The sequence below is a fragment of the Pezoporus flaviventris genome, unplaced genomic scaffold, assembly GCF_033815535.1.
Source record: "Pezoporus flaviventris isolate CSIRO_AGI_PZ_B2104156 unplaced genomic scaffold, CSIRO_AGI_Pfla_v1 ptg000015l, whole genome shotgun sequence".
NCBI lineage: Eukaryota > Metazoa > Chordata > Aves > Psittaciformes > Psittacidae > Pezoporus > Pezoporus flaviventris.
In genome coordinates this window covers 42,686,082-42,830,260 of record NW_026892563.1, presented here as the reverse complement: position 1 = coordinate 42,830,260, position 144,179 = coordinate 42,686,082, and the positions used below count along the sequence as shown (strand labels likewise).

At 40.5% G+C, this 144,179-nt stretch overlaps 4 protein-coding genes and 1 long non-coding RNA gene across 10 annotated transcripts; 3 read left to right on the top strand and 2 right to left on the bottom strand.

Moving 5' to 3' along the window:
• Positions 1–23,909: 23,909 nt before the first annotated feature.
• LOC133269722 (uncharacterized) lies at positions 23,910–57,759 on the top strand. Its single transcript, XR_009743531.1, has 3 exons — positions 23,910–24,000; positions 57,015–57,110; positions 57,591–57,759. It is a non-coding gene; the product is annotated as an uncharacterized LOC133269722 (long non-coding RNA).
• PROS1 (protein S) lies at positions 28,853–60,867 on the bottom strand. The gene is made up of 15 exons (XM_061454338.1): positions 60,628–60,867; positions 55,542–55,699; positions 54,415–54,439; positions 54,008–54,094; positions 49,919–50,041; positions 49,644–49,766; positions 47,684–47,809; positions 42,835–42,956; positions 40,066–40,184; positions 37,788–37,977; positions 36,639–36,806; positions 35,367–35,535; positions 33,066–33,214; positions 32,062–32,275; positions 28,853–29,242 (listed from the first exon to the last, which is right to left on the bottom strand). Exons 1-15 carry the CDS (start codon positions 60,704–60,706, stop codon positions 29,097–29,099), a joined length of 1,998 nt encoding a protein of 665 aa, XP_061310322.1. The 5' UTR covers positions 60,707–60,867; the 3' UTR covers positions 28,853–29,096.
• Positions 60,868–66,640: 5,773 nt separating this feature from the next.
• ARL13B (ADP ribosylation factor like GTPase 13B) lies at positions 66,641–101,272 on the top strand. Of its 6 annotated transcripts, XM_061454334.1 has the most exons (11): positions 66,641–66,858; positions 68,453–68,519; positions 70,051–70,300; positions 89,749–89,854; positions 92,398–92,600; positions 93,369–93,465; positions 94,589–94,820; positions 95,763–95,879; positions 96,337–96,405; positions 98,100–98,143; positions 100,314–101,272. In XM_061454334.1, the coding sequence occupies exons 1-10, from the start codon at positions 66,790–66,792 to the stop codon at positions 98,105–98,107; spliced, it is 1,218 nt and encodes a 405-aa protein (XP_061310318.1). In that variant the 5' UTR covers positions 66,641–66,789; the 3' UTR covers positions 98,108–98,143; positions 100,314–101,272. The 6 variants fall into 6 exon arrangements, with proteins under 6 accessions (XP_061310318.1, XP_061310315.1, XP_061310319.1 ...); XM_061454331.1 differs by lacking the exon at positions 98,100–98,143 and having other exon boundaries at positions 66,642–66,858; XM_061454336.1 differs by lacking the exon at positions 96,337–96,405 and having other exon boundaries at positions 66,644–66,858.
• Positions 75,448–76,406, bottom strand: STX19 (syntaxin 19). Its single transcript, XM_061454330.1, has one exon. The coding sequence runs from the start codon at positions 76,353–76,355 to the stop codon at positions 75,477–75,479; it is 879 nt and encodes a 292-aa protein (XP_061310314.1). The 5' UTR covers positions 76,356–76,406; the 3' UTR covers positions 75,448–75,476.
• Positions 101,273–107,289: 6,017 nt separating the features above from the next.
• On the top strand, positions 107,290–125,374 carry NSUN3 (NOP2/Sun RNA methyltransferase 3). Its single transcript, XM_061454329.1, has 6 exons — positions 107,290–107,397; positions 108,541–108,650; positions 110,308–110,651; positions 112,239–112,393; positions 112,933–113,054; positions 125,107–125,374. The coding sequence occupies exons 1-6, from the start codon at positions 107,299–107,301 to the stop codon at positions 125,366–125,368; spliced, it is 1,092 nt and encodes a 363-aa protein (XP_061310313.1). The 5' UTR covers positions 107,290–107,298; the 3' UTR covers positions 125,369–125,374.
• Positions 125,375–144,179: the final 18,805 nt, after the last annotated feature.

The window sequence follows — 144,179 nt, the reverse complement described above, 5'->3', positions numbered from 1 at the left end:
TCAGTTTACTGCTGCAGTCAGTGTGGTTTCTTTGCCTGCATTTGTAAGCAACGGTGCAAGATCAGCTGCTGAATTTAAACAATCAATGGTTTAGCATGATTTGCATTGCTCAGGATTGCCATTATATCAGTGTCACTTCTTAGGGAGATAAATACATTTAGACATCGGGTGGGTGCTTAGCTTACCTGGAGGATCATCCGCAGGCTAATTGTAAGAGCGCTAGTGAAAATATATTCCCTCATGCATTCAGTTTGTGTGTGGAGAAACATTTTCAAGCTGTTGTTATTCACACTTTGTTGACTACTCCTCTGGCTGTATCCGTGACATGGAAATGCTTCCTTTCTGCTTTTTCTTATTGCAGCTTTACTGAAATGGCTCTTCTTCTATTGTTTTTGTAATCATACAAGAGAGTGTTGTATGCTTCTCTCCTTGTCTGTCTCTGCTTCCTTCTTGTATCAGAAAACCTTGAAATTTCATCATGAAAGGAAACTACCTAAAATGTCGCTTTCCTTTGCAATTGCATCTGTTCATCGGCACTAGCAAAAGGTCTTTTGAAAGATAAGGACTTGCTTCTATCTCTCTCTCAAAGGAAATCGAATGCTCAAGCCTACATTGCTTGTGCTGGTTTCCTGGTTTCTGCACAGGCAGAGTTTCCCAAGTTGTTTTCAGTGAAAAACAAACAACAACAGGAAAAATAGTGCAAAGTGTAGTGACACAATTCATGGGAACAATAAGAAGATCTCTCTGTTCTACCAACATTCTTATCCCAGGTGACAATTAACACATCCATCTGTCTTGAATTGCTCTTTGGCTATCCTTGTCATAATATCCAGGCACTGAGCTTAATGGAGCAGTGTAGGAAGGGAGTCTGGTCCTTTTTAATTTCTTTTGGTAGGGACATAATTCCTTTCAATGTCACAAATGAGATTCAGTATTTTCATTTCTTCCAACTGCCTGAGGGAGCAGGTTTAAGTTTTGAATTGCTTGATGTGTACAATTGCTCTTAACTAGATTAAGAATCCAAACTCAGCTCACGGAGGCTACCAAAATCTCACCCAGGTATTAAAATGGGTCGCCACTGATTTGAAGCCAGTCTTGAAGTGGTGATGTGATTTCAAAGGTTTCATCTTTTATTACAGGTCTTTGAGCTTGACATTTCCATTGCTCAGCATTCATCTTAGTCAAATCTTCATGCCTCTTTTTATCTTTTTCCTTTCTTTTGCACATGTTCATGGAAAGATGTACCTATCCAGTGAACCAAAGGGTGAAGCTACCCCACTGATAATGGATAAGTGATTGTGTCAGTGAATCTACTTTTACCTTGCTTTAATTTCTCACAGTTTTTAACTAGATTTTGTGTTGAGGAGTTGTTCTCTGTGTGCATTTGTGCTCAGCTCTGATTACTTTGGATCCAACACACTCATCTCAATTTAGTATTCAGTGAGCAATTCTCTGTTGGAGTCATGTGTATAGCTTCTTACCATCTGGCATCACTATGGCTACTACTGGCCCAATGCAGTTTCCATGGTAGTCGATGGAAATGTTTGAAGCTGACTTCACAAAGCCATGCATCCAATACAGGAGAGAAATACATTAATCCAGAAAAGGTACGGACAGAGCTCATCACTGAAGCATACATTGTCATGACTTTGCCCTATTTATGCCGTAGGATAAATGTGATCCCCACCTAAGAGATGGGGACCACTGTTCCCAGATTCATCCAATATTTGTACAGGGATGGAGGACTCTAAAACTGGGCCTTCTAAGCATCAAGTTAGCAGCCTAACTCTGGTGCCACCCTTGAGAAAAGAGCTGCGGGATGAAACCAAGTATAAGGGAGAGAACAAGCTGTCTAACACAGCATCATGTTCACAGATTTGGAACCAAAGGTACCTGCCTTAACAGATCTTTGCTGTGTTGAAAAATAAAACAAAAATCTCTTTAAATCATTCTCTTGTTATCACAGAACCATAGAATCAAAAGTTTGTTTCCATACAAACACGTATTTGATACATGTGTGTGTCTGATATCTGATTAATGCAAGTCCTCCATCGTTCCTATAGCTTGTTCAGGAATCAGAGGATTAAAAGATCACATTGAACAAGGTTCTTAAATTAGCTGAATGACTGTAATCAAGGGCAGAATTTGGTCTGGTAACTTGACTATTTTCCTGTCATCTGCTTCATGTGCCTCTAATACATTGGTAATACTAGAGCTAGCAGCTTTGGTTCCTTTGAGCCTCCTAGGAGTGAGACCAGAACCTCACCAGGAGGATGGGAGCTACAGTATTTCAAAGTTGTTTTCATGTAGGCTTTCCAACTATGATGTTTTTCTCCTCTCCTCAGTTTGTTCTTTTCCTGTGTGTTAAAAATCACTTTCCCTCCTCTGGAGAGATTTTCCCTATCCCATGCCCTCTCTACTCCCATCTTCGCTGACCCTCTTTTTGCCTTTCTTTTCACACAGTACACAATTTGGGTTGTTTTCAAACAAATGTGAACTTTTACTTTGTTCTGATTTTATTTGTGGCCTGAAAAACAAAGCACATTAACTTGAAACAGACACTGAATTGCCTATGGGGGAACTTGCAAAGTACTGATGCTTGGAAAGTTCCCAAAAGAAAACAAAGCCCAGCAGTCTTGCCTTGTTTGTAGAGCTGATGGAGATCATTGACTCCTAAACCTTTGCCATCTCATTCTAACCAGCCCCCTAAAACAACAAATACATGGGCTATGTCAAACAGTTATGGTCTTCTGAATCATGAGCCAGACATAAGAGTGACATTTAGACTGTTCCTGTACATAAACATTAGTAGCTCAGTTTTGGGGCAGCTCTGTCACGCATAGCAATGCTATGCTGATTTACTTCCACTGAGAATCCAGCCTGCTATCCCGTAGTGAACAATTGAAATGATGGATCTAGAAAACAAAGCTCACTCCATGTGGCATGAAGTACCTCCTTAGGGTTTTTGTTTATTTCTTCCCAATGATATGCTAGGTGTTCTACAAGCAAGGAACTCATTTTTATATATGCCAGAAGTCTAATTTAGAAAGGAAAGCTGACAGGGCATGTTACAGGCAATGGGACCCAAGACCAGGCTAAGGAGCAGAGTGGGACTTTGTAGTTGTGATATGCCCAGGTCTCAGTGGCTCAGTACATGTGTGATTTGAATCAATTTGTGGAGCAAATGCAGGCCAGTGATGGCACTTCACATTGATTCAGCTGAGAGAATGAAATAAAAAGCTGCAAGTTCTTTTCTATGCTTTTGTAAAAAAGAAGGGCATTATCACAAGCAGATCCTATAGTCCGAGTGGTTTTAGTGATAGCCTAGAACAAAGCAGTTGCTCGCTCAAAACTGAAAATTTTATAGTGAAATTTCATTTCATTGCTAAGGAAGTTGAACCTTTTTACTCGTATCACAGGAAAATGTCACTCTTTATTGATGCCATGCTGTACATACGCTTTCAAAGCTTAAACAGGGAAAACTTTACAGCCTTAAGGGGAGTCCCAGATAGAGCTTGCACACAGAGACAGAAGAGGAAGAGGGCACCTCTAGATATAACATTGTCCAATGGCACAGATGTGGTGGCTGTTTTTTTTCCCTGCTGAAATGGGAACATAAATAGGGCTACTATCAGAAACGCTATTTGTTTCTACTTCTGTTTCAGAAACAGCAGTAGTGTTTCCAATGATGATGCTGGTAAAATATGGAGATGCATCCCATGCCTTCATGGTGTCTCCCATAGGAAAGAAAAAAGGTGGTCATGCGGTTTCTTTCCACTCTCAGCAGGATTTGCCACAAGCTAAATATGTGTGTTTGCTTGCCAGGCTTGGTTGTCTTACCTTGATCCCCCAGAATGGTTCCTGCTTATCACAGAGCACTGTGCAGCGCAGTGCAACCAGTGTCCACTGTTCTAGGAGTGCCAAGCCTTCTGGTGGCAAGGGTATCTTCTGCAATGATTAGCTTGCATTTGAAGGGCTGCATGCTAAGGTACAGTGAATATAAATTTGACTTGGAGCCTGTCATTCACACAGATTAATGGGTATCTTGATCACAGGATACTTCTTTTGTTGATTTCCCCTTCATGCTTACCTAAGATATGCTTGTTGTCTCTGTTTGGCTTTCCTTACCCTTCCTTCCTCACCTCTCCCTTTTACTTTTCTATGCTTTTGACATAATAAGCTCACCTGTGTAGACACAAATACTCATCTAAAGCAAATAGCATGTAATAGACAGGCATACTGAAGGAAATGGTTTATTATCTCCCACTTGTTGTATACAATAGATGACTTCAGTAAGAGATGGAAGACTGAAGACCTCATTTCTCTCTTGCAGCAGCATGGCTCTCTGGAGTGACTCCAAAGCAGGCAATGGAGTTACTCTCTTGTAAACACTGGCGGGTGAACGGAGATGCCAGCCCTGTGAATTCCCTCTCACAGCACCCTCTCTTCCCCTGCATTATGCAAATGTATTACGTGCGTTTACTGCTCTCAGCATTTCTTTTTCAGGCCCCATCTATATAGAATTACTGAAGTCATCTAGGTAATAACTTGAAAGAAAATAGACTCATTCAGTGAAAGATGTTGAAATTGCAATCAGCCCTTGAAAGAGGGAGTGTGATATCAGGGACAAGGAACAGATGGTGGTGGTGCCTAATCTTTCAGCCTATTATTTTACCACATGGGGGTCCATGCCACAGAATTTCATGCTGAAAATAAAAGATAAATTAATCATTGTGTGACAATACGTTAGTTAAATAGCTCTGTTGCAGTGACATTTTCCTCCATCTAGAAACCATATGCAAGAGTATAGGCTCCAAAACAAGATTCAGCTGCATGTGGGCTGGCATTGTGGTGACAGACATCACATGACTTCAGAGGAAAAAGAGCTACCCCATTTAGGTTACATGGAGAAAATGAATTTTCTGGCTGTGGGAAGGAGTCTGTGAAAGGAAACCCACATACAAATACCCAATGGGCTATAATAGGAAATGATACTTTCTTGTGGAATTGAATAGAGAATTACATCACAAGCATAGGACTTTATAGGGTGATTAAAAAGAGAAATTATTCCATTCTGTGTTATGCCAACAGTCTCTTAGCTAGCCTTTCTCTACTGGAGGCAGTAGTGCTTTAATAGCTGCAGGCCTTTATAAGTAATCTGTATTCAACTATAGTAAACATCTATAAATTTATGTATTAAATTCCTATCAAACTTCATAAGGTTTTTCCACAGTATAAATGCCATAAGAGCAGCTGTAGCTATCCTATTTCTCCTGTAAATGTTTCCTTAAAATGCTGTCAAGATAAGGTCATTTCTCTATTGATAAACCAGAACCAAAGATACTAAACTAAGGTACTAAACTTCTAGTTAACTTCCTTGCTAGCTATCTTCTCTATAGTTAAATTTGGTAAGAAAAAGGAATAGGTCCAAAGCACTCCTGGCCCTATTTGACTACCAGAGTGTGTTTCAGAACTCACTCAGGCTTTACATGGTTGTATTAGGCATAACAAAATTGATTTGAGGAATAAATATTGGGCAATGCAGATTCACGTATGGTCATGATGAGAGAGAAGAACAGGATAGATGGTTCATCTTGAGCTTGCTCCAAGCCCCACAGCCATACCCATCCATCAGCATGCAGAAAACATCTCTGAGCAGAGATCAGGAATTGGTGTATCCATCCTCTAAATGATGTGACCATTCAGTTGACTCAAGTAGAGAAAACCATTCTCAGAACAGAAGACGACTAAGCGGGCCAGTTATGTTACTGATTTATAGCATCTTGATGTGAGCTGTGGCCAGGAAGACTTCAAATTATTCCTTGCTCCAGACATGCTTGCTCCCTTAACCAGCTGCTCACCCCTTACCTAGCAAACCATCAATAAATCCCTGCAGTGCTTCATCGTTGATGTTGCTGTCCCAGTGTGCCATGAAAAGGACACACACGATTAAGGAAAAGGCACTCCTATTCTCTAGACCCTACTGCTATGATTGCTGAGAAGTATAATCTCTTTAATGTTTTATTCTTATTGTAGCTGCATGGATTTTGCATATGAAAAGGAAGTAGATTTTGTACTGTATTCTTAAAGCACAACTCAGGTCTGTAACAGGGACCAAAACCCCTGTTACTATACTGTGTAGGATCTTGAGCTCTCGTTTTGCACAGTCTGGACTCAGCCTGACCATGGCTAATGCTCTGAAAATGCCACATGGTGTCTGAGATTCGGCCAAGGCCAGGCTCAGAACTGCACTATAAATACAACTGTCATTAATGGTTTGGAGGTGCATGCCTCTGAATGGAGCTGGAGCAATAAGAAAGCTAGAGGTCGGAAGTTAGCCATGAAATATCGAGAGGCTAAAGAAAAGCAGAGGTGAAGTCTGCATCTCTGAGAAATTGTTTCCCTTTGTATCCTTGATTCCGTCTCTGCAGAAAGAGCCTTTTCCTGTGCGTGCATAGTAGGAAAGAAATATGTACAATTTGCCAATGTATTTCACGCCTGAAGTGCTGACAGAATTAATGTAGGGATCTATCACAATTTATGGTGCTACGGCTGGCCTCAGTGAATGAGTCCCCCTAGAACTTCTCCTGTGCCTCTGTCTTCCCTTTCTCTGAAGCCAGACAGAGGACACTTTTTAACCTCAAGTCCTCTGAGTAGAAAGAAATTTGGGAGAAAGCCCAAAGAATAAAAACCGTCACATAAATAATAATCAATGCTTAAAAAATTGTTCAAATTAGCTTAATGTTGTGGTTAGTGGTTAAACCAGACATGACTATATCCTCTTTTCATTTAGCTTTCTCTTAACACTGCTCCTTGTGTAACCCAGTGTGCTTCATCAGATTTTATGTTATTAATGGAGGTATAGACCAGGCACTGTCTTTCAGATCAAGGAGTTCAAGTGTGTTGAACCACAAAATGGCTCCCATTAAAATATTTGGGGACAGAAACTGTAAGATGATTCTGAAGAGTTTTTAGTGTTGCTTTTTTTGTCTTGCGTTCCCCAGATTAATGCACTCTTCTTTTGGTGTTTCATAGAAGAGAATAGTTAGGGTTGGAAAGGATCTTAAGATCATTCAGTTCCAACCCTCCTGCCACAGGCAGGGACACCTCACACTAAACTGTGTCACCCAAGGCTCTGTCCAGTTACTGGACTGTTCTTATCTCAACCCATGGGAGTTGCATTCTTTCAGTTCTCCCCATCCCTCTGAAAGCCTGGGGAGGGGAAGAAAGGAGGGGAGTGAGTGAGGGCTGCATGGGTCTGAGTTTAAACCAAGACAGTGATGCACTGAACCTTCCTGCTGGTTCCTAGAAAGCAGTTAGGAAGGAAAAGGAAATGTGTGAGCAGTTTGCTCACATTTCAGTATAAGCCTGCCTATTGTGTTTGTGGAGCGTACTGAACAGGCAGAAGCTGAAATTACAATCTTATCATCAAAATAGACTGATTATGGTTTATATGCAGCTAATTGCTTGCTACTTAACCCACTTTTAGCTGCATCCCCATATGCAGCCTATTTCAGTCTTTAAACCCATTCAAGTCAGTTGAGGAATATTAATTTGTTCCTCAACCCAGAAGGGTGCCCAATTGTTGGGTCAGCTGTCAAGGAAGAGAAAATAGTCATTTGCACCAGGCTGCTTGTTTTCTTCCATTTGATCAGATGACAAATGATTAATCAAAACTGAAGACTTCTTACAAGCAGGCAGTTCTCTGTATTTGGGAGTCCACATTATTTAACTCAACTCATGCCTTTTGTGAAGCATTATTTGCCATTATTATGTATCATTTATCCAGTAGCAGCCCCTGAATGAATTAACTGAAACTCTGCCTTAACTTGTATGATCAGAGTTTGTGATTCAAACAGGAACATTCAGGCCCTGTATTATTTAGGTAAGGGAAGTTTATTACTTCACATTTATAAAGCCTTGGCTCTCCTGTGCCCTGTGATTGCAGAGGTCTTTTACCAGCACGACCAGGAAGTTAACTCACATCCATTTCGAAAAGAATCCAGACTCTTGAAGCTTGAATATGAGATTACAGCTTCTGTAGCTCTATAAGAATATCCTGTGACTTTCATCTTCATAATACAGTGTCTTTGAAAGCCATTATGGACCGCTGGGCGGCTGCTAGAAATCAGTGAATCACTCTCAAAGCCAAATGAGTTTCACTTTACTGTGAGGGTGCTGAGGCGCTGGCACAGGGTGCCCAGAGAAGCTGTGGCTGCTCCATCCCTGGCAGTGTTCAAGGCCAGGTTGGATGGGGCTTTGAGCAACTTGGTCTAGTGGAAGGTGTCCCTGCCCATGGCAGGGGGATTGGAACTGGATGAACTTTAAGGTCCTTTCCAACCTAAACCATTCTATGATTCTGTGATTCACTTGGTAGCAGAGTTTGCTGAGGACTTGGCCTCTTCTGATTCTTGCAGAGCAAGACGTTCAGCGTGTTCTGTGATTTTGGAGCATGTCCTGATGATGGTTTCAAACAGAAGTTCCTGACTTACCCAGTCCATTTGAAACTCCCAACTGCTGAATCAAGGATGAATAAAGAAAACTAATGTGTACTTCCTTATTCAGCACTGCCAACCTAGAATGTTTGAAGTTTGTCTGGGTGGATGGTAGTGACATTTAGGTAAGAGGCGCATTACAGGTGACCTGGTTGCTCTCTGAAGGACCTCTATGCTTGTAAAATCAAACAGGTTGTCCTTCTCCTTGAGGGAAATAACGCGTCCATGTTTCCTATCAGTAATGTACTTCTGTCTTGATAAATGCTTTGATTACATCTCTCTATGAAAATTTGCTTAGTTAAAGGTTCAAATATCTGTTAGGAATTTGATCTGGGCAGCCAATACGTAGCTTGGCTCTGCAGAGATGCAAACCATGGGGCAAAGGCTCAAGAAGTCTTTGCCTGCCTTCAACCTCCTCAACGTTTGTGCATGTGCACAATCAGCATTTGTTCTTAATGAGGTTATGGCTGCCCTGGAGCGAGGAAGCATGCTGGGTGGAAAGCCCAGCATTGGCACTCACACTGAGTGCTGGGGCTGGCTTTATACACCGTGACCCTTCGAAGAGTAGGTGCATTGCATTTGGAAAGTCCATGATCCCTCAGGGATTCTGACCCATGCAGTGTGAAAATGAAAGATGGATTTTCTAAGCACAGGCTTGCTCTCGAAGGAGCACGAAGGTCAGCTTCACAGTACTGTATGCAGCTACTGCAGTAAATCAGAATGGTTTCCAAGGGCCTCCGGCTGTGTTACAGCCGTTCTGGTGCTACTCCTGGAATATTACTGGAGGGAAAGGCAGTAACTTACACAAAGGCTATGATCCTATAAATGTTGCTGCTCAGAATCCACCTCCATGGGAAGCACTTTTGGGATACAGAACTGTGGTTTCTGCATCAGAAACCAAAACCTCTAGGTCTCTCTGGGTTGGCTTGACTGACTGCTGCAGATAAGAACAATGAAGGAAAGATCCCGTTTGCCTAGAGGCAGGATTTTTGTTGTTCCCTGTCTGAAATCACGAATGATAATTTACAGGGCTAGTTCAACATGATGTTGCTTTCCATTTACCTCACTGAGTCCTGTTAATAGCACCTCAGACCTAAAACTTTAGCGCTTTAGCAGTCAAAAGTGCAAAAAAAACAACATAAGGAAAAAAAAAGGGCAATTAAATTTTCAAGGTGAATCACAGTAGCAATAGCTTCTATCTGTGTGCCTCTTGTGTTAATGTACAATCTGTTTTTCTAATCTTAAATTCATTTTGAATCCTGCCTCTTTCAGCTCTGTGAAATTTGTGGTCGTGACCTCTACTTCTTGCGTAATTACTGCTAATGAAGAGCTTAAAATGCCTCATTGAGTTGGAAAGCTATTTAAATACTTGTTATCCAGCCCAAAGTCTGAATTCCCTATTGTCTTTGGTGTGTTTTTGCACTGAAGGACAAGTTATGAGTGCTAACAGACTGGCTGCTCTTGAGAATTGGTCCAGCTATCAACTACAGGTGGAAGCTGAACTTCATCCTAAAAGCAACCCATGCTCCCTTCATTTGCTGAAGTAATATGCTAGCAAAGGCAAGATTTTGCAGAACGTGGGGAGGGGGAAATGGCATTGATCCTCTAACTTCTCTTTCCCTTTTTCGCCAGCAGTGTTGCCTTATTTCTGCTTTACGTGATTCAGTCTCATATCCAAGGCATGAGAAATAAGCAAGATATGCAGGCAAGTCTTTGGTGAAGCTGTCTTGGTTTACTGATTTTGTGCAAGGTTGAATGAGTGGGAGTGTGGCCCAGAATGTTTTCTTTAGCTGTCCATGACCAAAACTGGAGCAAACTGGGCTTCTGTGGAGAGTTAAGGCTTGAGCCTTGGATCTATAGGTCTGATTTTCAAGTTCTGAAAGCTTCACCCGGTTTTGGTTTTGTTCAGACATAACCTCATGGCTCCAAACTTGACTGAAGGAGTGTTTGAGTGGCTCAGGTGCTTACAAGTGGCCTTTGAGAGCCTGATCTGCTGCCCTACAGGTGTCCTGTGTGCCCTTTGGTGTGCTGCTTGGCCTCTCTGCACCTAGTTTCCCACTTATTCCAAGGGCATGCTTCCCTGCTTCTGGGAGAACTGTGAGGATAACTACATTACAGATTTCTGTTGTGTCTGAGCCTTTCTGAGTGGGGGTGTTATAGAGAGGTGAGAACTGTTTGGTGAAAAAGTCTGTAGTGACGTGTCAGAAAAGCCCATTTTCTCAACCTTAGTCCAACTGGGAAGCTTTTGATGTCTATGATTAGGTAGGTTTTCAGCATGGCTTCTGGTATTGATAAAGCATGCTAGCCTTGGTTCTGATCTTTTCCCAGATGAGAAGCTGGGGATAATGCTGTACCACTGAGCCTTACTCATCCCATGTTTAGTCAGAAACTGAGGTAGAGGACAAGCGATTGGCTGAAGCTATGCAAACTGATTTCTGTGGCTTCTCCAAGAGGTGGACAGGTCGAGATTGTATCCATCTTCCCCCACAGGTAACAGAAATGAAAAATCAGGAGTGGCTGGAGAAGCAAAGCCTCCTGGTTTTGAAGGAAAAAGTACCCCAGGGAGGAGGAGCTAAGGAACTTCTAGAATCATAGAACAGTTAGGGTTGGAAAGGACCTTAAGATCATCCAGTTCCAACCCCCCTGCCATGGGCAGGGACACCTCCCACTAAACCATCTCACCCAAGGCTCTGTCCAACCTGGCCTTGAACACTGCCAGGGATGGAGCATTCACAAGCTCCCTGGGCAACCCATTCCAGTGCCTCACCACCCTAACAGGAAAGAATTTCCTCCTTATATCCAATCTAAACTTCCCCTGTTTAAGTTTTAAGCCGTTACCCCTTGTCCTGTCACTACAGCATGGGTTAGGTGCATTTGGAGCCACATCATGGAAGTGAAAGGGATTACTTCTGGTAAACAGGAGGGATACTTCTGGCCTCTGGATCTGGCAGAGCGCTTCTAATCTCATGTTTTCTTTATGTCAGCTCATGTAACCACAATTACCAGGCACTGGTGGCTCTTATCGCAGCCCCTACCTGACATCTGCGTAGAAGCCTGCAATCCCGAGTATGTTGGTGTGAATCTGTGTGAGTCCTCTGGTTGTGGGAAACCCCGTTTTTGTTTTATTTGGGGGATTTATTTCCCTCTTTTTTTTTCGGATCAGGTGCACAGCACAGGCCTGGTTCCCACAACGGAGAGGAAGCGGTTTCTTGGTGTTCCCTCTCCTGGGCAGCAATTACAATTTGTCAGGAATGCAGTTGATTTTGTAACTCAGCATTTCCCCGTGGCACAGTTGTGCGACATCTATGCAAATATTTGTTCCTGTTAAATGCTTGGAAAATAGTAAGAAACATAGCAGAGATCGGAATAGGCCGAAAGTGCTCACAAAACCAAAACCATTTCTTTCCCATCCTTGAACCGGGTCCATTAAAGTCATCAGTAAGAATTCCATTGACTTCCGTAGAAATCATTCCAGATCCTAAATATTTGTAGTTCCCGGAAGATGCTACATCAATAGCTTTAATCTTTATGTGTTGGCACAGTAGAGGTAAACCAAGGCTGCCATCATTGCATCATTGCCCAAGTATAAATCTTCAGGGACAGCAGCTGGGCATCAACACAGACCTAGGTTCCTGCGCTTCCGCAGCCACTGGAATGAAAGGAATAATAAAGGAATGAAAGTAATTTTTCCCTGATTAAGTTTGTACTGAAGCTTCTTTTCATTGTGCCATGCTACTACAATTTACGTCATCCTTTGTACTCTTTCAAACGGCCACAAAGGAGAGATTAACATGATGGATGCAGCAGTGGTGGTGACTACTTTTGGGGCCTCTTCTAAGTCCTTGACGGTGAGCATTTGGAGAAGAACAAAATGTGAAATCTGGTAGCTGCAACCCAGGATTTCTTGTATACAGGAAATATGCATTGTTCTGCATATTTCTCATGCAAAACAGTAGCAACAAAGTTAGAAAATGGGAATTAGAGCAAGCAGCTGTGAGGTTTTTTTCCTCATTTTCTTTTAAATTTCATTTGGAAGGAAAAAAAGGCCAGGGTAAGAAATAATTCAGGAAATATTTTTATTGAATATTCATAGCCTGGTGGTGAAAAATGATGTGGTTATTAAAATATCCACCGCTATCATATGGAAATGAGGCCATCAGACGTCTATCCCCATCAGGAAGCAGTGCAATTGAAATGTCTGTCAAATTACACAGTGATGGCTCTTACTTAAGCCGCCACCTCTACCAAAATCCCTGCAGTATTACACCTGTCTGCCTGCCTCACGGTCCCCCAACAAAACAGGCACAAGTGCAGACTTGAAAAGAAAATGGTCATGAAGACTGGGGGATTTTCGTCCATGTTTTGGGTGGACTGTGTGAACTACTTGAGAAGTTGTATTTTGGTGAGTGACACTTCAGTATAATCCATTTAAGGGTAAAAAAATATATATATAGTCTTTTGTTTTGAGCCATCTACTCATTTGCATGAAGCTTTATTTATCTTAAGAGTGTCTCCTGCTTGTTTTCCCTATGTGGAATGGGAAGTTAGCTTTCCAGATGAAGTGACAGGAGTGTTTTATCTCCCTGTGCCCCGCACATTCCATAGTCTTCTAAGTCCCCATAGCAATCTAACTCGCAGAGCCTTCACACTTTACATCAGGGCACACAGAAAACACAGTCTTAGTGTATTTTGTATCTTTTCTCTTTTTTGTTTCCTTCTTAAGGAGCTAATGCTTGTAGTGGATATAGCACATTTTCATGTCAAGCAAGATCCCTATTGATACATGATGTTTACTTGGTTCAAGGTCAAAGACAAAACAGAAGACCTACCCAGTGGAGTAGCCAACAGCTTGTTTTGATGTTTAGGAATATGATGAAGAGATTCTGAAGGAACTGAGAGTCAGAAAGCCAAATCTGGAGCACTCCAGGAAAGCTTTGTCACATAGGAGCTACCAGCAGCGCTCTGAAGAAGCCCACCTCCTTCGGGTGGTATGAACCAATGATCCCACTAAATGCTTCCCATTATGTTGTTCACCATCTCACTTGGTGTGTGGATTACCATAGGACTGGCACTACCAAGACACTGTTGCTGTTACATGACTTTGCCTGCATGCTTGAACCACACCTGAATTGTTGGGGAATCACGAGAGAAACGAATTTGTGACTCTTCATCTGGTTAATTTCTGTACCAAAGATTGCCCATTGGGTTCCAAGCAAAATAGAATTGAGATTCACGTTAGCTTTGTAATTTTACAATGCAGCTGGAACTTTAAGGTTTTGCATCAAAAGAGTCCTAAAGGTAATGACATTTGAAATTGTTCCTCTGGAGTACTTTGGGTCCATAGGAGCCAGATGAAGCTATGATCCTCTCTATGTATGTGCACACATGGAGCTAACAGCACTGAGATGAAATCAGATATACAAAGCTAGGTTTTGGCTACCTTTCACTGGAAAGAAGTTAAAAATAACAGCATTCTTAAGAGTTCACAATTCAAAAGCAGTCACTAAAAGCTAGGAAATCAAACCCAAATCAGAAGTTTTAAATTAAGTAAAAAGAGATGCTATCTATTTGGAATCCAGTGTTAAGCTCTTAAGCAGCACATTTCCAATCTTTTTCAACAACTTTGAGGTGATATGGCAAACGTGTATTTTATTGTGTTTTAACAACAATTGCATTTCTGCAAAACGTGTGTCTTCTAGGTTATCTGATGAACCAGGTCCTTGGTGGCAAAACCTTTGCCTTTTTTTCCACACTGTACTTCTGCATGATCAACCAGCTTGTTTCTATATAAAAAGGTGACTGGAATTTGCAGGTATGTTAGTTATTAGTGATTTCACACTTGCTGTGAAGCCAGACCTTTGACAATTATAAACAGATGCTTCTGCAACACGCTTAGTTCTGCTCAAAGTGGAAAAGTTGTTTTATCCTCTATTAGAAGAATAAGAAAACTATAGCTTTACTGTAACTAGCAAAACTTGCACGTTTTTTACAGGAAACAAATCTTTGTGATAAAACTATTCATATTTCCATTCAATAGTAGTATTTTCTGCTTAGCTATTTAACTACACTTTATCCAGTGTGAATATTGAGAAACTGGACTGAGGATGTTAAATCTATGATTACTCATCAAGCATGACATTCACCTGGAGTTACGGGGCCAAATTCAGTGCGTCTGCAGAGGAAGATTGTACCATCTGAGACATACTGTTTGTCCACCCTTTGGGGGGGGAATAGTCATATATTCCATACGATAATCCCTGATCTATAAAATCTTAACTTCTGTTGCTCTGTAGCACTCTAGAAGATAGACACATAGGAGATTGCAAATTGAAACAGTGACCCAGGCATGGCTTGTCCTGTGATGCCACTGTTGACTGCAGTCTTCGTTAAAGCTTGGCTGTGTGCAGAACAGCTAAACCAGAAAAGTCTTAAAAAGCTAAAATTACTACCATCTAATGTTTAAATGCTGTTATAGTGGCTCATGGTGCTTTGCTTTGCAATAACGTGTGTGCTTCTCTACATTCTCAATAATAAACAGATTGCATAAATGATTGACATAGATACTCCCATAACCTGATGAGTTCATTATAGGATTATATCTTTAACTTACGTGCTAAACTAATCAAAGGAAGGATGTTCATGCTGCAGCTGTTTGAAAAGAACAATGGTAACCTAAAAAGCTTTTTTGTTTTGTCTGTTTTTTAATCCGCTGATGCTTTACTGTATATGAACTCATCACTAGAGGACATCAAAGATCTTTAAAAATCGAGTTACACAGGTAACAAGACCAGGATGTGCACAGAAATCTGAGTTTGATTTTTAATTAGCAAGTGCTTTGTGTAGTGCGGTGAAACAAATCAGGTTTGCCAGTGTTTCTCCATTTAATGTACTTTATGAGAAAAGCCCAGGTTCTGAAGCATTTAAATCAATCTAATTGCCTTTGATATTTCTGCTGCATCTTATATTTCTTTCTTTTTTTCCTCCAGGACCTATTTCTCTATTTGGTCCGTGGTTCTTTCTCTATCTCTGTTCTCTTTCTTATTGTTTTCAGCTTCCTTTTCTTTCCATCAATGAAGTTTCAGTGGACGACATCCTTTGAATCAAAGATTTAACACCACCGCACAATGAAGAACCAGGCATCATAAGGTATGTGGCACAAGACAGTTGTATGACAATAATGTAGGTACCCACGCTACCCTTAAAGTATCCTGCTTGGTTAACAACACAGGTCTAGGCATCATGTGGATCAGCATGAGCTACTAAGAAGTCTGCAGAATAGGTGTGCATTGAATCCTGCAAAACCTTCTTTGATGGGAATTCACGCTGTGCAGTAGTTTTGAGGATCCCTGTTTAGATCAGGATCCCTAGACTTGGAACATCACTGCTAGCATAAAAAGCAAAGTCTGGTGCACGATTATTTGTAAGCCTTTAGGTGTGAGCTGTCTTTCTGCCATGTCTGCATCCCAAAGCAGCTTTCCTTCTCCTCCAGTCAGCTGAGGCCATCTGTGCTAGAAGCGCTTTGGTTACAATCTGGATTCACACTTCACGTAAGTGTGGAGATTAATTAAGTGAGGAACGGATACCCAAGACATTTATAATTAACGCCTTAAGTAAGTTACAAACCGGGGCTCCAAAGATGAAAGCTCACTGCTTGACTGATTTACTAAATCACACGTTCCCTCTCGACCACTGTTTTAAGGGCACAGTCTTTGTGAGCTCCATGCACATGCTTTGAGAATTATTCACTTCAGAGCTTCTTGCATTATCAACATCACAGTGCTTTTGCCAAGCACCGCAGTACACGCTCATGTTAAGTTCTTTGAACTCGCATCACTTCCCAAGATCTGATTAAACCTTTTTTAGACCTGCAAGGAGATGTTTTGCATGTTGAAGAACTTAATCTCATACCTAAAATCTTTCTGCCTCCTGGGGTTCCCCACATGAAAGGTATTCCCCATCAGCTTTTCAGATGCTTCTATTTTCATCCTGGAAAACTATGAGGACTTTAGGGGGGGATCTAAGAGGGAGCAAGTTACTTTGAACCTCAGTCTGCTGCTACAGGGTGGGCACACTTTAAAGTTTCAGATTTTATTGAAAATAGGGGGGGGAAAAAAGGATTTTGGCAGCTTTTGAGAACTTTGGTACTTTCTTTGGGCATTTGCAGAGAGAATGTTCGGAGTCTGGTCCAATACTCCTGAAATCTAATAGAACTGGGGACAAGAAGGGTAGCCAGCATGGCTAAAAGCAAAGTTAAGGAGGTGATTAGAAGGAAAAAAAGACAACCTTCAGTAAGTGGAAGTCCAAATAAAGAAAATAGAAAAGATAATAAACCTTCTGGCGAGCTAAATGGAAGCTATAATAAAGCGGGCCAAAAAAGATTCTGTGGAGCAAGGGTGCAAAATCTAACAATAAAAGCTTTTCTTTTAAGTACATCATAAGCAGGAAGTCTGCCAGCAAGTTGATGGGGTCAATATATTACTGAGATGTAAAAAGACCACTATAGAAGGACAAGGCTAGCATAAAAGCATCAAAGTACTCCATTTGTGAATGCTCATTATGGAGGGGCTCAAGGAACTTTCCCTGTTGGAAGCAGTTGTTGGGGACTCTCCCGAGGAACTGCTGATGCTGACGTGGTTTGATAGTAAAGGGGATGAGAATAACTCAACACAACAACAGGGACAACGTGCAGCACGATTGCTGTAAGTGTGCAGTCGTGCAAAAGCTCCAAAGAAATTCAAAGAGCAGTCAGCTCTTCCTGCATCTTAGCACTGAAGTCAGCCTTAGAGATCTATCACATTCTGTATCTAATATCGCTGCTCTAAAAGGCTTCAGGACAACCAGGATAATTGTTTCAAAATCAAGGTTTTTGCCACTGACTTTTGACAGTAGACTACCTTCTGTTCTTGCTAGAAGCCTTAACAGGTCCTTTAGTCTAAATCAGATTCAGGTACTGCACTGTTGTCATAGGGAGGGGAGAGGAAGAAGTAACGCTACCTAAAAGTCGAACAGGGACTGTGAGGCATTTGGTGGTTCATATGTCTGGAGAAAAGCTGGTGTTTCCACTTCCCTGTCGCATTAGTGTGGCTGGTTTGAAAGGCTGGCCTCAGCCCTCTTCCCTATCCCCAGTACTCAGGGGAAAAATAAGGATTAAGGTTATTGTAAGTGATATTTTTGGTAAAGACATAGAAGGGCCACCTGGTCCCTGCCTGCTCACCAGCATTAAGTCAGAACAGCCAGCTTATATCCCATTTCCTGGGGTCCCTCTGGGGCTCTGGAAAGCAATGAAAAAACCTAGATCTGTGCACTTCATCTCCTCTTTTCCTCAACGTTCCCTTTCCTATTCCTTGGTGCAAAGTCTGCCATCTGCATGTAGGGGACTGAAGCACATTTGAGGATAAAAACCCATTCTGCACCTCTTGTACATCCTAAGAAGATTCTACATAGAGAGTTACTTCATCTGGCTTGTTTTGCCCTCTATTTTTACAGTCACTGGAATAAACAGACTATACATAAACATTCCACAACCTGTGAATAAGTCAGACCTATGCTGGTAAGGCTGTGTTCAATAACAGCACAGTCAAAACTGACTACTGTGCAGCAAAACTCTCACCGTCTGTGTGGCACAGGGCTATGGCTTTAGAGAGGGTTTAGCATGTGGAGATGCTGCCCAAAATGCCTGTTGATACAAAGCAGATGTGCTCATTTCATCCCAGTGCATTCTGACTACAGAGAGTGTTGTTGATGATAACATGTGGACTTGCTGCTTTAATTTTGAGTTAGGGTTTGCTTTTGCTTTTCACACCAGGGTCTTGGCATAGCTTTCAGAAAGGGGTTAGCGGTTTCTAGCTAGAGACCTTTGATAGACCTATCTGAACATATAGGAGACCCTTACCAGAAATGGGGGTTGGGAATAGAGCTGTCCATAACAGGATCTTAAGCACTGATGTCTGATCTCTTAATACCCCTCTTTGCCTCTCTCTTTTTCTGGTTTTGCTTTTGTCTTGAATAGCGTATGGAGCCATGTAATTGCATCATGTCTCATTGTACATGAGCCATGTAATTGTGTCAATAGCGTCCATAATAGTGTATGGATACTCATGCAAATGAGCATCTCCAAGTGGTCATCACCTTTGTTACACCTTGAGCAACTGCTTTCAGCTCCCTTTACAGTCAGATAAAAAAACCTTAGTTTGGCTGCTGTGAGTGCTAGGGTTGCCTTCAGGAATGACCATATCATTTAGAGACACTTTAAAATATGACTGGATAGGATCCACCACTTACCTGAGATCAACATCCGTGTACATTGCTGATTCTTTTTTATGTCTCATTTTGGGTTGGCTAAAAAAAGAACAGTAAGTAGCTTCTGCCCAATATACTTACAATCATAGAAGGGTATGGTTTAGAAGGGACCTTTAAGATCATTTAGTTCCAACCCCTCTGCCATGGCCAGGGACACCTTCCACTAGAGCAGGTTGATACAAGCCCTGTCCAGCCTGGCCTTGCACGCTGCCGCGGATGGGGCAACTTGATTTATGAAGATCACAATGAATCCTTTGCTTTTACCCTTATTTGCAAGTTATAGGGTTTCCCCCCTTATTTTATGACTTGTAATTATTAAATCCCTGAGGTAGAACCTTCCTCATTCCCTTTAATTCAAAGACAACACAACCAGTGGAAGGGCGGATGACTTTCCCCGGACCATTCCAGATGTGCTGCAGCCTTCAAACGCCGCTCCAGATGTTCACCCAAGCTAAATGCCTACGTTTTACAAGGGCGGGGGAAGGAATCCCGTTGGCCACAAACCAATCCAACCAAACCCCATCAGTTCTCTGTGTGCCCACAGGGCTGCCCGAGCCTGACAGTGCCTGTGGTTTGCACTGTGACTGCTCTGGAAGATGAAACGCAGCCCGTTTATCCCGGCACCGTTTCCGTACGAAGCAGCGACCGCCGTTATCGGAACGGGAATAGGAGGAAGAGGAGGAGGAGGCGGTGGACCGGGCTCTCCCTGTGCCGCAGCGCCGCCCCGCGGCTCCCGGTGCCTACTGCAGGCGCTGCCCGAGCCACGCCGCTGGCTGTGCGCGTCCAAAGGAGGATCTCCGCGAGCCTCGGTGCTCCTGACCCGAGGGAACGGGGCAAATCGAAACCTTCAAACGGAGTAACGAGCCTTCGCAGCGTGTTCGGGATGGGTTCAATGAGAGCCGACCTCGTTACGCCAAAGCCCTGCCCCATTTCACTCCTCCTCACCCCACCAGCATCCTGACCTCTTTCAGCTGGGGTTGACGGGGAATTCCCAGGTAGAGGACCTGAACACCTCATCTAGTGATATATTAGCCTGCCCTCGGAGCTCCTTAGCCAGGCAGGTGCCCTCCACCACCTGAGGAAGAGGGGCTAGTGCCCAGGAAACCCAAGCCCCAGCACTCCACCTATAAGAACCATCTTTAAACACAGCATCACGTCTCCCCCCAAAGCTGAATTCCGTGATATTCCCATTTCTCTGTGATTCCTTTGCTTTCCCTGATTTCATTTGCAATGCAACAAAAAGCATTTTGGAGGAAAATCAAGGTGGGTTTTCACAGGTAGCAATGCATGCATGTGCTTTCTCTGTGGCAAATTGTGCATAGACTGCAGAAAAGTGACTTTATTTCTGGAAAGCTGATTTAGGGAACAGCAAATGGACAGACAGCTGATCCCCAGGGAGAAAGTGCAAGTCGCCACCAACAAGCTTGTGAAGAGACTACCAAAATCCATGTTAATGTTGCCTGGATGTTAACAGTATTAGCAAATATCTTATACAAGCCTAGCCTGTGGGTCTTCCCTGGTAACCATGCTGTCTTTAACAGCGTACATGCACGTAATCGATACAAGCATTTCTTTAAGGTCTGATGTATCACATTATAGCGGAGCATTGAGTGAGAAACTGGCAATAGCTCAACCAAATTAGAGCAGTTTGACATGAAAGGACTTTTGTCAGATAAAGTAGGAATTGTCCAGGGGGACTTGAAGGGGGTGTTTTGTCCTTAAAATAGCTGATTGTCCACACGTACATGCTCCGCTGGCAGCACATCAGCAGTTAGCCATGTGAGAAACATCCATTCCTCATTGGGTTTAGCATCTTAATTAAACATATTTGACCAACGAGGCCAAGGCAGAGGGGCTGAGTGGCCACGTCGCTGCAGCTGATCTATGCAGACAGGAGTGCTACACGGCAGATGTATCTTAATATATCTTAATATGTGAATATATCTTAATATATCTTAATATAGAATCATAGAATCATAGAATAGATAGGGCTGGAAAAGACCTTAAGGTCATCCAGTTCCAACTCCCCTGCCATGGGCAGGGACACCTCACACTAAACCATGTTACCCAAGGCTCTGTCCAACCTGGCTCCTTCAGGGATGGAGCATTCACAGCCTCCCTGGGCAACCCATTCCAGTGCCTCACCACCCTAACAGGAAAGAACTTCCTCCTTATATCCAATCTAAACTTCCCCTGTTTAAGTTTGAACCCGTTACCCCTTGTCCTATCACTACATTCCCTAAGATATATCTTAATATACTAATATATCTTACTATATCTTAATAGGGCCCCCACCTTTTGTCGTGCTGTAAGCAGCAGCTCCCGCACCCCACAGTGCAGAGAGCTTTGTAGCAGAAACCTTATTTGTGCTGTCTCAAACAGGCATGTGTTTGCGTTCCCTTTCAGATGAACTTCAATTCTGACCCTGCTGAGGGTGTATTGCTTGCTTTGGAAATACTTGCAATATCCCCTAGAATGTTTATTTTCCACCCCAATATGCTGCTACATTCTTGCAAGCTCTCTCTGGTTGTAATGCAATGTTTGGCCAGGAAACAGAGAATACAAATGAAAACCAGTGCCTTGGTCTTTGGGAAGCGTAGCGAACCTGTGACAGAAAGTGTTTTATTGGAAAGAAGGCAAAGGTTTCCAGAGGAATAACAAACAAAGAGCTGCTCGGCATCCCTGTAAGGCTTCGGATGTGTATTTCCTGGAAGAAGCAGAGTATTTTGCTTAATTCCCTTTCTCTGCCCTCAGCAGGTAGGAGAAGCAGAGGGCAGGGCTGGTGGTAATGTTCCAAAGCAGATAATGGGATGTTTTACAAGTGCAGTCACAATACGATTTGTGCGACCAGCAAACAGTAACAAAACGAGATGGAAACATCTAAAGATTGTTTCCAGCAATGGATCCAAACCACAGGGTTTTTCCAGGTATTTGTTGGAGAACAGCACTTAAACCACAACAGGCTCCAAAGGGTCAGCAGCAGAACACTTCTCCCCTGCAGTGCTATGCGGGAGTCTGTCTGATGCCAATGTTGACATTGGGGTCCCTTTTTGCTAGGGGAAGAGAGCAGGGTCAAGACAAGACCTCTGTTTTCTGAAGCAAGGGCTCAACCCATCAAGTGAAGGAACAGAAGTTCCCCAAAACAGTGCTGGAGAACCTGAAAGCAGACCCTGGTGTCCATGAAGTCACAGCACCATCAGCTCCCCACACACAGACTAGATGGAAGCGCCTCTATCAAGGTGCATCCAGAGCCAGACCTGAATTCAACAGCAGCTGGCCCTGTCACCACAGTACTGTCACAAGAGGTTTTATTTGTGTTTGAAGTCAGACAATCTTTAAACCTATTGTTTTTCTCCTGTGACTGCAAACATAAACCTCTCTGCTTGTACCCTGGTAGATATTTACCCTGGTAAAGCATAGCACATAGTTTAAGTCTTGGCTTTGAGATACTGTGTGCAGATGAGGTTCTTCTGGCTGTGTCACAAGATAGATTTAAAGAGGCATGAGGGGTAGTAGCACCGTTGACTTTCAACAGCAGGTGGATGCCTAATGTCCCTTTGCAGCCTTGGAGGTCATTCCTTCATGTATTGTTTTGCCCCCGGCCCATATAAACACTCTCCACAATTTAGGAGTTAAACCCAACATTAGCAGCAGAAAAATCCATGCACATAATGAATTAATTGGATGTGGGCAAAGGCACAAAGTGCTTTGGGATCTGTTGACTATTCATTGCGCATAGTCCCGAGGAACTGATGTCCATATTTAAAGTTTCACTGGTTGGGGGGTTTTGGGGGGAGTGGAGGGTGTTTTTCAGATCAAGCCCTACAACGGGGTATAAGGTAAGACCAATAAAACTGATTTCATCCTTGGTTAGCATCAGTTTCTTCAGGCTTCTGGCAGTAGCTGGGCATTTGAACTATGTTTGTCCTTACTTTGCTGTGGATGGGCTGAACTACATTTTCACCTCTTGAGATCATCAGTCATAGCTCTGCTTCACCAGCTTCAGCTAATGACATCAGCACACCCAAAAGAGAGCAAGGAACTGCTGAATGAATCAACTGCTGATACCATTAGTGGTGGGGAACCTGGGACTCCTGGTACCTTCACCTTTGATAAAAGTCCAAAGGCAGCTCCAAAGAAAGATTGCTACAGAGCATGAACATTAACGTTACCTGCTTTACAACAACAATACGATAATTAAAAGAATAATAATAAGACTATTATATTATAATATATAAATATTATAAATAATGAATAACTTAAATCAACCCATCTTGCCCCAAATGATTGGGATCGAATTCTGTCTGCTGGTCTGATAAAAATTCAGCCTGTGTTTCTTTAAAGTCTTCCCCATGTAAATAAAGTTTGGAAAATGTTAATGCAAGGCTCATTTTGCGTTAAAAAGGCCTACAGAAAGTGTGCTCATCTTAAAACGTTTATTCCCATCTGTTGTATATTTAAAGAGACAATCCTTTTTTATACGGAGCATGCTTGGAAATACTGTTCATTTATCTTTGTCTAAGAAGCTAAGTGGCTACTAAAGCAGCCTTCACTTGTGAAGACAGGACAGCAGTCCCTCTCTTGACTGTTTGACCCAGACTGATCTCATTTCCCATATGGAGCAGAGCACCCCAAGGACTGGGGTTTTTGGCCCACACCAGCAGATGGAAAGACAGTTTGGGGCCGATCCTGATGTCATCCTGGTTCACATCTGTGGAAAACAGAGTAATGACTTCGCTGTGAGGAGCTTGTGAAGTTGCCAATGAACTACTTAGGAATGCTCTGAAACACTTGTGAGAGCGTGTGTAAACCTTCACTGCGACACAAACATCATCTGTGCAGCTTGCTTAATGCCTCTTGTGGTGTGGTAATATAAAGTTGGGATTGACAAGGTGATGGGGTTTGCCTGTTTCAGGCAAACAGGTTTGTTAAATCTACACAATCTTCTGCTCCGGAAGAAACCCTTGAAGCAAAAGGCTGGCTTCCACCCAGATTTAAAAGAGGAGATTGCTTTTCAATGGGCTGCGTTAGCAGGAGTCTGTGGCCAGCTGATGGGAGCCATCAAGCCACTCTGTGATAGGTTATATAAGAGTAAGGCTTGCTCTAATAGCAGCTTTGTTTTTCCTTTTCTTTTTTGTTTTAACAGAGTTTTGGTTGATAGGAATCACTCCAGAACTTGAAGAAGGGAAAAGTCTCTCCTGGAAAGGTAAGGTACTGTTGAATGGTAATCGGAAGTATTGGTTGTTTTATACATGAATAGTTCTTCCTCAGGGTTTATTTTAAGCAAAGCCCTTTTTTTTTCTGTATCTTCTGTGTGACCCAAAGCTTGCAATAATTCAAATATAACTTAGCATGTGTCTTACAGTGGTCATTTTATGTCCTAATTAAGGCCTTACCTTTAACATGTATGATATCATAAATAGAGCCATTAGTAAGCTCTAGAAGTATTGCTCTCCAGTTCCATGGCCCTCACCACCTCTTCAGTTTACTTATACTGGGTGTCAGTATTGCTGTTAGCATGTGCTTCCCGCACCAGTGCCGTGGTGGGCATTTCACAGAGGAAGTTTGACCCAACTGGAAAAGAATGAGGTTGATTCTGGTCCTATTTCCAGAAAAGAGAGTTATATGGCTTTTTATGACTGTGGGGTTGTGTATTGTTGTGTTGGGTCTTGTTTACCTGTTTACTGGGGGATGGGAGTGAAGGGAAACACTGCTTATTCATGAGCATGAAGAAAGAAAGCACTGCTTTGGAACTGTTAAAGGATGTGGAAGCAAAGCAAGATTCTTCAGTGCTTCAAGGACCTGAGCAAAAGATTTGGTCTATGGCAGGTCTAGCCAAGGACCTGAGCAAAAGATTTGGTCTATGGCAGGTCTAGCATCACAGACTACAGCCTTGTACTTCAGTTACTCCTGTAATAACAGCCTAAAGTCCTTGTTTAAGCTCCAGTTTATGTTTGTAAAGCTGGCCTTGGGTGCGTGTGGGGAAACACAGCCCTGGTTTTGAGCAAACTGTTGCCATGTTGGATGATGTAAAAGTGCCAAGTGAGGTTGAAAAGCGAGGTGTGCTTTTAAAGAGAGCTGTTTATGTGTCTGCAGGGGCATGGGGAGTAAGAGAGAGGAAAGGAGGTGAAAACTGGACCAAATTCACTTGTGGGTTTTGGTGAGTGTGTGTTGTTTTGTGGGTAGGGCTTCTGGTTGATGGAATTTCTAATGGGATGGGGTCTTTTTTGTGTGCGTCCTTCCATACACGCTCAGCTAGACCGGATAGAAGCCAGTGCCCCGAGGTGGACTGGCCTTCTGCCTTTTTGGTACTTCCAAACTCAAGAGACAGAAACAAAGCATCATGCTGCTTCAGAAGCCTGCTGGCACAGATCCCCGCATAAGATGTGTTTATGTGAGTGTATGATAATGCTCATTATGCTAACAGTACTTCTTAAAGTGTTTCTGCACATCTGATTTTCCCAAAATGCATGTAAGTGCTTATGTGAGGAATGTGGTGGTTGTGGCTTTTGCTTTACATGTTGTAGCTCCCATGGTCCTTATCTTCAGCAACAATGGGGGTGGATTCTGTGGCTCTGCAAATATAGGATGTGTGATACTGGTTTCTTATCACTTGTGGTTTTAACATGCTCCTAATTTGCTGAGATCCTACAAATTCCTTGAAAAAACAACCCCAAAAAAGAGAAACTTTTTTTTTAAAGCCACATAATTGCAGATTACATACAGCTGAGTTGATTTGCAACCACTAGATTTAAGTGCCCATAAGCAATGTCCTAGATCCCTTACTTGGAACCAAGGTGTGATTTAGCTGCTTATTCATGTCTTCCTATTGAAATGTAATTATCCTTAGAGCAGGATACACCTAGTGTAACAATGAGGGTATGCCCGTTTTGTGGATGTGAAGCGTTTTGTCAAACAAACAAACAGCAAACCCTGTTTCTTGTGAAGGTCTCAACTCTGGATGGAGGTTTTGGTAGAAGTTCCTTTTGATTTCCAATGATAACACAAGAGTATTTCTTGTGTGTCTTGTTGGCACTTTTGCACCAATGTGTCTGGCAATGAGCTGTCTAAAACGACAGGAACTAAGGTGACTTAGCTCTGAAGTGCTGCTGCAGGACTGTGGTCAGGTAAGGAAGGTGGCACAAAATCAGAGTCTTGGTATCTCAGTCCTTTGTTTATTCATACAGCGATGCCTTGCCTACCCCTTTGGTGTTAGCTGCTTTCCTTGTATCTAATCTTTTTGGAATGTAACTGCTCTTTTTGGCAGATGAAACATGAAATTGTTCCCAAATCAGGTTGTTATTTTGGTATAACAAGGTTGCTGAGGCAACAAAACATTAAGCAGATGCATATGACTAATGACATCAAAGGACCAGCCTCAGTGTATTGTTCAGTGATAAGCAGGACTAGAATGACTTGCAATGAGTTTGGCCTCTCTTTCTTTGAAGACAACAGCTCTAGAGCTAATCTGGAGTGAAGGTGTTTGCACTCAATCTACCAGGAGATGTGCAGCCATTAAAGTACGTGAAGTCAAGCCAGATCAGGCACTTAAGCAGGAAGCTGCTCTAGCATAAATGGTAACCAATTCCATTGCTAGATTTCATTTTCAAGGAAATTAGGACACGCTGATTTGTAGCACTTAGTGCACAGGAGATGGAAAAGTACAGAGCAGGCCCAGCTCTTCTGTATAAACACCGAACAGCCCTTGCTAAAATGATTATGTCTAAAAATACAAAGAAATACATCCAATGAAGGAGAAAAGATAGGAATCGGTAGCTTCCACTGATCTTCTTTCTTCCCCACGTAGCTTTAAGCAAAGCTTAATTTCCTCAGGCAATATTAACAATTACTAAACTTACAGATTTATCTAGAGAATATGGATGCCTCTTTGGATAGCATATTAATTTGAGCCAATTCTTTTTTTTGTGGATTATCACAATCTCTTGAGTAAGCCATTTTCCACTAGGACAAGTCTTGCAGAGTGAAAATGAACAGAGATATGCAAATACAACCTAAAATAAAAAGAAACTTGCAAATGTGGCTTTATTTAATTCTTACAAGAGGGAGGCACTTTTACATAAAAAATGCAGAGGTTTCCTTATAACTACAAAACCCTAAAATACTATTCTGTGACAACGGAAAGAAATGGTGTATGTGTGAGAAAATGCAGTGATTATTTTTGTCTTTCATTTCATCTCTATACCATTTATTACGCTTAAAATCCAAAACCTAAAAACCAAACAAACGACAAGAGACAACCCCACCAAAACCTCCTTTTTCTTCTATTAGCACAGGCCAACAAAAGCACTGAGTACTGCTGACACTTTATTTTGTGTCCCTCATCTCTCATCGTTTGTATTTGTTGTACAAGGCAGAGACTGACCCAAGGGCTCTCAAGAGTTCAGCGGGTGCTGTTGAGATGCTATAAGCGATCACATGTGTTTGTCCTGATTCAGCTTTGCCCTGTGTGCAAAACCTGCTTATTTCAGTCAAGTTATTCATCTGCTTGGGCCCAAATGAAGAATGTGTGTGTTGGGATGGGAGGAGAGCAGGGAGGGATGCTTTCCTGCAATTATTTCCCCTCCATGGACTCGGGAGAAATCCGATCTTTTTTTACATGCCATACTAGAAAGCTGAATTAACAGGTCACTGGTTATTAGGCCCTGGGTGTCAACTATATGGTATTGCTGGCGATGAGCAGCTATATATGAACCAGTGCTGGGCAGACTCGGAGACTCTGCTGAGGCTGGTTGGTGTGCAAGTCAGAGCAAATCCTGTATTACATCATGCAAGTGGGAAGTAAAGTTAACAATAACCTTAGACAAAGCAATAATGTTGAAAGATGGGCTCAGATTCTACAACACCCATGTACTAATGTTAGGACTTGACAATGAAAGAAACCTCACTAACGTCACTGGGAATATCTCTGGAGAAAGGCATTCCTCAAAATGAATACTGTCACAATCTATCCTTCTGCACATACATTTCCACTTCAGTGTCTTGAGTGAAGAGAGCAAACCTCAGGTCAAGGATCTTGGCAGATAGATGTCTCTCCAGTTGATGGATGAGAGTATGTATTCATCGCTTACAGCAATCCTCTTGCTATTTATTTGGTTTGGGGTTAAAAAAAACCCACTAGGTGAGAACAGGGTGGTTTCTGATTGTGTGAAAATGAGGTTGGAAGTGGAAGGAATGCTCAAAGGATGCTAAAGTAATATTAAAACTCCTTGAAATAAGTATACCTGAGAAAAACAATATTTTTCTAATTACCTCTGCCATTAAAGTGGCTGAGCAGAACATGGCGTTACGTTCTCATGTTACTAGCAAAATTTAGGCTTTCAAGTATGTCAGAAACACAACTGCAACAGGGCTTACAAATAAATTTCTTCTGGGGATCTGTGAATGCAAAATTGACCTAGACAAAGGGAAAATGATGGACCTTTAGAGGGTGCTCGGATTGAGGAGTGCTAGATTTGTCATGAATAGAATAAATGTCTGCCGTAATTTCTCAGCTTTACTTAGCAAATTCCAGTTTGACATCCTGTGATGAAGACCAGAGCACATTGTTTCCAGCCATCTCCTGTTTTCCAGGATTGCCTGGGGTGTATTTTAACCAACTTTGCAAGTAAATTACCTGACCTAATCCAGAAGTCTTTTAAAAGTCCAAAGCTGGGTCCCTGCAATAGAAGAATTAAAGCTGCTACAGTAAAACAAGAACTACCTGCAAAAACTGAGCTACTTATAAAAACAGTTCGGTTTTGAAGTTGCTTTACCAATACTGATACAACTTGTAAACATGTTCACAGAGAGCTTGGGCTCCGGATTCTGTTGGGGCTTTTTCCTTTTCCCCAAGCACGGATTAGAAGATCTGCAGAGGTTTTTCTTTGTGTGGAATGCTTGGAGACTGGTTCGGTTCAGATAACACAGGACAAAAGCTTGCAACTTGTGGCTTGGTGCTAATCTAGGAAAACTAAGTAAAATTGGTTCTAAACAGAACTTCCTGAACTCTCTCTCCAAACTAAATATAAAGAGCGTAGTATGAAGATGGAAGATAAATCTAGCTTTAAGATTTATCACTCATATGAATAAAAGAACATTGCATAGAATTTTATCTTGATTGTCTCTTTACAGCTGAAAAGAGGGGATTTCCTTCCCCCCCCCCTTCTATATAAAAGAGGAAAAACATGCTGTTGATTATTTTCCTGGCACATGTTGAATAACATAATACAGGCTTCATTATGGCATGAGACTAATTACACAAATTCTATCTGAGAGAAAAAAGTTAAATTAAGAATTGAATGGTTACTGCATAATCAGTGGGCACGAGTGAGATCTAATGTCATTGTGTTTAGAAATGGCTTCATCCAGATCCAGCTGTCTGCTGTTGACCTCCACCTCCATGCAGCCGTTGTAAAAAGCGGTTACTAACGTAGCACCCAGAGGAACATCTGCACAGAAACACATTCAGTTTATTAGGGCAAGGCATGCAAATTCTTATGTATTTTTCAGATTAGCAAAAACATGGGGAATACTGTATCCCTGTCCATTAGTCAGCCACAGGAGATGAGGAATTTGGCAGGAAACACTTGGGTTCTTCTCCTTTTTTTAAGGTTGAGATAAAGTCAGCAAAGCTGAGAAAGGTCAGTGAAATTTGAAAGGTGCCTTCAAAGTCTATTTCCACCCTGAAACTGAACTGCATGAATGTTTTTCGTGGTAGCGTTTCCTCTATTAACAAGCGATCCAACAGTTTGTTTCTTGGAGTCCACTGTTCTTGTCCTACCTTACAAACAGATGTTTATGGATCTAGAGGTCACAGAAAGAACCATCTTGCTGTTGCCAGAAAGCTACTCTTGATTCAAACCTGCAAGTTCTCAGAGAGGGGACTCCTGGGAACTCCACACATTTTACTGCTTCCTTACTGCTTCTTCAAAGTGGATTCTCTGTAAAAGACTCGCTTTATCTGTTGCTCGTTTAGGTATTGTTTGGATCTGCTTCAGGAAACAATATGTTAAGCATAGAAATCAAGCAGGCGTTGTTCTGATGTCTTAGGACACAACTGGATTCTTACAAGCTAAACTTAAGGTGACCCAAGTACGTTCAGCAACTACGATGAGGATGCTGATCTCCAGAGCATCATCTTTGGTTTCAGATGTTAATCATCCAATCCCTTCTAGAAGATAGCCTTGATTGTCTGGGGAACAAGAAATGTTGCTTCCTTGTGGTTTTTCTTTTGCTGTGAGATAAAGTACTGCACAGTCCTGTGGAATAGTGCTCTATTGCTCTTTTTACTCCACTGATAACTCTGCTGCCATAGAACCGTGCAAGACTCATTTAGCTTGCACTGGTTGTGCTGAATTAATTAATAAAAAGGCATGCTCCCAATGCTGGTACTACTTTGGAGGAATGTGTAGGAAAAAATGGGGATTTCTGGTCTCAGGAAATGCATATTTTTGTTAGGTGCCTTTTAACCACACAGTTAAAAGCACTGAAGCTTAATGTGGAGATCCTTACCTACTTTTGTATATTTCAGTAATCCCAGAGGCTTTTCAGGAGTAAGTTAGAGTGAGTAAATAAATTGGTGTAGCCAAAGTGGCCATACCTAGGAACCTGAAGTAATTTTCCTATATTACTTTTTCTTTCTTTGGTAGCAGAGGCTGTTGTGGAAGAAGCCCCATTGGATAATGGGGATGGCGGTGTAGCTTTTTTGAGACCTTTAAGTGGAAACTCTTGATGCATACACAGGTTTTCTGTTAATTTGCATGTTGAAGATACATTTACTTTAGAGGAGCAGCAAGTAACCAACTTCCTTTCCTAGTTGCTTCCTAGTTGCTTCCTAGTTGCTTCCTAGTTGCTTCCTAGTTGCTTCCTAGTTGCTTCCTAGTTGCTTCCTAGTTGCTTCCTAGTTGCTTCCTAGTTGCTTCCTAGTTGCTTCCTAGTTGCTTCCTAGTTGCTTCCTAGTTGCTTCCTAGTTGCTTCCTAGTTGCTTCCTAGTTGCTTCCTAGTTGCTTCCTAGTTGCTTCCTAGTTGCTTCCTAGTTGCTTCCTATCTATTTGCAATGAATGACTGAAGCTCTCAAAATGCCAGTTTCTCTGCTGGCAATGTACTAGCATCATTTAAACATCACAAAGATGAAGATGTCTAAGAAATTACTGGAATATTTGTTAAGTTACTATGGCTCAGTTAATCTGCTGGCTCTCTTCTACTACATAAATACTGACTTCATCTCTCTTTTAAAACTGAACAGGTATTACAAAACCACTATGGCTATTGCAGTATCTGACAGTAGTGCACCTCTAAACAAGTGTGTCTAGAGGTTAGAACCATAATTCCACCTTCTTCTGCACATGCTACCTTGGCAGAAATGCCTTCAGTGATCATCTCCAACGGTATTTAGCTCCTCTTCTCTTTTTACTCTTATGTACCCTTGCCTCCTGCAGAAGAAACATACTGCAGATAAAGACCAGCTGTATCTGAGGCAGTGCTACGACACTGCAGCATACATGTAAAATGGAAGTCGATTCAAGACTATGTAGATCAAACTCTTAGAATTTCCTTAGGAATTGTGACTTATCCTCCCTAAAATAAATGGAGGATACAGAAAAGCTCTGCAGTAGTAATGTTGCAACCTTGGTGTCTTTATCAGTTTTCAAGATTGAGGATCTTGGGCTGTGAAAATTCCTCATCTCTGGCAATGCTGTTCTTGAGGATTCACCCTGAAGTCAAACTGATTTATAGATAAACATGCGTACACTCTCTGTACAAATTAATGATTGCACATGCCTTAAGACTGCATACACTTGCAGCTTGCTTTAAACAAAATATTTGCTGTTTCAACACATCTTCTGTGTCATCAAGAGTGCCGGTCATCTATTGCCCTGAGTTTCATTGCTGAAACCGTGTTCCTGACTCCTGCACTTCTGACAACTTACAAATGCCCAGCATTCTTCCATTGTCAAGGCAGTTCCTAAACTGTGCCAGCTGCTGGAATTTCATAAATATGCAATGCTCGATCCTCTCCAGCTCAAAAATCAGGGCATTTCCCATATCCAAATCTCTAGAGAGAGACTCGTACCTTTTCATGGGCCTAGAAATGCTGCTGTTGAAAAGCAGGCTCCTTCAAAAGCTGAATAGATTGAATGAAACAAGAAGCACTTGGGGGGGGGGGAAGCCTGTTTCTTTCAATACAGTTATAGGCTCTCTCTAGCTTGGGTCAAGCTGAATATAACCAGGCTTGTACAAATAATCAATTAAAAGAAATAGAATTTACCTGGCAGGCCACCCAAGTAGGTAACAATGTTTGACATCATTGCTTGGTGCAGGATAGACAGTTGCTCTGGATTGCTTCTGTCTGTGTGAGCATCAACAGACAGTTCAAGTTGCTGTTTAGTCACTAGAAGGCCAAGTGGCACTTTCCTGGGCGTGCATAACTTCTTTGATTCCAGATGTGCCACAGTGATGTTTCCAATGGTCACAATGATTTTCTAATTGGAAGAATGATAGATTAGAAAAGGTGTCACATATAACTTTAACACACAACTATACTCGGTTCTGATATGTTTTATATTTGGAAGTAGAAGAAAATGTTAGAGCCATATTTTAAAACCTGGTTCCTTAAGTTGGAAAAGTTACTGACCTTGATGTAAAATTGTTACCTTTACTAATGAGTGCCATTCATTTATATTCTTACATTTATAACCGAGGATGTTCACTGTAAAAACATCTTGGGTATGGTTCTGAGGTGAAGTCCTGTTCCTCTGGCAGTTTAGAAGGTAACCAAGTGTTCACTACAGGTTCTTATTTCAGGCAAAAGCATGGATTAGCCATGGTGTATAAACACGGTCTATTTTGGGATGCCTTATGTGAACAGGTTAAAGAGATGTAAATGGAAATATAATGAAAATATAAGGATGAAAAGATCAGTTTATAAATCAAAATTAACATGATGCCATTACTACAGCATCATCATTCGGCTTCTGTCATACTCCCCTGTTTGTTTTGTGCATTTGGAAGGAAAGGTTGAAGAAGATGTGATGTAGAGGATAGTACCTGACATAAGAGCACTTAATGCTTAGTCACTGATGTAGCAGTTATTAATGGTACTATATTTTCTGCACAACACTATATGATCTAAGTGCTCTTCAAAATATCAATGTATTAAAGTGAGTAGCTCTTTTTAGTTCAATTTTACATAAACATAGCAGTAAGTTATGTGAGACAAAAACAAGAGATGTGACTTATGCAGATTGGCTGCCATGATAATTGTAAGTTCACCTGTGAGTCAGAGGAGTTAGAGTCCACTATGGACAAAGCAAGAGGTACTGTTTCACCAGAAACCAAGGCAAACATAACGCCAGTATCTGTGGATGGGCGAATAGTCATAGTCACATTTATTAGCCAGTCTTCAGCATTGTCAAGATCATCTGTTTTAGAAAGAATAATTGAAACAAGTGAATCCTTCTGCTAATGAAAAATTAATGTAGAGTCAAAAATTAGTTTTTAATCTGCTCCCACTGTGGAAAAAATTGTACTAATCTCCAGAAACAAACAAAAAGACCCCCAAACAGTTAACTTGGAGCTTTTAGAAAGTATAAGTCTTAAAAAAAAACAAACCCCAAACAACCCAAAACAACACCAAACCCCAAATAAACCCCACACCACAAAAAACCCCAACCTTCTCCATTCTAGAATGGAAGAGGTGCCACAATCATTAAAGGTCAGTTCAAAAAGAAACACAAAAACCTACTTTACTCATGAATTGCTGCCACCGAGTAGAAGACGGCAGTTTTCATATTTTACCATTCCAAAGCAGCTCCACTACTAAAATGTGAACATTTTCTGGTGTCCTCAACATAAAAAGGACATGGAGCTGTTGGAACAAGTCCAGAGGAGGCCACAAGGATGATAAGGGGACTGGAGACCCCTCCCATGTGAAGATAGGCTGAGAAATCTGGGGCTGTTCAGCCTGGAGAAGAGAAGGCTGCGTGGAGACCTCATAGCAGCTTCCAGTATCTGAAGGGGGCCTATAGGGATGCTGGGGAGGGACTCTTCATTAGGGACTGTAGTGACAGGACAAGGGGTAAGGGGTTAAAACTTAAACAGGGGAAGTTTAGATTGGATATAAGGAGGAAATTCTTTCCTCCTTATATGGAATGGCACTGGAATGGGTTGCCCAGGGAAGTTGTGAATGCTCCATCCCTGGCGGTGTTCAAGGCCAGGTTGGCCAGAGCCTTGTGTGACATGGTTTCGTGTGAGGTGTCCCTGCCCATGGCAGGGGGTTGGAACTGGATGATCTTAAGGTCCTTTCCAATCCTAACTGTTCAATGATTCTGTGATTCTATGCAGGTGCGTAAAGTAAAGATGCAGATGGTGCAAGTGTGATTTCATAGGGTGCATTCATAGTGAAAGTAATAGAAAAAATACGTTTTAAAGAGGTATTTGTCATCTTCTGTACCTTTTCTTCCAGTGTCTCTCCTCTCCCTGCCCCTCCCTGTCAAATCTAGTAGCTTCTTGATTTCTAGTAGTTACTTGATGAAGCAGAAATCCTAAAAATATGAGGTGAGGGTACATTCCTACACAAAGCCAAATGGGTAGGGAGGCAGTGGGCTGTAACAGCTCATGGAAGGGCAGCAGTTAAATGTGGAAAGCCTCTTGAGAGGGGAGCAGGGGGTGAGAACAGGAAAGAGAGGGGGTGAAATCATGGTATCAGCCCCAAACACCAAGGTCGGGAGGAGTCATGGCAGCGTGACGTTAGTGAATGAAGGGAGGATAGCTGAGGAAAGTTGAGTGGCATAGGAAACTGATCTAAGTTATTTTTGAAGCATAGCATATAAGAAGCTGGAGAAGTCTCTTGAAGTGGGCTATGGAATTTAAAGAAAGAAAATAGAAAAGCAAGACGAGAATAGGAAGAATAGCAGAATATAGAATAGAATAGGACAGACTAGCAAGTCCTGGGATGAAAATGACTGGGTATCAGAGGAGAACTGAAGTATAGCATAGTGTTTCAGATGGGAAAGAGTATAATGATAACAGGATTTGGGATGATGCTCAACAGATTTTCTTCATTTTGGCCTCAATTTGGAGATTCTGGTTTGGAAACTGAAGTTAGGGCAGGTCAGACAAGAAAGTTCTGTGTTCGGGAAGGGGCAAGAGATGCACCTAAAACCTGCAGACAGGATGCTCATTTAGAAGCAGAATTGCACTGATCTTTTTCTTCATACCCAATCTTCTTTCTCTATCAATAATATGATAGCTTTCCCCATTGATGAAGAGGAGGCAGAATTAGATCATTGGAGAGTGATTGTGCTCAACAGTGCCTGTCCTTTGCAAGTAAAGAATCGCTTTCTAACCTGAAGTACTTCAGAAATTAATTGGATGACATCAATGGGATCAGATTTCTCATTCAAGCAAATTTCTAACAGGACTTACAGGAATCCTGGCTGGATGCAGTGGTGTACAGCTAGGTTTGGGTGGGTCTCTTTCTTTCGATCTTTTTTACCCTCCTTTCTTTTAACAACTCATCAGTTCCATCACCAGTCCAGCAAAAAATATAGGAATAGACAGCAGAATACTTACTATAGTTTATCTGAAACATGGCCATTCCAGTGCCAGGGTAGAAGGATCCTCTCCCCACTGCTACTAAACAGTGTTTGCTTTGTTTTTCTTGAATAACTTCTTTTACACCTGAGTGTCCCTGATTCATGAGGTTCCAGGCACGAATGCACCCATCTAGCCGAGGGTTAATCTGCAGAAGAATTACAACATGAGGTGCTAGCACTCAAAGTTGCTTTACAAATGCTAATAATATGGCATTACTTTACACGTCAGCTTATTTCTGGGCAGCCAAAACCAGCCTTATCGATGTGATAGGTTACAGCAGTGACGATGGGAGAAAACAAATGGCATGCATTTAGTACCTCAGCCTTCAAAAGGTATTTCTGATTTAATAACATTTTCCATTTTGATGCCAGCCATCTGTACAAAAGGATTGCTTCAATTTTTAAAGGTCACGCTGTCCTTTTGTTCAGGTCACAACAGCTTTTCTGTTGCTGAAAGACAACGATCACTAGCACTGCTCCTTGTCTGAGGTTTCGTTTGCTCCTTGTAACAAAGTACAAAGGCATTTCTGAAACTACCTTCTATTGGGTAACGGGATGTTGTTGTATTGCTTCCTATTTCTTCTCTCTGATTCACTTTTGACAAAAATGGGTTAGGTGGGTTGGGGAAAGCTGCAGTCTCTACTGTACCGCTATTTCTTGCACCTCTGTTTAGACTGCCAGTTAGTTTGGCAACAACTTGACTGTACCCATCCCCAGCATAAGACAGAGCTGCTAAGGATGGAAGACTGAGAGAATCATGGGCCTTGTCTAGCCTGGACTATTATAAAACCTAGTAGAAATGAATGCTCATTGTGCTGCCTGCACAGTAAATTCCATACCTATTCAGAGCCTAGCCAAGGCCAGCACCGGAAACATGAATCACTGTGAAATACTCCTGCAGCAGACGTGATTTAGGGAATCTTAAAGCTATATTAGGGAATGGACTACAGAATCCTGAGAGATTAAGGCTGTGGGGACCATGGCAGGTTGGAATTAGATGCTCTTTAATGTCCCTTCCAACCCAAACCATTTTATGATTAGGTGTTTTTACAACTGAAACCTAACTTAAGACAGACTACAAAGCTCCTTGCATCTTTATTTTCAGAACAGTGTTTTAATAATGTAACTTTGATTTTCTAAAAGGATTCCATGCAACTCTTCCTCCTTGTGTGACTAGCAAGTAAATAAAATAAACCCAAATAAATATCAGACCAGTATTAATCACCATTACTCTTAGTATTTTAGTTACCTGTTTAACAAGAGTGTTGTCCGCTTTGCGAGGTAATCCTGCAATGTACACCTTAGTTTCCAGGAAGCCCTGTGACTGTTTAAAAAGAGTTCCTGGACTGTTAATACTCATCACGGCTTCTTTAGCTATTTTTACACTGATGCTGTGTTCCAGTTCTTCAACTGATATCTAAAAGGAAATATAAATAATTACATATACACACACAAACATGCAGAATAATTTAAATACTAATTACGTACACCCATAGGAAGCATTATTAATGCTTCTCTAAGTGTCTGACTGGTAACTTAGTTTTGATGCAGTCAATATTTACAGCAAATTCAAATTTGAATCAGAATGCTGTCCATCTGCATGGACATCCACAGGAGGATGATCACCCATTCCACCCCCATCCTGCCCTTGGGAAAACCCATGCAGCTGACTACGCAGCTTTATGTGCTATACTGTTTGCCAGAAGCTGATTTCTGCAGTTCCTCTATATCAAGTCCACATTTGGCACACAGCTCACTATGTCACTACAACCTGCTACAAAGGATTGAGTCTTCAGATGAAACATAGACAAAATAGGCTCAATGCTTGCTCCCACTATTATTAGGCATCAAAGTAGATTTTTAATCTCAAGGAAGTTGCACTGAACTGAAAAAGGAGGTCTAAGCAGGATCCTAGCTTCTCTCACCCCTCTTTAAAAATAAGCCCCAACTGAGATTAATTTAGTATGATTTATAGATAGTTTAAGTGACCAAGGCCTTTCATCTTAGGTATGCAAGCTTGAAGAATAAGATGGATTTCTGGTCTAGCCAATGTAAAACTTGCACTCTAGATACTTTATCTAATCTAATAATATCTATCTAATCTAATAATGACACTTGCTGTAATAACTGCACTTGACCATGCAATCACACTTTTTAATACTCTGCTGCTTTCTTTTTCATGATTACAAAGAATAATTCCTATGTTGCCCGCTAGTGGTAATTTCCCCTTTCTTTATTGTAAATAGATGTCACGATCTTGGTTGATTTTTAAATCTGAGATTTGAGGGCATCACTTTAAGGCTTTTTATTAGATAGTCCCTGATTTACTTACCAAGACAGAGTGTTCCCATAATGGGTTAAAGGAAGGAAGGAAAAGGGAGAAGGAAACTCAGCTTACTATATGCCATAGCCCGTCATTAATGGCTTTGCCGCCACTGGTGACTTTTGTTACAAATTCATTCTTGAACTGAACTTCAATCTTTCCATCACGAAGAGCAAGCAAGATCCATGCTGTATTGTCAAGGGATTCTGCATACAGGATAACTCCCTCTGCGTCATATGTCCGGAAATCAAATTCTGCTGTAAATCTGAGTTATGAACAAGGAATCTTAATAAGAAGACAGGAAACATGAAATACTGCATAGCTTAAGATACCTTGTTAATGGGGTAAGAAAAAAAAATCATAGATATTAAGCTTTTGGTAACTCTGTATTTCAGCACCTGTGATATTTGCACACAATCAGCAAAAAAACCAGAATCTAATGTAAGCCTTGGTCATACAAATCCACTGCAAAGTTTTGAGATGAACACCCTGAGCTGGGATTTGAAAGAGCCTTGGTTCAGTTCCCAGATCTGCTATGGGCTTTACTTGTAAAGGATATCACACTCCCTTGAGTAAGAAGAGAGATGTAATATTCCTGTTGCAATTTGTGGAGCTGTGCTGTGGGAAAAAACACATGATCTATGATGTGCTTCAGTACAACGGGATTGCCAAGTGTCATCCTACAACAATTATAACCTAGCAGTTTGTTTTGGTTACTGCTGCCTTTTATATATCATTCTCTACCTCCAGGATTTGCTGCTTGGATCTTGGCAGTTGGCTGAACTGGTGTATGTAGCAAAAATGATGGTTTACATTACAGAACCTGCAGAGTGGAAGAGAGTATAAGTAGAGTGAAAACCAGTCCTTGTCCCCTAGAACATCTGAACTAGATAAAATGGAGAAAGGATGAAAGGAGAAAATAAAACATTTGGAAATTAGGATCTGATGAGATGAGAACAAGTAAGGGAGCTGTAATTAAGAACTCGGGTCACTTTCACTTTCAGTCTTGTTCTTTGCCCACTAGATGTCATTGTCCCTCATGCAGACCCACAGAGAAACCATTCTGTATTTACAGAGATGCTATTAAGGTAGTGTCAAACATTTATCATCTCAGAAAGGTCTTTGAGGAGAGCATTAATGCCTGGTCAACTTGGAATAGTGGCAGGGGAAAAAGTTCTCAATATTTATGTCCTTCTGTAAGGTTCTGAGGCTCTGGGGATCACCAGCTTAACAGCTGCTGCTGCTGCTGCTGTTACCCTCAAATTGTTCAGTCAGTAAATCACAGAACACTACAATTTCAGCTGCTGCAGTGAAGAGGCCCACAAGTAATAACAGGGTCACTACCATTAGCAATTGTTCTGGCAGCAGTAAAGGAAATCATATAGACAGCACTCTCGACAAGGTGCAGTGTTCTACTGGTGTCCTTGGAACACTCTGAAAGGAAGCACTGGGGAGGAGGAGGTGGAAGCATTGGCCTGGTTTTGTTTCTCAGCTGTATGCATGTAGCATGTCACAGCTTCTACCCAGAGCAGAGGTAAAGTAGCAGCAACATCCAGATGAAAGCCTTTCCCATCTGTAACTGGAAGCTATACAGTTATTGTTGTCCTGTAATATCTGAATTTCATGTTAAGAGCTCTGAATGCCTTCCTGTATCTGTATCACTGGCTCACACCTTCCCCAAGCCCTGCTCTTTCCTTCAGAGGAAGAGTAAGCTTCTGTGATGGGGAAGCACCAATCTTTTTGCTCTCTTGTCCACAAACTAATGAAAACTTACTGCCTCCAATCTTCTTCCTTTTTTGCTCATTCAAGTCTGGATCTCTGAACTTCCTCCCAGTCCATACACTGCTCCCTACAACAGCACTTGTAATCAGGACTAGAATGGCTGAAAGACTCCAACTCTGTTATTCATAGATGCAATCACATCTGAATGCCAATGCTATATGTTTTACCCTAGCTGTGCACTTTTTCCTAGCTGGGACATAGCTGCTATCACCTCCTACCTGCTTCGGAGGTTTCTGGAGGAAACTTGATGACCTATTAGTTTTTTCATGTAAGAGCTGCTGCCTGTACTGATGAGGTGGCTTAAGGACATGGTACAACCAGTAAGAGATGCTGTAAAAATGACTCCAGACACGACTCATCTGTCCACTTTCAAATGACTCCAGCTTCCTCTAAGTGCTAGTACACGTAGGAACCCAAGTTAATTCATTCTCCTTATAAAAGGTATCTTAACCTGTGGGGAGGTGGTGATAGCATTTACTCATGCAATGCACTCTTTCTAAACCCTCAGAAAATGAATGGAAACCAATGTCCATAATTTCAGTGCATACTTTTATCATTAGCAAATGCTTACCTTGTGACATTTGGCAATTTAAACTTTAAGTACAGAACGGGAATTCCTATAAACTGCTCTGCCAGGTAAAGCAGTTCATAATTCTTTTCAAGGTTCAGTGGGATACAGGCAGTAACAGACTGAAAATGATAGAGAATAAAAAAATGCTGTTAATGCACTGTGATAGGTCGTGAAGCAACTCCTGTTCCTATTGCTGGCTGCTAGCCTGTCCCTTTTTTTAAGCAGTGGCTTACCTCTATTTTCTCTTCCTTTTGTTTTTTAAACTTGAATACTTACTTACAAATGAAGGGGTATGGTTTTGGTTTTGCTTGAGATGTCCATTATTTATGCTGTTAGAGGATAATTCAGGTTGAAACGGAGTTCTGGTGGATTGCAACTAATATTCACTTAGTCAGCATTTGAATCAAGAATTCAAATCCCCCAGCAAGTGCTTTCCTTTCATCAAGGACCTGTGACACCCACCTACTAGGGTCCTGTCAGGCTCCATTACTAAAGCTGTCTGGAACCTAAATATGATCAGGTGTCAGAAGGGAATGGGGCGAGAACTGTGTCTTGAAAAGATTTAATTAACAAAATCAAAATCACCTTTTGTTTTTCACTATCGATATTTATGTACAACCATTCATAGCTGAATAATCTCTAGCATTACTAGAACAATTTACCTGCAATAAAAAGCAACAGTTTACAAGTGGATTAAGTAACAGGTCAACGGAAGGTGTTTCTATCTGGCTGTCCCTTAAATGTACTTGTCCTGTTCAAGCTCTGGAAAGGAATGTGACAAAATCAACGCTACAATTCCTGCTGGAGTAGCACTGAACTAATATCTCCGAGAACTGTTAGTGGGGATATGGAGCTCTTAAGACCTACATTCTCAGAAAAACTGTAAATGAAATTCTAAATATTTTTAGCAACTGAAAAGCCTGTAACAGTATGTAAAATGTATTAGAATCATAGAATAGTTAGGGTTGGAAAGGACCTTAAGATCATCCAGTTCCAACCCCCCTGCCATGGGCAGGGACACCTCACATTAAACCATCTCACCCAAGGCTCTGTCCAACCTGGCCTTGAACACTGCCAGGGCTTAATCCTCATGCTCTAGCCAAAGTTAGTGTGAGAAAGCACAGACCACCAACTGCAGTTGCACTAAGAGGGGGGAAAAAATGGTGCTTATTCTTTTAGGTCCTCACCTACTTGAAGCTTTAAGCAAAGATATTTATATCCAGGGATATTATCTATTTTATATGTGGTGCAGTTTTAAACTTGTCAAACTTCCAGTAAAGAAATGTCAGGTATCCATTATAAGACATGGTTGTCTTGTCTTCTGAAACTGTGATGTTATAATTAAAGAAATATCTACAGCTTTGTTTTCAAAGAAAAACACTCAAATTTCCTTCAGGTACAGGGAACTGGGCTCTGCATGTGAAGAGAGGTGGGAGATTATTCCAGTATGTGTTTTACAGCACCTATGTCATTGACTAGTAGGAACCTTAAAGTCTCTTTGATCTAAAGTTATCCCTCAAAACACCCCTTGAATATCGTCTATATGATGGCAGTATAGTTATCCCATAAAAGGGAACAATCAAGACTAGGTGTGAAGGGCTTTTCTGTTCTCAAAACAGAGGCTGTACTTTGGTAAAAGTTAATGCAGTTCCCAAACTCTGACTTCTCTATTCATGATGCAGCAGTTTTATTAAATGTGGAGGTGTTCATCTTGAATTTTATGGCTTCTTCATTTTATGCCTGCTACTGTCACTTGTCTTCCGACTGCATGTATTTTCTGCTGATTAAACTTTGGTTTTATTATTCTTAAAAGGCCTGCAACTAACTTCCAGGTAGAAAGTTAATTGCTTTTGAACACGATGTTAAAAATAACATGAAGCTATAAGATGCTCTTCCTGTTTCATGAATAAGCAAAATGAACCCTAATAACTGCGAGTGCTGTTCAGATATTAAGCTTCAGAAAGCACAAACAAGATCTAATACATACATGCTAGGACTTGTGTCAGACCTTGTTCCTACAGTTCAAGGCCAATTTTGTTTTACGATGTTAGAGGTGGCTTTTTATTGGCAGTTATCCGAGCTCCCTTAGCCTAACAAGTCTCAGCCTGCCTGCACCTTTCAATGTACACAGTGAATCACTCACAAGAAAATCCCTGAACTAGAATTCTTGGGAGTTACAAACTTGCTGCTCCTAAGAAGTATAAATTCTCAGGCTGAGCAAGAACAGCTGGTCTCGGCTCAAAGATGTTCTTCAATTGGCAACTATTCCTAAATGTTTTTTCTTAAGTTGTGGCAGATGAGAACTGTGGAAAACAATCCAGGTTTTTTGACCCAAACAGGCAAAGCATAGAGGAATTCTGAAAGAGCAAGCGAAAACTTCTGAGCAGTCCAAAGAAAACCTGGGAACACGTGGATAAATGGAGTATTCTGGCTCTGAGTCATGTGAACAGGAATTAGGTGTTTGATAGGAGAAAGCTGGGGCTTCTTTTGGAAGCAGCAGGGAATAAAGATGACTGACTAAGGAAAGCTGGAAAGCTTCTTTTGACAGGATTCCTGTAAATGAGCATACATGAACTGAGCATGCATCCAAATCCCTACCAGGTCTATTTTGTGAGCCAAACCACAGCCTGGAGTTCCCAGCACTTTCTCGGCAATTTTGAATCAGTTTTCAAATAGCTGCCTATTTTCCTTAATGTAACTTACAGCTGTCATGAAGAAATATAGAACTTTGTGATTTTCCACATGGAATTTTATATAGTGCAATTTTACCTCGCAATTCCTCAGGTCCTTAGAGAGCTTGTACCCCTTTTTGCCATCACAATAGCAGCTATAACTTCCTGGGGAGTTTACACAGAGTTGAGCACAAACATTTTCAGCACATTCATCAATATCTAGAAGAAATGAAACCACACAGAAAGATTTATTCAGATTATCCATGGCACAGACTGAAAACTAACACAATAAATCAATGGAATAATGGACACAGTGGGTTCTCTGGCATAACATGAATCCAGTAGGTGACTGCTGCAAAGCTAAACGAATGCTAATTGATGTCTCCTATGTAAAACTTACAAACTAGAATTACCTGTTGGGTACATAAGACCTAGCAATCTGATAGAGGCCTTGTGTGCAGAGCTGGGGAGAAACTGGTCTCATTTGTGAGGCAGTAAGAAGCTGATCTTGTAAGGTGGCTGAATTAGTTAAAGAGACCCCATAAATCACTACCATTTATTGAAGAAATGCCGTTTGGGCCAGATCTCTTCCTTTCCCTAACAGATGTCACGAGAACATAGATTATTAAGAGTATATATGGCAGGTATCTGGACAAAGGACACGTAAACCCAAAATTAAAATACAAGGTAAAAATACCTTTTAAAAGAACATACAACACTCTCATAAATACTTAATTTTCAGACAGCACCTATTTGTGGCGACCAATCTGATTTGAGCTGCAAATAAGCTAAACTAACTAAAGGAACTTCATTTTCTATTTAGGAGGCCATATACAATAAATAATTTAGAAATGAAAGGCTGTATAAAAGGCCAATGTAGCTGTTCCATTTCTAATATAGAAACAAAATCTCTCCTGGGTAGAGACTCTAATGAGGGTAATTTTGGGCCTGTCACAGTTGCCAGCTGGCAACTAAGTACCATGCAGTCGCTTGCTCACACACACACACCCGCAGCAGGATGGGGAGGAGAACCAGAAAAAAGGTAAAACCTTGTGGGTTGAGATAGGAGGAGTTTAATTATTGAAATAAAAGTAGAATATAATAATAATACAATAATAAGAAAAGGAAATAGAGAGAGGAAGGAATAACGCACACAAAAAGTGATCCCAAAACCAAGTGATGCACAGTACAATTGCTCACCACCCACTAACAGATACCCAGCCGGTCCACAGGCATCAGCTGGCCTCTCCTGGCTAGCTCCCCCAGTTTCTATACTGAGCATGATATTCTATGGTATAGAATATCCCTTTGGCTGGTTTGGTTCAGGTGTCCTAACTCTGCTCCTTCACCCCGCTTTTTGTGCTGGTCCTCACTTGCAGAGCATGAGACTGAAAAGTCCTCTATCAGGGTAAGAGCTACTAAGCAACAACTAAAACATCGGTGTGTTATCAGCATTGTTCTCAGACTAAGGCCAAAACACAGCACTGCACCAGCTACTGGGAAGAAAATTAACTCCATCCCAGCTGAAACCAGGAGAGGGCCTCAGATTAAAGAAACTGTGCTACTTGTTTTGAAACAAATGTTAATAAAATCATTCTGCTTACGATCATTTGGCAATCTGAAAAGGCCAAGAAATGCCTCTAGCTATAAGCACACAAGAGAGAAGGAAAAAAAAAAGACTTAAACCCCAACCCACAAAACCCTCTACTGAGAAGACGTAAAACAAAATCATAATTTAACACCTTCCAATAAGCGTTAAGAGATACTCCAACAAACACCTCTCTTCCTATGCCCTTCCCAAAGGAGCATGACTGTGAGTAGATACTTTAGGAGGTATTGTTCTGTGTACAGGTCCTATAACCTTTCCAGTACTTGAACACCTAGCAGTACAAAAGTAAAACCACAAGCACTGGTTAACCAGTAGCACTACAGTAAATCTGGGTGCTGAATTCTCTGAAAGCAGCAGTTAATTCTGCTCACCCAGTGCCTGCAGACAAACAGAAACTTATGAGGTTATTATGAAAGCTTACCATGCAGTGTGACAGATGCATTTCTATCATTAAATCAACTACTCGGGGGCTTGCACCTATCTTGCAGGGGTGTAAATTTCCCTTACTAAAATGAACCTGCTGGTCAGGGGTAAGGGTCCCTCTCCAGAGTGTACTATAGCAGCAGAGGGACAGCCAAGCTTCTTGCATAGATATGCAGTCTCCCTCTTCAGTTCTGCAATCCTAGAACACTCCAAATGGCAGGATCTCCCTGTGCAGAGATAATTGTCCTCCTACAGAAATGCTGATATGCACTGGAGAGGGCCAGGGTTTTTTGAGGTTTTTCTCAGTTACGCTGTAACTATCCTGGGTTTTGGTTGTTTGGTTTTGCTTCTTTTTTTCCTTCCAAGTTGTAGTCAGCACCTTTGCATGTTTGAGCTTTCAAAGGCTTCCCACAGATCTGTCCACGTGTCAGTCCCCCCTCATAGAATGGTCAACAGAAGCTATTTGTAGAAACCCATGAATCCACACAGCATCCTGGGTTCATCCAGCTGCTTTCAGCGGAAGGCTAAAACAGCTTGCTTTGGGTAAGTTGCTAATATACAATAGAATCGGCCACAAAGGAGCTGCATACCATGTCCTAGAAGGGAGCTATATAACGCTAGGGAAATATACTGATTTCCCCAGAGTGTGGATGTGGGGAGGCAGGACACAATTAATGTGGGAAGAGGAAATGCTGATTCTTTGTCTCAAATTTTCAGCCTGTGTGCTAGGGAGAGATAATGCGTAAGATACAGACATACTGTGTGCTGTTTGATCAACTGGTTCAGTCAGATGTTTAAAAGCAGTGCCCTTTTCAGAGAAGACAGAAGAAAATAGGCAAATACCAAAATTGAGGCCAATATTTTCCATCGATAGTGTCTCCCAAAAGCAGGGGATGAAGAACTGTAGCTACTTCCTCTGAAGAATGGATAAGGAAAAAACCCCAAACACTCTTCTATTCCACTCGTATCTGTCATCATAGAGACAGTCGTGCGTACATGTATGTAACTTTGATTTTTCTAATAAGCATAATGGAATTTGGCTACCTACATGCAATATGACAATGAAAAGCTATTGTCATTTAGTATTTCTCTGATGCTACATTCCTGTCAGTTTGCACAACCCTGTCCTTAGGCTGGATTTGGTGACTCAATGTGATTACAACAAGGGCTGAAAGTTTAGCAGCATAATCCCTCTTCTAGGAGGCAAGACTTTGCTCATTTTAATGTCCTCATCTTGCAACCTTCAGGAAACTATGTTTTGGGAGAAAAACAATGCTTGAATTCAATTTGATGTAACCCATGTGTCTGCAGAAAGTACTAAAAGGAGCAAGAATTAGATTAATTATTGTGAAGTTTTTCTCACTTCAGTGCATGCAGGGACACAAAACCATCAGTAATGTTTTAATCCCGTAGTAACTGGACAAAGAGCTGATGCCTGAATATGTCATCATTACCACTGTGCAAAGCTTTATCACAAGAAAGCTGCATGAAAAGCCATGCAGCAAAAGATTCATAGGCAGCAAGAAGCTACTTTTGCACCCTTCTGAGCAATAACATGAAGGCAGCATTTAAAATAAGACAGTGATGTATTTTGCTTAAACTGACAATGTAAATTCCTCTAATAAAACTGTAAGAGCTTAGATACCTCTTCTACAACTGAAATTTAACTTCTGATGTGTGTACTAAACAAACTCTAACAAGTAGAGAGAAATAAAGTATGTTGTGTTGTGCAAATACCCCCATACTTGAAAGAATTATTTTATGACATCCTGTGTATGAATGGTTTCTTCCTGCTTTACTGCTAGCTATCAGTACTTTCCAACTTTGCTATAATTGTTATAGGACTTTGGTTTGAAATTCCTTCTTCCAGATTTTCATTTTGGAAAAGAATACTCCTGAGGAAAGATTCTTTCAGTGCAGCTCTGTTTTTTTCATATGGATATTTAAGAACAATTTTATTTTATGTTTTTATAAGTATTTAAGAACAATTTCTAGATATTTAAGAACAATGTTATTTTAAATGTGGGGTCTTTATAAAAACTATTTTATCCAACTGCCATGCTATCACTTCCAGCCTAGGATGGAGATTAACTCAATCTAATGCTGTTATTTTATATCATAACTAGATACCCCAAGGAAGGAATAGATAGATTTTATTTTAAATGGAATTCAGTGACCCTTGTGTTTAAGCTCTTTCCAGTATCTGACATCTAAGGGCATAGAAAGGACAGAGATGAGAACATGGCCCTGGCCATGAGGGCTAAATAAGCACCTACACAGCCTATCAGATGGATAAAGACAAGTTTTTTAGGTTTTTGAGACCACTTGATTAAACATGGTTTTAATTTCTGGCAGTTACCTCTTTCTAAATCTTCCTGTCTTGCCAGTTTAGAATTGCCAAATAAGGACTTTTGGTTGTGTTTGCTATAGCTTCTCTTGAGTTAGAGATTAATATTTAACTGACTGATCTCAAATATTCCATCCTTATAACTGTAAAGATGATTAAAAAGTAGGTACAAGGCACTAGATCCTCAAGATATCCAGGTCCTGAACACACTGCTCCAAGTTATCTGAAAGAAACATGCAAGCTGGTTTGAGAGCTTGGATAAGATGCCCTCTCTACACTGAGGCAGGAGTGTTCCCATCAACTGAGAAAGTTATCTGGCATACAGCAGGACATGGGAGTAAACCATAAAACCTTTTAACATTTGGTATTAAGTCGTTCCACTACGTTACACTACATGTAACATAGACTGATTGAACCTCTGAAAGAACAAATAATCATGTCATATTACAGTAAACAATATGAAGGTACATCACCAGATGAGATGCTGGAGTTTGGCTTTTAAAGGGGATGCATGAGGGGTGGGGAGAAAAGAAAGAGAAAAGGGGTGATAGAGGGAGAAAGACCTACCTTCACAGTTCTTGGACGTTGCATTGTATGTGTACCCTTCTGGACATTCACATTCATATTTCCCCAGGGTGTTTTTACAGGTGGCGGTCCCACAGATGTGTGGATGTAACAGACATTCATTTATATCTAGAAATACAAATAAGTTACTGAAAACAAATCGCTCTCTAGCATATAATTTTTTCCTAACTCTATCCAAAACTGCAAGTGATTGAGGTGGGCAAACTGGCTCGCTCTTGCTATGTCTACCAAGCTTTCAAGCAGCCGCAAAGATCTACAGAGGTCCCTAAAAGGCACTTCTGCATGGCCAGGAAAACAAACTCTCTGCCTGCCTGCCTTTCACATTCTTTTGTCTATTCTGTGAGTAACAGGAAAAGGGATGCATGTCCAGGAAGGCAGAGAGAGAAACAGCCTGCAGTTTTCCTATAAACTAAACCAGACTGAATAATAAAACCTTACCTTACAAAAAGACATCTAGAAAGCCAATAGATAATCCTATCAGAGTTTCTTACATGCTACAATCAATTTACGTCACAATCGCCTGTTAACTGGCTATGCTGACAAGTATTCAAGTCCCTCACTTTCTGTACACCACTCAGACCATTTTAGTGTCTATCTTATGTGGCGTTACCCATTTTTCAATGTCATTTTCAAAATGTGTATGTCACAACTGGATGCAGAGTATAGTATCAATCTCACCAGAAGTCCTGCAGACAGAAAAATAGCAGATCCCCGTTAGTACTTCAATTCCCACTTGTTTGTGCAGGGATCATTCTAGTTTTCTCTGTGGCTTGTGGGACTTGTGGAAATGGTGCTGCACAGGGAGAACAGATTCTGCCACCGGCTTGCTAGGACTCCCAAAGCTGTCCTGAATTTGATCTGCTTTTCTATAGTTACTCTGTGTAGTCCAAATTCCTAGGTGTATAATTTTGTAGTTGGATGTAATGAAATACATAAATCTGGTTTATCAAACGACCAAACTAGTACTCCATGTGCTAAGATGTATTAGTGTATTTTTGTCTTTAAGTTTTTAACCAACCTTTCCAGTACCTTTCCAAGAATTACAGAGATTCTTAAAAACTTGTCTGCTTGCGCTTTTTGATGAAACAGCAGTCTTCCATTCTGGAATTTCTTTGGGAATTATTCATTCACAAAAATATATAGGCTAAAGGAAGCGACAGCAGGAAATGACCCTCAAGTCTGGCTTCTTGAATTATTTGATATTATCCAAAACTACTGTTATAGTCAGGGAATAAAATGACATGAAAATGGAATGAGATTGTACTCTACTTCTAACTATGCAGCAAGAATTGCTAGTTACGTCAGTACATAGTCTCTGTCTGGAATATATTGTCACTGCCAATAGTAACTGACACAAGCATGTACAGAAGAAATATTCTGAGTGACAAAAGACAAATCTTTCTCTCCATTAAGAGCATTTTCAGATTCATTAATAGCTTCTTCTCCAATGAACTTCAAACTCCCAAAAGAGTAGAATCACTAATTAGGAGTGGTTCAGCCTAACCCAGTGTTAACCAGACAGGATTTCCATGGAAACAATATTAGCTGGTCACACCACTCTAGATTCTTGTTTCAGCATGCTTAACGGGTATGTGAAACTAATTAGTGACCAAAGCAAGCTTTAGAGAGTTCTAGTAATGAAGCAGAATCTAATCTATAGCCTTTCTCTTTTTTCTGTTTGTTTTCCCTTTCTAAATTGGTTTCAACCCACCTCAGTTCCTTGATCTGGATCACTATATGGTTGCCCAAATGCCTGCACTGGTGTAAGGCTGCAGGCGGAATGAGGAGCCAAGTTGAAGCAGAACTGCATCTTTCAGAGGTAATGCAAGCTTCTGTTGACTTAGACAATTCATGAAACTACTGGACTAAATTCTTTCCTCTCTCTTGTCAACAGGCAAGGTACTGTCATGTCATGATGGTCTCCTTAAGCCTTACTTCTTACCTCCACAATCCCGTTTATTTGAATGCATAAAGTAGCCATCTTCGCATAAACAACGGTAGCTTCCAGGTAAATTAGAACAACGCTGGCTACAACCTCCGTTTAAGTCATCACATTCATTTATATCTAGAAGGAAAACAAAATAAGAATCTTTGAGAGGAAGGCATTATTTGACCAACTGTATATGGGTATACTTAAAAATCAGATACTATTAAATAATAGTAGAACTATAATTGTGGTTTTGAGAACTAAAATCATCAAGAGATTAGAGACTTTACCTTCTTCACATTTCTCTCCTTGCCATCCCGGTTTACAGACACACGTATACTGGGCTTGTCCATCTATGCAATCCTTATATCCATCTTTATGGCATGGCAGAGGGCTGCACTGGTTTGAAATGTCTGTGGGATAGAAAATATTGGAAATACTTGTTATCTGGGATTATTTTTTCCTCAAGGATCAGATTAGCCTGTCTTCTTCTTTCCCCACAGGTACACTTAATGAAATAGGAAAGGGCCTGAGATGTAACATCAAGTACCCATGCAACCATCTTGCATTAGTTCTATCACCAAGAATCTGTAATGACTGAGAAAAAGCCACCAGTACTTTGTCAGACAGAAAACAAGTAGAAAATGACTTGCTAAACCATGTAAATCCCTGCAAGATGTAACCAAACACAGACTTGATACTATTTTCATTGCATTTTAAGGACATATTTCACTAGAAAGACCAAATTTTCAAGAATTCAAGATTACAGAGGTCAGTTTCTCTGTTCAAGGAGAGTCACATTTTCAGAGAAACTAATGCCTCAGCTTGCCTTCGCTTTCCAGGTCCTGTGGATGGACTGGATACATCAGTGTCTAATACTGTCACCTTTTACAAGTATTAACTTCAATGTCAAACAAATTTGCATCTAAAAGAGCAACTGAAGTCTATATATGCTAGCAAGATCTCCGAAAGCAAGGCTTAAAAGACAGAGATTGGGGCAGAGAGCACTGAATTCACTGCCTTTTTTTTCTCTAATCAAAATACATGAAGTTCTTTTCATTTTCCCCACCATTTTCCTAATTTTACATCAGCATAGCACAGAAGGCATCGTTCTGTTTGTGTCTCCTGAATATGCTGGTAGCTTAACAAAATATGTGTCAGTATATTTGTCAAATAAACCCACTTCTAATTAAATTCTGCCTCAAGTAAATCCAAAAGCCCAAAGGCCAGCCATGCTCCAAAACTCTAGAGCACCTCTAGAATAGGTGCTGCATGTCATGTAATATTCACAGTGTACACCAAAGGACTGCAATTGCAGATGAAGACTGACAGAAGAAATTGTGCAGAAGAAATAAAAAGTATGGTGTTTATGTGTGGATCCAATTTCCAAAGGAAAGTTCTAGAACTCCCTATGGTTTTTAATCCTTTTTTATTATTTCCTGCTTTTGTAGGTTCAGGTACAAGTGTGTGACCTAAGGTTGGTACAAGCAAAGCACTTCATAAGTGATAGATGTGGAAGGCATCCTCAGGAACAAGCCTGACTGTAAACATTTCTGAGCAAAAAGCAGTGATGGCTTGTGAGAGTCTGATCTGACAGAAGATTGATTGGGTCGGCAGCATGAAACATGAGTAGGTAGAATGAGGTGAATTAAGGGTATAAAGGGAAAGAAAATTAGTCAATCAGTGAATGGAAAAAGGAGAACTGGTGAAATACACTAGAGGAAGAAGACAAGACAGAATGGATAGGACTAGATGGACAAAGAGGTTATGTCCACGGATGAATGATTAAGATGCCACCGCAAGAACAGTAATGCAGCAGCCATTTGTTCTGAAAGCAGGCCTAGTGCTCCTCTTTTCCCCTTTCAGGGTACCTTCTGACCTCCTAGACAGCAATGTGACAACTAAATGTCAGAAGATATACTCAGCCTATAACAGAAGCGGTGAGCGGCGAGAGATGTATTGTGGTTCCTCTGCCACTCAGGAGGCTTTGATATCTAAAAGATGTGTCATGGTGAGATGGATAGATGTAAATGCAGAGATTTTTAAGTATTTATTATTAAAAGCAATTAAGTATACAGATGTACGGGGTAGAGATGTTTAGGGTCTTAAAAATGCAACTTGGATACATGCTTGGATTAGAAAAGTATGAAAAAGGGTCTCCTATTCCTGTGAAAGTTTTCCTTTTCCTTTCTAGATGGTATTTAAAAGGTCAGTATATTCACAATCTTTTGTACTTGTTTATCCAAAAATGTATGCCTTTAAAATGTGTGTTCATTTAGAATCATAGAATAGTTAGGGCTGGAAAGGACCCTAAGATCATCTAATTCCAACCCCCCTGCCATGGGCAGGTAATGTGTAGGTAATTTGGACAAATCTGAAAACAACTGCATTTCTGTCAGTTCTGTTTGCATTGTTATTTTTATTCTCTGGTTTGTTTCAGCTTGAGATTTTAATTCTACTAATTCTTAGAATGATTTCCTTCCCGTTAGGAAAATTGGATTTTTGATTTTGACAGTATCAAATCGATTTAGATCGGCAAGTTCAGAAAGACAAAACTTGGTTTAGAGATGTTGATTGCAGTATGACAAAACCTTTGTCTCAATGAAATAGCATTTGAAACAATGTCATATAGTTTCAACGGGAATTTTTAATTCCACTTTCTCAGCAATAGCTCCCTTCCATGAACGTGCGTAAGTTTTATTGAACGTTTAAGCCTTAGGAACTCTTGTAAATGTTATGCATACACACTTCTTTTTTATCCTGGTGACTGACCAATAGTAACTTGATTGTTATCATGTAAACCCAAATGGGAGATACCCAGTGACTATCCAGTAAGCTACTTGTTTACAGAAACACTGCACGTTGACACAACCCTGCTAAATCCTTTCCTCCCAGGACCTCTAATGAGAGTGAGAAAGAGCGATATGAATGCGAGTGCGTTTTAGTTTGTGACAGTGGTCATGTTGGTCAAGTGATCTGGAAAATATGTTCATCCATGACCATGAGCAGTGTAATTATTAAGGATTTTTTTCCCCGTCATAGTTTTCAATGAGAAAAACAGTGTCAGATGGTTGAGTATCCCTATTCAAACTAACCATAAGCTACTTCAGTGCAACCAGGTTGTGTCGTGGTTTAAACCCAGTCAGGTAACTTGTTCACTCACTCCCAGTGAGTGGTGCCGAGCTGACAACAATCAAGGTCCATGTCCGTCTCCCCCCCCCCCTGCACCGGGGCTCTCCCCTTCCCCGCTCCCGGAGGAACGGGGAGGAGGATCGAGAGAGTGCAACTCCTACGGGTTGAGACAAGAACAGTCCAGCAACAAATCACCACCGCTACTATCAGCTAAAACAATGATAAGGGAAAATAACAAGGGAAGAGAATAGGATACCACCGGCCAAGAAAACGAGTTCCACCCGGAAGCCCCTGTCCTTCCGGGTAACTCCCAGTTACCCCCCACCCCGGGCATGACGTGCTGTGGTATGGAATACCTCCCCGGCTAGCCCGGGTCAGGCGCCCCGTCTCTGCTTCCTCACAGCCTCCCCTCCTCCCTGGCAGAGCATGAGCCTCACAGAGTCCTTGGTCAGGGTAAACATCACTTAGCAACAACCGAAAACATCGGCTTCACCAACACTGTTCTCAAACTAGAAGTCAAAACACAGCACTGCACCAGCTAACACAAAGGAAAAACATGACTGCTACTGCTGAACCCAGGACAGGTTGTAAAGGTTTAAGAAGTTTAGAGAGATGTTTCAACTGTGTCAAATAGGGAATAAGGTACAGATTACTTCCTGTGAATTTACAAGGGGAAAAAAACCCACAATTCCCACCGGACTTATAAATGTATAGGTGTAAAAAATCAACTGTTTGAGCAACATCACAAGTTTCCTAGCATTTTACTTTTTTGGCTGGCAACGTTGCCTGCTCCATGCAGGGATACAGAGTAACTATGGGCCAAGGAGTGGTAGAAAGAAAAATTAACCAGATGGCCTCTTCCCTTAACTGACAGAACAGGACTTGCCAGATACAAAGAGTCAGACATAACTATTAAAGATGTGGTAGAGAGGAGATACGAGGGAACACTGGTGGGTTGGAACAGGTCAGTTCTATGTTTCCAGAAGAATTCTACCTTCTATTTTTGCAGTTAATCATGTTTCTTTTCCAATATTCCTTATAAACCAGTTAACTTAAACTGCTTGCTCTGAAAATGCTCCATCTCACCCGTTTATCTTTTGTCAATTTATGGTTTATGTGATGGAGTTTGCATCAGTTAAATGGAGATTTGCTTCTTTTCCTGCCTATGTGAACTGCTTTCAAGCCATGTGCATGTGTGTTCTTAGATGCGACTGCATTAGGTAAAGTCTTAGTTAAGCAGCACTTACCAACGACACAAGCCCTCAGGTCAGCTGGAGAATCTGGAGTAACTGCAATAACCCTGAAAATCCCTGCTCGATGGGAGGCAAGGCAACCTGCAAATGCAAACCCACACAATCTGCTTATGATACAAACACTCATGTAGACTGAAGTTACAACAGCTTATGCATGGCATCTTCAAAGGGTCTGTTCTCACAGCCTGAATTAGAAAACTTGTCTGGGCATATTAGGCAGCTGATCTCAGACTTCTGAGTGCCTCTGCTAGGATCTAAGCGCGCAGAACTGCCTAGGAGCTACTATGCGTTATAATTGGCATGGAAATCATTCAAGCACTATGAGCAGAATAACTAAACTAGCATTATCCAAATACGAAGACCAGTGAATGATTATACTTGCTCAGGGCTCTTGTACTTACTTAAATATTTGGGATAAAAATATTCCTGCAAAAAGAAAAATAAAGAGTAAGAACAATTTAAGGTAGATAAAATCGCAGTAAAATATATCACTGAATGAATACTAAAATATATTGGTATTATTACTACAAAACAAGTGAAAAAGACAAAGTAATTTTGAGTCATAGGCCGAGTTTTCTATATAACTATTGTATAGGCTAAATCAGCAGATTATTCAATAAATGCAAGACTCAGTAGAGAGACTAAGATACTGCACTGAACTGGACACTTTGAAAGTAAGGAAAATTAATTGGGTGTCAAAATGACTCTGAAAGTTATCTCTTTAAATGGGAAGATCTTGTTATTGGATGCACAGCAGCATCCTTTAATTCCCTTTTCACCCCAAAATAAACAAAAACCCCTGGAATAGATTGAACATCTTACATGCAATTTATTCCAAACGAAGTGAAAAGTGTTACTAAACCAGAAATTGTTAGAAGCAACTGATAATTGATTACTGAAACTATTTAAACTTAACAATCAATATATCTAAATACATGCAATGGTATGAAAGAATATGGAACTGACATGATCTGATCTGCAAAACAAGAATTCATTTTAACTGCATATATTGTGTAATAAACCTTTTGCAGTACAAAGGTGAATAAAATTATTTTATTTCATATATATATGAATATTAATCTATATTCAATAAATATGAATATTATATTGAATGAAATAATAAATACCAACTAATATGAAGTGAGAATGAACTGAGGAACAGACTTCTCCCCACTAAGAAGAAAGCTTGCAGTAATATGTTCAATCCCTTCATGAAAAGGGCTGCACTGCCATGCATCCTTAGTGTAAACTTTTAATTGAAGGCAACAGAGTTTCCCTGGATGGCATGCCTGCAGGCAACTGTGGTCTAAAACTGGTTATCCGTACTGGAAATCAAATACCTGCTCAGCCATTCTCTTTGTTTTACAGGCTTTATTACTAAATGTGAAGGTTTTTCAAAGGAATTTCAAACTAGTTCTTGGTCTGCATGGTGCAATCCTTTTAGCTTTGCAGCGTGAACTCTGTGTACTTCCATCTTTCCTCTGCAAGGAACAACTATCTACCTTGTGGGTATTCATCAGATACTTACAGTTTCAGGATTGTTTTCAAAGATTTCCCTGGCTTCTTCCTTATTGCACAATTCTTCAATGCACTCTCTTTCTAGATTTCCTTTCTTACTTTCTTCCATAAAAGAATTTGCTCGACGTTTCCTCACCAGGAACTGAGAGGCATACTCCTGGGATAAAACTGAGCAGAAACAAAAAGAGCTCTGTTATTGTTTGTTAGTTTAAGAGCTGAAAATCAGTGAGCACTGAACAAATATGAGAATCTAACACAAACATCTGAATTAAATCCTTAATCAGGAGTTGCTGTTCTCTATCATTTTGGAAAATGTGGGCAAGAAAACCTAGGATTCTGTTTTCTGTATGTGGGGTAGCTGGTTCTAACCAAAGGAAAGGTTTGTAAAATGCTGTGCCTAAAGTGTAATTTAAATATCATATTCAGGACAAGATTTTTTTTTAGTAGCTTTTTTTTAAGCTATGGGTATTACAAAGTGAGATACGTGACCAACAAGTGGAAAAAAAGATGTGAAGCCTTTTATATTACCTGTTTCAGCCATCTAGGAGTAAATGCTCTGATCCTATTTAACTTAAGTGAGACCAAAAATGTGTCTTATAATTGCAAAGCAGGCAAGAATGATATCCTGAGAAATACCAAGACAGCCTACAAATACCTTCACATTTTACCAAGATAAAATGCAATCCTAGCTAACTGTTATATTTCAGACCCATCGGGAGTCATTACCTACTTTTAATGTATCTTATTTTTGTCATTTTATTGACTTTTACACAAATGGTGAACAAATAAGTGAGGTGGGAAATAATGCTACAAATGAAATTTGTCTGCTTCAATGTTCTTTGTAGAGCACACAGCTCTACAGGGAAAACAACTAAATCAGACTGCCTTGTTAGCTTAATTTTGGGGTATACCTTGTGATTAAAAGAAAAATGCATGTGCATAATTGGAAGAAGACCAGCTGACAGGGTTAAAGAGCATGGCTGGCATATGTTAACTAGAGAGCACTACATTTCTACTCCTGTGCTTCTTCATCAGCCTTTGCACAACTAAACCTCTCAGACTAGCACACTGTGTGAGGGTCAGGACACCTGCAGTGCAAGCCAGGTATGGTATGCACACATACTCATCACTAAGCTACGAAGATCAACTCAAGCAGACATAGCCAATTCAGTACTCTTTATAAGCATGTAGCGCCTCAAACCCAGAGTACTTTTATGAGATGTGCCACCAGCCAAGTGTCAGAGAACAGCTTCTCACTGCCTGTGCACTAACAGGGAAGAAAGGACTTCAAAGGCTTATTAGAAAGAACAGCTAATGAGAACCAGAACCTGCAGTGAGAACAGCTTTCAGGTGACAGATGCAATGAAAATCATTTCATCCTAAACACATTTCTTAAAGGTCTCTATCAAGTGACAGGGAACACAACTAAAGCACTCTGGTGTGTAACACTGGACAATGACCTGAAAAAACCTTTCTGTTACAGCATCCTAAATGTATTTAATGTGGGATAAGCTTGTGACTCCACACTGATCTACCTGCTCTCCTGCTGGGAAGAATGATCTTCCTGGTAAGGCAACAGGTAAGATGTCCTGAGTATGAGGTGGATGCACTACAACATACCTCCAAACTTTTGAAGGACACCTATGTCTCAACAAGCAACCAGCAACTTGCTTAGAAACGCAAGAAGTCAGCTTGTGCCCTTCCCCAGTAATACACAATAAGTATATGAGCAGGCAGCAGTTAGGTAGTTGAATCTTCATTTTTTCTTATATACTCATTGATCTACATGGTGGTCTTACTGGAGAATGGGAAAAATTCTCTAAGGTTACAATTGATCCTCAAGGGAACTGCTCAGAGAAAGAAAGGTCTTGTCTTACTTTCTGGGCTCCCACTGCCAGAAGTTATTGGCACAAAAGAAATGATTCAAGCCTGCTTTCCTCTTCCACTCTTTGCCACTTCCACAAACCTTAACGTGCACCCCTAAGTACATCTCAAGTGCTGTTAACATCTTTCAAGAGCTGGGTTTGGATTCTTGGGTTGTTATGTATCCTTCACACAGCAGTTAGGAGGAGCAATGAATTGGAAACTGCTGAAACTGTGGATCTCCTAGACCTTTTTTCTCAATCCATGAGCCCATCACTAACGTATCATAGAACAGCCCAGGCTGGAAGGAACTTCGAAAGATCATCGGATTCAGCCTTTCATGGGAAATGGAGCCTAGATGAAATTATCTGACACCAAGTCACATTTTGACAACCTCCAGTGATGAGGATTCTACCATGTCCCTGGGGAAGTTATTCCAGTGAGTGATTTGTCTCATTGTAAAAAATTACTTTCTTATATTGAGAGGAAACCTCTCCCAGTACATCTTGTACACATTGCCCCTTGCCTTTCCCACGTGATTCCTTGCAAAGACAGAGCCTCTGTCCTCTTTGAAGCAGCCCTTTAATACTGGAATATGGCCATGAGGTCCCCCAGGTCTTGTCCTCTTCAGGGAGAACAAGACCAACCCCTTCAGTCCCTCCTCACAGGGCAGGTTCTTGGTGGCCCTCCTTTGCACTCTCTCCAGTCTGTCTGTGTCTTTCTTGAATTGCAGAGACCAGAACTGGACACAGTACTCCAGGTGTGGCCTGACAAGCGCTGAGTGACTGGGATGAACATGTCTCCATCTCTGCTGGTACTGGAGACAGGGAAAAAGCGCTGCAGGAGGATGGGACACGAAAGACCTCATGAAAGATCTTCTGAGCCCTAGCCACACTGGAAAGCATACCCAGAAGAACATTTTGATAATGTATTTATCACCAACTATTGCTAGCAGTGTCATTTTAATTAACTTGGGTAAGTGGCTGCATTTGTCATTACATAAAAGCAGACTGATAAGAAGGATGTATCTGTTCCGAGGCAAAAGGAGTGACAACAAAATGATACAATCCTGCATTGCAACCGCTGATTTTGTTTACGCTGCAGATTTCTACCAGTGTGAGCATGCTGACATAGCTTTAGGGCAGAGGCTCTGTGGTGTAGATGAGGCCTAATCCACAACTGACTGTAAACAATCTTGTTTTGACCTTTAGTGACAGGAGTTTTGTAGCGAGTAAAACACAAGAAAATGCCAAGCACATGCAGTGTTCTTGAGGACATTGCACTGGATATAACACTGAGGACATTACACTAGATATAACACTGCTGACCTCATGTCTTCAGTTCAGTGGGGTAATGGAAACCGGTCTTTCCCCTTACACCCCAGCAGTTCAGCCTTCTCCTAAGCTCATTTCCTATGACTGAGTTTAAATAAAATATATAACTCTATATGAATTCCATATTTTTACTGCAAATATTTCAGTTCTTATGTACAGAATTAGCAGTGTATTTATTTAACTGTTCTTTCCTTATGAAGATTATGATAAGACCTTTGTTTTAAAAAGTAATCCTGACTGCTGTTGCTGCCAGTTTGATTACCGGAAACTCCAGCCCACTCCTGACCCTGCCAAACCAATAGTTAACCCTTAATGAGCTGTGTGCTTCATTTGGTACTCACTCAAGTGCTATGGACTTCAATAACCTTACGATTTCAATAGCTGTAGTAGCGACACTGTGTAGTGATTACTTATCAAGTACCTGTTTAGAAGTTATGCTACTGAAAAAGAAAGAAAACTGTGGGGAAAGGGTGAGATTCCATGGTTCCTTACAGCTGTTTCGTAGTGCAGAAGGAACTAGGAACCTACCACAACTGGGCTATTTAAACATAGCTTAGAGCTGCTTACCTTATTTCCCAGTTATGGAAAGCAGTTCTAGCCTACTAGTGCTCTCTCCCAGAAGCTCCTTATAAACTGAATAAGGAGTACATGCCCTACCACTGTAGAAAGTGGCATCGTCTTGTTTGTACAGCTGCTATACTGCAATCGGCTCCCTAATTCCAGCAACTACAGTCTCCCCAAATGCTCATCAGTGACATAAGCTTTATGCAGCCAACAAAACGAAGCAACCCAACTGCTGATGTTTGCTTGTTTGTCCTCCATCTCATCCAAAAGATGTCCCTCCCTGGATGCTGGACCAAACGCAGCTGAACTATCAGAGAAGCAACTTTCCCTTATGATTGAATGGTAAATTAGGCTGCATTTATAAGATCTTTCTGGTTTTTGTCTGTTTCTTTGGGCTTTTTCCCCCTGGTACAGAAATCCCTGGCAATGTTCAGAGGCAATGATAGGAAACTGGACTACATGGGCCACAGAAATTTTGCATGAGTAGGACAACTTCTAAGTTCTCTCTGTTCATATTAAACTGACAAGATATGCAGTGAGCAAGATAAATGGCACAGAAAATGTGATGAAAACAGGAGAAAACGTTACAAAACATTTATCAGAAGATTTATTTTTAGGACTTGTTCAAAAATAAATTATAAAATGAACTTTCATCTTCCCATGCTGCTCCCTTCACACTCACAATCACTAGCATTCAAACACGCATCTGAACAGTAAACATTAGGTTTTTCTTCTGCCGGTTTAATCATTAGCAAACCACGTCAGAAACAGCCTTACTTTGAGCTGCAGCTCTTCTTCTTCCAGACAGCCTTCTATCATTACTAAGCTCAAACATCTTCGTGTCAAAGACATAAGCTTTGATTCTATTTTTTATCTCTATGTGAGAGCAAGTAGTTCTTACCTAGCCTGGTAGGTCTGAACTTAACCAACAGGCAGGGCTGCTTGCCTGGACTCCACAATAATGCCACTCTCCTGAGCCCGTGATCTACCCAGTTTTTATCTCCGAGGCGACTCAAGCGCTATCTGAAGGCACGCTTTCCCCTAAGCTGCAGACCTGCACTTCGGCCACAAACAGCTTCAGACCGGCCACAAACAGCTTCAGACCAGCCCCAAGTTACAGCTCGGCTGCCCTATTCAGTAACCGCTGCCTTTCAGCGAGCAGCCAAACCCGACGGGATCAAAGCGCTCCAGTGGCACCTACCCGGGGAAGGAGGGCCGCCCCACGACCGCCTGCGGCACCCCGTCCCAGGGCCACAGGGACCGGCGCCAGCCCCCGCCTCGGCCCCGTCGCTCCCGGCCCTGCTCGCCTTCCCCCCCCCGCCATGCCTCACTCACAGGTCGCGGCCTCCGCGAGGGCGATGGCCACCGCCAGGCCCGCCAGCAGCGGGAGGCACCGCCTGCCCCGCGGGCTCATCGCTACCGGGGGGGCGGCCAGGACCGGGCACGGCACCGGGACTGCGCGGCGGCTCCTCTACGCGACGGGCAGAGGAAGCTCTGGGGGCGGGAGGGAGGGGCAGCGGGGCGGGTGGGAGGCTGGGCCGTGTCCGGGCGGTGTTGCCCTGCGGGAGCGTCAGCAAGGCGCCGGGGGCAGCGCGGCGGGGGCGCGGGCGGCTCGCTCCTGATCTGCATCCGGGAGGTTCCGAGGGCCGGCTCTAGGAGGGGAGCGGCGGCAGAGGGGGCCGCGGGGGGCCGCGGGCATCCTCCACGGCAGCGGCTCCCGCATCTTCGCACCCGTGGGTACCAGAGGGAGGGCTCTGCCCCCGCCCCCTTATAGCTGATTGGCTGATGGTCCGCCGGCACCGAGGCAGCCGCCCGATTCGATTGGCTAACGGCGGACCGGCCCTTTCTCGCCCTGCTTTGCATGCCTTCGCGCTCCGCTGTTTGGATAAGTTTGTCCTTCCCCGGCTCCCGTTGCGGTAACCAAGGGTTACCGTCCTGGTTACGCGTCCCCACCGCCCCAGAGATCTCGGTTTCGACCAATGAACGCCTTCGCGTGAGCAGGGGTTGGGGGGGGGGAACCGGGCACGTGACCCGGGAGCGGCCGCGTCGGTCCCGGTGCGGCGGAGCCGAGCGGAGCGTTGCGGCCTCCGCCCCGCGTCCCGCCGCCGTCTCCCGTCGCCCGGGGCAACGCCAGGTCCGCGGTGGCGGTGGAGCTGCGCGGAGCAGTTAACGGTCGGACTGCGCGGCCTCGGCTGAGCGATCGGTAATGGCTACAGCGGGGAGAAGGGGGGAATGGAGGATGACGGTCTCCGCGGTTACCGGGGTGAGGGGGATGGTTGCGAGGCTCGCCCCCGGCCTGTCCCCGCCGCGGCTTGCTTTACCAGACGCGCCGTGCGCGGCCGGCGGGCGGGCGGGCGGGGGTGCCGCGGGAGCCAGGCGAGGCGAGGTTGGCAGCTCGGGGTCGGTGGGGTTGCGCCTTCGGGTGGCCGCGTCTCCGGAGAGGGCCTGGGGCATCTCCCGGCGGGTGAGGTGGCCGCGGTGGAGGGGTCGCCCTGCTCAGCTGGCGAGTTTCTTGCAGCTCCGCTCCAGTGTCGTTGTACAAAACACATCGGTGTGTGTCCGCAGTGGCAGCCTCGGGCTGTGGGTCGTTGGCAGCCTGCGTGGTAGGGCTTTAAGCAACAGGGAGTAGTTTTTCTCCGAAGTCCTGATTTTATGGAACAAAAAGCGTACTCCCATAGTGGAAGAGAGAAGCACAAGAAACATGCCCAAAACAAAGACTGGATTTTAGGGCTGCTGCTTTTTTTTGGAAACAGAGGAAGAGATGTGGAAACTCACTTGATCTGCTAGTCTCGTAGTAACTTTTCTTTATACTAGAGCTACAAGTTCTTTTATATATAAAATTTTCTTGATACAAGGTCCTACACCTGGGTCGGAGCAATCCCAGGCACAGCTACAGGTTGGGCAGAGAAGAGATTCAGAGCAGACCCGCAGAGAAGGACTTGGGGTATTGGTAAATGAGAAACGGAACATGAGCCAGCTTCAGTGTGCGCTCACAGCCCAGAAAGCAACCGTATCCTGGGCTGCATCAAAAGGAGCGTGACCAGCAGGTCGAAGGAGGTGATCCTGCCCCTCTACTCTGCTCTCGTGAGACCTCACCTGGAGTATTGTGTGCAGTTCTGGTGTCCTCAGCATAAAAAGGACATGGAACTGCTGGAACAAGTCCAGAGGAGGGCCACAAGGATGAACAGGGGCTGGAGCACCTCCCTGTGAGGATAGGCTGAGAAAGTTGAGGCTGTTCAGCTTGGAGAAGGCTGCATGGAGACCTCAGAGCAGCCTTCCAGTATCTGAAGGGGGCCTATAGGGATGCTGGGGAGGGACTCTTCATTAGAGACTGTAGTGATAGGACAAGGGGTAAGGGGTTAAAACTTAAACAGGGGAAGTTTAGGTTGGATATAAGGAAGAAGTTCTTTACTGTTAGGGTGATGAGGCACTGGAATGGGTTGCCCAGAGGAGGTTGTGAATGCTCCATCCCTGGCGGTGTTCAAGGCCAGGTTGTACAGAGCCTTGGGTGGTACCGTTTAGTGTGAGTTGTCCCTGCCCACAGCAGGGGGTTGGAACTGGATGATCTTAAGTCCTTTCCAACCCTGACTATTCTATGATTCTGTGATTCTATGAGGAGGGTTAGCCTTAAATGGTTTCTTTAATTATGCTTTAAAAAAAGTGAAAGCATGATATGACAGAAAAAAATCTCTACTGTAAAAAGACTCTTCCAAAGGCAGAACATCTAATCTGAGCTCTGGCAGTTAAATGTGTAAATGGTGCTTGTTTTCCACTTTGATATGGAAGTAGATAAACTTATTCATCAGATATCTTTGGATGTTGGACTTGCTGGTACCCAGTACTTTGGATCACATAACATATGGGCTGCTAAATATATGTAAGATGCTGATCTTAATCTTGAGTATTAAGCGTTAATGCAGTTATCTGTCATGTTTTTCTCAGTCTCTGTAGTACGCTTCTTCTGTTTTCTTACCTAAAAACAGGATCTTTGACATTCTTAGTCCTTGACACTTGTGCTGACCTGCTACCTAAATGGTATACTGGCTTAACTACAGTTTTATATCTTTCTGAGCTTATGGGCATGTTGTTTTGCTTCGCCTCAACAAGCATAAAGAAATTAAGCTGACTGATACAGTATCTGGAACGACTTCTGAATGTCGTTAATGCAACGTATAAAATACATGCATTGTGTTCCATACATGTTTCAGAGGTCAAGTGTCTCCAGAATGGCATAACACATTGTGATTTGCCTCCCTACCATAATTTTCTCGGCTGTGTTGAATGCCCTTTCCTCCTACAGTGGAATGTTTTGGAAATTTTGTCACCTCCTGCCCACCCCCATTTAGGGTTTCGTTTTTAAACAAGATTCCTCTGCTTTGACGTAGCCATCCTCTGCTCCTTAGTCTTCAACAAAGTTTTCTTCATGTCACGAATCCCATTTGAACGGTATGGGCCATATATGTGCTTTAGAGCAATTGCGTCACCATTTGCAAGCACAGCAAATCTGTATAATGTTGTTCTGTGATGATGCTCAGGCACTGAAAGCGTTATGTTTTTATCAGGGCATTGTTCATTGAGCTGTTACATTTTGATTTTCAGCAGAGCTAGCTTGTGTAGCTGTTCTCAAAGTTAGCTTTGTTGGTGCTGCTTGTGGGCTGAGGCACCATATACTGCATGTGGGTTTGGGGGTTTTCTTTGGTTTGTTGGGGCTTTTTGTTTGATTCTTCGGAGACTGATTTTAATACTTCAGTAGTGGTAATCATCTTGCTCTCCTTTTTAGGAGCTCTGTTCCTCTTACATTAAGTTGTCCTGTGGATAGCTCTTCTCAGGTGCTCTTGTGGAACAATAAAATATTTAAAGAGTATCTGCTGTCCCTTCTCAGGAAGAAAGGAAGAAATCTGACCTGTTTCTGACATTTAATAATGACAGATCCACAAAAGGCATCCTTGAATACTGCAGCTTTATGAGAATGGGAGGAGTTCTTAGTTTCTACCTGCATAAATTGCCTAGACCATCATGGTTTGTTAGGGACAAATATGTTTATTAGGGATAGCTCCTCAGTTTTTTCCTGCTTTTATTGGTCTAGACTGGGGAGGTGACAACCTGTAAAAAGTTGTTATAATCTCAGATTGGAGTTAGTTGTAATTGAAAATTAAAGGAATTTCTTTAAGAACAAGAAAGAATGTTGAGAAACAAACTTTAGGAAACTTGCTGTGGTAATCTGAAGTGTCAGTACTCTCTGTTAGTACTCTGTTCATGAAAGCAAGTTAGCAGTAGGGAGCATCTATCTACATCTCAGCTGCTCTAATATGAATCTAGTTGTTTTAACTTAAGCTCCTGATCAGAATGGGATCTAAGATGATATGAGCCTATGAGCTGAGGTGATAGAGCACATTCCTTCTGCAAGGGTTCTCTTCTCTTTGGAGATCACTATGTCATTATCCACCATCCCTTGTCCCATGCCATATATATGGATATTATTTCTCTATTCCATAACCCCCCCCGACTTCCCCAGATAGGGACAGTTGATGACTTGGGCTCCATATCTAGAGGTGGGCACTCACAGAAGGTAAGGTGGCATGTTGGACTGTTAGTTGCCAAGACCCACTTGAATTGAGTCATCACCACACTCGTGGTTCCTTACAAGGCTCATCCTCCTTTGGTTCAAGTGATTCCTGCTATACTGTTCCTGTAACATATGACTCAAATCATGAGTTATTTCTCCCAAGTTTAAATCTCCTGGAGTTATAAACTGAATTTCCCCATTCTTCCACATTACCCACCAGGTGCACTTGAGCAAACATAATCCCACAAACAGCTTGGCCTTATCCCAAGGGAGGAGCAACCTTAACAACCTTTTCCAACTACTAACAAGCACTGGACTCTGATATGCAGTAAAATAAGAAAGCCTAGTGACCATCACAGGTGCCTGCCAATTAACAACTGTAATGTGCTCAGATCAAAGCTGTCATTATCTTTAGGCCCACATTAGCACCAAGGAGTCTAGTGGGTTGCCCCTGCCCAACAGCATGCACCCAGTGACTTGCTCACTCCCGTCTCCCACAAGATGGGGAGAAGATAGCAGGAAGATGAGAAGACTCATGGATAGAGATAATGGGGAAGGCAGAAACTGCATGCTTAAGCAGAACGCTGGGCAGATGTTCAGCCACCTTCAAGAAAGCAGGGCCTCAGCACACTTAATGGTTCCTTGGGAAGACAAACACAATAACCAAGAGCATTCCCCCTTCCTCCTCTTTTCCCTGAGCTAATTTTTGCTGTGCACTACACCACATGGTATGGAATGACCCTCTGTCAATTGGGGCTGGCTGTCCTGGCTGCATCCCCTCCCAGCCTCTTGCCCATACCAGCCTTCTGGCTGCAGGGAGAGAGGAGCAGGGCAGAGTGGGAAAGAGAGAAAGCCTTGGTGCTATGCAAATCCTGTCCAGTAATAGCCAAAATATTCTTGGTTATCAGTGTTGGTTTAGCCAAAAATACAGAGAATAGCACCATACTGGCTGCTGTGAAGAAAATAACAGCCAGACTTGGTACATCATCCACCAGGGAGGTTATGGATTTGAACTCCTGGAGTAAAATTGCCCAAAGCTTGCTGTTGGAACGTCTTTACTTGGACATCTGCAATTGTTCGCAGTAGGATTATTGTAGCTGAATAATTAAGAGAGCTTTAAAGCTTTTGCATTGTTGTGCACTTGACTGCATGGTTTGTGTAAGCTTTACTGTTTCATAGCTTAAGTGTGCATACAAAGCAATAAATATGCATGTGATCACACAGTTTGTCCCTGCTGTTTGTTCCACAGAGCAACATTAATATTCTCTGTTTCTTTATCCTGCTTGAAATGTGGGAAGTGGGATTGTAAAATTATGGAAGTGCTTGGTACTTAGATTTAATTTATTGACAATTACTATATATTAAGGTGCCAGCTCCTCAAAGTACTCACTAGAGAACCCAGTTTCCTTGTTGTGGGATCTCTTCATGTAAAAGAAATTAGCAGTTAAATAGCTATATTGAACAGGTAGGACATTCTTTGTTTGCTCTTAATGCGTTATCCCATAAAGTTCTTACAAGCCTTACTCGTGCTTGAAATTGGTCCTTATATTTTTGTCAACCAGCAGAGCTGTGGGATGTGTTAGTGAGGCAGGCACTGGAATATCAGTGTCTTATTGCTCTAACTTGCAGGCTTTCCTTGTGTGCAATAGGCTTGCATTACTTTTTGTATGAGTACTGTGTTACTGCCCAGATATGTAAAATGGGGGGAGATGAAGCATGAGACTGTCGTAGGACTGACTGAATATGACTCACTGTGAATAGACAGGCTGCTGCTAAGGGAATGGCTTGCCTTGGTTAAACATAAGGGCTAACTATGCATTTCTTTCTTTTTGCTAGCAGTGACAAGACAACGCCTGGACCTCTGCAGCCTCTCTTGGGTTATTCTGGCCTGTCCACATTGTTTCTGTAGCTTTTGTGTCTATTGATGGCTAATGAAGAGGGATGTTCAGTCTAATGGCCAATTGCTGCAGCTGGTTAAAACGGTGGCAGGAACCTGTCAGGTAAACATGTGAAAGTATTTCATGTTTCTGTAATGACCTTCCCAAACTATATTTCACCTATGTTTTATTTTATCTGCTATATAATATTGTTTTGGACTTTTTAATCCTGTGGCAAAATCCATGGAATTCTGCTGTTCTCGTTTGTTTCTGTAGCTTTTACTTTGACATTCTGCATCCTTTTCCCTCCAGTTAGCAGACATGCACAGGTAGTACGTAGTTTGTTTCAAACTGCTTGCAAACTATGGGGAAGGGAAAGAAAAGCTGCACCACACTCATTTAGACTTCACAGTCATGTAAAAGGATTTGCTGTCTTCTTCAATGCTACGTTATTTAGGTTTTACAGAAGGTGATGCTGTTCAAAGAACTATATTGGGTTGAATAACTTTCTAACATCACCAATGTATTATAGACACTTGTAAGTTTATAAATGTCCATGGCTTTTCAGATTTTAGCCTACTGTTAAAGTATAATTTTCTAAGATCCTACTGTTAATTTTTAGGTTCTTTCCTCAGAGGTTTTTGGCTCTTCTGAAAGAACCATCATAAATTATACTTCATATATGATGCTATCACAGCTTGGAGTCCAGAAATAACAATGGGTTTAGTATTCTTTCACTTAAAGGGGCATAAAAAGAAGTGAATTCTTTTGACTACTCTTAAGTCTTTGTGAATGAGGGGAACAATTGAGGTATATATGTAGATATGTTTTTCCTCTTGCTTTGTTTAAAATCCTATCGTGGTGTCAATTCTAACCTGTATAACAGTTTGCATATATAAAATACTTACTTAACACCACTGCTTTACACATTTGCACTTTAGATTGCTCCTGCTTGAAACAAAGGCACAATGAGTACCAGTGCCACTTATTTAAAACATCTGATGTTGTCTACACAAGTGTTGTGTACTGTATAGTGTTGTTCAGATGCACTGGTTGAGGTAGAAATAAATTCCTAATACAGGCACAACTTTGAGGCAGAGAGATGGCAAAAATACAGGGGAATGGAAATGAAATTACAAAAATAATAAAATTTACAATGCTGTGAACTTAAATTTCAAAAGGCAGATAAAAGTTGAGAGCAAAATTGTTATCTTACTTGAAATTCACAGTCCAGTATTAGACGTACCATTTCATGCCTTTGTCTGTTGTTCTTACCAGATGGTTGGACAGAGGGGAGATTTAGATAGCAGGAATAAACTCTATATACTGTGAGGGTGGTGAGGCACTGGCACAGGTTGCCCTGAGAAGCTGTGGCTGCCCCATCTGTGTTCAAGTGTTCAAGGCCAGGTTGGACAAGGCTTGGAGCAACCTAGTTCAGTGAGAGGTGTCCCTGCCCTTGGCAGGGGACTGGAACTCGGATGAACTTTAAGGTCCCTTCCAACCCAAACCAGTCTGTGATTCTATGATGTATTGAACACCAGATACGCAACTGTAGCAATGCCTGCTACTTTGTATTTTGCTGCCTATTCTTTCTACGACTTTATGCTAAGTTTTCTACGTGTGTATTAAAAAAATATAAGTGATGTCTATGTAGAGGAAAAAAAGGTTTGAAATATCTTTTTTGGTTTTTTCTTGTTTTTTCTCCTTATGGAGGAAGGTGACACTAATAATGGTGGGTCTTGATAACGCTGGTAAAACTGCTACAGTCCGAGGAATTCAAGGAGGTAAGCAATTCATTTGTTGATCATCTACATGGAGCATTGAAAGTGAGAGTATAATTACTAATTTTCCATCATTTAAATCTTTAAATAGTGCTTTATCTCTTAATTCATCTCTGCCTCCCATATTGTTGAAAGAAAACATTGTGATTGTACTGCCAAAAGTGGTACATGTGTGGTTGCCAAAGTGAGCGTGTCACAGGCCCTATTTTGTGAAGACCTGCAGATGATAAAAGAATGAAGGGATCTTACCTTTGAAACGTGACGATCCTGAATTTTGGTATCTGATAAATCATCCTAGGGTGACTTAAAAAGTAGGTACTCCTAGTCTTGTGCTTTATGATCAGGAGAACTAGCAGAGCAAGCTCCACATCTGCTCGTTGGCCACTGCGCATCCTGTTGAGCTAAGGTAGACCAGGTAGTGGTCTGTTACATCTTTTTCAAGGGTAGTAGTGTGGTGTCCCTTTTAACATTGCTTGCAGAGATCAGAACCTTCAGTTAGGCTTCAGGGTTGATAACACCAGTATTTTTGGCTGTGTACCAGCCATACAGACTATAGGAGGAAGCTGCAGTTATGTCTGCTTGGGTGTCTTAAACCTAGGTAAATCAGCATGGTTACCAAAGTTATATTTGCCAGAATGGATCTGCAGCTTATATGGCAGACCCTATTTTTACACTGAAGATTGTTCATCATTGGAGACTTCACCATACAATGGGAGCTGATGGTTCAGCAATATCCCTTTATATTCAGCACCATCAATAACTTTCAGCCTTAACCAACCCTTATGTTCACATTGTACTCTTTGGTAAGAGCCCATACTTACGGTTCACAATGCAAATCATTCTTCAGAATTAAGTCTGTTGAGTTTCGAAGCTGTAGTTTTTCACAACTGGGGGGTCCCAGACCCTTCTCTTGGTAGAGTCTTGGCTTACACTGTTCTGGCCAAGGGGTCTGTCCTAAATGCCCATCACAGCTGTGTGTAAAGGATTCTTTCAGAAGAGAAACATGGTAGCAGAAGGCTAATGGTGATTCAGCTTTTGCACTGCTCTTTAGAGCTCAGTGCTTCTGACCATGCCCTCATTTCTTCCTCTCAACAAGCTGAATTTGACATCTGTTTCTCTCACCTTGTGCTACCAAGCACATAAAACAGAGAGATCCAAGTAACTCATCCCTACAGTAGAGAGCTTAGTGATGTGAGGCAAATACAGTGTTTCTTTGCCCTCTGAAAAGGGTGAACATATGGCATGACAATCTAAAAAAGGATGGAATTTTTTGTCCCCCTCCCTCTTCCCAGTGCCCTTATCTAAATTAACGTGAAGTAACTGGTTGATACACTAGTGTGCTAATTTGAAGTTACCTAAGGAGAGGGAAAATATTAAGGTAAAAACTATGTGGTTAGCAATATGGTGTCACTTAACTGGGTTGGTTTGCTCCATGTCTTTAAACTATTAATATTGCTACACAAATCATGATGTAAAAACCCCTTTAAATACCTAAGGACACTTTTTACTGAAGCCTTTCTTTGAACTCTGGCAGAGTCTCCTGAAGACGTGGCTCCAACCGTTGGGTTTTCCAAGATTGACCTTAAACAGGGACGTTTTGAAGTCACCATCTTTGATTTAGGAGGTGGAAAACGAATTCGAAATATCTGGAGAAATTACTATGCTGAGTCCTACGGTGTAATATTTGTTGTGGATTCCAGTGACATTGCAAGAATGGAAGAAACGAAGCAAGCCATGATAGAAGTTTTAAACAGCCCGAAGATATCAGGAAAACCCGTGTTAGTGTAAGTAATGCTAAGAAATGCTCTCCTAATAGTCTGAAATGTTGTAAATTTTGACCTTTGATACATCCTCTAAAGAAGTATTGATGTGTAGGATAAACATAGGTGTAAAGAACACTAACGCTACGTAACTTCAGTGCTAAGCAATATTGCAGTTAGTTTGACAGTATTTCTGAGGTATTTATGCATGCCAGTCGTAGAATCATACTAGTGAGCAAAGCCTTTTCCCTTTTCCCCTCCCTCTTTCCCAACTTGCATGGGGTGATATACTGAATCCATTCACTGCATCTGACATTAGATCTTATGTAGTCTTTCTCAGGGGTATTTCTCAATCATTAGTTGTGTGGGGTTTTTTAAACTCTTTAAGATTCTAATATTACTCAAAATGGAATGATAGGTTAAAGGTTTTTGCAAGTTTGGCATGGCAACGTGGTGTAAAAATATTGTTACTATTTAGGCCTACATTCATTACTTGAATTGTAAGTGGTTGATTATATTCTGTCATACCACTAATCCCTCAGCAATAAATGTCTTGTTTGCTTAACACATGGTGGTGCTGCTGATACATGATCAGCAAAATCTCATTAAAGAAGGCTTACTGTAATAGTATTTGGCATGTGCTTTTGTTTCAGTGCGTGCCTTTAAAAACAAGAAAGTTAAAGTTTATAAGGTTTGGAGCCATTCTCTCACAGAATAGGTAGATTCATGAACTTCTATATAATATTTTCTTTCTTAGTTAATAAAACTTGGTAAAATGTGATACTGGAGTGGTAGCTATCGTAAGGAGGTAAGGATTTGCCTCTGGACAAGAATTCTGATCTGTCAGCATTCTCTTCCTAATCTACCTTTATACCATGGATTACCACAGCATATACAAAAGAAAAACTTGAAAAAGAAATTGCATTCCCTGTTAGGTAAATTAATGCTTACTGGAATGTTCAACCTGTTTTACTTGTAGAGTTCCTGGTGTTCAGAACATTAGGCTTTGGATTAAGAAGAGTGCAATTGTTGAATGCTTCTAGAAAATTGGTTGTTCAATAGTAATTCCAAAAGGAAGTAAAGTACAATTTATATAACTGTAGTAATGAATAAACACATTCCCTAATATACTCACCTTTTCTTCCATCCTCTGACATCTGTCACTAGTTCCTGAAGTCTTACCATCTTTCTCCTTCTCTTCCCTTCATCCATTCAGCATCTCATCTCTGGCTGAATAAGCACACGCTGTGTCTGGTTATAGTGCAACAACCACTCAGCTGTCTGTTGCCTTTGAGAACAGGTGAAGTGAATGAATTAAAACTAGTTTTAGTCTCTCTCTCTTCTGACAGTATGAATTTGATATAGGTCAGCAGCTATTGTAGGAGCTAACTGTCCTTGCAAAAATGGTCTGAAAAAGTAGTGGGGGAAAAAAACCTTTTTCTACTCGGGTAGGCAGATTTTGATATAATAGATAAAACAGATCATAGAATCATAGAATGGTTAGGGTTGGAAAGAACCTGAAGATCATTCTAACCCCCCTGCCTTGAGCAGGGACATCTCACACTAAACCATGTCACCCAAGGCTCCATCCTTTTACCTGGCCTTGAACATCGCCAGGGATGGAGCATTTGCCACTTCTTTGGGCAACCTGTTCCAGTGCCTCACCACCCTCACAGTAAAGAACTTCCTTATATGTAACCTGAACTTCCCCTGTTTAGGTTTAAACCCATTACCCCATGTCCTATTGCTACAGTCCCTGACAAAGAGTCCCTCTCCAGCACCCTTGTAGTCCCCCTTCAGATATTGGAAGGCTGCTATGAGGAGCAGTACTTGTTACCAGTCTCCAGTTGGACATTGAGCCGTTGACCGCAACTCTGTCCATGTGGACATCCAGCCAATTCTTTATCCACCAGGTGGTCCATCCATCAAATTTATGGCTCTCCAGTTTAGAAACAAGGATATCATGCGGGAAATCATGCGGAATCATGTAGTTCCTTCATCTAAACATACCTTCTCCTCAAAGATTTAGAAAATTACATATTCCTGATTTAGATAACTGTGTGCTTCTTCCTGTAAAAAGATAATGTTGATTATAACTGTGAGGTCTGCTTCACTACAGCAAAAACATCTCTGATGGTAACATTTAAATAACCTTAAGGAAAAAAGTTGAAAATCTGTCTGGTGGGTGGTATTTTTGGTTTGTTTGTGGTTTTTTTTTTATGTTATTTCTTTTCCCAGTATTTCAGTTATTTCTTTGACTAGAAATAGAACATTTCCCCAGCACGTTTTTCCTATTTTGCTTTACATCTGCCAAAACAAGCAACGGTCCTTTCTGAAAAGTACTGGGAATTGATGTCACTTTACGTCACGGCATGTTTGTAATCAACTTTATACTGTGAGTAGTGCTAGCAAGATACTGCCATGAATTACCATGGGTAGATGGGTCTCATTTCATAATGAAGAACAGGATCTCTTACTAAAGACTATGAGATGTGCTCTTCATTACAGAGCAAAGTTGAGTTGGAGTCACTGGCCTTCTCTTTCTTTAGCCATCTTTTCTATGCCAATTGATTGTATTACAGTAATGCCATAAGAAAAGTAAAAATGAGGACAACTCTTGCTCCTTGTCCCCCCTGACAGAAGAGTGGATAGCAAGCCTGAGCTTCAGGGAGAAGTGGAAGCTCAATAGCCTGGAGAGAGAATAGACTGAATTGTGCAATATGGCATAAGATTGGTATGAGACACTATATTACAGTAATATGGGAATATAAGAATTCTGGTATTTTTTTATGTGATACTTGCTTCAAATTTAGTTGGTTCTGTGGCACCTTAGTGTCTACCACCACCCATGGAGGTATCACAGTATCATTTTAAGACAGTTCTCCTCATGTGCTGATGATGTTGACTGACTGTTAGTACAAATTACTTAAAAATGTTAAACTTTATATTTGGCAATTGTTTTTACTGTTCTGTATTGCTACTGAATTTATGTTTGCTTTGCTCATGTAGGCCTTGTTTAACACTAAGTGCTTCAGTTATCAATGTTACGTATGGGGAAATTGAGTTGTAGAGAGCAGTTTTTACGTTCATGGGTCATCTCTTCTGGCAGCATACTCAAGGCTTAGACAGGCAGACAAGTTCAAACTTTGTTTTGTTTTTCTGTTGCCTTTTCTTTTTACTTTCAAATGAAATACATATGAGAGGAAATAAAAGGCCATGTGCTATGGCTGATATTTTTATGCCAGATTGCTGGGCGGGTATCTTTTTTAGTAGGATGCTAATTTCTGCCTGTCGGTTTGGTGATGAGGGATTATGGATATTAGTATTCCCCATTTCTGATTACAGCTCTAGCAGCTCTGTGTTTATGTGTCTGCTTTTCTGCATATCTATGGAACAAAAAAAAAACCCCAACTGCTGGAGAGTCATTTTAATGGTTTCTACAAAATTTCTGCTGTTAACATTTTGAATGCTCAATATCCAATTCTGATGGTATTGTAATTTGTAGCTAATGCCATTTACTTTCAGTTAATGGCATCTCAAATTAAGAAAAATCTTTTCACAAGCCTTTCTGGTTTTCTTTCTCTTCTGCAGTGTGTTCTGTGTTTCTTTTCTGCCATTTCTAACCAATATACAGCTTAAAACTACATGGATTATTGGCTTGTGTATGTGCAGGCAGCTGTCTTCCTGAGTCTTAGTGAAACTCAAGGTTTCTTCCAGGATTTAAAGTACAGCTCTTGTTTAACAAGACCAAGTTCACTTCAAAGAAGCATATCTGTTGTGTGAAGAGGAAGGGCTAGCCCAGGAACACATTTCTCTCTCAGATAAGGAAGCTTGTGTGAACACTTCTGCATGGGGGATACTGTGCAAGCAGGTTGTATTTTAGTTTTCTCTTCTGTAACACTGACTGCAGTAATCCTTCACAGACATACAGTAATGCCCTTCTGTCGAAGGGGCCAGGAGAGAAGGAAAGGGTTATGAACATTGGTTTTTTTTCTAGAAGAAAAAACAGGAAAAGGAGGGCTGGTGTTTCTGTGTACTGCAGATTTGTAAGTATTATATACATTTATATACACATAAATACATATATACGTCTGAAAGGGCATATTGGCAACAGCAGCTTTTTTTGCCTGTATTGCTTATTGGCTAGTTTCTGCCCTTGGAACATTAAAGTAGCTTCCCTTACAGTTAAGGGAAGTTATTTAACAGAATAGTATCAGTGGTGCCATTATCTAATTTTGTCATTACTGTGTAAAGAGTCCTTTTCACTTTAAGGTTCAGACCTCTGGTTGTGCTTTGGTAATATACAATAATTTCAGTTGAGATTTTAGGCTGCAATGGAAAGGATCCAACTATTGATAAATATTGCAATGTGAAAATAATTCAGTAGTGCCTTTTGATAGTAGATGGACTTTTAATATATGGGTTTTTTTACTAGATGCAGTTAAAGACATCTAGCATCACTTAGTATCTGGCAGAGTTGCTATGCTATTTGCTCTGACTTCTGTGTGTACCCAGATGTAGTGGTACTGATTGTGTCTTTGTGCAGCATAAAGGAGCTCAGAAATACATTCCTGCTTTGGTGTTTGGGTTTAGCGTGGTATGCTGCAGTTTTCTTTTCTTTTTGGAAATAACTTTTTTTTTTGTCTCAGTTCCATTATTATTTTCTGTTAAATTGTGTTAGAGCACTATTTGTCATTCAGTTCCAAAAAGGATGGATTACAGGGCAGAAACCTGCATGTGGAGGGTTTCAGATTCATGGAAGAAAAACTCCTTAGATTTGAACCAAGTAAATATGACTTCTAAAATCCCTCAAGGTAATTAGAAATGCTAATTATTATTTTGTAAAAGGTAACTAAACCATTATTATGAACCCTGGTTTTGAGATTAACAATATCTTCAACGCTTTCCAAAAGCACAGGTAGTTTGTTGCCTCATTGTTCTAGTTTGGGTAGAAGAGCAAAAAAATGTCACTTGTGTCCTTTAATCTTTCACCCTAGTTCATATGTTTCTGTGGAAAAAAAAATAGTGTTCTTCCCATTCTTTTAAGTCTATTTGGAAAAACAGATGCGGTTTTTCCTGAGAACCCTACGGAAAGGGAAATGGAAAGGAAAATTAAGCAATCGAGGGATCCTGAGGCTGCTTTACAAGATCCGTTTACTAAATAGGAGCCATTCATATTTCAAACAGTGTATTTCTTTCATCATTTGCAGCATGGACAACACCAGCAGCATAACACTTTGCAAGGGTTTCTTTTCCGATATTTGACTGCAAGCCCAAATTTTTCTTTAGATACTTGAGTGTATTCTTGAGTATTGTTCATACTGATTTCAATGTTGTTGATCATGGCCCCTTGCTCCTCCACCAGAACTGATATCTGGATAAAAAGTTCCTTCAAGTCTTTGACCTGGTTCTCCAGATTGACTAGTTCTTTGTGTCTCTGTTCAATCTCCGAAAGCTGAGCTTTGGTAATTTTGACTTCCGTGAGGAGGTTTTCATTGAAGATTTCCCATTTGCCTTGTTGGAGCATGTCATTGACTTCTTCCTCAGGTACTTCTTTACCAGCTACTTCAAGCTGACGGAGAATAAATCGTCTGCATTTCTCTTGCTTAGCACTTATAGCATCGTTGTATGCTAGCATAGCGTTCAGGTAACGCTGGGATAAGAAAGAGTGCTGGGAAGCTAGAATTCTCACTGGGGCACGTGATGGCCCATGCTCACTTTCAGCTTTTTTCACTGTTTTTGACAGTTCATCCAAACTCTTTCGTATGTGCTCTGCTTGAATTTTTATTTCTCTTGCGATGTTAGATTCCTTTTTAAGAACACTGAATCTTCTCATTGAAGATACCAGGCTTTTTTGCTGTTGACTGAATTTATGGACTTCGTCCGCCAAATTATTGATGTCATTCTGAAGCTTCTGGATTTCATGCAAGTGCCTTTCAGTTATGGGCTCTTGTTCATAAATAATGGCCTGCTGTTCAAACTCCTCCTGCTCTTCTTCTTGTACAGTTGCACCATTGTTTTCTCCAGCTATCTGTAGTTCCTTAGCTCTCAGTTTGAGCTCTTGGAGGCGGTCTCTCATGGTTTTTGTGTTCAAAGGGTTTTTTACCCTCTTGCAATGCAGGGAGTTCACTATCTTCTTTTTTCCTTGTTTTGCTGTAATGAAAAGTGTAACAGCAATCAATGTTAGCAGTTATATATATATATGTCAAGTAGTTTTGGAGACTAAAGCTACGTCCCTCTGCACTAAAGTAAAAGTCTAATTGGAAGTGGTAGGTATTCTGGACAAATATACAAGATGAGTGATGTCAGTATTCTCCACCATTTAATCCAGATTCGGTAGGATTTAATAACCTAAAGTTTTAAATTTCTTTTCAGATGGGTATGGTTTAACAGTCTTTCCTCAGCTTCTTCATTGTAGTGTTTTTTCTACACACAGGGATTTGTAGCCCAATCCCTTTTTTGTGGTAGATTAGTGGTGTAGGGTCCAGCATTTAGAACAATGAGGAATGTGGCACAAGGACATGACTTTTGCTTTGGAAGGAGGACAGAAGTAACTCAAATTCTCATTTTATTGTAATTCCTTATTTCATGAAAACTAATCAATTTTAAATCCTTAAGGAAATAGAAATGAATCTGCTGCTCCATTTTTGGGCTCTCAGTAGGAAGCGTACACTTCAGCTTTTGAGGTTATAAGATAAACTATGTAATAAATCAGAGATCTGGTATGAGTAAACTACTTTAGCCTTTTAGTTTAGCCACACTGAAAAGCCTTTCTCTATTTTTCCTTTCCTTCCCTTGCCTGGGGAGTTAAACTGATAGTAACTGAAGCAATTAACTCTACAGCAAGACAGAACAACAGAACTTTAATATCATTTAAGGACTGTAACAATTTAGCATGAAAATACTTTTATATTTATGAAATGTACTTTGTGCACTTTAGTGGGATACAATTCATTACTGTTTATTTAATAAAAAGTAGATATAGTACTGTTTTCTATGCTAGCTGTTAAGCAAGCATTATTGGAGGTATAATTAAGAGGAAGATTCTATTGTGCATGCTTTGGAAAATATCTGAGTTCAACTATCTTTAATTATAGGGAAGAAAGTATTTTCCTCAGACTCTACAGGAATGTCTTCCTTGGACTATCATCAAGCATGGAAAGTTTCAGTACAAAATAAAACATCCGGGACTAGAAGATGATGGGGTCTTCTGGTTAAATGAAATATGTCTTTCAAAAGCCTGTTTACACATAAACATTACACAGTACAGTAATATCCTTTGGATGTTTTCAGAGGTTTCAGGCAGTCTACTGAAATAGTAGTGGTTTATAGGTGCATTTCTTCTTAAATCTCAATTCTAAACATGTATTACATTTTTTTAGTGAGCAAATGCAGTATTCCTCTGTAGTAGCCAGAAGGATGCATTTGTAATAACCACAAAGGATCAATCCAGTCACCTGTCAATATGCAAACAATATTGGTACATTTTAACAGCTTCAAATGGTCCTGCTGTGATATCTCTGCTCCCTTATGCACATTTAAAGTCCCTAAGTAGACTTTTGCGTAATGTAAGGCACAGAATTGAACAGTGTGAACGCGTCTTCCACAGACTTAAGTCTGGCTTGTCTGCAGGAGGGTTAGTTGAAAAACAGAACTTGAAGTGCTGCAGAGGTAAATCAAGAGAGAGAATGTTGATGTTCCACCCTACCGTGGATTTCCCTTACTGCTTTCTTGTTATTTCATTAATGCCTTAATATCTGAATGTAGTGGTTGTTGATTCACATAAGGGGAATTGATAAAGCCTGGAGGTCATTAGAAGTTACAGTAATGTACTGAGACTTGTGATCAGGAAAGTTTGCAAGTAATTTATGGGAAAACATTACTGGGAGAGGGGAGAAATGCAATGTGTGTTAGTTTTGTTACAGTAATTCCTCTTCATTGCCTAACTTGTGTGTGTCCTTTCAGCAGAAGTCAGGCAATTTCTTCATGATAACATTCTTTAGCAGTGTTTCAGAGCTGCTTGGCACCACTGAAACTGCTATAGGGAAAGTTCAGGCTGGGGCACGTGACGGGAAGCAGGAGTGCTAAACAAGGCTTCAGAGAAGTGACCTGAAAATCTGTTTTTAGTATAGCCTAACGCATCTGTTGACCCATGGTACTTTAGCATAGCTTGAGAAGCCTGTGATTAACAGCAAGTTCTAAGGGCATAATTAATGCTTACGATATGAGGTGGCAAGACTTTCTGGTATCTAAGAAGATGCAAGTAATTACTGAAAAGCTCTAAAACATGCATGCAGTTATCCAGTTGCTCCTTCAGAACATAGTACAATTTCTCAAAAGTGCATTTTCCAGTTTTCCATATGATTGATCTCCTGTGGTTTAAAAGTAAGTTAAACACAAGAGCATATCAGGCTTCATCTTCAATTTGTGTATCGGTTAACGACTGACATTGGCTTTTCAATGCTTTAGGTGCAATGGTCTTGAAAAAGCTGTATTTCTTGGGGTGGAAGCAATGGAATTGCAGATCTGCAAATATTCTCAAACTTGCAAAGAAGTAAGAACAAAACATTTAAAATTGCTCTTAATGGATTATTTTTTTTCCCCCTTGTTTAAACATCAGTTTCACAAAAGAGTGGAATGTAAGCACTTGAACACTGGTTTCATACCTCACACCCTATCGGGCTTGCCTTCAAAACCTGCCTGAATGCGCTTGCCAATAAAAGTGGTTGATGATGCTGATAACAGACATGCATGCTGTTTTCAAATAAATAAGGATGTCTTCATGATGAAGATAACCTTGGGAATTGTTGGCTTCAATTCCTGACTGTTCCACAACAAGCTCTGTTCATATACTGAGTCCTTGTGTTGTCCTACGGGTTTGTGTGTATATATAGGGGCACATCCTGTTGTTCTTTTGATTGAGATGAAAGATCTTTTTCCTTGAAGTTTTTGTCAACAGAGGGAAAATGTGCCTGTTCTTTTACAGTTGAGTAAAGGAAATATGTGCACCAAAAGCACTCCAGTGACATAGTGTGTCCCCTACGTTCAGTAAAACATTTTAAAACATGATCCCTCTGAAGCAGTGAAGTAGCACAGGCTAGCACATCTTTTTCTTCATCAAAGGTTGGAAAATTTGGGTTAAAACAGCTAAAAGAGTGACTGCAGTACAGGCAAAGCAAATCAGTAGATGAGAAAGTATTAGCTTGTTAAACTGTAGCTTCAGATTATTGACTGCATGTAGAAATGGCCCTAAATGCTCTTACATACATAAATCTGAAGAGCACTGGTGAGGTTTGCCCGTGTTTCTAACCATTCTTCAGTCATAAATACTGCTGTGTCATCTTTTATCTACTGATACTAAAACCATATGTTTGGAGATGGAATCATAAGCTGATATCCAGTCTTTAGTGAAAGACAATCTGTAGAAATGGAGTTGCTCTAATCATATAGCTGCAATAACTGAGTCAGACCGATGTGGCACTGTGTCTTCTCTGTCTGCGCTTAGAAGCAATGTAAGATTGAAAGCATATCCAAAGAACAGATAGAATAGATTTGAGGAGGAGGTGGCAAGGATAAGGAAGGGAAAGGAGGAAGAATCAGGCCCAGTTTTTCTCAGTACCTAAGTTGTACTCAGAGTTCAAGGATTATACATGGGCTTTCACACATGTATTTGTGGAGAAGAAGTAGGAGCACACAAGCAGCATTTCAGTTTGGCCACTCTCACAAAGTATGTCCTAAATTCAAAGCTAATGAATTTGATGGAAACTAATGGTTGTGTATTATCATCGTCTTCATTTTTTAAGGGGGATCAAGGGTGGGGAAGGACAAAAAAACCCAACCCTAATCCAGCAAGTTTCAGGGTTCTTTTGCTTAGTTGCAAAGCAGCCATATAGAATAGCTTCCACCTATCTAATGTATTAGTTGACTCAGTAAACAGGGAGCCTACATCCAAAAATGAGATTTGAGCTGCATTAAGTTAAAGTGCATAAATGGGTATGTGAAGTAGGTAAGTTGATCATATGGAACTCTTGTTCATCATATGGGACTCTTGTTAAATAAGATTTAATGGCTTATGTTTTTGGCTTTGATGGTTTTATTTCCTTCCCACCCTCTGACTTCCCAAAAACTTCTGTTTATTTTGATTTCTGTAGTTTTAGTTGTTATTTCTTGGCTATTCCGTTCCTTCATTAAAATGCCTGACCGAAAAGGCTCTTGTCAGTATTTGACCTTTGATGCAATTGGCGTGCCTCCTGATGTTCATTTCGACATACTGCCATCCGTCAGGAGAAGAGGACTTGCAGGGAATTAAGGGACAGAATTCTTTCTTTAAGAGCTCTTTGAGATACATGATCTGTGTTCTGCATCATACTCCTTTCTTTACCTCTGCTGAAATAGCTTGGGTTTTGCCTTTTACAATTCCAACAAAAATAAGGGTCAGTTTGTTTTCCTGTTCGTTAGGTATGAGCCGATTAAGGACACTGGTTAGAGGACACTTGGAGGCAATATGTCGCAAAGGAATTTCAGGTTACAAGTTGTTGTTGTTGTTATTATTTATTTGTTATTATTATTATTGCTATCCATTTCCAGGCTGAAGTGAAGTTACATTATAGCTCTGTTGTATGGTGCCAACAAACCTGTGTAACTGTCATTTTGGAGCACAATGGCTCTGAGTAATGTTTGGAGTCATACTATGGTCTGGAAGGTGATTACTGCTTTAAGTGCCTTAAGTGTAGCAACAAAATATTAGTGATATTTAAATTGCCTACAGTTAAATACCTACATTGCCTAGTTTAAATGCCTACAGTTTAAGTTACTTACTCTGTGGGAAAAACTGGTGCCTTGAGTTGCAATTCCAGTTGCTCCAAAGTGCTCTCTCCTGTGTTCTCACACAAAGAGGGAACTTGTTTGATGTATTTTTGGAGTATCTGCAGTAACTAAAGGAAGCAATCTTGCTACAGTAGGTGATGTTTATTTTCTCCTTTGTTTAAAAAGTTTCCTCTAATTTGAATACCTTGGAAACAAACGTGCTTAAACCAAGGATTATCACAGCAAGGTGGCTGATGAAAATATCCCCTGCAAGCATTTCTGTCTTGAGATGATAAATCCTTGGGAAAACATATTTTAAAGTAGTTCTGAGTTCACGTTTCTGTCTGTGGGAAGCGTGGGAGTGGTTGAACAGGACCATACCAAAGGCAAAGAGCTTGTCCTGGTTATGAGCCTAAGAAAAAGATGTCATTATATGTGGAAGGTAGCAAAATTGTATCAGAGTATATGCAATATGATAGTGCAAAATCAGTAACATTTTCAGTACAGGGGACTTAAGTGCTAATGGGTGTATCATTCCTAATACTAGAAAATACTAACGCACAAAGGTAATTTGTATTTGTCAGCCTTTTTCTCTGGGAAACAAATAACCTGTAGCACATTGCTTCCGGCATTTCCTACTCTATAACATTGTAGAAATGCAATCTGGTTGCTTGTCCCCTTGAGACATGTTACCCACCATAACTTCCATAAGGCTGCCCAGTATGTAGTAGCATGGAAATGCTGCTTTTGAAGAAAGGTAGCTTAGGAGTTCTCCAAGTACTGTGAAATAGATAATGGCTGGTAGAAGAATGTTGATACAGAGTAAAAACATGGGATACCAATGGAATAAACCAAGTCTGAGTATCCAAAGTTCAAAAGATGGGTAAGAATGAGTCCAAAGTTGCTGGAAAAGTATAACTGAATCGTGCTGTTGGAGTAAGCCCTCCAAGGGAGATGCAGAGGGGCAAAAGAGACCTTAGTGATTTAAAATAATTCAGATTTATTCAGATGGGTGTTTGGCCAGCAACTGTAACACAGTCATTTTGTAGGAGATGTAGCTGTCTTGCGTCGATTGTGTGATGTTGAATGATATGAGAGAGAATGCTGAGAGAGAAGAGAAAGGAATAATACAGGGTATGAAGTTTAGCATTTTGAGTGGGAGAATACAGCAGGTTGCGAATCATCTGTATTAACGCTTTTATACTTTACCTCTACAGCTGTCAGTACTTCTTTTAAGTTCCAATTAGAAGAATGGGTAGGACGTTGCTATTTTATTCTGTACAATGAGGGCGGTAAAATACCGGCACAGGGTGCCCAAAGAGGTGGTAGACGTGCCATCGCTGGAGACATTCAAGGCCAGGCTGGATGTGGTTCTGGGCAACCTGATCTAGTTCAAGATGTCCCTGCTCATTGCAGGGGGTTGGACTAGATGACCTTTGAAGGTCCCATCCAGCCCAAACTGTTCTATAACTCTGTTTGGTTCAAAGAACACGGTGACTGAGTGGGAAGTCTGAGATTGTTCCGTGAAGTTTTGGAACCTTTGTTGTGTATGTGTGACTGCAGATGTGGAAGACTTGAGGAGAAGCATCTACCACCATTTCCATGTCTACAGCCAGCAATTCTCACATTCCCTGCTGATACTTTGGTAATGGAAGGTAATGAGTTCATGCTTTCACACTGACAGAAGTCCACGGTTATGACGCATACTGCACTTACAAGTCTTGACTGACGAATCAGTGATCTCACTCTGCAAACCAGTTAGTATGTAGTTTATTCTCTGTAATTGGTAAGGGAATGGAGTATTCCTTGATTAAAAGCAGAACTGAAGAAATGTAATGTTTTGATGCTGGGATTTTTACCTATTAAACCAGAGATTTACTGCCAGTACTACTCCTTAAGAGCCCTCAGAAATGAGCAGTAGAGAGAAGTAAATGTGTATATTGTAGATACCTGTTTGTGTATTTCCAGCAAGAATAATACTAGAAATCAGCACCTTCACTTAATTAGGTGGTTCAAATATGACAGCTGCCTGTAGGTCATAGAAATACAGAAAGAAAGTTGTAATCTCCTTTGCCAAAACATATAATTAAGGTTTAGATACTGATACATTTTTAAATGGTATTTGAAAATAAATTAAGAGCAAGAGCAAGGGCTGCAACAGGATAAAGGACATGGGGAATTCTTTCCATTTATTAGGATGCATAGTTTGAACTCCTAATTCACAACTTTTTATTGCTATAAATCAGTTTCAGGATTTTTGCCTTCCTGACAGTAGAATTGCAGGCTCCAAATCTGTACTGTGCAACATCCTACTTAACATTCCCATTTCATATCTGTCAGACCGTATAGCTACATATCACAGCCTTGGAAACTCGCCTGTAATAAACATAAGGATTTCCAGGCAGCTTTTTAAAGGATATATCTTACAGGCAACTTTGAGTTACTTTAATGTTTGCCCAGGTATTGACAGATCAGGGTGAAATGAAGTATAAGAAAATAATTCATATTTACAATACTTTAAATCTTCTCCAAAAATGTTGTCATTGCTTTTGGAATTACACATCCGGAAGGTGAACTTAATCTTGTTGATACGAGCTCAGGCATCTCTTTGGATGCAGCCTATTTGATCAGTGGGTATGATTAAACTAATAGTAGAGCAGAGTGTGTCAAAGAAATATGGTTTGGGTAGCAATGAATATAATTCAGACCTGAGGTGAGAATGAGGCCACTTTACCAAAATGAAACAAATTATAATTGTTAACATTCCTGTGACCACTTCAAAAGGTAATGTGAGAATAAAGGTCCTCTAGAGTTGCCTAGAGATACTATAAACAGGATGAGTTTAGAATCTTATTTCTACCTATTCTGTTATTTAAATGGGACCTGGAGGAACTGTTCAGGGAAGAGGTTGAATTAGAGAAATGTCTCTCCTATCTCCCAGCAACTGCATGAAAGGGAACTCTTAATTGACGTTTGCAGGCAGATAATCTTGTAGAACTTTATTCACCAGTTTCTCATTATAGCTTACCCTAATATTCAACAGCTTGTTTTGCATAAGAATTGAAGGCATGGAAAGCGAATTAAAGAAATGAAATAAGCCAGCTTATTTAAGAAAAGAGGCTAGTGGCAATCAGTAAAATGTAACTGATGGGTTTATCGCTGTTGTCAGCAATCTAGAAGGCACAGGGGCTTAGGCTGCTGAAGGAGCAGGTAGTTTAGCGGGCTCAGAGCTTAATCTTAGAATACCTTATGGGCTCCATAGGAGGCCCAAAGCTGTTGGCTAAGTCCCCTGTCTGCTTGTTTGTTAAAAATGTCAAGAATTTCGTTTTCTGTGACTTCCTTGAAAAGCAAAAGAACTGCCAGTAACTGAGGAGGAAAGAACAAACGAAGCAATCTGACAAACCACCATCTTCCTGTCTTTTTGTGGATCAGGAGTTCGACTTCATAAGCAAACCATAGGCTAGCAAACCTTTTCTTGCTATATCTGCCGAGACCTCGCTTCCCTAGGACATAACATCCTACTAATTGCTGTCCACAGGACTGCCCAAGAAAAAAGGTAATAGATGAGAGGTGAAATTTGTGAAGGAAAAAGGGCTAAACCAGCATTTTAAAATAGAAGACCGACAGTAGACTGAAGAACATGGCAATGGTCTTTTGATTGTGTTGACTGCTGTTAAATTCAAAGGTGCCCTCTCTTTGTTTTCCCAGCAATGCTAATTCAGTCCCTCAAAGCTGTGGCTTCTTGGAGTAGCCTTAAAGACGACTACACTTGATCTTAGATAAATAATTCTCATTAAACACACCTTTTCCTAAAGTTGCTTTTAATCATGTTGATAGTTCTGATACTGTAATATTTTAACCTCAGGGATGCTTTGTTTTTCATTTATTCTGATGGCCACCATACAGGTTTGACCCCAAACTACGGGTCTGTGATAACCAGCTCTTGTTAAACAACCCCAAAAGCAGCATCTCTGAGACACTGATAACCCTCTCCCCCCGCACTGTGTACCCTCGGCAGTATTTAGAGTTCAGTGTTATGTTACTGTATAAGAATCCCACGCAAGTGGACAGAAATGTGTAAGTTGGAAAGTAACAGTGTTTCAAAAACCCCTCCTAATCTGCAAAGCAAGAAAGCAAACACAGGCATGGGCGCCTACGCTCGCACAGAATACCTTCTTCCCAAATAAACCCTGCCTGTAACATTTCTGGGATTTTTAATGGCAGCTGAGATACAAATGTGTCCGTTTGACATTGGATTTTTTTTGTCACCAAATCTTGTGGTTTGTAAAGTAGACTTTAATGCTGATTTATTGTTGTTGTTCCCGAATATTCCCTCTTTGCTCAGTAATTTATGTTTTAGAAGCAGATCAAGGCACATGCATAGTTTGCGTTCAGACTCTCTTTTTCTCTGGCATGTCTTCTGGCTTCAGAGCGAAATACTGTTGTGGAACTGTAGATGTCAGTTGTGCCAATGCACACATACACTCCCTTTCCGCAATGTTTCCCATGACTCTTAACAAAAGCTCTCTAGCTGCTTAAAAAAATCCCACTCGATATCAAAGCAGTTGGTGCCTACCTTTGCTTTATTTCTGGTGTAAAGTAAGTTTGTTACACTAAAAAGGTTCCAGATATGCTTTATGTGAGATTGAAATAAACCCAAGCATGATTTTATATGCGAAAGCTTCTTACTCAGCAAACTTAATGTGATAAACCAACAGCCACTCTCCTGTGCTTTCAAGTGTGTTTTGGTATATACTGCCTACAGTTTTTTCAACATGAAAAATTGCTATATATGAAGTTCTACTGACTCGGAAAATTAAAATCAAGGTCTGTCCTTTAGGGTAACTCACACTAAAGGAGAAAGTCTGATGCATAAAACTTGCCTCAAAACCTGGCATTCCTGTGCTTGAGCAGCAGAGCTCTGAGACTCTGTTCACTCCGAGAGATACTCTGTTCTTTGCATGGTAGACATCCATTATTTGTTAGTCTTGACACTTAGGCACATTTCCATTCTAAACCCCACACTACATAGTCTGTTTCTGATATTTGCAACTTTATAAACATTAAGTAAAAGGAAAGTCCTTACCTTTTAATCCTGTGCTGGTGGCTTTCTGGTTTATCCTTTACAGAGGAGCTCCTGAGGTTAAACTTCAGTATAATCTGAAAAACATTGTTTTGAATGTTTGCCTAAGCAATGCGTCTAAGAGTGGCATTCCATTAAGTCTTTTCTGCATGCCTTCCGCTTCTAGCTCTTTATATAGTTGTCCAAGGGTTCATCTTCAGCAGCAGTGGTGCGAGAGAAACTGACTTCTGCAACTGCACTAGACAGGCAAATTGATTACTTGCTACTTGGGGAATCTGGTTCTGCCTGTTTGAAACCCAGCCTTGCTGAGAGGCGGATCACTCCTGGAGCTGCCCAGTAGCAGGAAGTGTCTAGGAGCAGCTCCCTAGATAGAGGCCTTGTAAGCTGGAAGTGGAGCACTGCCTGCTCGGGAAGGACAAGTGTAAGGGCAGGGATTGCTTTCTTCCACACTAAAGCGTGAAGGGGAAAGAAAGGAAGCAAGGGTGGGTCATGGATGTATTAATGCATTTTACTCAAAAAGGTAAAAAAAACAGTAGCAAAACGATGCCTTTTATCACAGTACCTTATTTAAACTCCATTTATACGTTAGACCTAAAGGCTGAAGTGGGCAGTGGTGTACAGCAGGGAATGTATGACCTATGCAGAATGTAAGGTGGAGGTGGCTATTTGGGTATGCTGCTTTTCCAGATACAGCACCTCAGCTGTTACTTGTTTTAATTCAGTCAATATTACAACAGGACTGCTGTGGAGAAAATGGAAGCTAATTGACCAAAAAAGCAAATCTTACACCTCTCAAGGTATCAGATGTTAAAAATCAGCAGCTACTGCACATCACAAGACATCGGCGTCACACTCTCGGTGAGCTATGCAGCTTACCAACGTTTCATTCTGCTGCGCTTTGTACAATATGCAGGGCAATAACACAGTAAATAGTGCAGCTACTGAATCTTCAGCTGAGAAGGGAATAGACCATAGAAACAAATTGTGTTCAGAAGTATGTTCTTCAGTTAGATCTAGGTGCATTGACAGCACTGCTGAAGAGCCATGTCTGAAACTAAGGGGCAGTGCCATGGCATTTTCAGACTGTAACAAAGGTGGTTATAGGGGAAACAAAGAGCGGAGATCATTGTTTCCAAACTTTTAATTACTTTCCATAGCTTTCTGGAATTTCATTTCAGTTTTTCCCTGCTTTAGCTTTGGCCCTATTTCATAGCTGAGTGCTGAGAGGATATTACTTGTTCTAGCCAGCTGGTGAGAAGGGGTAGTGCTGGAGTATCATAAGCATATTGAAAGTGTCATAGGTTCTGTATACGCATTGAACAACAGTTGAGGAATCTTTGCACTGAATCATACAAAGTATTGTAGAAGCCCTCTTTTTGTTGAGAAGTGGGAATGGAGTATCAAAGGAGGGGTGGAGAGGAGAGCCATTCGAGTTAATAATGATGACTTGAGATGTCAGAATAAAGGCTGTGATGTCTGGTTTCAAAACCATCTGCTGTGGTGTTCATAGGCGCCAAATATTTGTGATTTTATGCAGAAAGTTCTCATGGAATGGAAGGGTTGCTACATTTCAGAACAACATTCATCTAATGGACTTCCCTTATTAGAGAGAGGCAAGTGTGATTTTCAGATTCCCTCATGCTATGCAATACTCCTTTTTACAGCTTTCGCACTTCACTTGGGTTATTACTGTTGTAGAAGGTGCAAAGTAAGACTGCATTGTGTGCTTATATTCCAGAATGGTGTACAGTGGTTAGAAGCAAAAACTCCCAGTTTTCATGGTGAAAAATAGTAACTTCAAACAGGAGTATGCTGCTCGTAAAATACCACTTAATATCTTTTCATACTCAATTAAAAGCAGGTAAGAGGAGAGGAAAGACTATATGTCCTATTGTCCCAAAGAGGTTTTATGGAGGAAGGGAGCAACTGTTTTTTGACTTGACCTCTCAGACCCTCAAGAAACAGGAAATACTTCCTATATGTGGGGTTTTGTCATTTTGTTTGTCTGTTTAAAATGTATATTTTGGATTTCTATCTAAATTTCTCCATTTGGTATTAAAATTTGCTTGCAAGTGAACTCTGAAAATCATTGACCAACGTGACTGCAAGTTTATTTGGTTAAGTTTCTTCTTAGGGAATACATCTACTTGCCTAACACATTCCTAAATACTTGGGTAAACTCACCTTTTTAATCCCTCCTACCTTCCTCGGTGTCGACCAGTTTAAATCCATTTTCATCAATAAATTGAGATCTTGAGGAGAATCAAGTCCTGTGAGTTTCATGGAAACAATTACTTGGATGGCTGAGAAAAACCCCCATAAGGGAAAAGGTTTTGCCTCTCTGTGAGAGGTGGTTCCATACAGGTGTTAGAAGTTACTCTTGCTTTTTTGTACGCGTAGTTTGTCACGTACCTTTTGGGCTTTAGATCAGAAGCTTTCCCAGTGTGAGGTGTCCCTGCCCATGGCAAGGGGGGTGGAACTTGATGATCTTAAGGTCCTTTCCAACCCTAACTATTCTATGATTCAATGATTTTGTGATTTAATAGAGAGAGGAGTTTTCAGTGGAGCATTAAGTTAGCCTTGATAAAAGGAAGTAACTTTTATTTCTGTGGTTAGAACATGGTATCACCAAGAGTTTGTGGAAGTGAAGAACTTAAGCATTTGGGATGTTTATAAATCTGGACAGCCCTTTTATCTTTGTAGTAGTTATTGATAAGAATGTTGAAAGGACCATAACAGCCTCTGCTTCAGGGTGTATGTCCACATTAAAGGGTGAAATAATAACTAACATTCTTTGGTAAATAAGATCTGGTTTGTGCCTTTTCCAAAAATACACGGTTTTGGCTGTGGTGTTGGATGCAGTTACAGAGGATATGGGAAAAAGCAGCCCCCCCCAGAACTTAAGATGTTTATCTTCTCGAGTCTTCTTTGCCACCTTATCTATAAGAAATAAGACAATGATGGCACTTCATCTTACAGGATGCTTATTTTGTAAGCTATGTGTTTCATTCACCTTTTTTTTTCTTGCTTCCCTCTATTTAATATGAAATAATAAAGCATGTTTTCAAGAGCCATTCATACAAGCTCCTCCCTCTGCGCTTGCTTTTACTTGTGATGAGCAGGTTCAAATCACTGCACATTGCATATCATATTGTTTGGCATCAGAGAGAAATTCTGGATAGGCAGACCCAAGGTGATCATGAAGCAGTATTGGGGGGGGGGGAATGTGCATGGTTTGGGAAGTTGCAAAGTTTGGTGCTTTGATCTACAGACTACAGCAGATTGTCCTGTGTAGCTTATGTAGAACAGTGCAGTCTTTTACATCCATCTACTTAAGTGTAAAATATAATTGCTTTGTCTATTAAGTATCTTCTAGTTAATGTTAGTATTGGCTGAAAATAGTGCATGGACTAACTTGTTTATTAAGTAGAAAGAAGAATTAAGAGTTAAAGCTGAAACAAGGCATTTTCTCATTACTTTCTCCTTCTTCCCCTTCTTGCTTTTGTCAAAAACTTAGCTACTGGAGATCTGGGAATCTTTTTTGTGTCAGGGTGCAAAGTGTTTCTTTTGGTCTTTTCCTTAGGTTGGCAAACAAGCAGGATAGAGAAGGAGCTCTGTCAGAAGCAGATGTAATCGAGTCCTTATCTCTGGAAAAGCTTGTCAATGAACACAAGTGTCTATGTCAAATTGTAAGTATATTTTAAGATTATTTGTTTTCTAATATATATGTACATCTTGCAATAAGGTAGGAGAATATGTCACATAGCATAAGACTGAAACTAAAGCCCTGCAATCCCAGCAAAGATACAGTACATACATCTGCTCTGCAGGCAATTCTCTGCTCACCTTGTTGCTCTGCTTCTGGATCTGTTGAAGAAATCTTTAGGAAAGGGATCCTAAAAGTGTACCTGCTGGTCCATTTTGAAACCATGTAAGAATAATTAGTTATTGATGTGGTTTCAAACTTCTTTAATTGGACAAAAAAGTTTTGTATTCCACCCTTTTAAAAAGAAGCAGGGAATGGAATTTGCCTGTGTTGACATCCAGGAAAGATCACTGTTCAGATATGATATGTGTCTCATTTTCATAGCTAAAACCATCATTTAGTCTGAGTCACCATCTGGCAAACACTACAAGCTTTATCTGATTCCGAGGGCATCTAATTCCCAGCGCAATAGTCACCAAAGAACAGTGGTAGAGCTGGTTGCTATGTATTTGTCCTAAAATACCTACGTTTCAGATGTAGCATTCACAGTCATGTTGGAAAAAAAAAACAACAAAATAATGACAAAGGGATGGGAGGATCTGTATGAAAGCTACTTGATATTGGTCTATATTTCAAATAACTTGTGTGAATTCTTAGTCCCTGAGGTTTTCTTTAAGCCTTTGTTTGAATGAACCAGTTTGTTAGTAATTACTTGTTGGCTTTCCTTTACTGATCCTCTTCTAATGGCAATAAGAAACATTTTAAGAGTTAACAAGAGTTTTGCTGTTACTACTCAAAATGAGAAGGCAGTTTTGCACAACTAGCCCTGGTATTGGGGTTTTAGCATTTTAAAAATACTTTTAACTCCTTAAGGAGAGTTGCAAAATTCACAGGGCAATGCATATTGCTATTATTTTCTCTAGAAAGCTGAGTTACAGCCGGGCACAGCTACGTTCATTATGTCATAACGCTCTGCATGCTTTTCCTCAGTCAGTGGCCTTTGCGTTATGCTTATGTGGCAGTCATAAAAACAAACCTTGTGAGTTTGCCTTTATTTATTCCAAGGGACTTCTGTGACACCAATGTTTTCTTGCAAAGCATTATCCATATAAAAGACCTGAAAGATTCTTGTGTGCTTCCCGGAACTTAGATCTTCTTAATTTATGACATGTTCCAATGAAATGCTGTTCTTGTCCTCCATTTATATCTTGGGTGTAATGAACAAAGAAACTAGATCACATGCTCTAAGTCATTTTAGCTGAAAGCAGCTGAGAGTCTCACATACTCAAATGGGCAGTGTCTTTACCAGGCGCATTAAAGGTAAACGTGGCCCCAAGTTATTTCAGTATGATGACTCATGGGGTGAATTTAAACAGGGGAGTTGTGAAAGAACATTGAAATAAAATCAGTTAAGGACCAAAAACCCCTTCTGTTTTTTGTTATTCTTTTAGTTTTCTTCTGGATCTTTAAATTTCCCCCAAAATATTAAACCATGAATATCATGACAATAGTTTTACTCCAGTCATGATGCATAATATTTTGCTTCACCCCTGTCCACAATACCTGTTCTGATCTAAAAACACCAAATTGGTGTCACAGCTTTTCTGAACCATTCACGCTGGATTTTATTTATCCCTTAGGTGCCTATGAACAAGTCGAAAATTTCTTTCATGAACCGAAGCCGAGCTGATTCTCTTGAATCTCATTTTTTCCATTTTACTAGATAAATATAACATGGACTATTTATAAATGAGCAGCAAAACAGAACATATATATTTGGGGTCGATAAATTATATTTCTAGATAGATGCATAGATGTAGACGTGTAGGGGACCAGGTGTGAAAATATGTATATAGCATGTGTATATGTAACAGCTATGTCTATATGTAACAAGTATATATATATATAATCATAGAATAGTTAGGGTTGGAAAGGACCTTAAGATCATCCAGTTCCAACCCCCCTGCCATGGGCAGGGACACCTCACACTAAACCATGTCATGCAAGGCTCTGTCCAACCTGGCCTTGAACACCACCAGGGATGGGGCATTCACAGCTTCCCTGGGCAACCCATTCCAGTGCCTCACCACCCTCACAGGAAAGAACTTCTTCCTTATATCCAATTTAAACTTCCCCTGTTTAAGTTTGAACCCATTACCCCTTGTCCTGTCACTACAGTCCCTGATGAAGAGTCCCTCCCCAGCATCCCTATAGCCCCCTTCAGATACTGGAAGCTGCTCTGAGGTCCAGAGATAGACATGCAAACATTTTTGTGTGCAGTACTGTAGTATTTTTGAAATGAGACTGGAAAGAATGGAAATTGGTGGAACTAATGTGATCTGTGTCTTGGCAAAAAATAAGCACCTAAACTTAGAATCCCTAAATACAAATTCACTTCCCATGCTTCTCAGTGTTTTGCAAGCTTCACAGTGAACAATAACTGTGCATCTGATTTCTTGGTTTATAATCAAGGAGTGCGATCGGAACTGTGTATGATTTTCTTCTCCTTTCCTTATGTTTTTACAGGAACCTTGCTCAGCCATCATGGGCTGTGGGAAAAAAATCGATAAATCAATCAAAAAGGGTTTATATTGGCTTCTACATATCATAGCAAAAGATTTTGATGCCTTAAACGAGCGCATCCAAAGAGACACTACGGAACAAAAGGCATATGAAGAACAAAAGAAACTAGAAAGAGCTGAGCGAGTGAGAAGGATACGAGAAGAAAGGTATTCTCTCTGCAATTTCTCCTACCTCCCCTTCCTCCCTTTCTCTAAGATACTTGATTCACTCCTATGCATAGAGCTTATGGGAACCAAGCTATCTAGGGTTTAAAGCTTACTGAGCATACTGAGTTTTTCTAGCAAATATGATTTCCTAACTGTTACTACATAAACTGAACAGTCTGGTACAAGTTCTCCTTTCTGCTTATTAGAATCTAGAGCTATGAGAAATTATGGAGGTGTTTTGAAAACAGAATAACAGGTTTTAGTCTGGTTTCCCACCACATAGATTTGAACATAAAATCCAAACCAAAAATACCCCAAACAACTGAAAACCTTGAAACAATGGTTATAAAAGATTACTAGTGTGAAAATCTCAGCATAGTGTTGAACAATCAAAACCTTCCAGTTACAGATGTATTCTGTCACGTATCTTGTCCTCAGGAACTGCTGCTACACTCTCAAGTGCTGATTGAACATTCTGGCACACTGCAGAGTGTGTTTCTACCGCTGCTGTAACACATACTCGTGCTTTATTGATGTTAGCCCCTGGTTAGCCTGCCATTGTGATTTCTGTAGAATGCTTTTCACAATACAGAAGCATGTTGTAAAAACCAGCTGCCACAAATCAGAGGGCGAGTTAGATGACCTAAGAAGTATGTAAAACAGCCTGGCTTCTTCATAATTCTTTGTTCATCTGCCCTTTTCCTCCCCATGCCTGCCCCCCAAAAACCCCAAAACGACAACAACATAAACCCCAAAACAACGATAAAGGGAAAGAGAAGAAGGAAGAAGTGTACCTGATGAGGAAGATCCTGAGCCTGGGAACTCTCAAAACCCCTTCCAGCCTATATCTGCTGTAATCTCTGAGGTATGAGAATATGTGGAAATCTGGATCGGTTTAGACCTACCACTAACAAATGTCTGAGAGGTAATGACAAAAATAGTTCACTTAAAAGAATTGTTCTCATCTCAGTCTCGTCAGTCTTGTTTTATGTGCATTGAATCAATGCTTTCATGTTAACAAAGTCCCCTGCTACTGATATGGTGACAAAAAGTTTTGTAGGCACGGTAAAATAAAGGTATTGTAAACAGCTGACTGAACAGGTTTCCTAATTAATAGATGCTCAGGGGTGGAAAATATTCAAGGTCTATTAGTTTCTTGGAAAGTGTTTTAGTGATGTAGTGAGTCATATAAAATCTCCCTGACTACTTCTACTATTGAGATATCTGAGCATAACCTGGTTTCTGTTGAAAACAGACACATTAAAAGTATATTAATATACAAAGTGCCTTTAATAGGTATTTCTGGGGTCAGGAAGTTCTTCTTTACTACACTGTATTTTATTCCGTTGACTTGAGATAACGTAATCTCAAGAAACACATAAACTCTCAGGAATTTTTCCAGTCAGTAGTTCAAACACTTGCTTCTCTCGAGGACAAAAGCGACCATATCCATGTACCTTGTACAGTCAGCTGCATGCACAGTAACCCAACTTATAGTAACGTACAGCGTAAGAAAAGAAGGGTATATCTGCAAGTATTGTGGAGACATTGATTCAGTGATATTGAAGATGTGAAGCAGCTTATCATTGAGTCTGTGTGACACAATTGGTGTTTGTCCAAATCACGGTGGCGATTTCTGCATACTTAAGCTCTGTGCATGTGTATTTTGTTTTAACTAAAACCACAATCCAACACATCACTAAAATAAGGAAGAAATTATGAGGCTTCTAACCTTCTGCTCAGGAATGTTGATGTTTTTTGCTCAGCTAGCTTATTTTGTCTTGTCATATGACCAAAAAGAAAGCAGGAAAACAGTCTATAAACCTAAAGATAATTTCTTTTCCTGCTAATATTTTGTCTTTTATAGATGTGGGATAGAACAGAAAAATATTTTAGGACTATTTTGATTTTTTTAAATAGTCTTCCTGTCTTATTAATCAGGTTACAGCATTGCAAGTTGTTAAAAAGATTCTTCTGCTTTTTGTTAGAATGAAAAGCAAATTGAAAAGGAAAAGAAGCGGCAAAGGTTGGAGACTGAAAAGGCTACAACTGCCCTGAAATCTCAAACAGAACAGGAACAAATGGATGGCCATCACTTATCAAGTAGCAGTAGCCAAAACACAGATGACAGTAGATTAGAAGCGTGCAATTCTGCAACTGCACAGCTTTTGCAGCATGAAGCAGAGAACGAGCAGCAAGCCTCAGAATGCCTAGACTCAGGTGAACCGCTTCCTTTTAATGTGTCATTTAATGTTATTTATCTCATAGTTCCTCCGTCTGTCTGTATTATTTTTCATGATGCCATATATCAGTTTAATCTACTGAAAACATAAAAATGCACTATTAGGTTATTGTATTGGAAAATCTGCTTTGAAAAAGCACGTGGTTGTTGGTGTGACTGATACTGTAGCTGAAACGACATTCGTTTTCATCATAGAATCATAGAATAGTTAGGGTTGGAAAGGACCTTAAGATCATCTAGTTCCAACCCCCCTGCCATGAGCAGGGACACCTCACACTAAGCCATATCACCCAAGGCCTTGTCCAACCCGGTCCATGGTCCACATTCCATCAGTACCAAGATGATTCAAATTCCTTTATGAAAGCAGAGAGTTTGCATATATTTTATGCTTACAATTTATTTTCTATAGCAAAATGTTTTATAAATTGTACATTTCATATTTTGTGTATAGACCTCATAGCAACCTTCCAGTATCTGAAGGGGGCCTATAGGGATGCTGGGGAGGGACTCTTCATTAGGGACTGTAGTGATGGGACAAGAGGTAATGGGTTAAAACTTAAACAGGGGAAGTTTAAATTGGATATAAGGAAGAAATTCTTTCCTGTTAGGGTGGTGAGGCACTGGAATGGGTTGCCCAGGGAGGTTGTGAATGCTCCATCCCTGGCAGTGTTCAAGACCAGGTTGGATGAGGCCTTGGGTGATATGGTTTAGTGGGTGGTGTCTCTGCTAATGGCAGGGGGGTTGGAACTGGATGATCTTAAGGTCTTTTCCAACCCTAACCATTCTATGATTCTATGATTCTATAAGTGTGGAATGAAAATGCTGATGTATCTCCTTGCAACAACTGGATTAGAAGTTGATCTAGGATAGTCTATGAATATAATTTGTGGTATGTAATGCTTTATTTCTGTTTGGTACAGATAACAGCAAGAAAAAAAGTAAAAAACCAAAATTAAAAAGGGGCCACAGAGTAGAACCTGTTAATACAGAGGATGCTGTTCCCAAAAATCCTACACCACCACCAACTCTTCCACCGGGTAAGTATACTAACAAACAATAATCAGTGTCTCAGTTTGTGGTTATTAATCCTTTAAAATACTCACATGTGCATGATGAAACTGGAATGGTCTTCAGAGATACGCTACTGTACCTTACTCTCTAGGAAATTTTTGATGCAGTTTTCCACTTCATGGTATAGACTTTCAGCACTATTGGTTTGATCTACTCCACGCAGGAAGATGTTGTTATTTTCACCATAAAAAAAGTCAGAGACTTGACTACTCACTGATGAAAAGTGATAAAAATATCAGTATTTTAAGGGTAAATCAGTTTATTTTTAAAGTATTTCGTCATTATTCACTGTATATACAATATATTACATACTTCTGGCATTTCTAAATGCTTTCATTTCTCCCAAAGAGAATTGGCTTCCATACATTTTGTCAGAATCAAGTGCAGTCGTGCCATGTTTTGACTGTCTTTGTTTTCCTTTAGTTGGCTGGGGAACTCCCAAACTTAATAGACTTCGAAAACTTGAGCCTCTTGGTGAAACACATCATGCTGGTAATTGAAAATATTTTGGATTTTGTACCTTTTTGAAGCATTTTCCATTGTTTTATTCACTTCTACATTAATTTCATTCTTCATCTCTTTTTATTTTTATATTTATTTCTTAGTGCCAATTTTCATTGACCAAAAGCTAACCTTTTTTGCTTAGTAGAAAGCATCTTTTTGATTTTTCAAATCTTATTTATTTATTTTTTTTTACTAAAAAGGGTTAGTTCTCTCATAAAGATTCACATAGAGAGTTTAAAGTGGCACAGACAGCAGAACCTATTAATGACCTGAAGTGATTTGCACAGCAGCATTTACCTAATGTTATAATGTGCCATATAGCAAAAAGCAACAGGGCCGGTTACTTTGAGTCCAAACACACATTACATTCAAAATGAAAATTTCAGTGTGTTTTTCCATTGTCCTTATGTGGGCAGTTCATCGTTACCTGATGCCATGAGCACAGGAGCTGGGTTACCTGGATACTGGAAAAGGTCTGTGGCGCTGCAGAAAGACCTAAGCAGAACTGCAGAGATGCAGCGGGGCTTATTAATTTGGCATCTATAGTGGCTCGTCCACATTCAGGCTGATCCTGCACTAAGCTGCCTGTTTGTTTCTACGCTGATCTTATAATCTGATGTGGAAGGGCTAATCACTTTACAGTGCTGAACCCAAATGTGCTCCATGTATTTCTGTAGTTCTTTGAAGCATAGCCCCACATGCAGATGAATTTGCTGTGTGTAAGCTGACTCCTTGTGTTGCCTCTTGAGATAGTCCAAAATTTCTTCTACCCAACACTATGGTTTCCATATGATTTTAAAAGCATAGTCTGTAAGAATTTTGTCATTGATTTGGGGGTGTTTTCTTGAGAGAAGGAAGGATAAAGACGTGGGAATCTCTGAATTAAATGCATTATGATAGCTAGGCCAAAAGAGGGACTGCAATCCCAGCTATGAGGAAAAGCCCAGCATAAATTTGATGGTGAAAGTAATGAGACTTCCAGCTGAAAACTAGGTTATTGGTCTGCCAGGGCAGGTGTTAGTGATAAAGCTTGGAATCTGCTGCTTTACCTAAAGAAGAGTATCCTTGAAATTTCACAAGCTGGTAGGAGAAATGAGTTTAATAACTGGAAATGGTAAGGTGTAGTAGGCAGAGTCATGATTTCTCTCTTCAATAATAACTATTTTCTGGTTTTGAAAGACCATGTAACATAGTTTTTTTTGTATGGTCATTGTTTTTTATATGCTCATATTCCATCTTTTTCTCATTTTTGGATGGTAATGTCTTCATTTTTCTTTTATTTTTATTCTTCAAATTTTGAAAAGCCAAGTGAATATGGAGACATCTGGAGGAATATGAGAGGAGGGTAACCAAACTAAAGCAATGAGATACACAAGTTGAACAAATAGAACATTAATTGAGGAACTCATAGAGAAAGGAGCTCAGTGTGGCTGTAGTGATCCTTGAGCTTAATTCTGGCTTGAATTGATAGCACTGCTATCATGTAGTACAGCACCATGTGGACAAACCTGCTGAAGTTCTGAAGAACATGGAGTTTCTCTGCCAAAGAATCAAAAGAGCCCTAAGGGGGAGTTAAGATCTCTAAACCCTAGATCTTTATTTTTTGCAGAAACATAATGAAAGTGCATAAAATGTAATTTATAGTCTTAATCATAAAACCATCTTGCTCTTCTTTTTTAAAGGCATATAGAGAGAAGGCGGCAAGAAAGAAAAGCCAGACAAAGAGGTAGGGAGGGGGAGAAAGGGAAGAGGTGGTACTCTGTTTTGATCTGTGCCTAGGGGAGGTGTTACCTTTTGTAGCAATAGCATGGGTGGGACAAAGAGGGAAAAAACCCCCAATGCTTAAGCTAGGTTCCCTACTCACAGATGTGTAAGTTAGCAACCTGAGATCTGTGTTAATGTAGTCCATTCGTAAAATAAGGATAATAATTGGAATGTTTTGGAATCTAATGATGGAGAAGATGTTGGTAGGGAAATAATCTCTTGATTATCTCTATAACTGTTGAGAGCAGATGAAATTTGGAGTGGGTTTTTTTTTGATTCTCTGAAGTGCACTTTTTTCTACAGCAATACTATCATTCTGTTGAAGAATTGCTTTGACGGTTATTGGCCAAGTGGTTAAAAAGTCTTTGTATATGGGGCAAATGAGCACCTACCTTCATGTAGACCAGGCTGAAAAACTCAGTTCCAGTAGGATGCCTAGTAGATATTTTTGTCAGGACTCCAAATAAAATTGTAAGAAGTGTCCATAAGAGCAAGGAAAGAAAAGAAGTATTTAACAGTCTGCTTTTAAAAGGTTAAGGAGCCTTGGTTATGCACAGAGGTTATTTTCAGGAGTACTCTCAAAGTCTATGTCCCAGATTGTATCAGTGAAACAGTTGATAGCTCCCCAATGTAAGTCAACCCCTGAAGCTTCAAAACAGATAGGACTTTTTGCAGTGTTGATTTCTGCTAGTCCATAGAAACACATGGGAATAGGTGTTTCTCAGTATTCCCATGAATTCTAACCTGGGTCTTTTTCAGTCAGGATAGCACTTACTCCTTTGGTTTTGTCTTAAATATGATTTTTTGGAAGTGTCACAAATATGACTTAGACCTTGCTGCTGAAATGTGTAAATTAGTGCAGTGTGTGAGGTTAAAACAACCTCCAAAGGGCTGGGTTTTAATGCTAGGTGTTTTCAGAGGCATAAATCTGTCTTAGTGATTTAATGTGCAAACTGAAAAAGTCAAGTGGTTTTACTACATATACAAGGCTATTTAGTACATACATTAACTCGGTTTTGTGTCATTCTTAGCAGAGAACATTATGTTGGATGTTTAGGCAGAGTTAGCAGGCAGTGGAGTCAATTAGAGAAATCTTTAATTATACACTTATTTTCACTAAAGACTGCAATTTTTCCAGTCATGCTAATGATTTTAGCACAACACTGGGTAACGAGTGTCTGTTTATTGTCACTGGAGGATATATTTGCAAGAATGATAAACCTCTCTCATTATAAGAGGTAAAATTGCCTGCCAGTCCTAAAGCCAGCCTTCAAGAAACTGACTAATCAAACATCCATTGTGCAAGTTTTCATTTACACTATAACCATTTGGTTTGGGATTTTGTGTTGGCAGGCCGTCAAGGCTTTGTTAGGGAGGAGGTTGTCTGTATAAGCAAAATTGAGATTTGAATGCTTCAAAAAGCTGCTTTTGTTTTTTCTTGATTTCTGCCTGTTTCCTCTTACCATCTTTCATGATACTATTTTGCTTGTGAAATGCTTGCATGTACCAGTGTGCATGTTGGGATTTTTTCACTCTTAGATCAATCACAAATGTATGAGAATACTCCTTATTCTCTTCTGGTGCGTTTAATAACTTTGTCTTGAATGATTTCACTACTTTAAACTCCTTTATAGAGAAAAGGAAACATTGCACTTTCATCTAAAAATTCTTAATATAGCTATTTCAGAAAGTTATTATGGCTTTTCCAGACAGATGCTCACCCTAAACTCTGGGTGCTGCATAGCGTTACTGTCACTTAAAACTTCATTGCAATGCAGACTTGACTACAGCAACATTCAAATTTTGATACCTCATTTCTTCATTTGTTACTTAGACACTTTGGATGTCATTTCCTATTTTTAGGAATGTTTACAGGTCACCTTTGGGCTTGATCTTGAAAATGCTGATGCATGTATTCAAAATGTAATTAAACCCTGTTTTGGCCAGTATACCTCCAGACATTAACCAGCACGATGTCTGAAAGTTGCTGGTAGGAATTAGCTCTAAAATTGCAGGTCACCTTGTTTTCATTAAGAAAGCAAGAATTTACCTTATTTAAACACCCTTTAAGCAAGAGAGAGAATAAATGACAGATTAATGTGGGGTTTTTTTCTCTGCTGTTTCTTATACAGATTTCTATGGAAAGCCTTTGCCCCCACTGACTCTACGCCAAAGACCCAACAGTGATACCCACGATGTCATTGCTTAACTGGATCATAAACAGCATTTATAAAACATCATCCAAATATTATTTCAGAAATATTTTTTTTTTGCTCTTGAAGGGAAGTTTAAAAAATCACACATTTATCAGCTGGCTACAGAATAACTTGGTGACAATTAAACATGGAGTTTGTTCTGTCGTACTTAGTGCATCGGACTGTCATTTACTTTTCTCATCACCAGCTCTTCTTCAGATTTTAGCAGGAAATCAAAAAAGGTCTAGGTTTCCATGGATGCTCCTATGAACATGGTACTGAATATTTATTGGGTTTACTTGCGAAAATACATAGCTGTAAACCTGAAGAAAAACATCTTCAGGATCACCTAATACTGGATTGTACGTTCTCACCAAGGTCTGTCTCGAGGTGCTGCACAGTTGTTGGTATTTTTACAGCTAATAAGTTATTCTAAACCGTTTTGTAAGATTCATGTATGTTAGGATGAATATAGGAAAGTTATGCAAAAAATATTGAGTATATTTTTCTAACTTTTTATAAAATTATTTGGAAGTTTGAGAGGACACATATACCTGCTACCAATAAAACAATAACTAGGAAGCATTAGAAAGCTGATAGTCAAGTGCATACAAATAGAGTATGCTTGACTCTTACATTTCTCTTAAGTAGCAATACTTTTTATTAAGCGTTACATTACCAGATGCATATTTCATATTTCTGGCAATCTGAGGGAGGGGGGAGGAAGGTAGAAAGGAAAATTTAAGATAAATACTTTTTATACAAACAATGCTATTTGGATTGTCTGAACGTTTTCTTATGTGTTGTTTTCTTTGTTTTGTTAACCAAGTTTGCCATAGGTAATAAACTCACTTCAAAAAGTAGAGCTGAATATCGTATTGTCAACTAAAACACACGGAGATTGCACATAGTGAAAGTTTTTTGCACTAATTCAGTCACCAGTTTTGATGGAAAACTGAATCGACCACTATGCAGATAAGCTCCGGTTGTTTTTAATCTTAATAATACTAAAATACCATCTTGAAAACGAGAGAAACCCGAGATTTTTAAGGACTTCTATAATACTTCCATGCAATATGTCAATATTACATTAATCAAATCACAAAGTGCATATGCAACAAGGGTTACAGTTGGACATATTCCTATTTGGTTTTCCTCTTACACTGGAGACAGCCATTGGTATATTGTGTAAGGGTGTATTGTTATGCCACTTACCTTTTTTTACAGCAAGGATAAAACCCCATTCAAGGGTTTTTCGAAGAAGCAGCACTTGATTTTCTGTTATGCTCTCAGTCTTCCATAACACGCTATTACCAAATGATTTCAGTAAATGTTAAAACAACGCAATGTATATATTCAGCACTTAGACATTAGAAACCTTTGCCACGCACCCCTTACGGCAATGAGTTGCACAAATAAACATCTACCAATGAATCAAAATGCAATTATTCAGATTTTTAAAGAGGATGATGGAGTGGGGGAAGAGAAAATCAGTCTTAAGAATATGAGTTTGGAATAGGTGGAGAGGAATATTCCAAGTTTGCCAATTTAGTTTAAGGATGAAACAATTTGCATGTGACTGTCAGCATGGGAATACTTTTGTTGTATTCTAATAGTGTCACATGGTTCGATTGGATTATTCTCAGGATTTAGTTATTTTCACTTCAGACAAACACAATATTAAGTGGAAGGGGGACACACACCATAAAAGTTTATGTGTGCAATCTCAATCTTACTCTTTAGCTATGTTTCCACTTCATTTTTTTGGCATAACAGCTTTATTTTGTCAGGCTTGTATATATATATATATATATATATTTAACAGCTCCAGTTTCTAGAACTGTATTACCCTTTTCTTTTAACACGCACCAAAAATAAATTAATGGAAGTCTTTATTAAAAACCTAAAGCTAAATACTGCTGTGGCAACAAAATACGAGAAACTGAAATGTAAGGTGTTGATACTTACATGTGAAACGTGTGTTATGTGTGCTGTGTGTGCGGACACATGTATCGGGTTTGTTTCAGCTTTTAAAATAAATGGTACCAATATATCACCAAAGTACTCAAAGATTTTATTAATATGCTCTGTAATTATTTACCAGAGTGGGTTTTTTTTCAGTAATTTATACTACCTTGACTTTTTATTTGCTCAAGACATTTATATATAGAATAACACTAATGCACAGTGTCAACATGTTTCCCACATGAGCATAAATTCAGTTTTTTGGAAGCAAGTCTGGTCATAAATGTTTAATAGCTGCAAGTCTCATTTATGTTGCTAAAATGTACCAAATGGAGACCTTATAGAGAGAATCTTTACATGGTTTTACAACTGCAATGTGGTCATATTTGTATTATTATCCATTAGGTTTAGCTTCACATCTGTGACGTGGTCTCTCCATGTAAATCATGCACAGTGAGGGGCACTCATTGAGGTGAGACAAAAGCACTATGATTTTAGAGGAAGCTGTTTGATAATCTTGTGATTCTATTTCAATTCCACAGTTCTGATGGAGAATTAGAAAGCCTTAGAACAAGTACGTGCAGTAGACAGCTGGTGCCAGCTTTCTAATGCCCCTCTTGTGAGCCCTGGTTACAAGGAGCAAGATGGAAGCAGCAGAGGACACCCACAGCGAGGCCTGTGTAATAGGCAACCCTCAAGCACATCCATCACCCTGTTGGCTATCAGTGTAGCCATGGAAGCCCTGTGCAAGAGGATTTGAGCCCTTGGTATTGCTCACCTTCTGGGCTGTGGACTCCATATGAGCTTTATAAAGGTGGTGGTGATTATCCTTTCCTTGAAACTCTTAAGTACCATACCTCTATCCTCTAGGGGCCTATATGACACCTGAAAATGGATTTATCAAGTTTGCTCTTTTAGATTACTTTTGAAATAAGGTTGCCAGAAGTGGTCTCATGACAATTTTCTTCTCCAGTAAGAAACCAGTCTATATCCTGAGAATAGTTGTTTCTGGAAATAATGATGTCATATTAGAAAAGATTGATGGCCAGTAACAAAGCAAGCAGCATAGGTGCTTTTTCCCCCCCTTTAGATAACATTCAAGCAGTATTTATCCACTGAGGTGTTCTAGTACTTCATTTGAAAGCTTAGTACTGTAAGTTCAGGATAACTTACATTGCCGTGCTGTCCATTTAGCTTCCTGGCTTCTGGAATTCATTCAACTTACATACTATATATATTTACATCAATAGATGCATCTGTAAATGGAGTGAGGAACCATATTCTTAAAGTAAGTGTAATCTGAGACAAGTTTATCTTTGGATAGAAGAATCTTTCTCTTGTCTGGTTGGTTTTGTGCAGGTTTTGTTTTGTTGATTGGTTTTTTTTTCCCCCATTTTATCCCCCTGCTGTTTACATAAGCTGTATTTTCTTACTTAGGATTGCTTTGGCAACTGTTTTATAGTAACAAAATCTGTGCTTTCCAGAAGATTTTAGGAAAGTGGATGGTGGAATGGTTAGCAATTTTTGTATACTCCCCAGCGAATATGAACTTAAGATCACTGTGAATTCTCTTCCCATTGGACTAGCAGAAAGATTGAGAGAGGACAATCTTGAGTGAGAATGAGTAATGAGATAAGAAGTCTTTGCATCAAGCAAAGTATGTGTGAAGACCAACAAAGCCAAGTGGAGTTTAATGTGGGGCTCAAACCCATAAGCCTGAGATTAAGACTTTCATTATACTGTTGTGGTTTTAGCTGAGATAATCTTAGCTGGTACAATGCTGTGTTTTCAATTTATTATGAACATCATGTTGATAACCTCCAATGTTCTCATTGCCAAGCAGTGCTTACCTGAAGTCAAGGACTTTTCAGTGCTCTGCCAGTGAGGAGGAGCACAAGATGGGGAGGGCTTCACGCTTACCTGAGCTGTGCTACTGAAATAACAATGCACTGATAGGCTACTGGATAATAGACTGAAGGCCTGAAGAAGGAGATTTGGGATTTTGAAGCATATACATACATATACACATTTTCTTCAGAAGGCAGTAGATTTTGCAGACCTCAAACAGAAGCTTAGTCATGTTTGCATTTGCTAATGCAAAAGTGTCCTAAAACTTATGGTCCTTAAAAAGTTTCCCAAAGAGTACTTAATGCCAGTAGCGTTAATTTACATGATCTTCTAATCTACATATTGTGTATCCTACAAGTCATACCATCCATGACTTTGATCTCCCTGAAACCTAGCAAGCTTTTTCTAAGTCTGTCCTAATAGAACAAACAAGGTGAATATTGTTTGCCTGTGTATTCCTAAATTACTATATAATAATAGCATAGACTCGATTGCTGCTTGCTCCAGAAAGTGTGGACACCTGAAACTGAACAGTGGAAGTCACAGTAGTGGCCTGGCTTTCCTGTTCCCTAGGCTTGGAGGATGTTGATGCACTTGGTGTTACTTCTGAATGTTGACTTGTTATTCAAGACATTTCAGCCATCGTCCACTCTGAGGAGACAACAGGGCATACACCGCGTCCTCTTCCTTTGTTTTCCTGAAAGCCTGGACATGCTTAGGAAACACAAGCTTGAAATAAGGTAACTTGTGTTTAAAGGAAATGTGTTAGCTTGAACGAGCTGTGCACTGAGGTCATAGAGGAGTTCTGGAGATAACGAATTTCACAGCTCACTGTTTGAGATCTAACAGGGCACCCAGGGATGTACATGGTCACTCGGCATGGCAAGGGTAGCTGCTTAGGTGACAGATATCACATTGGTTTGGGTTGGTTTTTATTAAGAGGAACAGCAGCCTGCCTTTCAAAATGTACTGGTTAATCCCCACCGAGCCAATCCATCTCTTCAGTAGCACACGAGGCAGGTTCGCAGTCACATTTTTACTGTGCTGTTGCAGTTCACCTGTTTGTGATGGGGATGTTGGCAGTGAACAAGCCACGTCCGTGAAGTCCTATCTTCTGATGCATTGCAAATCTTACTGGTTTCAGATGCATTAAACAACACCGATGGCACCATCTACAAGTGGAATATAACCCTAGACTCAGGGCAAGGTGGCTCATTCAGTGTACTTCTTTGTTTTATTGCGTGACAGCCTGGACATTGAGTTTGTCTTAAACATGGCTTACATTGTGTAGCGTGAGAGCCAGGAAACTGAGCTTGTCTCAGGCACCATTTACATTCTACCGTAGGAGGCCTTGCAAGAATTAGCAAACAATAAGGATGTTAGCTCTAAACACAGCGTAGACAGGATAGTTGTGACCCCTTTGTTCAAAGGTGATAAGCCTCCTTTCAGGTCGTGACATATGGGTATAGGAAAATTCAAGTATTGTATGTATTTTCTTGTATGTCACTGGTGTCGGCAGAATTACAGCCACAGAGAACTGTACTTTTAATACCAGTTCTGTGTCTGTTGGTACAACTCATTTAATAAAAAGCCTTTCTGCTATCCTTTCACATTTGATACGTAAGAGGCCTCCATTGTATTCCTGGCTTTTTGTCAGGATCCTGATTGAAATATTCTAAATAAGCTTTCAAGTTTGATGGTCATTTGCACAAGGTTTGCATAAATGTCCTTAAGTCTTCATTAGTCAGTGCCTGAAACTCAAATATTTATCTGTACGATTGCACTCCTGCCTTTACCTTTGCACCCCTTTCCAGCCTGGATTTCAGAGGCCAGTTTCACCAGGTGGAAGCTGCATGGGCAGACTTTAATCAAAACCACTGTTAAACAAGGGGTTGCTCTTGCTGAACGGGTTGCAAAATCCCAATGGGCATAGCAGGCTTCCAGTATCTGAAGGAGGCCTATAAGGATGCTGGGGAGGGACTCTTCATAAGGGACTGTAGTGATAGGACAAGGGGTAATGGGTTCAAACTTAAACAGGGGAAGTTTAGATTGGATATAAGGAAAAAGTTCTTTCCTGTGAGGGTGGTGAGGCACTGGAATGGGTTGCCCAGGGAGGCTGTGAATGCTCCATCCCTGGTGGTGTTCAAGGCCACATTGGACAGAGCCTTGGGTGACATGTTTTAGTGTGAGGTGTCCCTGCCCATGGATGATCTTAAGGTCCTTTCCAACCCTAAGTATTCTGTGATTCTGTGTGATCAGAGGAGGAACTGCCCCAGCACATCAGCAGCCTCAGATTCTAGCACTGCTAAACCAGTTACAGTTGGTGAACTGGGCTCTGGTGGTTCTCCTGTTTAATGTTCACAAGGAATGTGTTCTCTGAACACATGTGTAAGACATTTAATCATAGAATCATAGAATAGTTAGGGTTGGAAAGGACCTTAAGATCATCCAGTTTCAACCCCCCTGCCATGGGCAGGGACACCTCACACTAAACCATGGCACCCAAGGCTCTGTCCAACCTGCCCTTGAACACCACCAGGGATGGAGCATTCACAACCTCCCTGGGCAACCCATTCCAGTGCCTCACCACCCTTACAGTAAAAAACTTCCTTATATCCAGTGTAAACTTCCCCTGTTTAAGTTTTAACCCATTGCCCCTTGTCCTGTCACTACAGTCCCTAATGAAGAGTCCCTCCCCAGCAGCCTTACAGGCCCCCTTCAGATACTGGAATTTGTGTGAATGATTCTCGGGTCTCTATCTCTTTGCAACAGCAGCAGGTTAAGCCACAGCTGACGCTCAAGGGTGGTTCAGAGGAGTCCGAATAGCGAAGTCTGTGTAAACGTGGGCCCGCCATCAGTGGTGAAAAGCCATTCGCCGTGAGGACGGCAGCAGCACCTCCAGCTGCTCGGGGATGAAGCTGATTAATCACGGCTGCAGCTGCTGCTCTATTCCCGCCGCAATAAAGAAACCAAACTCAACCTCAGACCAAGCGCTGCACCTCCACGGAGGGACGGGACGAGACGAGCGGAGCTGCCCTCCCTCAGCCGCCAGGCGGCGCCCCGGCCCCACCACCGACTTCCACTCCATGCCCCGGCACCGGCTCCGGCCATGAGGCTGCAGCGGGCGGCGGCCCGGTTGCTGTCACTCTACCAACGGGCCGGGGCCGCCCTCCCGCCGAGGCGAGCGGCTGTGCGGGCAGCGGGGCAGGTGAGGCGCGGGCCGGGAGCCGGAAGCCGGGCGGGAGGGAGGGACGGAAGCTTGGGGCGCTCGGCCCCTTCCTGCGCGTCCCGGGGAGGGCGCCTTTCGGCGGGGTCGGAGCTGTACGCCAGCCCCGGGGAGAGCCGGGTGAGGCAGCGGCCTCCCCTTCCCTCCTCTCCCTGGGCGGAGCCGAGGTTCCTGCTGTGGGCTGAGAGCGAAGCTTGCCAGGGTGCAGTGGTGCTAGCGGCCGGAGGAGGGGATGGCCTGGCCGCCCCCCCCCCCCCCCCCCCCCCCGGCCGGGGATTACCTCTGTGGGTTTCGAGGGCTCCTCTGTCCCCGTCCTGCGTTCGGCGCCGGCTGAGGCAGCGCGGCCCTCCCCTGCGGGAGGTGCTCGGTGTTGGAGAGGGGAACATCAGCCCCGCACATGAGCTGCGGTGGTCGGTTGAGAAAGGAAGAGACAGCAGAAGCGGCTCGGGGCTGCTCTGAGGTGTTCGTGCTCTGAGGAGAGCGGCGCTGGGCGGGACGGGGAGCAGGGAAAGCACGGGGGGGGGGGGGGGAGGCAGCTTTGGGGTCTTCCTTTTGAACACAAAATTGCTTAGAAACCGAAACTTCTTTTCCTCCCCCCTCAAATTAAGTTTTCATTGTCTAAATATATATGTATGTATAGTCCATTCCCCCCCCCCTTACTCCTGGCATGTATTAGTTATTGCAGTGCTTTGGCTAACTCCACCTGACTTCCACAATGATTCACGTTAACGTCTTTCTTTTAGTTAAGCACATGGGTGCATCTTGTCAGGGATGATTATAGTGCATGGGCATGATTATGCCTTGCTTCTTTTGCTCCTGGTGTGTCAGAGTCCCAGCAACCCCTGTATTGTTAGCATATTGGGTACTGAGAAGGAGTAGTATCGACAAGCTTTGAATGACCTCGTTGGACATAGGGAAGAAGAGAGAACAATAACTTGTTTGTTCTCTGAAACTTCTGTTATGTCTTGATTGTATGTGTGACGTCACCTTGGTATTTGAGCATCCTAATACCATGGGTACTAAATGGATTTAAATGCCTAAAATGTTCTTCTAGCAATTCTGGTATGAACTAGGGAGGGTTTCATTTGGTTTTATTGCCTTTATTTTTTCCTCCCTTCTCTGAAGGTGGAAAGTAAAACAAAAGGGAAACCTCAGAAGCAGATCTGTCAAGTTGTCCTGGATCATTTTGAGGAGCAGTACACAGCAGAACTGGGAGATGCCTGGGCCAGCATCAGGTCTGTTGTTCTGGGGAGAAGGAGGAGGGAGGGGAGAGGTCCTGTTACTTTTTCAAGTGCTTCTTAAAGTAGCTTTGAAAAGAGCCATGGGCTGTAGCAGCTGCTTCAGTTTATTTTCAGTTTAGAACTAGCATCAGAGTGTGAAATAGCACAGGATTAAAACTTGGAATTTTTAAGTTTTTTTTTCCTGGACATTATTCTTGTGGTGTGATATTTTTGTTCTCCTGTATGCATATGCACTACAAGGAGGCTGACGTCTTGCGTATGTGTTGACTGCTTGTAACAACAGAGTCCAAAAAGCATCCCTTTATATACTTTATATATATATAATATAAGCATATATACTTGACTGCTTATAACAACAGGGTCCAAAAAGCATCCCTTTATATACCCTAACAGCTGCTGTTAGGTTTGGTTTTGAGTTTTTTCTACAGCTTTATAGTATCTAGAGAGACTGGGACAAAGATGGTAGGAGATAATTCCTATAAATACAAATTCCCTGATTTATTTCCTTAGAAGCAGCTGATCATTAACAACGTGTACAGAAAAGGCCATCACCTGATTTGGGCCTTGATCACACAGAATCTACTATAGAATGGGCTGTGGTATTGAGAGGAGACGTGTGCCTTTCCCTGCTGACTGGTGGTTATTGCCCATGGGAACAACAGCAGAAGAACCCTTCTGGAGAAGTTATTGCTTAGCTTATATACTTTTCAGTGGGAGCTTGTACAAAAGCTGCTGTTGTGATCAGAGCCACAGTGACTCTGAGTGGGAAAGCACTTTACATGTTCAGAGTCGTAGAAACCATGTGGTTCCTCTGACTGCCCTCTCTGGTTTCGCCTCTTTGGATTAAAAAGTAGTTTAGAATAAGTGTCTCTGTTGTTTTGGTTTGGTTTTATTTTTAAATAGATGTATAAGATTCGTTTAAGTGAATTAACTTAAAAACTTTTTAAGGTTGGGTCAATGTGTGTTTCTCTTTTAGGCAGTGAATAGTCCTGAGGAGTGTTTTTTGAGGATAAATGGGGAAAAAAAGTACTGAGAGGAATTCAAATAGAAAATGAAGGAAATTCACATGAGAAAGGCCTGAAAAATAGAACTGAAATACAAACAATATATTCCTACCATATAAGCACTGCTTTTTTGGCTCTCTTCCAGAAATATCTATTTGTTTAGGTTTTTCTGGCCAGATGTTTTCGGAATAGAAAAGGAAATTTAGAAAAGAACACTTGTAAAACCTGCGTCTTATGGTGTTGGCTGGAATAACCATTGCAGAGCCAATGTGATTCTTTTTGTTGTGAATTTTACAACTAATATTATGGTTGTTCTTTGAACTGAGGGAAGTACTTTATAGTCAGAAAGAGCATTATGCTTCTACAATCATTTGTTAAAGAATTAGGGGAAAATAGCGAACATATTATTTCAGGAGAACTTAGTTCTTTAAGTGCAGTCATCAAGGGAAACGCTGGCTTGATTTCCTATTAGAACTATTTTCCTGCGTGCGTTTCTTAATCATACCTAATCAAAATGTTTCCTTTTTATTATACCAGAATGATCCAATGATGAGGTTGTTACCCTTGGTAAGGAGAGGCTTCCTACACTATGGAAAGCTCATTTTATCTGTCAAGTTATTAAATAGCTTTTTCTCTCTCCAATCTAGAGATGTGCTCACGTACCCATTGTGCTGGCAGTACGCGGTTCTGCTCAACAAGTTCTGCCATTCCCTGGAACTGGAGAGCACCTTGGCTGTGAAGGGATATCATCCTGCCTTTCATGGAAGTTTGCCCTATCTTCCATCCTCATTGAAGTGTTACATTAGGAGAACTCCTGGGAGATACCCTGCACAGAAACATCAGGCTGGGAAACTCAAGGAGTATTATCTGCTGAATGCTGCTTCGCTGTTGCCAGTGTTGGCATTAGAAGTGAAAGATGGGGAAGATGTTTTGGATCTCTGTGCTGCACCAGGGGGTAAATCAGTATCTATACTGCAGTGTGCCTGTCCAGGTAATGTATCAAGGTGCTGTTAGAAACCAATCCCTGGCTCTGTGCCTGGGCTATTTCAGTTGTGCCTGTTTTCTGTGCAAGATTTGCTCTGGGATCAAAATCCCAAGCAATGTATATTCCAAGTAGTTCCATGCTCTTTAGCAAGGTTTTTATGAAGTCTGTTTACCTAAAAGAGGGTGAAAAATACATTAGTTATTTAAATATAGGTTGCTGCAGACAAACAGACAAAAGTGGAATAGCTCTACGTTTTTCTTCCTCCACTGGTTCCCTTATTGTTACTTGTCAAGAAGTTACTTAAAATCATGCAGACTTGTTGGCACAGGGAGGCAAGTAATCTGCAATCTACCTCTCTAGCCAGTGCTATGCAAATAGTATTAGTAAACCTGTAAGCGTACTGATGTAAAATGGAGCATAACAATTTAAACGTGCTACTGCAAAAGCTTATGATGAGGAATTGTTCTGTATCAGTATTTAGTAAGCTCCGTGTCTCAATCCACCTAGGTGTTGCAGAAGAGCACTAAGATAATCACAGTGTTTGGAAGGCGACAGCAAGCAGCAGCTCAGTTCTTCCAGGCCAGGGAGTAAAAGCAATCTGTGATTGGTGTTTCCAAGTTTATACATTAGCTTGGATAGTAATTGTCTCAGGATGTTCACAGCACCTTATGTTCTTACTGCTGAGGCCATCACTATAACTACCTGCACTTGTTAATTACAGCTGGTTCTCCCTCCCTCTTCCAGAGGCATGAGGTGATGCCATTCAGATAATTCAGATTGCCCTTTCAAAAGGTTTGGGGAAAAACCCCACACTTTCATCCCATGGCTGCTTCTGAAGATAGGTACAAGTTGTTGCTGAGAACATAAGGTGTAAGAAAGCTTCTTAATATAACTCAGTGAATGCTAAGATGTACCTTACTCTGTGTGGCAAACATGGTGTGGACAACGTGTGGAGACATGACAATAGAAATATTATTAGATTAGGAGACAGGACTGAGAGGAAAAAATACCTTGCTGTATTTCTGTTCTGGGTAGGAGCAAGAGCAGGGTTTCCTCTTCTGAGGAGGTAACTACTCTGGCTACATTGTTAAAATAAGTGCAACCAGAAGGCTTTTGCTAAAAAATGTCTAGCCTAAATGCCAAATAAATAAGGGGTTGGGCTGCTCAACTTAGGATACACAAAACTGATCTTTTACTTATTTAAAAGACAATGAGGGGCATGTACTCCTTTTAGACAATCACTCAAGGAGCCTAGAAAGGCACTCGCTTAGCACTGGTCTTTGGGTATGGATCGCGTTTAAAGTTAGTTTTACTAGGGAAGTCTATTGCTACAGCAAGTATTTGCTAGTAAATATTTATGGATGGCTTTGTTAGGAGCATGTGGAAATTTACTCGGGCTTATAACGTTTCAGCAGTGTTCTAAATGTGCAGTAGCATAAACAGAAGGTGTAAACTCTATGGCAGTCATGGCAAAACAGCAGAACTTCTGAAATTGATATAACTCCTTGTATTTGGGGAAAAAAAACCCAAAACCAAACAACCAAATATAAAGACTTATTTTAGGGTGTTTACTTTTTTTTATTCTTTTCTAAGGTCAGTTTCACTGTAATGAATATGATGATTTGAGGTCAAGATGGTTGAAAGAGACAATAGAATCCTTCATCCCAGAGCCTTTGGCTAACTTGATAATGGTCTCTAAACTGGATGGTAGACAGATTGGAGATCTTAAGCCTGAATTATATGATAAGGTAACAATATTATTTATTTGCAAATTATGTTTCTGCATTCTGCTGCTTTTTTTTCTTCCTATGCTGCTCTCTCTTTAATTCTTTTTTCTGCCCTCTTCCCTGCTCTCCAAATATCTGATCTATCAAAGGGAACCAATGTCACATACAGGAGGATGTGCAGAGCCTCAGGAATTACCTTATGAAGTATGTTGTGCATTTAATCACCTGTTAGATGATGTCACCCGTTTGACCGTGGTAGCGAATTCTGAAGACCCGGTAGCTATGTTCTTCCAATGATGTGTAATTATGAAGAGGGGAGGAAGCAAGTGAGAGCTGTTCAGATAGAGGGTACTTCTTGAGCAGTAATCTTTTATTTCCCTTGAATAACCTCATAAAAACATTTCAAAATAGTAATTATATTATTTCTGCCTCTAAGAAACAAGAAAATTAAAAGGGTATTCTAAGTGAAAAAGTATGTTGAGTAGATTTTTTTTTGGCATACAGTGTTCAGAAAGTATCTGTATTGTGAATTGTCTTATTTGCTCTTCTTTGTTGTATAGGTACTAGTTGATGCTCCTTGTTCGAATGACAGAAGTTGGCTATTTTCTTCTGATATTCAGCAAGCGACACTTAGGCTAATACAAAGGAAAGAGTTATCATCTCTGCAATTCCAGCTGCTAAGGTGAGAAGTGCAAGGGAAACCTGTTAAGGAGCTTTTCTTAATTAATAAAAATGACATGGGAGCAAGGTTTGTCATATTTAATAATCAAAATCAGGTTTCACTGTGTGAAAAGAATGTGAAGAGTATGCTGCTGCAATGCTGGTTAGAATAAAGAGTTGATCTAGGTTAATGTGAATATGGGAATTTGTATGGGGTAGTATAAGCAGTGAAGCTTAGGTCCTTCATTAAAACATTTTTCTGCAGTCCTCAACTCGCATATATATATATTCATTTTCAGATGACTCCTAACATTTTGGTACCATATCAAAGTATTTGTGGTGGACACAGCTAAAATGGTTGCAGATACATTCCTCAGCTGAAGCAAAAATGTGCATATAGTTTTTAATAGCATTTGTTTTAACATTTTATCTGTAAAAGTAGTCTATAAACCAGGCAAGCTGGGTATTCTTCCCCAGACACCCTTTGTTGTTGTTTGTGTTGTATTACAGAATTGTCCCTTATGGTTCTTTATCACCCCTTTTTGATAATAGAGCTGTGACTCCGGACTTAACAAATGACCGACCATCATTAGGTGATGCTGATCATTAGATCAGAATATGCTTTCTGGGCTATTTATAAGAAGAGATTGCATCCACCGTTGCACATCCTTACGTGTTCCTTGAATTTAATGCCCTTTTGACTGTTTGTAGCACAGAAAGACTACTGGTCATCACTGGTAAGGTAAAAAAGTAAAAGAATGTGAGGTTTGGTGGGAAAGAGAAGACTGTTGGTTTATTTTTCAAGCACATCTACCCAGTAATCCAAATCAAGGTTGTCATGTATTACACTTTTTAATGATACCAGCCATAGGCTGGCATTTGTGAAGCATTTCAAACCCTACAGTTTTTCTCATTGGGCAAAAAAAAAAGTGGCTTCCCAGTAATACCTTCTATACTTGAATGTTTCTTCAAAAGTAACAGTCATGCCTGAAGTCAATCTGTCAAGGCAAATTGAGGGAAAAATAACATATTATAAGAGAGAGAAAGAAAGTTTTTATGGAAAGTTCCCATTGCAGCAGTTCAAGATAGTTTTGCATGACTTCCCGTTGAAAAAGGCCGAGCGGAAGCGTATGATTTATAACAGGAATATGAGTATCTTATTGCAGTAATGCATCATGTCACCCATTTCCTTTGAAGAAATCAATCACATTTAAAACACTGACCTGTTTCAGTTTTCCCTTTTCAGTATTTGACATATAAAATCCAATTTGTGAACCCCTACCAAAAGAAAGCATATATCATGCAGAGAAATTTGGAGAATTTGCATAAATCACCCCAGATTGTAATCCTGAAGTGGAGAATTCATGACAGCAGGAACCTTGTATTTTAAAAAAGGAAACATTTCTGTCAACCCAAATAAGATTTAATTGAATTATTCCTAAATCAAGAAGAGAACTTTGCTTCCGTTTCAAGTATAATTTAATGTAGCAACAGGAATTAGATTGGTAAGGACAAAATGCATTTGATACGTAAATTAGAGTAAAAGGATGGTAATTTCAGTTTCGTTGCTCAGCATAGGTCCGAGTAGTTCTGTCAATTGACCAATCTATTGTTATGTGCACTGGAATTTTCTTCTTCTTTTGGGGTTTTTTGAGCGTATGTAATAAATGACCAAGTTCGAGAGTTGGAGATTACAACCATTATTGGGTAAAATATTTGACATGTGCTTAGGTAATGTTATAGCTACCCACTGCATTTTTATCGTTCCTTTTATCTGATCTCTTATGACGAATGAATTGTCAATGCTAAAGACATCTCGGATCCTGTGTGAAAAGGAAAAAGGAAATGGTAAAATGAGACCAGGAAAGATGTAGCTGTACTGCATCTTGTGTGAGTCAGCTCATACAGCGCTACGTCTGGTTTATCTGTTCTAATTACCTGGTACTTTGTGCTTGTGGGTGTTTCTCACCTTGGTTCCTGTATCTGTAAAACAAAAAACAAGTATAAAGCTGGATCACAGCAATTTTGTTGAGGGTAGCGTAAGAAATACCATGTAATTTGAAGATGAAGCTTAACGTGTAAGGACCAAGCATTATTTCAGTTTAGCAGTAGTATTAAGTCTAAGGATAACACACACGTGAGAAGAATGAAATGCAAAGGAGAGTTGTGTTTTCATGTCTATCAAGTGACACTCAGCCCAAAACTTGAGATTCCTTCTTTCTTAATTGAGAGGAAGTGAAGGAAGGAAAAGTATTTTTTGCAGTACAGTGTAATTTGTTAAGTACACAGAGGCTTCAGAGAATGAAGAGCTGGGACAAGTGTTGAAACTGATGCAGTGATCTTTCTACTTCAGTCTGAACAAAATCTGAAATGTAAATAAGTGGCAGAAATGCTGAACATCAGATTTCATAAGCAGTGAGGGCACCATTGATTTGAAGGAAATTGAGACTGTAATGATTGTTAATACCAAACCAAAGCGTCCCTGCTGAGTGCTATAAGCCAAGAACACATTGCAAATCTTGTTATTATTTGGATTGTTCATGCAGAAAACAAATTGCAAAGTAAGGAAGGAATGTTCATTTCCTGATACTGAATGCTAGCACAAAATACAGCGGTTCCTGTAAGTGAATTTACCAGTGTTATCAGTTCTTGGATAGAAATTAAATTTTGGGTTAAGTTGGAGTGCGTAACAATTTAATGGTGAAACTATTGTGGATGTTGTACTTATTCCTACACCAGTTAACTGCAGCTGAAAGCAACTGTGGTAGGGTTTAGCTGAAACTAAATCCAACAGGACAGAGTTTAGAAAGTGCAGCAAGGGCTTTTAGACTACTGCAACTCTTCTCTCCACATCTCTTGGTAGTTAAATAGTTCTGATTGGTGTTTAATAGAGTTCTGGTCCACAGGAGCTCAGACTAAAAGATACATATTGACTGAATTTCCTTTTTCTCCTCTTTTTCTCCCTAGTAGTTAGCTTAAAGGGAGATAGTTTTGAATACATAAGACATGCACACGCGAAATGAAGAGTTTTGGGGGGAATTCTGGGTACATGAGAGGTTTGAAGTGTGCTTTGGATTACTGGCAGCAAGATAAGTCACACAAAATGCTTATTTTTCTAGTTATTCTCTTTTGAGTTGTATGTATTCTCTTTTTTCGAAACTCAGGATGAAGCATTGAACTTGGCTTGAGAAAACCAGAAAACCCTTTATTCTTCCTAGTTAAGGAAATGTTTCAATCCCTGTTCTGCTTATAAATACAATGATTTTAAAGGAACTGTTCCTCATTCTGTATAACAGACATACCTCCTCTTACAAACCTTATGCAGCTGGCATGCAATAGCCAGATAAAATGAATGTTTCCCTCTGTACAAGGAACATTTTTGCTTTGGATATCAGTCATAACAGGGTATTTGAAATTGGTGATCTTTTCTGAAGTAAAGACTTCTGGAAGTTTTGAGGTTATTGGTTTTGCTTTCTAACTGAATAGTTTAGGGGGCAGAGGAGTTGTGCACACGCTTATAGTTGGAAGGAAAAAGAAAAAGAATAAAAATGTCAACTCAAATATTCTGAACCTATTTTTTTTTAATTAAAGGGTACTTAAACCATTACTTAATGCTGTGTGTAAGTAACCAGGTATTGTGCAAACAGCTTCATAAAACTGTTGATCTTTGCCTTCCCAGAACAGAGGCTGCTGATCATTGCAGCTGCTTTGCATGGTGGTTTACCAGTCTGCACACATGGGCTGTAAAATGAAGTTGACCGTTCCTCTTAAGTCATCAGGTAGAACTGGCAACCCTATGTCTTTATAGGCTAATCTGCATGCCAGAGGACCAGCTTTACTTTCTCTAGTCCAAACCTTTGAAAGTGTGCCTTGCCTTACTTAGAATAAATATTAAAGGTTGTGATGAAAATGTAGGCCACAGGTATAACAAACCTCACATTACAAGCTTCTCTTTTCTTTTCTCTGGTATGTTAAACTCAGTGGTGTGGTTTCATAGAATACATATAGTTGTAGTTTTATTTGTTGAAAAGGTCTTTTTCACATAGTGTGTAGTAAATAGTGTGATTTACTGGAAAAAATCCTGATACTTCTCCTCCTGCATTCGATGTCGCCTCTATGTTTTCACTGAAATGTAGTTTTCTACATGTACCTAGAATAGGAATTGCATGCTCTTAATTGTGGGGGGTTGTTTTGTTGTAGAGTGATGGTAAAATCTGTTTTTTGTAAATATACCATCATAGAAGATGGTACCACTGTACTATATCTGCTTTGTTTAACACAAAAGTCTTTATAGCATACGAGCACGCAATGGTGAAGTACAAAGGAAGACACTTGCAATTAGCTTGTTGTTCTGTCCAGTCAAAGCAATCCAGTTTTGTTTGTGATTTGCTACTGACAAACCAAATTCTCAGCCTTTAATGGCCATTGTAAAGGTAAGGAGAGCCAGTGTCTTGAAACCTTACAAAAAGTTACTATCGTAGAAGTTGCTTGAGTTTTAGTGTTGGGCATTAAGGGGATGGCAGGGATGAGTATCATGGGGCAAGGAGAAGCGCAGAAGAGTTTCCCCAGAAATCCAGCAGCTCTCTTGTGCCACAGGTTTCTGTTTTGGGATGTCCTGGGCTCCTGCACAGCAGCTCCCTGGGTGAAATTCAGGGGTGGTTTGGAGTGACCTCAGGGAATTCTGAATCATGGTACCAGATGGAGAGAGGCGAGCTGAGGAAAGAAATGAAGTGGATGCTGTTTTCTGTGGAGAAGGGAAAGAAAGCACATAGGAAAGTGGACAAAACTATGGTGAGGATTGCTTCATCACGCTGCTTCAGCTCTTTCCCTGGAATTTTTCTCTTTGCTCTTCTATAGCTGTCTATTTAATCTACTTGTTGTCCATAACAATCTAGGCAATCAGCTTATCTGGGAATTCTTTAGAATTGCAGCTGCTGGACCAACAAATCTGTAGGTTGTGTGGATGATTCCTTCTTTAACCACATTCTACTTTAGGAATGAGATGTTAAACAGTTTCAGATTTTAAGTAGTGCCTGGTTCCTTAAGTTTTTGGTAGTTACCTGGGAGTAATTTATGGATCAAGTCCCTTTTGGTATGCTGCAAAACAGAGTTTATTGAATCAATAAATAACTTGAATTAATTGAGTTAATAAATGCACGAATAACCAAGTAAGGTACCCAGCAGCTAGCCAGTTGTTTTGAGATTATGGATGTACATTCAAACACAAATTTTACTTTAATTCCACTTTCAGTCCTTTTGATGTATATGTGCATTTCATAAGCTGCAAGGAAAAAAACACTAAAGCTGTATGGGAAAGTCTGTAGTAGGCTTTGATGGTCTCTTGTTCTCCCTTCTGTAGCTGAAAAGGTCCTGCTTGGGCTATATATGTTTTTCTTCTTGTAAACAGTAAATTTCAGTTGGGAAGAGGGATGGAGCTCTGAGAGTGTATCAGGTAAGAAAGTAATCCTGGGATGACTAAAGTGACGGAAGGATTGAAGGTTTGTCACAGTGGACTACCTCTGGCTGCTGGAGGCTAGCCAGCTAGGAACAACCTTACTGTTGGTGATACTGAGCATGCAGAAACCCAGCATGTGAGTTTGCAAGGCAGCTGCAGTGTTGGGAGTGGGAGTAAAACTCTTGAGCGTTGCGCTTGTGGCTCTTGAATCTGAGAACAGGATGTAAGCCAGTCAGTTACCGTTACTGAGGACTGCAGTTCTGGTAATGCAAAGGATATCTCCTAGCCCTGTCTTAACAGGATGAGTATTTCAGAAGTCGCCATGCCTTAGAGGAGAAGGCTCAATAACGTTAAATTGAAGGTTTGGTTGTTGCTTTAGAAGAATTGAAAACAATTTGCTAAACCCCATGTTACTTATCAGAATTTTGGGGACAGATTTTGGCTAGAGCTGAACAGGTTGGGGTTTGTGGTGTTTGGTTATTGGGGTTTTTTTGGTGACTATGTCTACTTTTATTTGTAGTTCAGTTTAATGCCAAGAATAAGCAGTTCACTTCAAGTTTTTCCTATTGTTACCATGCTATTCTGAACTGTAATGTCTTTTCCACAGTAGCAAAGCTTACTTTAGAGAGGACTAGAGGGAGTACATGCTTGGGATATGGAGAGAATATTTGAACTAGTGTCTCTGTCTCCTGTGCACTTCTGCCACTGCCTGTCACAAAGTATTATAATAATGGTATTTTGACAAAGGAGGAATTTTCTTATCATTTTGAGTTGGTTTGGAGAAATAAAAGGAAAATCTTTAACATGCAGGCCATATTACCACGATTTAGATGGACTCTTGTGAGAGGGAGAAGCAAATGTGTGATATGTGTAGTCAATAAAAAGAATAGGATTGAGGGTAAAAGCAAATACATCTTGACAGGCTTTGTCTCTTGAATAGCTGATTAAAGGGTTGGCTGTTTTTATTCTGATCAGACATAATCTTGCATATTGAGCAGAAATACATCCCAGTTGCCAAAAGATGGCACTGTTGAAGTGTTGTATTGTTTTTAAATTGCCCTAAAATTATATATAATCTTTTTACTGTAATAGTGATAATGGTTGAATGATTAACATAATTAATGCTGACCCTTCCAATAGCACACAACATAAACCCAAGTATAGGAGGAATAGGCTGGACATGCAAGTGCTAGCTATAGTATGAAATATATATTTATTGCCTGCCTATTTTTAAAAGGATGCTTGAGACACCAGGACTTTTAGAATGAACAAATTGTAAGCCTTGCATGTTAAATTTTCTCTTAAGTTTGAATATCCTCGTTTTGGTTCTGGCTAACCAAGTTTAGTTGATGTAAGAGTTTCTTGGGTTTTGAGTTGTTATGTGACTCTAGAATGGTCTTTTTCCCCATAGGTATTAAATAAGAATACTGTTGTGTTTTCCCCTAGTTTATTGTTATCTCCTTCATTGTTAGATGTAAAGTAAATCTTGAGAAAGAAACCGAATAATACTGGTTTTAAAAGACCAATGTTCTTCAAAAACCTTATCCAGTACTCCTGTAAGAAGAGGGGTTAGGGCAGACCCTGCAAAAATATGAAGTATTGCTAATTGGTTTTTTAAACCTCATTTAGAATGAGGAGAGGAGCAATCTGCATGTGTTAAATTGTTCTAGAGTACTTCCTGAATGGGGTGGACATCAACCACCCTCTTCTTTGGATTACAGAGGTGCCTTGTGCTAATGTGCTGGAAGGATTTACGTGTGGGTACAGTGGCTGTAGAGGGATAATGTCAGTAGTTCAAAACAAGTGTGGAGAAGCATCAGGCAAATTTCTGTGGAATGATGTGCCAGTGATCCTCAGTCTATCCTGCAGTTATATAATTACTTCTTTTGAGTACTGTTTCATATCATCTCCTGGAAGAACTAGCATAGGACATCTTGTATACAGGCCTTACCTGGTACATATGGCATGTTAATGGATTGCCATGTATTTCACTTAGTCTTTTCTGCTGTGCCTTGACCATCTTATGGCCCCAAAACAATAACCTCACGCTTCTGCAGCGGTGTAGTATGACAGCATGTAGCATAAAAGCTTGAGTTACACATATCAGCTGCCAGAAGTGGTGCTGCTTCTTTAGGGCCTTGATTGCAGGTACTAAGGGGTTAGTTATCATGTTACTAAAGCAAAAACGGTTGTAGGGAAAGATGAGCAAGTTATGAGGCTCGAGGAAAAGTTTCCTGTGCTTTTAATATGTCTTACTTTTCTGTATATGAATCTTGAAACTTTGCAGTATTAGTGCCTGCACCATGTAAAATTCATTATGGTAAATGTATCTAACTGAATTTAAGATTATGGAATCAAATATAACTAGGTTTATATTGAGACTGAAAGTTCTAGTTCTTTAATAAACATTGCGCCACTGAAAGAAAAATAACTGCAGATTAATTATATTGAAGTGATGTATTTTATTTTTAAACAGTGTATTGTAATAAGAGGAAGGTGAGGAAATATTTTAGGGTCTTTTGCCCTAGCATCCTTTCAGTCGTTCTAGATTTGGAGCCCATTTTTGGAAGTTACAGAGTACCTTACAATAGGCACCAAATTCCTTCGGCCAAGAGTCAAGCTTTAAGTAAGAATTTGGGGGATAATCCAGATGTCTAATACAAAAGGACTCTTGCATTCTGGACCATGGAGTCATTAGAGCAGTAGTGGGTTCTGCCAGATGTCTGCAAGTTGTACTCTAGCTCCAGCCTATCCCTCGGATAAGCTTGTTTTTGTCCATTGCTCATGAAGGAAGACCAGTTTGTCAAATTTATTTGAACGGATTCTGTTATGAATGAATCCTCTTCATGCTGGTGATGAGGGGATCAAACTCCCTGAATCTGCTTAGCCCAGCACAGTATCACCCTTATGACTTTGAGCCTAGCACTTCTTCACTTTGAATTTTGCAGCTCAGTGCAGGTTTATCAAAAGCCAAGCACAGCTTAATCAGGGATGGCAATTGGTTGACTTTGAACACAGCCACTGAAACAACTGTTGCTGAACTTGACAAGATGGATAGATACATTGATTAACCTTGCAGTGTAAAGTAATCCTCCTTAGATAGTTTAATTCACCACTTGGGTTCAGAATAAAGATAATTGCTCTGAACAGCCTGACCTTTCTGGGTCATGGCCAGTGAAGATTCCCAGGCTAAGGAAGCTTAGAGTAGGACGTTTTGATGGGAGATTTTGGGGATTTCACTTAGAAACCTGTGCTGCCCTTTCCTCTGAATCACTGCCTCAGTGACTCAGCTGTCGGAGCATGGGGCCTTTGAAAGCGTTGTCTTGAATGGTTGTTACTTTATATATGGTGTGAGATATATATATATGTATACACCATATATATATATCTGTGTGTGTGGTGAGTGTCCAGGCTTTTAACCCTGTAAGCTATAGGGATATCTACTTCTTTGGTATATACCTTTTGCGTTTCACACTTTTACATGGTAAAAATACTTTTGTTCTTGTTTCATGTAGTATCCCTCTTATAGGTAAGAAAGCAGTTGCTGTTATCTGCATCTGTGTATAAAGTTACCAGGTATGCTAAAAGTACTTCTTGACTGTATTGCAAAAGCATTTTCACGTTTTCAAGCCAACTAGCTGCTCTCTCGTGGCTCAGCATTCCTGGATGCATGGAAAACGTGTAGCTGAAGGGGATATTCTATGAAAATCAGTAAAGAAGGTGGTTTCTAATAATACTGTGCAGATCAGCTCACCTTTGAGAGCACATTTAGACTTCAGGTCTGGTCTCTTTGAGTTCTAATATGAAAGCTAAAAAGCAAGCAACATGGGGGAAAAAAAATGCTTTTATGTTTTCCAGAGCTGATATGAGGTCAAGGAGACAAGGAATCAGTGCACAGTTCTCTTGCTAGCTTGTTAAATGGGCAGCTGCAGCCACAGCAGGACAGCTGCAAACAAGGCAGCTAGAGAGACAGTGGAGACAATTTTGGTCCTCAGGTCCAGTTCTATTGCTTTTGTAGCCTGCTAAGAAGTATATATGTGTTGGGATACAGAGGGGAAGAAGGGTGAATATCTGGAGCTGAGCAGTTCAAATGAATGCTGGCAACTGCAGAATTTTAGGAAATAAAATCTGGAAGTGATTTTGGAACGACACACGCTCTGGTTTACTGTCTCAAGGTGGCATTGTAGTGTCCTACATCAGCCCGTGTCTAAAACATTCTTAAACATCTTCTCAGACTCTCAGAAGCTACTCAGAGGCCTGAGATAAGCTTGCAGTTTTGTGATAGCTTTAGCTAATTTTGGAAGAATCCTAGAATGAGTCCATAAGGCCCGGTTAAACTGAAGGTATTCAGACCACCTCAGTACTGTGTAACCTGTTCTTCACCTATAACAGGCTGAACTTGAGCTGCTCACTCACTTTAGCTAAATGTGCTAGCCATCTGCTCACAATCCAGCTTTTTACTGAAGACTGGTACAACAAAGGCATTAAACACTGATTTTTCTTTGAACATCGTAAGTTGAAAGAGTTCTGTTCTTTTATGCCAACTAAAATTGGAGTAGTATAGACTGCAGTAAAATATGTACTTGGCTTGGTGATTAATGTAACCAAGACTCAGAAGAAGTGTGCAAGATAACGTGTACGCTCCACAGAGAAACAAATTTGGTATAATACATAGGAGTTTTCACCTGGGAAAGTGAAGAGAGTTGTATTATATCTGTCTGAAACAGTCATTTGACCTGGTATTTCCTTCTTATTTTGGACAAGACTTTCAGAGTAGCTTTGATCTGTGATCTGCTTTGATCGTGCTTCTGATGAGGCTTTTCTTTATCGATCCTTTTCCTGAAAAGGCCCAATCCTGTTGAAAGGACTTATCTCTTTCCCCTTGTATTTTCTCCTTTCCTTTCTCAGTTGTTTTTTGTTGAGATATCACACTTGGCAGGTCCTCAACTTGAGGAGCTACTGGTTTATTTTTCCCTTAGATTTCTTTTTTTTTCCCTTTTTTTTGAGAGGGGAAAACAATGATGCAGTATTATCAGTAATACTTAGCAATCCAAGATTATTCAGTGTCTGGCCATACAGCGTGACTATGTGTGTCATTGTGCTCCACGAGTCTGTGCTTCCAGTATCTGCCTTGCCCTCATGCACTTAGTAAACTCCCAGTGACACATTTGCAGTCCCTTGAGCACACACCTCAGTGTCTCTCTGCTATTTACAAGCTGAGTAACAGCATTCACTTGATCAGATTCTCTTGGTTTTTAAACAAAAGAAGTTTTGGGTTGGGAACAGTTGTACCTTAATGTGATACTTGATTTAATATGATCCTAGGAAACAGTAATATCTGTCTTTCAGTAGCAGTGAGGTGGTCTGTTTAGCTTACAATTCATTCTTTGAGTCACTATGTCCCAAAGACTCCAGAGTGTCCAATTAAAAGAGGTTATCTTAAGAGAGCACTTCTATAGCAAATGAATTTCTAGTGGAGCTTCCCCTTTCAGTTATGCAGTGGTACCAGAATTGAAGAACGTTCTTCTGCAGTACAAGATCTTGGGATTTTTCTCCTTACTCTTTTAGAATTTGCAGTAGTTGAATATGGACTACACATCTCATTTCTGTACTCTCATAGGTTGTATTTTATCTGTCTGAAAATGGACCTTGCAGATCTGCTTTAGTGGAAAGTAAGCAGTCTGCTTAAACTCACTTTCAGTGAGAAAGTGGAAAAAACCCTCTGTTCTGTCCATCCATCCACCAGTCATGAAGCTTTCAGGATACTTAAAATCTTAAGCCACTGTTTTGCTTTTGTTAGTCAAACTTTGTCAACAGGTTAATGGGTGAAAGGCAAACAAGAAGACAGTGTGATCTGGTAAGTCATATTTCCTTAGGAAATTGGGTTGAAAAGCAGTGGCTCAGTGAAACCCCTGAGTCCTCTTACCTGCTATGTAAGTTGCAGCATTTGCAGAAATGGTTGTAAAGGTACAGCCCAGTAATGAGTTCAGACTCCTGCTTCAACTGTGCATTCTGAGGTTGGTTCACACAAGCAGCTAGCTATCTGATTAGCACTTTTGATGTGGTGGAACCCATTTTATATGCACCAGTTGCAGCATTTTCACAGTTGCGCTGTGCATATAAATGTTTGAAGTATGTTCTGCAACTCTGAATGGGTGCTGCTTTCTACTTGTCACTGTTGTACATAAAATACCTTCACTTAACTGAGAATGCATTAATAAAGGGGAAAGCGAAAATGTGTTGCGGGTAGTTTCCTGGACTGTCAATTATATACTGTAAAAACATTTTCATAGAATCAAGGAATGGCTAGTGTTGGAAAGAGTATCCAGTTTCAACCCCCCTGCCATGGGCAGGGACACCTCACACTAGGCCATGTCACCCAAGACTCCATCCAGCCTGGTCTTGAATACTGCCAGGGATGGAGCATTTATCACTTCTTTGGGCAACGTAATGTTTGTCAGTCACTTATACCTATTTATAACTCTAGATTTATAAATCTTTAGATGTTCCCCCCCTTCCCAGTGTTGTCCTAGGACCATAACAAATTCCATTCTTGCTATACATCACCAGTATGTCACTTCTTATGTTGATACAATTTTTTTTTTCCCATTATTTGCAGGTCTGCTATTAAAGCATTGCGTCCTGGTGGATCGTTGGTCTACTCTACGTGCACCCTCTCAAAGGCAGAAAACATTGATGTAATAAATCTCATTCTGAACTCCTGCAGTAATGTTATGCCTGTAGATATAAGTGAAATGGCCAAAGCTGTTTCTCACGAATTCAGTTTTCTCAGTGGTACTCAACAGCATGAACTTCTGGTTCTCCCAGAGAAGGGGAGAGCATGGGGTCCAATGTATGTAGCTAAATTAAAGAAAGTGTAGTCCATCTGATGCCTGTTAGTTTCTTATAAGGGGTATGTGATAAACGAACGTTGATTTCTAATACATCATGTATATATGAACATGTCCAAGGCAACTGAATTTAGAGCATTGCTGTTTTGTATCAGCTGATGCCTAATAAAAGGATAGCTAGACACTTAGTTTAGCTGAAAACGCTGAACGTGTCTTCCAGTGTGGACCTGTGGGCCCTTGTGAAGTCCTTATGAAGTCAACAGAGCTTTGTATTATTTTCAAGGTGGTGCTTTTAAATGAATTTGTGTTCAACAACAGGAGCCTGATGTGGTGGGGTTTTGCACTGGGCTTTGTTTTCTGCATTTGGGTATTTTTTAATTATTTGATTTTAATACATTATGTATTAAAATAAATGGTTTCAATGGTCTGAAGTCACGGAAATCCTGCATTCTCTCTCAAACACATCTAGAAACCTGTTTTTCTGTACAAACTGATTTGTATGCAGAGTCTGTCATCTTAAGCGCTGACTATTCCAAGCACAGGTTTCGTATTTGCTAAGTTGTTTACTGGTTAAAAACTGTCTTTTGCTTACAGTTGCAAAGGTCAGCAGCTGTATCGACAACAGCTTTTTCTGTATTTTTTTTGTATTTTTGAGCTTACAAAAGAATGTAAATTGAAGAGTAAATTATGTTGACATGTCCTTAAAACAGTGGATTTAGGTGTGTTTAGCTTTGGTACTCATTTCATGCAATTTCGCGGCATAATGCAGTATATCCAGCAGTCTCTAGAGCACGTATTTGAAACAGAAGCAGAATGATTAATAACCACAATAATAACACAGTATGCAGAGTTTTGTTACACAGTTACGGTCACGATGAGCAGAACAGGCAGTCTGGAGAAGTGGCTTATCCATTGAGTTAGGACACGACGAATTCACTAGCATTTACCTGTGGTGTGTAAGGAAGGAGTCCCGGTGCAAACGTGTTCTGATGTTTATGGGTTCCCTCAATTATGCCACATAATGATGTGAATAAATATGTAGACATGTTCATGTGTATCCACATGCCTGTGGTTTAGGTGTAAGAACTTTTGATCCAGCAGTGCTTGAGTTAACACCTGTGAGTGGATCGTGTAATGGTGTACGTGTTATGTCAGATGCTTGGCTTGAAGTAGAATGGAGCCCTTTCATCCTTTTGGGAGCAAAGAGGAGTCTTTCTCTGGTTGAAGCTTATACCAATTATTTTTAAGGAATGGTGTTTTAAAGAGTAGTTTGGTTTTTTTTTCCTGGTAGATGAGTTGTTTGTGTAGAAATGTGTGAGGCTGCACACGTTTATACATTTCATGATTTGTGTGTACATCCTCTGTATATGTAATTATGTATTTTTACAGTCATCAAATATGCATTAACAAGTCACATTTATATTTTTTTTTTCTGTATACAAAAGAACATTAACTTGTAAGCACTGGGAAAACTACTAAACTGGTGATTCTGCACCTTGCTAACAAAGGCAGGAATGAAGCTGACTGCATGAGGTCTTCTGTAAGTACCTCCAGGTAACCACCCTGGAAATGCAGTAGTTCCACATTTAGTTTCTCCAGTGATTATTTTGCTGTGAGCTCACAAATACTTGTTACAGCTGTGACTGAGCTGCCTTTTATCTTGGAAAAATTCAGTCGACTTTTCACTGTCTTTATTCTCTGCTCACCTTGTTACGTTGCTGAGCCTCAACTTTGCATTCACAGCAGTACTTTGTCAGTGCACCCATGGTCATGGAGCGCTCAGCATTTGTCCCCACTCTGAGCATTGTGGCTGCTGGGAGGGTCTTGTCCATAGTGACTAGAGCAATGAGAGGGTACTGCTTAGAGGCATAGCACGTGAGCTGAGGAAGACTTTAGTTGCCTAAAAGCAGATGCTGATCCTGAGCAGTAGCTTTGGTTCTTCAGGTTTCTGTGACTAAGAAGAGGATGTGTTGGGGGGTTGGCCCTCACAATGGTGTCTTGCTGGTCCACATTTTACTGAAGGAAATGAATGGATAAGGTACTCTGCCCCTTAGGTGCATGAGCTTCCCTGGTTATTTGTTCCCCTACTTTGTGATGAAAATCTTTGAGGTGTCTCTGTAGTAATAAATTGTCAGCAGTGTTTCTGAAAAATTAAGAGGATATAAAGCATGTGCAACTTGAGGCACAGGAGTTACTAATGTATGTAGGTGATATTGTGTTCCCATGAAAGGACCTAACAAACAGCATCCGTCCCAGAAATGTTGAATGTAATATCCAGATTTGGAGTCATCTCAGGTTACTGGATGAAATAACAATACCTTTGTCAAAATGCTCTCCATCAGTTTTAGTTGCCCTGTGGAAATTGAAATGGAAAGCCAAGAGTGTAACTTACTCAGGGATGGAATTAAAATATGTAGTTAAACTGAATGGCTGAGGAGAGCATGGTCTAGATAATCACAGAAAAAACAAAGGGGTCTTTGAAAATGGAACTTTGCTCAATTTCAGCATATGGGTGAGTCCCTGTGAACTGTACTGCATGAGACCTAAATTAGGCAGCAAGGCCTCCTGGTGTATGTAAAAGCTGCACTGTGTTCTGCATAACCCTTTGCTGATCTCCTGGAGTTTCTTTTTAACTTGTCTGAGAATGCACCCAAAAGGGATGTAAAAATGAGGCTAATAAGGAAGTGATTTCTTTTGCCTTGCAGCAGATGAATGCTAGTCCAGACTGCTGTGGAGTTTTTCTGTTCTGTTCTAATCGGTTCTGGTTGATGCTGGTGGTATGGTAAGCGCATGTCAGGGAAGAGGGGTGAGAAGGGAAAAGCAGAAAGGACGGGTGGCATGCCTGTAGAAGTAAGGGGCAAAGTTTGCTCATGTTGGGAAGCAGCGTCCACTCAGGGGTGCTTCTTGAAAGGGTTTGTGTCTGTTCAGGTACCTCTTAGATACTTTTGATGTCCTAGGATGACTTCTGCTCACCTTAAGGACAAGGCTGCGACATTTTCCCTTTTTCCACCTTTTTTCCAGGGAACTGTAGTTGAATTCCTTACTGTGTCCAGTCTCCTCTTTAACAAGCAGCACTGATGGAAATAGGGTAGTAAACAAGTCAGTCTGGCTTGGAGGAAATGGCAGCCCCAGGGTAAGCAAGATGAAGGGAAAAAATGACTATTTTTGTTGGCTTGTGGAGTCACCAGAGGAATCTTCATGATCTCTAATGAAGGCAATTAAGACAGTGTTTGTGCAACTAGTCACCAGCATATGTATTGCACTCATCAGTGCCAGTGTACTTCAGAGGCAGCAGAGAGAATTGGAGCTGAAATACTATCCTGCTTTTCAGCCATTCCCTTTTCAAACATACCAAAAGCCATTTCCCTGTTAGTTTTTTGGGGGTGGCACAGTAAGAAACAGAGGCCTTCTCTAAAGGCAACTTTGGTATGTGCCAGATTTTATCATTTATTCAGTAACATCTGACACAATTCAATTACAGCTTGCCAAAAGCATTCTCCACTGCGGAACAGAGTGGAAAAACAGATTACACACAAAGGGCTGTGGACTGTTACAGTCAAGTAGGGGACTAATGAACGCTTGGCTTTCTTAGTAAGATGTGCAGAGAGAGCTTGAAGCACACACAGAAGGATCCAAGCTACACCTGTGGAAGAAAAATGTATATTACAGGGGAAGAGATGCTGTGGATTTTGGCTTGGAAGAGCAGCAATGCTGCATCCTGCACCGGGAAAGGTCTGTGAGTGTCTGGGTGGAAATGAGAGTTCCTTTAGATGGTGCTGCTGCGTCCCCACCATGTGTTTCTTGACTAAAGATAGGTTTTTCTAAGGTAGATCATAGCAATCATGAGACATTTGCCAGAAAATGCTTTCATTGGCTGATCCTCCTGGCTGCCTCTTAAGATTTGGGGTCAAGGTCTAATGTTCTCAGAAGGTTTTATTTTTAGTAGTTGTACACAGCTTTCACCAGGGGCAAGCATCATAGAGCTCCCATGGCTCCATTTAAAAGACGTGTTTCAGGTGGTACCAAAATAACATGCTTCAGTCAGAAAGTCGCAACTACTGTTGCGAGGAAGGGGTGGAACATAAACCAGGGTTTTGTGTTGGTCTTTGTATTTCGCTGAAGAATTTCCACTCCCTGCAGCTGTGTTTAAGGTTGGCAATCCACGTAAACATTTTCTTGCTGTTTCACCGTGTGATGTTCCTACAGACATTGCAGTACCATAGTGACTTACCAGTGTGTCATGGTGACGTAACCCTTCATGGTCTCAGAGGAAGAGGAAATGGATCTGATGCTCTAAATCCACAGGTAATAATAAATTCAATAGTAAGAAATTCTCCAAAAGTTGTTGCAGAGATAAGTCTTGTTACAGGAGATAGGAGCACTAGAAGGCAGCACAAATTCGAATGAGTCTAGTGCTTCAGCTGATTAGCAGTGTTGTTACCTTGTCCTTTCCAAAATGATGCTTCTCTGACGTATGGCTTTCATTTTTAGTGACCATAACTGTTTGGCCTGACCTTACTCTGACAAGGCTAATCAAATAAAGCAGTCAAAATAAGCAAGAGACATGCAGCATCTTGAGTAGCTCTCACAGGGAGTCAAAAGAGATTTGGGTTAACTGTTGCTGTCTCTTGGTCACCCATAGTATTCTGGTGTAATACTTGCGTAGCAGTACCTGTGCCAGGGATGGGCCCTGACACAACAACTCCTGATACTCCCTTTATCTCCATTAACTTTCTTTGCCATTGGGAAGATCTCTAGAAATGCATGCCTTGCTCCAGTGAGAATCTGTGACTAAATGGCTTTCAAACCATCTTTTGATGTACTTCAGTATGGCACAGACTAACAAGGCAAAAATTCCATCTCTTGAGTAGGTGCTCTTGCAGCATCTTAACCTGCAAAATGTCCCTTGATTTGAAGGCACATAAAAAGGTAACGTGTATTTTTTTATGACCTTTTTGCCTTTTTTTAACATACTCGGTGCTTATTAAACATCCTGCTCTAAAAGAGGAAGTAAGTTGATGTTCTCTACTCTAAGACAAGGTAAAAAGCCCAGAAGTGTGCTAAGGCAGTAGGCACAAGGAATGACATGAAAGTAATAATGTAGTGATAGCTTCATTGTTTAATGGTTTTAGTCTCATTGAGAACTGTTAGACAAGCATGTGTGTATTACCGGGAATTAAATGGTGGTTTCCACAGTAAACATTTCATTGGATTTTGCCCAGAAACAACTGTGGCCCTGAACTCCTCATTCACTCTGGCTGACAAAATAAGGACTGCCTATATCAAAGGATGTGGTGTTGCGTGTCAGCCGTACGAACATACTATCGGAAAGGGTCTCCCATATTGTGAGTTCCCTGCTTTGGTGAGTTTCCCTTATGCCTGCCATAAACTGCAAGCTTCACCCCAAAGATTTCAGGTTATTTGTCTCCACTGGAATGCAGTTCTGGAATTATGTTACTTAAGATTCCAAGAACTAACTGATCAGCTCACCTCACTGCCTTCTTCTGGTGTGAGACAAATGAGCAGGTACTATTGCCTGCACTTGGATGTGGTGGGCTCTGAAAAGCAGGGGAATGGGTAACTGATAGAGTTCTCAAAAAGTATATATCTAGCTGTCCCAAAATGAAGTAAGAGGAAATTCAGAGTGATACATCATGGGCTTTTGGTAGAGTTTTTGTTTTGTTTTTTTTTTTTACCTTTTGTTGATTTATTTTGTAGGAAAAATCCAACTTGGCTGAGTGTGTGATTAAGTAGCTGATGGAATAACTCTTTACAGGGAGGAGAAGGTGCCAGAGCATTTGAGTGGTGTAGAAGTTGACTGCACAGAGGATTAGAAAAGGTACAGGGAGGAGTAATTTTGTGTTGGCAGGAAGTAGACTTAATAATACTTTTTTATCTATAATTCTTGTGATTCTATGGCTAACCAGGGAAATGGTTAATGTTCCTGGTACAGAAACTGACGGTAGAAAAAGGAAGATTGACATACCCAGTACTGTTATAATTCATTTCAATACTTCACACAGGGCTTTTATATTGTCACGCCCATAAAGCGCCAGTGTGTGCGCTTATAGCCAATTCATCTTTATATACTGCTGCTGATCCCATTGAAGTGAATGGCAAAACTCCCATCAATTTTAATGGCAGTGGGATATGGCCCATTTTGTAGATATACAATGTGTATTTCCTGCACACACTATTTTTCCTGGGTAACGTGCCTTTCATCTGAGGTTCAGAGAACGTTTTATAAAGCTGCTAAGTCACAACCATTGATGTAGTCTCCAGCTGATGAGATAACATGGTCTGTCTTCAAAAGGAGATTTAAAGGTTGACATTTATTTATCTACTTATTTATTTATTTTCGGCACTGTCTGCCTGTAGAAGGTCTCCATGTGTAAAGTACTGCCTTTAGAAAATTTGCGCAAATAAATTGCAGGAGGTAACTATGTCAGAAATAGATATTACACTTGCAAGGTTAACATTATGCTTCAGAGTGTGAGAAATAGTAGGCATCAAAGAAAATTGAAGGCAGCGTGGATCAGTGGGTTAGTACATTACACCACTGTCTGCAACACCAGAGGCTAAGAAAGGTCCCTTTCAGGAAGCATCTGTTTGGATAGCGACTCACTCAGTTAGCAAGGTACAAACAAAATAAATCCCATTTAATTATTGATTCTTTGGATATTTTAGCTTATTGAGAGATGTTTTAAACAGTCCTAAGGTGTCTGTTTCCCCCGGAACCCATCATCCTTGACCCTATTTAGAGAAAATGTGCAATGTATGAGTCACATTTTAGTAGCTGTAAACTCTGTTGGTTATGCATTGGAGGATCTGGATTCATAAAAGCATTCAGCATGTGCATGCTGGAAATGGAATGGCTTGTCAGGCTCATGTCTTAACTCGAGAAGCTTCCTTTCTTCACAGTGGTGTATGCTGGAGAGCAGTCACATTCCCAGCTTAATGAGAGAACAGGGTTTATAAAGGACTCAAATAGGAAGTTGGCAGTTTAACTGAAACTCTTAGAAAGTAGTTATGAACCAGTGGAGGCTAAATAATTCAGCAGGCTGCATTGCAGGTGGTGGATCATCGAGCCTTACTGTGCAGTGCACTCATCCACTTAGTGCTTGAGGCAGTCGTAGGTCCTGGAGTTGGATTATGCAAAGACACATGAGCTCCTTCCTTGACTGGATGTACACAAGAGTATATCCAGCTTGTTGAAGTACACTTGCCTTTAGTCAGTGCTGTGACATTGAAAAGTATCTCTTTAGGAATGTGTTGCTTCAAATACCTGTGCTGTGTTGAGGTTGTACAGTAATTGAACAAAGCGCCACCATTCAGAAGGATGTCGGCATCACCTAAATGTACAAGCAGGCCACTTGCATCCAGTTCCTCAGAGCTGCTCTTGGAAACCAGGGGTTATCATACAAATTAAAAGGGTTTGGTTGGCTGGTTTTCACTGTCTTGTGTTTTCAGATGTTTGGGTTTTTTTAAAATATATTTTAAAGTTGTTGTATATATGTAAGTTGGGGTTTTGTAAATTATAGATCCAAAGTTGACTTGAACTCTTAGGCTGGGTTGTATCCCTGTGTGGTTCTCAAGAGAACACACAACTTGAATTCAAGTGCTGAAAACACAGAGTAAGCGCTGAAAACAGTTTCACGTAGAGCTGTGTCTCAGTGTCTTGAGACATTGTAAAGCACCTATAAAGCCATAAAGCCACAGCTGTGGCTTTGTAGAGAGGATGGCATTGTGGCTATAGTGCTAACCCGAAGTTCAGGAGGTCAGGTTTCAGTTCCTGTTTTTTCTGTTGATTTCCTTTGGGCAATTTGCTTCTGGTGTGATTTTTAGAAACATTTAGCGTAGGCCTGACTCCCCTGTCACAATAAAAAGTTCCTCTTGACTTACCTGAAAACAGGGTTAACGCTTTTTGAAGGACATGTGCTGTTGTGTCCTCAGGATCTCCAGGTCTCATTTTTCCACCTGCCTACTGAGAATTATGTGTTTTAGTCACAGAAATGATGTGAGGATGAAGTCACACGGATACGTAAGCCACAGAGAGCAACAAAAGCCAAGCTTGGCCCAGTAGCATTTGCTTACTTTGTAAAGGTCTGACTGAGACTCCACCAATTTCCAGAAGCTAACTAACCGGGGAATTCACACTTTAAATTCTGAAGCTACTTTTTAATGAGAAGGATTTGTTATTTGTGCTGAGATTGTGCAATGCTTTAATAGCAGAGGGTGAGGAGGAGGAAAGCTTTTTGCCACCAATTTTCTTCCCGTGTCCTCTGCTTAAACACAGAGTATTGCAATCTGCAGCCACTGTCAGTAGCCAGCAAATTATTTCTGCCCTCCCTAGCAGATGTCACAGTGCAGTTGGCAGTATTCTGTGAACTCCAAAGATGTCAAAGATTAAAGTAAGTGAAAGATGTTAAACAAAAACAATATAAAGTGTTCATTGTTAGGCAAAAAGACATCAAAGTCTGAGTTCTGACAAAAGCCTGTCTCCCTTACATTTTCCTTTTGCAGAATACAAAGTGCTCTAACTTCTAAACTCAGCTTTGCTTTAGTCTGAGATATGCTGCTGGTGCTTTAAATTATTGATTCTTGATCCAAGAAACACAAAGGGCATGCTTTATTTTTCTTGAAGTTGCATCATACAGAGTGTCTCCCAATGCAGAACAGAGAATGTTCTGGAAAAGCCTTTACAGCTTTGGGGTTGCAGAGGCTGTATGTCCAAAAGGGACATTATCAAAGTTCCTTCTCTGAAGGGTAATCTTCTGGTTACAGGGATGCAAGTGTTGCATCTTTGGAGTCGATTTGCAGTGGCAGTGGGTTTTCTGAAGGAGGAAATAGATACTAGAGTTGTCTGAGGAGGAACAGGAGAAGAGATGTGTTGAGCTAAAGAGGACAATAACATTATCAGACTTTATGCTAGATGTAATTACTATAGTTAAAGAACTACACAGGAGCTACAATTGGAATGAGTCTTACATGTACTGTTAAAAGACAAATATGCATAAAATAGATTTGGAGCCCCAGATTTCCCATGCTGGAACCAAAATACTGCAGAGTGCACTAACCATTTGGAAGAATGAGTAAAACTAATATTAAGATTATTATTCTAATGACTGGAATACCATTGTGACAGTTATTTTCAGGTGTTTTCAAGTGACAGATAACTTGAATCACTGCCTTGAACTGAAAAAGGGTCTCAGGAACAAACCAGAACTCTTAACTGCTGGTTTGTTCCCTTTCTGTGCTCTGATTTGCATAAATTTGTAGATGAGGACCTTCTTATACTATGCAAACAGCAAGTTCTTTATGATTAAAACTTGGGAAGCTTCAGGCTCAGGAAGTTGAAATGCAATGCCTGTGTTTGAACTGGAAGCTCATTTTCACAAGGTGAGAATGAGGGCGTAATATGCAGTGATTCCGAATAGACAGCGTTATTACTGGTGACCAGTTTTGGATGAGGTGTTTTAACCTCATGCTTTGGGCAGTCTTTTGGAGAGCCATAGGGAAGACAACATGGCAGAGCTGCTTTCTGCCAGCTCTACTGAGTGGATCCATGTTTTTCTCTGAAGTGAGTGACAGTGACTCTTTGCAGAGATTCAAAATTGGACTACATTGGCTTTGCTTGATGCCAAAAGGAAGGATGTGTGTTCCTGTGAAAAACGGTCCAAACAGTAGGCTTCCCACTATCCACATATGTCCACACATGCAGAGCCTTTTAGTTTAGGCTCTTCTGCCTGAAAGATACTTACAAATAGCTAGACTGTGATTAGGTTGATTGGATCAGAGATAAGGAAGTGAAAGCTGATTAAATCTATTGAGGTATGTTTTGTTTTGTCTGTTTTATTGAGCCTGTTGTATTATTGATTTCTTTTATATATTTTGAATAGTAACATTTAGAAGGGGAAAAAAAACCCCACACTTTGCTAGGGAGAAATGCCTTAAAAATCTTAAGCCTTCCAAAGTTTTGGTTGGTTGAGGTTTTTTCCTCCTGTTAAAGAAAAGAAGGTGGCAAAATTGCTATTTCTGTAATAGGCTATAAAACAAGAATACAGAAAGCTTTCCAAGAAAGCACATCCTATATTGAATCCTATGTTAAAAAGAAAACAAGAACTCTCACTCTTCAGTCTGTCTGAAATGGAGTGAGGTTAACGGTGGCTAAGTGACCTATGTGTCAAAGTCATATTCACTTCCTTGGAGGCCTCAGCTTTCAAAATCACTTCAGCACTTTGAAAGCATTAACTTAAAGCAGACAGTTTGAGTTAGTTCTATAAGGCACCTCTTCCTCCTGATTACCTTAGATACACAACTACTACTGCTGATGGTGGATGGGAATTGATCTGCCATAGGGAATTTGAATAGAAACATAGTGTAGTCCTTTTTTGGAAAAGGAAAGGTAAGGCTTTGGAATATCTGCAACTGGTTTACGCTATTTAATTGAACAATGCTATGATGAATAAAGCAGGACTGGGTGTGAATGGGTGTGACATTTTGGAGTAGCAACTGTTGTGCAGGAAAAACATAGAAATGCCATCGTGCCAGCTCATCCCTTACAGTCTGTATGTCCATGTTTAATTGGAATTATGTGACAGGGTGTGAAATACAGGCCAGTACAATGGTCACTCACTCCTCCAGGGCATTTCCACTGCTCTCCTTGGAGTGAGCACACAGAGAAACTCAGCCATCTTCAGTCACCTGGTTCCTGCTGCTTGCGGCTCTGCAGTACGCTGCCCTTGTGCAGCACCCTCCTTATTTGTAAAGAGAAGTGGTTTGTTTCTTTCTAACAGAATCTGTAGGGGAGGTAAAAAGAAAATACATAAGAACTGTAGAAGAGGCAAAAGCAGCTCTGGATGGAGGTGAGCAGGATGGTTTGGTGAGAGGGAGAAGTGCTTTAGGTGGTTACATTGGCATCCAGGATAAATTCATTCAATCAGAAGCACTAGCAAATATGATTTAAAGGAAGCTGGAAAACATATTAAATGGTTCTCTCTTGCACCTTCTCTCCTAGCAGTCACTTTTTGCTGTACTGGGGGGCAAGGTATTGGACTAGCTCTGTCTCTGGTCTGATAACGTATGGCTGCCTTTAGTTCTCACAGTGGCATGGCTTACTTCACAAGCTGCTTCCCCCAGAAAGGTAGCATTTAAAGAAAATTAAAGGACCACTGATGACTAGCATTATTATTGAATTTATTATTTAATTGATTATTATTTAATTGATCCCAGGAAGCTTTTGGGTTTCAAATTCCTGTGGGTCAGTAGTACGCATAAAGATTTTCCTTCAAAATGGCAATGGTGCTTCTGGATCAGCAAAATGTATACCTGGTCTTTGTTCTTCTTTCTGTGATGTACTCCTTTTTTAAATCCGTGTTTCAGGGCATTGATAAAGCTGAAAAAGCCAGACCCAAGACCCCAGAGCCAGTTTGGCAGTGGAGAAAGAAATTAAACAAATTTAACAAGTAATATTAGAATATCACTGTGTTAATGCTTCCTTATGTTTTCTGCCATATGTTTGTTCAGTGAGAGTGAGATCCGATTCTTTCCCCTTTCTGTCTTTAACTCATATGCTGTAATGACAAGCCTGTGATGATTTCTTTGAACTTTTGCTCTTTTACTCAGGTTAGGACGTGCATAACCAATGTTAGCATTTTGTCACTCGTGGGCTTCAGGTAGGAGTATTTTACTGTTCTGTTATATCTGAATATTATTCAGTTGAGTAACTGATTTTTTTCGCTTCTACCAGAGGGCCTGATCATGCTTACACAAAAATACAGTGTCTATAATGAATGCCAACCTAGTCAGTTTACTGCAGGGTAGGAAAAAAGTGAAAAGTAAGTGGTTGTTTTCTTTCAAGAATCCATGCAAACTGGAGTAAAGATGAAGTTATGCATCAGTGCATTGATTTAACTTATATTTATTCTGAGCTATTGCAGCCTCTACCGTGGAAGAGCTGTCTTGGCTATTATCACATTCGGATATAGAGTCAGCTCTAATCTCACTTAGTTTCACTGGTGTACGTACAGGAGTCTGTTGAGCCTTGCATACAGACCTGTCAACTCATTTTTACTCATAGCTATTTCCCAGGACCGATATTATAACACATTTATCTCACAAACCTACTCCATTAAAGGATACCAATACATATGTTAGACTTAAAAACTTCTTAACTGCTCTTACCTTTTAGGAGTCCCTGTTGTTCTGAATCTACACATCAAAAACATCTCCTGTCCATGTCACGAGGTCTGTTGCTCTGTATTCTTTCCCTAAAGGCCTATTGTACTTTGCATGACATATTTCCTCTATCAAGGTTGGCAGGTATGCTTGCAGGCTTATAAAGGTTTTGTTAAGAAATTATCTTGAGACCCTTGTGTCTGATGCAAATAGAAACAAGCGAGCTTTAGTTTTCCTGTTACAAGGGAGATGGCATAAAGGCAATGCTTGAAAAATAGATAAAAATGCATAGCTCATTTACATGTTACGGGAGACAAGCCTTCCTGGGATTGTAGTCACTGGGACTGTTACAAGACAGCAAAACTCTGGAGCAAATCCTTAATAGGTGTAAATGCTCTCTGGGGACAGATGCTCTACTGGTGTAAAGTCTTACAGTTTCAACAGAGCAGTGGTAACCAATGTGAGCTAGGAATCAGCACCGTCCTTTGAGAGGGAAAGGATTAATGGAACTTATAGGTTGCAAGATCCAGCCTTTCACTTTGTCTTACTTTAGCAGTTAGTTTAGGACTATAATCCCTAGATGGTCTGAGGGTACAAACCTCATCAATAAGCAGTGTGCTTGGAGGAAAAATAACCTCTGAAGGTCACTTTCTTCTCAGGGGAATGGGAACGGTGCCCTTTGGTTCCCCCCACAGACATAAACTTTGTGAAGACACGAACATACTTACAGCTACCAGGGTATTTGAAAGGTGGTTGGAGTGGTAGTAGGCAAAAATCAAGAACCTGGGAAACAGAGGTGAAAGAAGGGAAGAGAGACATAAGACCACAATTACCAAGCTACTGACTTCCTTCCCTTTTTAAGCATAGACTTCTCTCTTAGGCTGCAGGCAAGCCCAGTCCTATCCTGCCTAAAATTTTCTGGATTTATTCTCAAAGTAGAAGAAATTTGTATACTATGTTTGGTGAAAACTACTGTGTCTGCCTTATGCAGTGCTTGCAAGCAAAAGCAGAAGCTTTCTATCTAGTCCTGTTTGAATTCCTGGAACTATAAGTGAGACTTACTCAGCTTTTAGTGCCTAGAATGGTAATAAGTCGCATCTCTACACACATATATATGTATGTATACTGGTATCTATATGCATGGGAAGAGTGTATCAAAATGTAGTGACACAAAAGTAATTTTCACCTCAATTTCAGACAATAAAGCAAATCCATCTCCTGTCAGTCATACTTCTTCCGCGTTGTCTGCCTCACAGAAGGGGGTTTGAATTCTTCAAATGGAATTAGAATGCCACGGCCTTGACCTGAACAGAAACAAGAATTAAAAAATAAATATTTATATAGAAATGGCTTGTGTAATCTGTGGGGCTTGTAGGGATGCTCATTTGTAAGCATTGTTAATTCAGTAGCAATCACCTCCTGTATTAGTGCAGCTGAATGTCAATATTAACACACAGTGTTATATGTATTAAAAAGGCTTTGTTTGCTTCCTCCCACACACCTCTCCCACACACCCCCTAATATGCATGATGAGCTTCAGGTATAACACTCTAAAATTTGTATTATATTCAGTCAATCCAGATCTCATTACATTAGACAAACACTGTACAAGAAGAAAGTGGATCACATAAATACCACTAATATTATTCATGAATTTTCCTACTGCACTAGGTTGGAAACACGCTACAGTATTCTCTTATAAATGACTTTAAGTTCTTATATTGTATTTCTGGGTTGTGTTGTGTTTTTTTTTCATTACTATGTAAGAGGTTCTGATTCATTTCTTCAGATAAAATTCAATACTTTACTGTTGCTGTTTGTTCTCTACCATTGATGATAATGTTCATCACTCTTGCCTCCTTTCCACTTTCCTGCTGGTCTCTGGATATCACTCTGTATCACAGACTGGAACCTCCAATTCCTGTAGCTTTTCATAGAACAGAGCTTCCTTCCCCCCTCACCCCCTCCAGTGTGCTTTGAATCGGGCAGTATTTATGACGGTTTAATACTGTTTCAGCTACTGTAGGTAATGATTTCATTGCCTGTTGTCCTCTGATGTAAAGCTGTTTAAATACTCGCAGTTGCTCTTGGACATTGTATTGTAAAACAGCTCAAAATAAGGGAATAGAAATATATAGATTTAATGCATATATACAATATAAAAGTATAGTGTATCTATTTTATATGTACAATATGTAAGCAAAATCCATACATAATATTGCATATACCACACGTATGGTCTAGGATAACTGCAGGTAAGTCTTCTGGAGGAGTCTTAGTAATGGAAAACCACCAGTCTTAAACTGGACCACGCCGTACTGTTTAATAAAAATCTTTTCTGTCACATTAATTTCTACAGAATAATGGAATTTTGTCAAAAAAATTCTAAATGTTTTCACAATAATTTCTGTATACATCCATGGGATTTCTATGGCATTTTATTGTTTGAATGATTCTTTTTAGGTTATTATTTTTTGGGTTTTCTTTTAGGTTGCACAAAACCTTCCCGTACAGAAGTACAGCATCTTCTACTTGTGGCTTGCTAAAGTCCTAGAGCAACCTGTATCATAAAATGCAGAAGTAACATGCTCTTGGTAAGAACAGGTCTGTGTTTATTGAGCATTGTTGATTACCTCTATGTGTTAGTAGAAGAAAGCTCTTGTGTTGGTTATGGCATGTGTATGTTGAATGCCCTTCCTGGTCTGTCACTAAGAACATCAAAAGGGTAGCGATGTACAGCCTGCCAGTGGGTCTGACCTGCAAAAAAGAAAGCATGGTAAAACAGAGCAATATGAAAGTCAATGAGTGCTGTGAGCTCTTCTTGGTGAGGCTGCTGCAGCTAATTCTCTAATCTTTTTCCTCTTCTTTCACTCTCTTATTTTGGAGAAGCAAGAGCCACTGGGAGAGCTGGGTGATTTTGAGGAACTGCATTATCTCCACTCTGTTTTATTCTCTTTTTATTTTTATTAGTCTGGGGCCCTTCAGGTATACTTTGCATGTACAAGGTCTTGAGAGGTTTTTCCAGTGATGATGCAATTACTGCATTGCATGTGAATATGGGCTTCAGAGGTTACTGTCAAGAGAGCAGATCTTCTGAAGAGCTGACCTCTTGTTTGATCATAAAGTTTCAACACCGTTTCTTGTTCCTGTGTTGGTTTTTCCTTCTATCTGCTGTGGAAGGAAAGGTGAGTAATGAGCTCTGGAGGGGACAGCAGAGGAGATGACTCACTACTCTTTGTTGACCAGGTCCATTTATCTTTCATTGTGTGTTTGTTTACTTCAAACAGGGGAAGTAATGTGTGATTTCGATTCATTTGGCCAAACCTAATCTCTGTGACTGGCAGTGTAGTCTCAATACATGCTTCCAGGAATGATTAGGCCAATGTAATTTATAAGCAGTGCTTGAATTAGTGTTTACTGTCACATGTGAACATTCAGTGATAAAGTATTTTTGGTGGCACAGGTTTCCTGTACTTATAATAGGCCTGCTTGTCAGATAATACCAATGTATTGATTGGTACAAAATGGCACTGATGAGAGAAATCTGACAGGTCAAGAGGGTCAGAGATATGCTGCTTATTGTGTTTATTTCTTTTGACCAGGCTGAGATAGGATAACTGGATTTTCCCTGACTTGGTGGTTGAGGTTTAAGTCTTCATTTTAATATAAAATTGCTCTTGGTGTTGCATTTCTGTTGTCTCTTTTCTGTCCTCTCGTGTTTGACATCTGTGCAGTAGTTATTAAAACTCTTGTGTGTTCTGGATAAGAACAAAAGAAATAAAAATCTTTATTAGTACCTTTACTCTTTACTAGCAGAAGTCCACATATTTTATTTCACAGCAGGTTGCTGTGCAGAATATCTTTAGTTACAGCTTTATTTACCTGAGTTGTTAATAAACCTCAGCCAAAAGGGAAACCCCAACAGAAATGTAAAAGCACATTCAGCCTTCATCGCAGGTAAGCTCGTTGCAAGTTTAATGCAAGTTGTCTGACATATGAACATGTAAGAGTGACAGAGAGGAGAGCTGAAGGTGGTGGTATAGGGGGAAACCCAAGCACTGAGATGTTAAACAACATCTGCCTTATTTCCTGAGCTGTATTTCATTGCTCTCATCCTCTTGCTGTGCTAATTGGCCACAGAATGGCTACAGACTTCCATATTCCATCCTGTTTCAGGTTGATCTAGCAAGCAAGCCAAGCAGCATAGGGAAGAGCTGTTCTGTAGCCTAGATTATGGCATTGAAGACTGCACAGGATAAAGCTACAGGGCACGAGTCTGTGCAGCCCCCAGGTCAGTCTGTGTGTGTTTCCGTATTGAGGAAAACCATTCTGCTTTCTCCACACAAAAGGATAGCTGCCTTTGTATTCCCATGGGAGGCTGTGGCACCTGAAAACCTTCCTACCTAATAAAATTGCATACTCTTGAGTACAAGCAAGCAGGTTTTGAGGTCAGACCATTGACTGTGCAGAGGGCATTCAATGGCATTAACTGTCTTGTCCTCCTTTTCTTGTGTTTGTGGAAAGTCTAAAATTATCAGGTTCTAGTCCACAGCTATGCACCTAAATATATATTGTGAAATATATGTGTAATGAAATACATATAATAGATGCATGTCAATGTGGAGCTAAATGAGCATTGCTGTAATTGTAATCAGCTGCCTCATTAGGTGGACTCTTGAAGTGCACCTTCTGATTGCGTTTCATTCAAAAGAAACCCAGTTTTCACACTCCAAAACTACTCCATAATGTAAACTGAAAGTGTGGTGAGGCCGTGCTGCTCCAAAAGTGCAGTCCTGATCCAATGATGTACATGCATTTCATACCTACCCTGTGAATACACAGGGAACCAAGTGACTGAGAAAGACAGCTATTGTGTGATCCTCCCTCCATTTAATGGAAAGCCATCCTGTGCTGGACGAAGTTAGCACTGCTAAACTCTGCTAGGTGGCAGGGAGTCTGCTTCTCAGCTCACTTCTGCCTGCCTTTTGCTCCCTTTCTTAGCCTCAAGCTGTCAGTAATTTGAGTTAGTTGGACTTCAAAAAGAGTTAAGCCTTCTTGCATGTTTTTAAACAGGCTTGAATAATAAAACACACTTGAATATTGGCTTCTCTGTGGATTTTCAGATTGTCAAAGTTCATATTTTCAAGCTCTACATTGCACTTGTTCTGATACAAATTCCACTAGCATTTTCTGTGGATCTGTGGTCCTTCAAGTTTAAGATGATGAAAGTAATTAGCTGAACGGTTGTTCTCTAAATATAAAGTAAAGGTGTAGAAAGAATTAACCTGTTTTTTTTCCCTTCCCATACAGCTTGTAGAGATTTAAACAATTGATTTTACTTAGGCAACGTATTTAATAGCAGCACGATGAGTATGCTTCAGTTCTGCAGCTTATTCCACATGCTTTTGAAAGCCAGTGCTTAGGCACGTTATCACTAAGGATAGGTGGCGTTTCTGGTAATTGGCATAAACATGGGAGGCTGTTTTGCTCCTTTAGCTGTTCGGGTTTTGTTTGGGTGTGGGGTTTTATTTAAGGAGAGCAGACTTTAGGAAGCCCAAACAGCAACTGTTAAATTGGAACATACATAAATGTACAGCCTCTTCAGAGAACATTTCCAGCAAGAATTCCATCCTCTTTCTGGAGCTGCCAACCAGCCTGAACCACCTGAGTCTGTTGGGTTCTTACCTGTACCATTAACTAAAGAATATGAACACGCAGCAAAATTCATTGCGACTACTAAACCTTATTTGTCTTGCTAACTGATTTTGTAAGAGATTTAATGCTGTATAGTCATTAATGTCCCTTGTTTCAGCTCACCCTTTTGACATCAAAGTAGTTTGTGAAACTAAACCAAGGTTTTGCTACTAAAATGTCTTGTTGGAAAGTTTTTTAATTGAAGCAAAAGAGTCAAAAAACCAATGAAAGCAGCCATGGATGTCTAGCAAAACATAGGTGTGCATGTCCTGCTTTTAAATCTCAGAAACATAAATGTGTAAATTGAACCATTCTAAATGGTAGAAAAGTCTATTGCTGAAGAAGTCGCCCTTTAATACAGGAATTTGCAGTAAGAGTCTTACTTCATTAATCTTTACAACTAGCTATTCTCTATAATTATATTTTGAAGAGAGCTGAAGCTTGCTGTTTTATATATATATGTATATGCTTCATATACAGTATGTGATTAAACATATGTTCTTTGCCTTTTGGAAAATCAAACACATTATGTGTGATCCAGAAATGGCAGAATCAAGGAAAAAACTGCCTTGACTACAGGCATCTACTTTGATATATAAACGAGGAGGTTTCAGGCTTTGGGAAATAAAAGCTTTTCCTTTGTCCTTTGGCCCTCTATCATTTTCATTCCCTTCATCAGAACAATTAAGTCTTCTAATTTGCAGTGGTGAATGGAAGAACTTGTGCATCAATGCATTTTGTGCACTAGCAAGTAAACCATGCTACGTGGATGGGTACCACTTCAGTAAGCACATATTGTTTCCTTTTTTTGTCAGTGTTAGCGTACCTTAATCTCTGATGCTTTGTAGTCTACTTGCCCCTGTTGTGTCCTATGTCTGCAGAAAAAATGAAAGTGATATTGAGACTCTTGGCTGCAGCATGTGCCCTATATTTGAAAGGTGAGAGCAGTCCACAAATGTTGGTTTCTTCG

Bases quoted from the DNA above. Each gene is read 5' to 3' on its own strand.
- STX19 (XM_061454330.1), bottom strand. From the start codon at position 76,355: ATGAGAGACCGCCTCCAAGAGCTCAAACTGAGAGCTAAGGAACTACAG.
- PROS1 (XM_061454338.1), bottom strand. From the start codon at position 60,706: ATGAGCCCGCGGGGCAGGCGGTGCCTCCCGCTGCTGGCGGGCCTGGCG. The intron at 47,810-49,643 runs GTAAGAAGTAAG...TTGTATTTCTAG, and splicing joins AAATAAACGGGATTGTGGAG to ATATAAATGAATGTCTGTTA. The intron at 40,185-42,834 runs GTAAAATTGCAC...TATCATTTTCAG, and splicing joins AGGACCTGAGGAATTGCGAG to TCTGTTACTGCCTGTATCCC.
- NSUN3 (XM_061454329.1), top strand. From the start codon at position 107,299: ATGAGGCTGCAGCGGGCGGCGGCCCGGTTGCTGTCACTCTACCAACGG. The intron at 107,398-108,540 runs GTGAGGCGCGGG...CCTTCTCTGAAG, and splicing joins CTGTGCGGGCAGCGGGGCAG to GTGGAAAGTAAAACAAAAGG. The intron at 110,652-112,238 runs GTAATGTATCAA...TTCTTTTCTAAG, and splicing joins ACTGCAGTGTGCCTGTCCAG to GTCAGTTTCACTGTAATGAA.
- ARL13B (XM_061454331.1), top strand. From the start codon at position 66,790: ATGAAGAGGGATGTTCAGTCTAATGGCCAATTGCTGCAGCTGGTTAAA. The intron at 66,859-68,452 runs GTAAACATGTGA...TTATGGAGGAAG, and splicing joins CGGTGGCAGGAACCTGTCAG to GTGACACTAATAATGGTGGG. The intron at 70,301-89,748 runs GTAAGTAATGCT...TCTTTTCCTTAG, and splicing joins TCAGGAAAACCCGTGTTAGT to GTTGGCAAACAAGCAGGATA.